The sequence below is a fragment of the Cynocephalus volans genome, chromosome 10 (genome assembly GCF_027409185.1).
Source record: "Cynocephalus volans isolate mCynVol1 chromosome 10, mCynVol1.pri, whole genome shotgun sequence".
Taxonomy (NCBI): Eukaryota; Metazoa; Chordata; class Mammalia; order Dermoptera; family Cynocephalidae; genus Cynocephalus; species Cynocephalus volans.
In genome coordinates this window covers 72,322,585-72,464,350 of record NC_084469.1, presented here as the reverse complement: position 1 = coordinate 72,464,350, position 141,766 = coordinate 72,322,585, and the positions used below count along the sequence as shown (strand labels likewise).

Here is a 141,766-nt window from a genome sequence, read left to right as displayed (position 1 = left end):
TTTTATATTTCCAACTACAATGTAGCTTATAGACTTAAAAATATATTCATTTAGTTTTGTCCCAATAGTTAATTTCTTTCATAATACTCCACTTCTTTAATTCAGGACTAACATTGTACTTTAAAAAATAAAAATTAGTTATTATTGTACAGTAAATGTTATTTGGCTGTGACCATACTCACTTGGGACATGTGGTAGTCCTGGGAAATGACTATATTACACAGAAAGGAGTAAAAACTAAACAATCTCAAATACGATCAAATGGGTAGAAACTATAGCTAAAGTTTATAGCCAATGAGGAACCTAGAAGGAGGTGAAATTTCTGAGGTTTTAATAGTTTTTTTTTTTTATGTAGTATTAAGGAAATTTTTGCAAAGATAATCAGACATTACTAGGAATAAGAATCTAAGGGTTTTGTAGCCTTAGTTGCCAGACATTTGTGGAGGACATAGATGGTAGCAAAATGAAATCTAGACAACACGTTCACTAAGAATTCTTTACTTTATCTGCCTGGACAATTTGGAAGCCAGTAAATAAAAATATGTAGGTCTTCATTAAGCTTCCTCAGTAGGAGAAGAAACAAAATATGATATGGAATGAAAAAAAAAAAAAAAGAGGGCAGTCTTTCTGAATCATGAGAATGTATTCTTACCTAAAATATGAAGTGTCACTTTGAAACAGTCATATTTTCCTACCAGAGGAAGTTATTTCAGATTAAATTGTAACATCCCAAGCAAAAATGCTCGTGTTTTTTACAGGAAATATTTATTTGGGCAAACAATTCAATACAAATTTTAACTGTCTAAATGGAATTTTCAGGGAAAACCATGCCTTTCTCTAGCACATGTTTCCTAATGGAAACATTTGTTTCTAGACTTATTGAAGAAGGAATAATAAACTTTTGTTTCTTTTCAAAGCTGTTGGGACTTTTATATTTACCATAGGACATGGTTAGTGTTCCCCTGAGCTGGCCAAAATATATTCCTTTCTGGTTTGTGAGAATAATTGTTCTATGGGTTGGAAACCATTCCACTGTATGGTAAATTTATACTTCCCTACTTCTCAACCCAAAATGTGCCAACCATCATGAACGAGGGATGCTACAGTGCCCACTTTCATAAGCTAAGCTGTAGATCACTTGATACAACCCATACCTCATAAATCCTAATAGTGATTTTCCAGCCATTATCTTCTCACTTTGTCTTTGCCCCCTTGTCCAACTCTGTCCATGTTAGAATCACACTGTGTCCTCTCTTACACAGCTTTACGCTTGAGACATTCGGATTGATATCTCATCCAGGTAATCATGATGTTTGCTCATTCATTCAACAAATATTTTTGAACACCTACTTTTCTAGTTTCTGCCACTACCAAAATGAATAAAACAAGCTTCATAACTTCAGAAACCATTTATAAATGGAGGAGATTTAACGTACACAGATACACAAATAAGTAAATATTTATAGATTCTTCAGTAACAAGACTCTTAACAAGACTCCTCAACCTTTGGGGTTGGATGAAAACATTTGGGTGGATGATAAGTTGAATAGTAATTTCAGATGATACATTATTGCCCTTAAAAGAGGAAGTTTGCTTTTTTTGAGGCTTCCCTTCATTGATGAATAAAACCTATATTGCCAAAGCAAGACTGTGAAGCAGAAATTACAGAAAAGGTGTCACTCGATTCTGAGCCCTAGAACATCTCATTGCTGTGATTGATGAGTCACTGTCCACAGCTCTTGGGGCAGGTCTTCCCATTTTCTCTCAGGAATGCTCTGAATCCCCCCATGGAAAGTACAGATCATCACAAATAAATAATTCAAAAACACGTCTCAGTAAACACTTCTCCTTGCTTCTGTTTGAAATGTTAATTTCCTTTTTGAAGTTTTTCCTGTTTGATAGCAGTGTTCAGTTTTGCTTGTTTCACTGCCAAATGCAGACTGGTAGAGTTGTGTGAATGCCTTACATACTACAAAGAACGGAATTTCCAAATTAAAAAACAAAACAAAACAAAAAACTATATTCAGTATAGCCACATTCTTCAACTTTTATTTTTATCTTTTAAAAATCGAATCTTTTGATAAGATCTACATTTAACTTCATTGCAAATAAAATCATATTTCTTCTAGGAAAATCATATCTTAAAACTCTCAGGTATTTACCATAAGTGTATCGTATTTTTTTTTATTTATGTAGTCTTGTATGTTTATATTATATATCTAAATGCACTTATATATATTCACTCATGCTATGAATTGAATGTGCCCCAAACTCATTGAAGCTTAAATTGTTTTCTGCAAAATTTCAGGTACTGAAAACTTGGCCCCCACTGTTACAGTGTTGAGAGAGTGGGTAATCTTATTGTGGTGTTTGAAAGGTAGGGCCTTGGGGAAGTGATTGCATTGTAAGAGCCATGCCCTAGTTCATGAGCATGGTTCTCAGGGCTTTAAAAGGAGAGCACATGATGATCTATCCCTTTCTTTGCTCTGGCATTCTTGCCATGTGACACCCTGCATTGCTGGAGAGTCACCTCACGAGATGTGTGTCCTGGATTGTGGACTTCCCAGCCTCCAAAACTGTAAGCAATAAATTTTGTTTTCTTTGTAAAATATTCAGTTCCAGGTATTTTGTAATAAGTGACAGAAATGGACTAATACAGTTCATATATTTATTTTATTATTATGTTCATAAAAAGCTTTAGACTAAAAAGGGAGGAATTCTCTAAACATAAAAATTAGAGATAAATTAAAATCAAAAATCTCAACCTCTACAAATTTCTTTGGTGCTAATGTAGAAAACTTCCTAGCAGAATGTAGATCTTAGAACAATTTTGCAGTTCTAATAAGCATTAAAAATATAACTTTTTATTTAATCGCTAATTTTGGTAATTTACACAAGAGCTACCAATGGTTGTGTTATATGCTAAAACTTCTAGAAAACTGATAGTCTTTTCCTTAGAGATCTTTAACCTGTTACAATAGCAAGAGTAAGAGAGTAAGAGTGTGGGTTTAGATGTTCGTTTTAACCTAATGCTGAGGTGTGTATGCACTGCACATTCACATGATGGACATGAGCTCTCTGAAGGCCAAAGGAGTTGCTTAGCTCTTACTAAAACAATAACTGATAACAGGGAACTCTGATAAGATACTACTATCCTCTTAGGAAAGAATCTTGACATTGCAGAAGAGCTGGGCTTTGGAAATAGCAGGTGAGTATCTGAGTCCCAGCTCTGCTATATACCTAGATACAAAGCATTGAATATCTCGCTTTAACTGTCTGAAACATTTTGAGTGTAAAATAAGAAAAGTAAGAAAAAAGTATCATCTATATTATCAGATATTAAACTTTATGTGCATGACAGTCACTGTGAAAGCTAGTTAAAAATCCCAGATTTCATGTTCCACTGCCCCAAATTTCTGATCCTAGGAATCTCAATTTTTAAAAGTTACCTGGGTTATTATAACTGAAGCCCAATATCCATATTTTCTAACAATTTTGTGACATTGGTGATTGTTTTTAAATTATCAAATGAGAAAAAAGTGTTAAAATATCTTGTAGCTTTGCGACTTGCTAAGTCTGTTTGGTGGCAATGTTTTGATTACTTTTATTATCTTGAATCTCTGACAATGACCTGAAACAACTTGAGCAAATAATGTCACCTTTGTGCCTCAGTTTCCACAGTGATAAAATGAGTAAGTTGAGCTAGTCTAACAATTTTATATCTGATAAACTGAGTTATTCAATTCCCCCCCACCCAGGTTTGATTATCCCGTTAAGCTGTTGATGCTGTATTCATAACGATTGCATGTTTATGTGTGCATATGTTGCTATTTAATAGTAGAACAATGTTGGGGTGCTTTCCAGAGTGTCAGATAACCTTGTTCATTTTGTGTCAAAATAACCTTTACTAAAATTCCTTTAACACAGTGAGAAAGTGGATAATGCTGCTGAGGTTATAATTCTCTCACATATAATTAGGGGAAAATGAAGGGAGAGGCCAATTTTCCGAATGATTTCAATTTGAATAGGGAATAGAAGTCTGAATAAATAGCAGTCCTTTGTACATGAAGCTTCCTAATTTAAATGAAAATCTGGTACTAATTTCACTCTGCTGTCTATTTGACTTACATATTCCTCAAATGGTCAAATAACTAACAAATCAAGGAAATAGAAAACATGATTAATTTTAAATGGGAAGGGAGATGCATAGAAGATTTCACAAAGGATTTATCGTAGAAGAAAGTTTCAAGGAGTGAGTAGGCATTCTAGCCTGTGGCATTTCCAGGGACCTTAAGTCAAGTGCAAACTCTCTAGCCTACTGTTCTTAGATCTAATAGGAGGCTCCTTTTTTCAAAGGAGATGAGGGAAAACTCTGGAGGGAGCATTCTGGTAATGATTATTTTTCTCAATTTTTTCATAGTTTAGCATGACTCACTCTAAGGAGGATCCCTCACATAAGACCATATCTTAATGTAATTTTCCAAGTAGTTTTTGATATTATAGTGAGATTATCTTCTAAGATTATTCTCTGCACCAATTTTTCTGTGTCAAGTTATCTATGGAGATGATTGCAAGTAGCCACGGTTGTAGAAAGATACCTACCAACCACCACCCCCCCCCAAAAAAAGAGAAGAAAAGAGATCTTCTGATAAGTGGAAACTCCTTGTTTAAGGATCTTGGAAATTTGATGTTATTTTAAATTTCACATAAACTCCATATCCCAGCTTGCCTATTAATGAGGAGGAAATAAATTTTATAAAATTCTCTTTAGTTCTCCTGAGATGTCAGTACAGCATGTACTCTGAGGCCAAGTTTCTTCAATTAGGAAGGCACTAATTTGGGTGAAGTTAAGCTATTTAAATGTCCACAGAGATTTGTTGAAACTAATTGAGTTCAAAACATGTTGAAAATGTTGAGTGATTATATTATTATAGCAACATATTCATGCAAGTATAAATACAAGAAAAATAAAATGATACCAATGGCAGAATGGAGTATAATGTTCAGGTCTCCTGGCTCTGCTATAGTGCTTTTCTAAAATTTTAGAAACAGAGCACACTCGGGGTCCTAGACAGGAGCCGAGGGCATCATCCCCTGCCACGAAACAGGCAAGGAGCATGCCCGAAACACCACTTCCTCACAGGTGGCCCACCACAGCCATTGCCACAGCCACAGCTGCTGCACAGGTGGCCCACCAGACACCCGACTGCAGTGACACAAGGAGAGTCACCAGTGGAGACAGGAGAAAGAATAGAACGTCTTTCTCCTCAAAGCTCACTCCAGTATGATAGTAAAAGCAACTGCTCTACCATGACCCTCTTTATTTCTAATTTTAGTATTTTCTGTCTTCTCTCTTTTTTTCTTGGTCAGTCTAGATAAAAGTTTGCAAATTTTGTTTATCTTTTTAAAGAATCAAAACAAAAAAAGACTATGAAGCAGTCTACGAAGCACCACTGATGTAAATATTTTAATCAAACATTAACTTCACATAATTATTTTAGGGTATAATAATCTTTATATATATTGTGTAACTTGTTAAATATGTAACTATCATTCATTTTCTTTGACAGACTTTCTTATGGGAGATTGAAATCAAGCTCAAAACTCATTCCCCACACCCCCAAAAATAGATAAATAAATAAATATAAAAAATTTATGGGTTTTTTTTTTTTTTTTTAGTAAACACGAAGAAAACTTACCATTAACATTTTCCAATACTATATAAATCTCTATTTTGTGTGCTGACTTCCAGACTTAAAAGGCAGATACTTCCAATATTTTATTCTAATTTTAATTTTGCATTAAGGTTAGTGCTTATTCACTATGGTAAAGAGATGACAGGAGTGGGATGTAGTGGCATGACATTATGATTAATCTTCTTCCCTTGAAAGCAGAGGTTACTTGAAAATTGATGTGTACATGATTTTTAATTGATGGAGGTGGTAATGGAAAAAGATCTAAAATAATTGCTTAGAAAAACCTCATGGTCACAATAGTGCCTGTTTACTATTCTGCTACACTGCTCGCTTCCAAATTGTCTTTCTTTGAATATATCTCAACCACGTATTTTCTATAGCTGGTAAATCTTAGAATCACATTCTTATTTAGTTCTGAATAATTCAGAAAAGGAAGTTGTTTAGCATGGATGATGGAGAGGCATTAGGGTGGGGAAAAGGCCTTGGTTTAGATCCAAATACAATAAATCTTCACCTGGGGCCTATACAAATGCTATGATTTGAATTTGTTGGTCCACATCTTTTCTTTTCCCCTTGCTCCTTTTCCTTCTCCCTTTATCTCTTTTTTTCTTTCTCCCTTTCTACCTTTCCTTGTCCCTCATTCCTTCCCTTCATCCCTCCCTCCCTCCCTTATTCCCTCTTCCTTTACAGTCTTCTTTTCTCTTTATCAATCTTTTCTCTCTTTCTAAATCTGCTTTAGCCTGTGACACTCCATTCTGTCATGCAGCCACCATTGTTTATGTCTGGATTTGCTTGCATGTGGTGGTGTGTGTGGGCAGCAGCCACTAGACTATCTCTATTGCTCTTTTCAGATCTCACTCTGTGAGCTGACTGTTTTGTTTCAGGGATGGTTCGGATGTCCTGGTTGTACTGAATGATGCAATCATTTCTCATATATTTATCCGTTTATGCCAGAATTCATCTAAACGTTGATGATGCTAAGAAGTGAATACACGTTTATTTACTTATTCATTCATTCATGAATTCATGAGTCAGGATGCTCAGCGTGAGGATGTAATAATTGAAAAACCATTATCCAAGCCTATAAAAATCTTAGACTCTATTAGAAGAGAGCATCATATAAGCAGATAATTATAACACAGTGTGATTCATGTTATGTCATTGGTACATGGAAGAATCATAGTGGCACGTAGAAGAAACACCTACAAATTGAAGGGAAAGGCCCACATGGTGGGGATTTGGAAACACTATTTCTAACTGATATTTTGGACTTTAGTCTGACTTCTTTCTGAAGATGATATTAAAGCTAAGACATGGCAAATGAGTGGGTGTCTTAGTCCATATTCTCTAGAAAAAAAGAGCTTGAGGAAAACCTAAAACTTTATCTCAGGAAAACGTAAATGAGGGGAAAAGGGAAATGAGAAAAAAGAAGTTGGCAAGAAAATGAAAAGTGGTGCATAGTTTCCCAAGAAAACCCAGCAGGTTGTCTAGTAAGGTTTGACAAGATTGGAAGATACATGACACTTCTATGCCTCTCATTTGCATCTCCACTCTCTTACTGAGCAAAGTTTGTTTTACGGGTCTTTAGTTCCCAACACACTTCTGGATTATGCTACCTGGCCCCAATGGGCAGCTGCTGGGAAAATCAGAGTTTCTGAGTCCAGTTGTGACTGCCCTGAGCACTGGATTAGCCACTGGAAGGCGTTGAAAGCCTTGCCAAATCCAAGGGAGACTGAGAAAACTGAAAGTGTCAAGAGACGAAGCCACAGGGATGACAAACCAATGCTTTTGATCATGGGGCCTGTGAAAGGGTATGAGTTATTGTTAGGCATCTTTGGCACAACAGTAACCCAATTGGCCAAGGTCAGCTGTCAGGCAGGCCTGAATGACTCTTAAGAAGTAGACACAGTAATTCCAGTGCAGAGAATACAGGCAGAGGTAGGTGCAGAGTGAGGAATGTTATGCTCTAATTTTACTGTTTCCTTGTAGTCCCATAAAGGTGTACATGTATGAAGCATTGTGATAGAGGTTGTAGGAGAGTAGGCAGAGTCAGAGCCTGAAGGGAATTATGTGCCCGTTTGTACTTTTCTTTGAAGAAACGATGAAACCATTGTAGGATATGGTGGGCATTTTCATTTAAAAATATTTTAAAGATAATATATATAACTCCAAAAAGTTAGTTCTAGTTCAACCCCTATATTATCAGGTGTGCTGGACTCCAGATGCCAGTTAAAACCTGGCACATGGATCACCACCACCACAACAATAGTAACAGTAAATAGCACCGATATTAATTTTTGCAACACTACTTTTTCTAGATGTATTCTCATGTGTTTAAATGAGGATATAAATGTCCTCCATAGAGTGATAGCATGAAGGATTTGCCCACTGTTAAAGAATCATTTGAAAACTTTATTCAGCACCATTGTGATATGTATAGGAACAATGGTGATGGGATTTTGCAGTGGGGGAGAGAGATTGGGCTCAATTTTGAATGCAGCATGGGCAAGTGGAAACTTATAGCCAAGGAGCAGGGTGGGGGTCAAGTGGATGGAAAATTACTGAGAGGAAACATCCGAGGTAAGGGGGGATTCTGGCTAAACCAACCTAGCAGGGTTCTTGCTGAAGACAGGCCAGGGTGATCAGACATCACCTGGGGGATACTGGAGAAGGAGGAACCTTATCTGACATTGACGGTGATCACATACTGAGGATGAGTTTCTTGCTAAACTGACTTAGCGGGGTTCTCGCTAAACTGGATTTTACAAGTCAAGTGTGCACAGATGGGTCTAAGAGAAGTTTCAGGAGCTTGACTAAAGTTTGGTTAAGCAAAGAATTTTTGTCATCATCATCTCACAGAGGGCAAGTGTCAAAGGTAGGGTCTAAATCTCAGGCTGCCTTTATCTAAATATTGAGCCCTTAACTGTGTAGCTACACTCTTCCTCCAGAGAGTAAACTGTCCTGCACATATTTTAATTTTTTTTTTCCTGAAGACTATCGTCGCACTTTTTTTAAAAAATACTTCCTTCATTTTTAACACATATGAATCCTGGACCCTATTAGTTGATAGTAAACAATGAAAATGCTAAAATTATGGTCTGAGTTAACCAGTCATTGGGCTACAATTTGGTTAAAAAAATACATAGTCACAGACATAGTCACACACAGATATGAATACAGACACAAATTTTTTCCTTGATTTTCTTTTGAAAATCAGTGATTTTGATTAGTAAGCAGTTAAGTTATTCAAATAAATCTCAGATTATCTGATGGCTTAGAACTGTTTTCTGCCCTCCAAGGTACATTCTGAAATATATTGACTATTTGGCTTCAGAATTAAAAAAGGGAATTACCTTCTTGTTTCCTCAATAGTTATCACCTTCTTTCATCTCTCCGTTTGCATTTCTGTGTATTTTCTGAAGCAAACAAGCAAACAAAAAAATTTACTTGTGTATGGTAATTGAAGATGGTGATTGATAAAAATAAATACCACCTTTAGGTTGAATCTATTTTCTCTTAAGGTGAAATTATGAAAGTTGAGACTGAAGTGCAAAGAGAATTAATTTAAAAGAATACATTTACTATATCTGAGTATTTTCGTTAGACTTTTCACTAAATTTAATTAATTAATTTAATTAAAAATTAATTTAAAGAATAATTTGCACATTAATTTAAAAGAATACATTTACTCTAAGTATTTTAGTTAGACTTTTCACTAGCCACTTCTAAGAAACTCATTCTTATTTACAACTCAATCTTCAAACTCTTTCTTACATTTAGCAGCAAGTATTTTACAAATGTAGCTTCTACCCTACAGGAATTTTTCATGAAAGTCTAATCAAGCCCAGCCTTATCTCTACTTCTCTTACTTACAATCTACTTAAAAGGGGGTCTGCATTCATAGCCTACCCGTGCTTGCCCAGCTGTGCCTGAACTTCCCATATTCTGACTTCATAATTGCTCATTCTTGCCCCGAAACTGCCCTCAGTAAGGTCACTGATTACATCCTCTTGGTATGGTTTAGTGAATAATATTCAATCTTTATCTTAGCTGAAATCCCTGTGGTCTTTGAGTTTTATTTCTCTCAACTGCTTAAAACTTTCTGGCTTGTGTTTCTTTGATGCACCCCTTTCTTGTGGTTCTCCTTCTACCTCTGACTGCATTTTTAGGCTTTTTTCATAGATTCTCCTTTCACCTTCTCACCTAGTAGGAACTTCCCATCATCGCCCTCAAGTCCAGCTTCTCTTTCCTTCTACGTATTCTTTCAAGGAGGCAATCCCATCTACTCAAACTGCATGTTGATGGTGAAACATAACTCTCAAATACCTGCTTCCAAAGGAGACTTCTTTCCTACAGTTCCATGTTTTTTCTGCTTCTATTTGAAATCTTAGCCAGAACATCCATGGGTACCTCTGCCTCAGACTTTCCTATGAACGTGTGTGTGTGCATGTGCACGCACGTATGTGTATCTTCTACAAAACTGAATCTTCCCAGACAAGTTTATGCAATTTTCAAGTAACAAAAGCAGGAATGATAATATGGTTTCTTCTGTTTTCCTTAATATCACGTGTACTAAGTAATTGTCAATGTATCCTTCTATTTTTTTTTGTTTGTTTATTTTTATATCCAACAATACATATTTAGACTTGTGCATTTTAAGTTTTTACAATTTATTTTCTGGACTATGAACTGTTATATATAACACACTCTCATCTTTTGTAAAAATCAAATCTCTGTAATATTTTTCCTGTACTTTTCCCTCATTGTGCAGTTACCATAGCATATTCAGGGTATATACCACACCGTATCACAGACACACACTTGATTTTCTCTCTTCTAAACTATGAGCTGCTTGAGTAAAATGAGCTCTCTTCACTTCTATTGATATCTCCTGTGCATGGTGATATTTGGTGACATAGATTTATTTAACTCCTGCCTAGCATTCCATCATATGGAAATAATACATTATATTTAACCATTTCCAGTTAATATGCTCTTCAGTTTCATCCATATTTCATCATTTAAAAGAATGCTGCAATGAATATACTGTGATGATTTTCTAAGCCTTAGTTTACTTTTTAAATATTTTTTTCTTTTATAAATATATGAAAATTAAGAATACTTGCTTAGTTACCAGAATATTGTATTTCTTTTTAAAAATTGTGAAACAAGTGTGTTTTCTAGCTGTTAACAGAATATAAACACTCCCATTTTGAGAAGTCTTCTTGGTGTCTTTTGTTGGTTAGACATTTTCAAGAATCTTACTCTGGGTCTGTTTATATACGTGTTAACTTGCCACCCTTCCTTCTTGGTATATATATATATCATTTAAGTTACTGATCACATTGCTCTATTTATAATGTTAATCTGCTTACATTAAATATTTCTTGATCCTTTTTCACATTTTGAAAAGGATTGTAGCTGAAACCATCATAATAAAACATATCCCCTTTGTTCAAAGACCAGCTTATGTCTCTGCGTTAATTTTCTTTCTTCTCTTTCACAGATAATTAATAGAAGATACTGGGAAGTACTTAACTTTCCTATTTGAAGTTTATTACCCTTGTGACTCATACATTACAACCACCAAAAATGGATAAATTGTAAAATCTACCAGACTAAATCCCCCCTTCAAGATCTGCAATTCCCACATCACCTAACAGCACACTTTCAGACTGCCCTCTCTAATAACTGTTTCCCCCAGAGCAGAAAGCTGTTAGTGTATTGCAAATGCTACGCTGTTCTTAGTGACTTGATTCTCAAACTCTCACTTCTGATATGCTTCAGGTTGCTGTGCGCTGATCTACTCATTCAGGGCTCTCACTCCATGCCATTAACATGAAGTTTTCTGTTTTGAAATTTAGTCAATTCAGAAAATGGGCATTTGATTTGTGGGACTGAAATCTGTATCTCTAAAGAGCTGCATTTAAAAAAAGTGAGGGTGTGATATGTTAAAACACTGCTTATTTAGCAAACCTCAATTTCAATGAATCCTTCAATAGGTTTTATGTTGAGAAAAGTCTGTCTCATCATTCATTTTTCTTATACTCCTTCCCTGATTCACTCTCTTTCTATCTCTCTGTCGTGTTGCTGCACACATTTTCTGGATGAAATCTTGCAGCTAATCAATCTCTTTACTTATTTTTCTTTCTTTCCTGTACCCACGGCTAAATCACATGCCGCAACAGGGACAGCGGTTCTCAACAGACATTCCATGTTTGTTTCCCCACATCTGCTATCTCCCTTGCATTTAGGCAGGTCCACATGACTAGGTCTGGCCAGTGGGCTACCTACTGGTGAAAGCGAAATAGGTCACTTCAATGGAAGCATGGAAAAGCCAGACACTGCCATTCATTTGTCTCTTTTCCAGATAATGCATCTTCAACATGGGGAGCCCTGGTCCCTGAGTGCCTGTTTTAGTCCATTTTCTATTGTTTGTAACAGAATACCTGAAACTGGGTGATTTATAAAGAAACAAAATTTTACTCAGTTCTGAAGGCTGAAAAGTTCATAGTTGAGGGGGCACATCTGATGAGGGCCTTCTTGCTGGTGGAGACCCTCTGCAGAGTCCTGAGGCAGCACAGGGCATCACATGGCAAGGGGGCTGAGTGTGGATGCTCAGATCTCTCTTCCTCTTCTTATAAAGCCTCCAGTCCCACTCCTGTGATAACCCATTAACCTGTTAGTCAATGAATAGATTAATCCATTCATTGGGTCAGAAGCCTCATGACTCAATCATCTCTTAAAGGACCCATCTTTCAATACTTTCATATTGGGAGTTAAGTTTTAACATGAATTTTGGAGGGGATGAACATTTAAACGATAGCAGTGACCTTGCTCAGCACATGACAACATGTGATGGACAAGCAGAAATAAAGAAATAAACATCTGTTTTGTTGAGCCCTTCAGATTTAGGTGTTAATTTATTTCTGAAGCACACACTAGCCTATCTTCACTAATAAACAAGTCACAGCTCTCTAGAGTCTTTTGGTAAAAGATTCTAATGTTAACTTGTCTCCCAAAGTCTTTCAAAAACAAATTCTGCTTTATTAAATTTCATAGAATTCTATTTTAGATAATTTAGTATATTCAAATTCTTCTGTACTGAACTCTGTCTATTATTGTTATTTTACTTTAATTTTATTTTTACTGTGTTCTTCTTTTGTTCAGAGCCTTTTAATTGGTCATTATTGACCTTAGGATAAACATTTTATAGGGCTTACAAAATCCTTTATGTTCTGTCTCTTTCCTACCTATTCAGACCCATCTTTTGCCAGTCTTTTCTCTTTCCATCCTGGAACAATCCGTCCCCACCTTCCCCACCACTATCTACCTACCTCCCCTGCTACTTTATCACTTGTGTTTTGCTAACTTCTTATCTACAGGTCTCCACTCAACAGTTAGTCCCCCAAGGAAGCCTATTCTTTTTTTTTTTTTTTTTTAATTTTATTTTGTTGATATACATTGTAGCTGATTAATGCTCCCCATCACCAAAACCTCCCTCCCTTCTCCCTCCCCCCCTCCCCCCCAACAATGTCCTTTCTGTTTGCTTGTTGTATCAACTTCAAATAATTGTGGTTGTTATATCTTCTTCCCTCCCCCCCCGATTTGTGTGTGTGTGTGTGTATGTGTGTGTGTGAATTTATATATTAATGTTTAGCTCCCTCCAATAAGTGAGAACATGTGGTATTTCTCTTTCTGTGCCTGACTTGTTTCACTTAATATAATTCTCTCAAGGTCCATCCATGTTGTTGCAAATGGCAGTATTTCATTCGTTTTTATAGCTGAGTAGTATTCCATTGTGTAGATGTACCACATTTTCCGTATCTTATCTCCAGTTTCACACCTTTTCTGTACAGTGCTAGGGGATGCTATACTTCATCCACAGTAGCTCCTGTTACACTGTGTTTTCATTACCTGGTTGCTTATTTATATACCCCACTAAACTGTAAGCTCTGACTCTGTCTCATTCATATGTGTTCTTAATGGTGAACACAGGGCCTAGCACATAAAGGGAACACAGCAGTGCACGGAATCAAGACATATTCCCCATGCTGGGGAAGCTGTTTCCTTTTCTCTAAATATTTCCTCTTCCCAATGCATATTGCATCTCTTCCATGAAGTTTTCTGTATGATTTTATCCCACACAATTCTCTTATTTTGAGCTTTTCTTATAGACTTACTACCATCCATTCCAGGACTTTTTTCTTCCTTAGTTGTTTTATGGTTTGAGTTTTTTTTTTTTTTTTTTCCCAAGCGTAATCTTTGAAAACAGGAACTATTTTGAGTAAATTATTGATGGCATTCAACAGAGGCTTAGCTTGGGCCAGGCACTATATTGGGATATAGGAATGAATAAGGAAAAATGTGCCCTCAGGGCATTCAGAACCTAATAGATAAGACAAAATATAAACAGATACATAGATGGCATTAGTTCTATTTTTATAATAGATATATGAACAACATTCTGTGTGCCAAGAGAATGTAACTGCTAAAAATGCTTTAATACACAAAAAGGCGTAGAAAGTCTCTCTCAACAATAAAATTAAATTATGGGAAGTATAATTATTCACATTGATTTCCAATGCTGGTCAAGTGAAGTAAAACTCCAAAGAATAATTTTATTTATAATTTCTCATTTCTGTTCCTATAATTTATAAGGAAGGAAGGAAATAAAAAAGGAAGAAAGAAATGGAGAAGGGAAGGTAGGAAGGAAGGAAGTCCCAGTGCCTCTTACCTACTTTTCTTTAATTATTTTTTCACTACTAAACTGTTCTTACTTGTCTTCCTTCTTAATTTGCCATTCCAAGCCCTACCTATTCAACCCTCTGAAGATTTTCTTGATCACATCAAGCCTGTGCTAGTACTACCCCCAACCCTAACACACACACACACACACACACACGGGATTTTGATTATCATTTAATTTGGGGGATATGTTGATTCTAGGTAGGCAGAGATAAAATACCTACTGTTCCATCAGTACTGGGATAGTTATAAGAAAAAAGTCTAAAATAAGCCTGCCTTGGATTGAATCGTGTCCCTTAAAGTCCATGTGTTAGAAACTTATCCCCCACTGTGACAGTGTTAGGAAGGTGGGAAATACTGTTATGATAATTGGAAGGGGGGCCTTAAAGTGGTGATTAGATCATGAGGACTATGCCCTAGTAAGTGGATTAATAAATTGATAGCTTAATGGTGGTCATCGGCATGGTTTTGAGGGCTTTGAAAGGAGAGCACTTGAGAGTCTCTCTCTCTGCTCCACCATCCTGCCGAGTGAGACCCCTGTGTCACTGCCACTACCAACAAGGCCTTCACCAGATGTGTTCCCTGGACTTTGGACATCCTAGACCCTGACACTGTAAGCTCCAGGTTTTTTGTTATAAACAACAGAAATGGACTAATTATTGAGCTACTGAGGAAAAAAGAGGTGGCATCTAAGCCATCAAAAAGGTAAAAAGCCCAATTTGTTTGACATAGACTATTTAAAGAAATCCAATTTTATATTAGATTCATATTAATGAATATTCCCCCTCCTATCTTTTTCTGCACATGTGAAATTGCTCAAAGTTTTATTTATTTATTCTTTACTTTGTTCTAAAAAGAGATTTAAGATAGCTTATGAGGATATTAAAATACATCAAAGCAACATAATTAGAAATAGGTGAGAAAGTAGAAAAATAACAAGACTAGGATCCTAAAGTAGAACCAAAAATAGGATAAAATATCAGCATACTTTTATGAAAGTCTTATATACTTGCTATTGTTTCTAATATTTTTAGCAACCCATGTTGAAGGAATTTGATCAGTTATCACATTCACAATATTCAGGATATCAAAACAAGTAAACTGTTGGGAAAGAGATGGTCAAGAGAGGTCCCAGGAAAGACACTATATAATATAATCAACAATATTCTCAACATCATTGCAGGGACCATGGGGAGTTCTAAAAAGTAGTTCCCTGTAACATTCTTCTGTATATGCTGATGACATCCTATTAAACTAAAATTTAGTGTAAGACATTATTATATCACTCTGCATGAGAAGATAGAGATAGAGGAGAAATGACATATAGTTCAATATGTAACTGTATACTGGTTTGGCTGAATTACTTGTGGGAATTATTGAATATTGAGTGCAATGGATTGCTACCATATCCTTCGTGTAATCCACAATAGTATTATATCAAAGTAACTGTTGCCTATTATCTATGTAAAATTTGACTTAGATTTCTCTGCCAAAGCAATTAGGACTCACTTGACCTAACAGAGACTTCTGTTAATAAGTCCAGAAAGAACTTATCTTGGTAGTGGAAAAATAGATAAAGACTGCAAACACTTATTAATGACTTTTAACAATCTACCAAATAGAAACAGGATAGCAAATGTATCTGAGGTTAACAGAGGAAAAATGAGTAGAACTACAAATAAAAATAAAAAGTTATTTGTACTCAGGAGCACAAGTGTAAAGTAACATACATCTTTTATTCAATAATTGCAGAGGTAAGAAATATGTGCTTTAAGGTTTGTTTTTGTATGTTGCTATATTTTTGTTTCCATTAATGTGTCGATGTGGTCCTGTGAAAGTTGGAGGGTGAGGTTTGGGGCAGAGAATCTCCAAATTTAGAAATGTAGGAACTGAGTTTTATTTCTAGCCTTTTTTTTTTTTCTGCCTGGTTAAATATTTATTATTTTCTCTCTCTCTCTTTTAAAAAAAATTATGAATATTCATGAGATACAAAGCTAATTGTCACCCCTCGTGCCCATGATGTGAGGGCCAGATTCATACTGGCAGCATACCCATTACCAGAAATTGCTTTTGTACCCCGTGTCCCCCACCTAATGATCCCCCAATCTCCCTCTCCTTCCCCCTTTCCTCTCACTCTACTTCGTAGCCCTAGGAATGTTCCCTCCCTCTGTAAGACCAATTGCACTACTGTGGTCTTTCTTTCCTTCCTTGAACGTTTGTTTTCTGATGTGGTAAATTGTTTGATATTAACTCTAAAGCTCATTATAGGAAAAGTGCTTGGAGAAGACACTCATTTAATGAAATATTTATTTTATATCAGGCATGTTGGTAATGATCTAAGCTTAATAATAATCATTGAATAAAGTAGAAATGCAAGTATTTTATGGAGAAGAAGAAACATATTTAATATCTCTAAGCATCAAAGTTATGTAGCTAGTGAGTGGTAGGGCCAAGATTTCAATCCAGATGTCCTGTTCTAAGCCCCCTGCACTTTCCCTAGGATGTACTGCTATTCACTTTTCTTTTTTATCACAACCAAAAGCTCTTTAAGTCTAAGGCACCAAGACAGTCTCCAATTTCATAGAGTTTCTGATTGTAGGTATTTGTTTGATTAAAAAAGCAAGTTGAGTATTAAAATTCTAATGATAAGAAAATGATAGTTATTAGATTAGGAAGTATTATAATGTCACTCTAAAGCATGTTTTGTACATTCTGATAAGGGATAATAAATTATGATCTTGCTTGGAAAGAATTCAGTGCAACTCCTCATTTAATGAAATGGCTATTTCTCTGTGTGACATTTCATTACAACACCAGAATCAAGAGCTTGAGGATTTATTTTTCCTCCTATTATTCAAGAAATATTACAAAATGCAGTTTCATTATCATTAGAATGTACCTAAACTATGGGATGTTACACGATCTAATCTCTGGGATAATGTCTGCATTAAAGAGTCTGTGTCAGCTCAACCCTTTCTCTTCTCTGAGAATAACAACAGAAAACATAACTCAATGATCCTTAAGGTGTCAATAAAAGCTTTTCCTGCTTCACAATTTCTCATTGCTGGTTTCTTTTCTGATGAGCTCTCAATTCCAAAGCTAAAACTTTGCTTTAGGGAGATGAGAGAAACATTTTCCCTTACTTGTTCAAAATGATTCCAACTGTGTCTGTTTCCTTCCCCAAATCGTACAGAAGATAACGACTATCAAAACGTATGAATTTGAATCTGTATATTTCTAGTCAAAATAGAGGGAAATCTCTATTCACAAACATCCGTAATTAAAGTAATACAAGGCATGAAATCTTTGGGAGAAAATATTTTATTAAGATTCCCTTCTGTGCAGTGAATGACTGTCTTTCCCAGGCAGAAAATTAATGGTGGAAAGGCTCATTTGAAGGTGGAAAGCCTTGTTAGACTAATTTATTTTCTATACCCTTGAAGTGAATCTATTCACTTGGCTTCAGAAAGAAAAGTGGGCTCCACAAATGCATATTTTGGTAATTATTGGTACATCTAAACATCTGTGTTTATTAGTGCAAATATTAGTGCAAATACTCCAATTTGCACTAATCTCTTTCTCTATCATATTTCATTTAGCTTTTGAGGTGGTCAAGTGTATATTACAACATGGGAATATTAAACAGGTCCACATTTCATTCTCCATGATGAGAAATCCCTAAGGGAAAACTTTATTGCATTTCATGGCTGGAGAGCAGCTCATCTTTCATTTTTTTATAAAGTACCCTGAGTCCTAAGTGTAGGGGGGAAAAAAAGGAAAAGAAACGTGGTCCAAGATACTAGATATAAAATATGTATATATTTATACAAAAGAAACCTCAAAAGGCTTGAATGTTTTATTCAGAGATGGCTGTATCAATTTACTATGTACTGTTTGTATACCCACCCTCACTAGAACCTGGTTAACAAGGTTTATTGCTGCAGGGAATCAGACAGACCAGAGTATGATCACATCTTGGGAAAAACAACAACCATCATTTTTTTTTCAACAGATGTTTATTGAGCTTTTACTGTAGGCCAAACATTCTGTAATGGATGATGACAGTTGCAGAGATATTTTTGTACTGGATTCTGCTTTTATGTAACTTATAGCTGAGACAAACAGATATACCATATGTACAAATCACAACACTGTAAGACAGAAAATGAAGCATGCCCCAAGTAAGGCACTAGGGAGAAAAGTGGATATTTAGGAGAGGGATTGGGAAAAAGTTAATGAAGAAGATAATACAATTTTTTTCAACAGATCTAATACAGTAGGAAACTTACATTATTCACTTATCAAGTAATATAATTTAAAAATGAACTGGCAGAAAGATAAATGTGCATTTAAGCAAGATGTACACTCGGCTTTTAGGTCTCCAAGAACAGCATGATTCTGAATCCTCTTGTGTAATTTGGTTTGGGGATTTTGATCCTAATTGTGTTGATTATAATGATACTACTTATAACCTGTTATAAGGAATGCCGATCTCCTTTCCAAATAGTCTCCAGCTGCAGCGCCTTCAGGACCCCTCCACCCCCACTCCAGCCTGGCCATGCCCTTCCTGGACAGCTCCCAGCCAGTGACTGAACACAGCATGGTACTAGAGCCTGGCCATTTCTTCCCATCCATCTTCTTGGACCATTCTAGTAACAGGGTTCCCCCTGGGGCTGGCCAAAATGTTCTCAGAACTACACTATCATCTGAGGTTTTTCCTTTCCAGCCGCCTCCTTCCCTCTGTCCTTTCACACTGCAGTCTGGAAGCTCTCCCTGCCTTGTCTAAGTTCCTCTCTTTGATCTTTAAGAAGCATCAGCCCCAATTAATTTCTTGGCAGCTGCTTTCTGGAAAACCCAAACTGACACTATAGGTGTCACGTATTTAGTCCTCAAAAATATGGATTAAAGAGTGAGGATTATTCTTAATCATGTTTTATGGATAAAGGAACCAACAAGGAGGTTAAATTGTTTGCCCATTTTCACAAAGCTGGCAAATGATGAGAAAGGAATTTTATCTTCTTTCTGAATAGAGTATGCATGTCCTTAAATATACAGTTGTCCCTCCATATCCATAGGTTGTGCATCGTGGATGCAAAAATACTAAAAAAATTAATGTTTTAATAAATTTAAAAATATTTTTAAAAAAGATCATTTCATCTCTACTCAGTACTGAACATATACAGACTTTTTCTTGTCATTAGTCCCTAATACAGTTTAACAACTATTTATATAGCATTTACATTGTATTAGGTATCTAGAGATTATTTAAAGTATATGAGAGGTAATATGCAAATATTATACCATTTTATAACAGAGACTTTGGTATCTGCAGGCAGGGAGGGGGATGTCGTGTTGGGGCAGAGATGTCCTGGAACTATTACCCTGTAGATACTGAGAGATGACTGTAATTTAGTGTTTTTAAAGGAGCCTATTGTGATTTTTTTTTTTTTTTTGTCCAGTGAAATATCATTTTGAACTTCAAACAATGACTTTGGGCATCTTCTCTCCTCTCTCTCTTTTTTGGTAAACCTAGATTTGCACATGTTGGGCTAAAAAGGACTCCTTATAGAAATATATTCTGTGCTTGATTTGGATGCCTGTTTTTTAAACACAGGGTCAGAATGTATCTTTCTGGCAGGACTGCTGTTAGCTTCATTCCATGCTCTAGTTTAAGCAGCATTCTAGGCCCCAGGTTTTAAAGAAAATCTGTTTTAAAAGACTCTTGTTGCTCTGATCATTTCTGTTGCAAAAGCACAAGGATTGCTTTTACTTTGAAGGCTCCTCAACTGCTGCCCTTACTGCTTAGTCTGATGTTCAAGGTCTCATCTTCCACTCTACCAAACTCCACTTCATAACTTGGTGGCTATAACAACAGATTTCTGGATATTTCTCAAAAGGTCCTCTACCCCTGAGTATTTACACAGTCTTTCAATCTAAATACAATCTTTCCTTTTTCTCAGATCAAGACTTTTTCATTAACAGTCGTCTGTCTTCCTAGCCATTTTAAGCTAAGTGAATGCCTTTTGTCCCTATTAGATACAACTCTACCAGAAGCCTTCACTGACTCTTTAAAATTGGTTTGGTGTCGCTACTTTTAGCTCCATAGACCAAAGGGCATGTATTTACAATAGGAGAGACCTTTAAAACCAGAGGTGAGTATAATACAGTACCTGGTACACAGTATAAAGGTGCTACAAAAATGAATGCTAAGGTGACTTTCACTGTAAAAATATCTATTTGTGTCACTACACTTTGAGTCACTGGAAAATTGCAATCCTATAATTTTCATATTTGAATCCTTCTCCCACAAAAGTCTTGTGCATGATAGCTGCCCAATAAATGTATAACCAGAAAATTCAATTCAATTTGGAATAATATTATCTATTGCTAAATGTAATTACCATTTATTATAGACAGTTAAGTATAATGGGAAGAACGTATGCAGTGAATTTTCAATATTATCTGTCTTCGTGAATTAAAATAGCCACAAAACTATTAAGCATTATTGCCATTTTGTGTTAAATAATTTCACTTTGCTAAAGATTCCTATCCTTCAATGGAGAAAGTTCCATAAACTAAAAGTTGTCATGAATTGCCATTCTTCAGTCATTAGCTCTTAATAGTTACTCACAGGTTTTTATAGCTATCCCATTAATTGGAATTGAGCAGAGAAATCACCCATAACAGCATTCACTTCTGGGACCTCTTTCAGTATTTCTGCCTTTAGGGGTAAATGATTTCCTTGGAGTAGTCGTTTGGGACTGGTCAAGTTCTCCAAGAATTGTTAAATTCTCTGGACAACATCTCTAGTGTAAACTTTTATCTAAATAAAGAAATTTTTAGCTCTGCAACCAGCTAGACATATCTGGGTGACATTTTCCACCTTTGTCTATACATAATATGCCCAGCCTTTGGAGAAGTGTTTGGTAAAACACAAATTTGTTGTAAAAAAATTAAAATATCACCCGCACTGTTTTTAAAAGAGAAATATTTATAATAGCTGGAAGTCATACTTAAGATCATAACATTTTGGGATATACTGTGTTTGCAGTCAGATGTGAAATCAATGTACATTGGGTCAAGACAAGGAATATTTCTTTAGGCATTTCTAAAAAGGAAAAAAGAAAGATGTCTATATAGCCTCAGTGTCTCCAATGACCTAAATTCTCCAGGCAGTTAATAGAAGATGAAAATTTAAAAAGAACATGAGAGAGAACAGCGTTTCATGATTCAAGGATGTTTCTTTGGGGAGTCAGGCTGCAGAAACAGAATATGAACTTCATCTGAGACTTGCTACATCCAACTGTAACTTCTCTCTTTCATCTGCACATTAATTTATAGTAAGTTGCACCATAAATGCAGTGACTCACAGGAAGAAAACTGACACATTCTTTTTATAAAAGAAAGAAAATCTGTAAAGCTAGAACCGGGAATATAAAACCAAAGAACTCAGCAGGTAAACAAGTCATTTATCACTATTCTAGGACTTTGTACGAGGAGAGGCTCCAGAGCTCATAAAGTTGACTAGACAATTCCAATGATCTATGGGAACTAACCAACACCTTTCTGAACTCTGAGGATCATAAGTCAGAAGAACAACCAGAGTGGAAGCTCTGGATCTGACGTTAGAAAAAAAAAAACAGACATAAAACAAAATTAAAACTGCAGTGGTCATAGTAGTAAAATATTATTATTAGAGGTTTGTAGAGTTAAATGAGACCATCACTGGAGTGGAAAAATTTAAGTTTAAATGCTTTTCATATTTGAAGAGTTGTGAAGTTGACAGCATGCCCTTGAGTCCCTTTCAACTCTATTTGATTTTATTTAATGACATTCAGGCTTCCATAATCTCCCCTCTGTCTAGTCATTAGGACTGGCAAGGATGGAGGACCAGAAAAACCTCATATCCAGCAAATGTAGAAATTAAATATTAATAGTAGGTAGAAATAAGCAATTCCAAACTGACCAGTTCTATAAATGGAAGATGGACTTTGATTCATTTTTTAAGGCCATAGGTCATGATAAAGAACATTTATCCTCCAGACATTTCTAATAATACATGAGTTGTAGTTTATCGTCTTTGCCCCACCACTCCATACATCTTGAAAAAAAAGGGCCAGTGGACTTTATAAATCATCACAAAAAACCCCTTTACTTCACTGATGGGGATATTGAGGCTCAGAGAGCATAAGTGAGTTATATGCTGGGAGTTAGAGTAGCCATAAGCCAGAAATAGATTCTAGGTGTGAATGTGTCACTATCATAAATAACTATACACTGTTGTTTGTTAGTTTTACTCTTTTTATTTCCCAGAAGAGAAGTTGATATGAATTCTAGGATTCCTGGCTATTCCCCAGAATATGATTTTTTTTTTTTTACTTATCTTTTTTGAATGAATGAAGAAATCCCTTAGCTTTCTAAACCAATATTTGCTGATGCCATATAGGAAATGTGCTAGCTCTTGGCATTGGGTGTATAGAGATATGTACATCAAGATTATTAATCAAGGAATGGACTTTATTCCAATGCCATCTATTAAAGGATTTAATCTTTTTCATTCCTAATAGCTTATTAGCTGCTGCCCAGATTCACATATGCTGAATGGGATGTCTTGAGATTACCAACTTTCTCTGATTGCCTAAATGGTGTCAGGACCTTCTGGGGAGTACCAGGGATGCCTACATGAAGGCTGATATGTGTTTATACACAAAAGCTAACATACGTTTGGAAGAAAGGAGAAATGGGTGCTTTTTGATGCATGTTGGCTTCTGATAAGCTGTGTTATTTTGAACATGTCACATCCTCTCTGAACCTGGGTTTTATCAAGCAATGCTCTTCAGTTACTTTTACATCTAAAGAACAGTTGGTGATTCCAGGAATTTATTATCAAGTGTTGACCAAAATATGAGAATTATCACTAAAGACATTGAGCAGATGACATTCATAAGTTTAACTATTTTTATTATGGATATAATTATTGTCACAGGTCCTTGAAATACAAGAACATTTTTACTGAGTAATTGCTCGATATATCATGGTGTTGATGGACATCGAAGCCAGGGGCTCTTCTTGTTATTGGCCACACAGGTGATGCTTCCCCATCACTCCCCTGCATTGCTATACTGAAGGACAAGCTCACAAAGCTATTGCCCCAGGAAGGGCAAATTGTGTAAACTATTAAGAGATCCCTAGACTGAAAAAAAGACAGCTGAATTTCTAGTGCAAGTTCCACTATTTATGAGAATGTGGGTAAATCACTTAAAATCACAAGGCCCTAGCTTCCATAATTGTAAAATGAGATGCTTTTGATATATTTATTTCAACACAATTTTTCATAGAAAGAGGACTATAATTTATTCCTTTCACTAGGGTATTCTTTTATGGCCAGTTGGGTAGGCTGTGGAGTGGGAATAAATTTAGGTTTATCCTTATGCCTGCTAGATTGTTAACACCTTCTAGAATACTGTGTTGGGGAATATTGTGAGACCTCACCTTGATATAGAACACTATTGCTGTCATCTATTCATGATGGCTATTAGGGATACTGGAATTGTGTGCCACATATCAGTTTTCCTGAAGATCATGCTGCTGGAATTTTTCTAGGTGTCAGGTGTCTCAGCATAATGATGGAAGTGGTTCCTCACCTATAATATGTTTTAGGAGGGTGAGGGTATGGGAGGAGTCTAGGGTGAATACCTGGGTTTTGTCTTGAGATTCAGAGCATGTATCATTTATCAGTTATCTACAGTCTGCCAAACATTACACAATACCATTTTCTGTGAAGATCAACAAGTATCAGCTCTACAAATAAATAAGCGTGATTGCTAGTGTTAAACAAAAATTATTGGAGTCCATTGTTTTGAACTCAGCTCCTGCCCTAGCCCTGGTAGACCAGATCAAACCAAAATGCCACGTGCTAAATGCTAAATGCTACATAATCAAACTGAAACTTTAAGGAAGCAGAAAGATCCCTGAACAGACCAGTTTTTCCTGAAAACAGGAGATTTTAGTCTACCTGAGTCAGCATAATAAAGGAGTCTCCTCTGCTTTGACTCTTACAAAAAAAGTAACCTGAAGTAACCTGATGTTCACCAATCAGCTTTTTTCCTATTCTCTTTCTTGTTCGCACCTTACAAAACCCACTGTTCTGTCATCACCCAGTGGTAACTCTCTATTTTGTAGAACAGAGGCTGCCTTGCAATTCATAAATCACAAGTAAAAGCCAATTAGATCTACAACTAAATTTGTTGTAATTTTGTCTTTTGACACTAGCTACCAACCCAATACTTTCCTCACTAAACAGATTTTTTTTTTTCACAGAAATACATTACAATTTTCCTTCCTCCCAATACAGAAAGTGCTTATTATATACAAGTTTGTAGATGATGACATCAAGAGAAAAATGAGTTGATATCGATTGAGCACCTATTTTGTGGGAGGGTCTGGATAAGTCAGGTTTGCCTTTTAATCTCAGAAGTTAAGATGTGGCAGAGACAGACAGAGACACTGCATTCAGAGGTTCTGTGACTTCACAGTGGTGAGAACAGAGCCAGAATTCAAATGCCTCATTGGTTTGACTCAAAGACTCTTTAGATAAGACACTTCAGAAAGTTTAAATTTTAATTTTAAATGCTAAACAGTTTGAATTAAAAGATATATATGTCATCTCATTATTTATTAAATTTTATAATGCTGCTAAGTTCTTACGTTCCCATTCCCTCCTCCTCAACCCCGAAGGCAAGAATGAAATAAGTTGTTCACCTTTCTGAGTTTGGAATCTGTGAGATCCTGCATCCCTCTTATATTAGTTCTGCTGCCCATGTCTGGCACATGTTTTGGCTAGAAAAAGAAACTATAATGAACAATAACATGAAATAGCTGATATCCCTATAAACAAAGCTCATAAACTACATTGTCTTGCCACATGTGCCTGCGAAAGGGTCCCAGTATTCATGATCTGAAATAGCTAAGCTAAACCCCTTACAAAAGGTTTTTAATGTATCAGTTCAAAATTCATAGCCAAGTGTAGTTGCAGCACAAACTTGCAAATTTGTACTCAGATTAGGAAAAGTTATCTCAAATATTGACATTGTGCATCCCGTAGAGCTAAAAATCTTCATATTTTTAGTACTTCCAGTCATTAACAAAGGGTATTTTTTTTTTTTGCCAGCGTATGCACACTTTTATTTCAGCAAAATTAAATTAAAAAAAGAAAAAAAGAAAAAGCTATGATGCCATAGTGTTTGGAAATTACCACCATAATTTTTATGCTTGACATAAGGTGTTCACGGAAGCAGTTATACTGAATCCATCTTCCAACGTAATAAAAATAGATGACGCTCACTGAGCACTTATTATGGGTTAGGCACCATGCCGAACACTTAACACACAGTAACTCACTGGATGTTTTCACTACCCTGCATAGAAAGTAGTGTTGTTATCCTTGCCTTACTAAAGAACTAATAGAAGTTTAGAGAAATTTAGTGATTTGCCAAGTTTATACATTTAACAAATAAAAAAAAAATTAGAATTCTAATTCAGGCAATTGATTTTATGTCCTGTGTTCTTAACAAATATGCTATAATGCCCATGAATAAAGATTTATGATAGTAAACTACTAACACAAAAACTAAAAAAAGACACTTTTAATACCTCGCCATTGTTTATTTATTTCAATTATTTACATTCTTTCTTTTCATTTTCCTTTACACAGAAAAAACATATGCCTATTTTAAGTAATATTCTATATTATTTTATAGTTTCTTTTACTTAAGCAAATAACATGGTGTTTATCATATAATGTTATTTTGGAAACCGTATTTTAATGTTTGCTTAAAATTTTAGCATATGGAAGAATAATTTAATTGGCCATTTCCCTCTCCTTGAATTTACAGTTTATTGCCAACTTGATGTTGCTATATGTGAAGCTTTACTTTGTATTATTTTCTTAGAACAAGCTACCAGAAAGTAACTCTTGCTTGGGTTGTGTTCTATTTTTGTGTGGGTACACACATTTTGCATTTATATTACAGATCTGAATTACAGATGCCCTTTCTTAATTTTTTTTTTCATAGTTGTGGAACACTGATGATTTGCTTTCAGATATTTAAGAATATTTGTTTGTGGCATCTGCTTGACATGGATTGAAATGTTTATCTGTTAAATTTGTTGGTGGAAAGTTTCCCTTTTCCTCTCACTACTGTATTTAAGTTGACCTTGACCTCGGTGCCCTGCTGAACTTGTCTAATGGGGGCTGACATTCTTTGCCAAAATGTAGTAGTTACTATGTTTAAATACCAGAACATCTTCAATAATTACTAACTGTCATCATGAAGAATATGCAAATTAACATAAGGAAATGGTTGTAAAGCATGGTGTAGTTCTTTAATAAAATTTAATAAAAGTTTATATTCACACCAACCCACATATACAAGATAATTAAAATAACCTCCTTTTACTAGTTTTAAATCTAAAAATACAAAAAAACCCAGGAATAATTAAATAGAACTAACTTCACATGGTTAGTAATAGCAATCAACTACGAGGATCTTTGAAATGGATCTTGTACTCCACCTCATTTTATCTTGGTCCACCTTTTTTCACTCTAGATGTTGTTACAGTAAACAGCTGCACACAGTAATTCTGTTACATATTCAAACCTGGAAATATGAGAGAGTTAACACTTCATGCAACAACTCCTGACTAGATGCTGGTATATAAATATTCCTCTTTTTCTTTCCTTGGGGAGACTTCTGAGGTGCATTCTGCATAGCTCCTGAGAGAGTCCCACAAGGGACTGAGTCCCAGTTGCTCACATTGGTCACCAAATCCATAGCACACCTTTGAATTTGTTTTCCCTCCTTCCTACTTTCCTCTTTCAATTCCTGAATCCTGTTCCTTGGGATAATTTCCAAAATTCGAGTACCGAAAACCTTGTTTCTGTTTGCTTTTTGTGAAGAACCTAGGCTAAAACATGGAGAATTTGTGCATTTAATTTGTGGATAGAAAATTTCAAAAGTGGATCTTAGGGTAAAAATTCTGAAACTCAGGAGAAATGATAGAGGTTTTCAATCTAGGGGTGCTTTATTCTTTGTTTCCAATATGTGCTCATTGCAAAACATTTAGATTAATAACTATGGACCTTTTTAAAGAGAAAAAGAAACTTACCAATATTTTCAATTTCCAGAAGCAACAGCTATTAATATGTTGATGTATATCATCTAGTTTTTTCATGCATATAAATATATTTTCTTTGCAAAAATACATGAACTATATGACCCTAATTTTGTACATAAAGATTGTTTATACATATTTTTATATAAACTCTAAAATAGGCTTTATATTTACAGCATTGTATGAGTATTGCACCATATGAATTTGCTTGCCTTGTTTTATTATTCCTCTATTTTTGGACATTGTATACAGATCTATGAATATTATTATTGAGTTTAATATTTACAGAAATATTATCAAAATAAAATAACGACAAATGGGCTGCTGAAAATTTTGTATTACATTATTTTTCAGCCAGTGTGTGAGATTTTTTACTTTGCCACACTGTCTTAGTTATTCTTTATGTGTACATGTCTAATTTGAAGGGAAACTGGTATCTATGTTTATTTCTCAGTATTTACATGATTGTTAGTAAAATTAAGAATGGCTTCAAGCTTTTCATATGTTATTGGCTATTTGCACTTTCTACTTTTGTAAATTAACCAGTTAAGTCTTAAAATAGCAATTCATGCAAAGAAAGGAAAATTCCATCAAAAGTTTATAAAACAGAAGTGAGAAAAAATATGAAAAAGACATGATTAGTGCTCTCAGTAAAGGTGTTCTATATTTTACATACACACACACAGGTATGGGTATTTAAGCCAAATGAAACCTATCAGATGTAAATATTTCCAATCAGTATTTTACTCTTGAGTGAACATAAGAACAGAAAATAAGAACCGTCACCAAAAAAACGAGAATGAAAAGAAAAAGCAAAGGCTCTCACTATATCTCATTTCTTAACTGACACATATGCTCAAACTTCATGCAGAAATCTAGAGAACATGTGAGGGAATGAACATTAAGGCTGTCACTTAATGGTGTAAAGAGGATCACAATTTATTGATTGAGGCCACTATGCAAAGATTCTGGATTTGATCTTATAGCTCAAGGGGTAAGAAATTGCTCTAACAGTTTGGTTGTTTGGCTGAAACGTGGACCAAAAGGTGGCCTGCATTAAATGAAGTTGAAATGAGAGAACTACCTTCGCATATCACAGGAACGTATCCAGAAGCTTAGGGAAATTGGAATCTTAGAAGGAATTTATTGTAAGACCTGCTCATCCATCCTGGGAGGGTGCAGAGGACACACCTTTCATCATGACTGTGAGAAACAAGTTTGTGATGGGAGCCCCAGCACCACTGAAGAGCTCTGCAGTAACTGTTCTCTGTAGATCAGAAATTACAGCGGGAACTGCTGTCACTGAACTGGGATCCTTAAATGCAATGGGGATAGTTAGATTCCAGGGCGGCAGGGGCAGGTGGTAGCACTTAATCACCAAAGACCCAATGGTAGTGGTTACCGTAATGGACAGCAGAGTCAAAGCAGTAATCAGAACAGAACGACTTTCTGAGACCTATGGCATTGTCAAGTTTGTCGTTGTGTTCCCAGAAGAGAAAAAGATGAGCATTCTACGAACTTCATACTTGATCTGTATAAGCAGAAGAATTCTAGGTCAAGTGAACTAAAGTCTAACTTGAATCACTGAGTCAGTGTCACAGTCCCTCAATCAATTACAAGACTTGAGCCAGTTTACAGACCCAGGATCCCTCGAGTGAAGGAAAGGCTGGGTCCCTCTGGGGAAGGACCTTGCTACACTGCTAAAATTTATGCTGTTAATATTACCTCCAGCCTTCCCCAAAGGGACTCACAGCTTTTGGCCAGGTATTGGGAAAAAGGAAATAATCTGATTCTTCAGGGATTACTGAACTCTGGCTCTGAACTCAGGCTATTTCTGGGATACCCAAAAGGTCACTGCAGCCTACAAGTTGGAGTTGGGGCTTATGGATATCAGGTGATCAATGGAGTTTTAGTTCAGGTCTATCTTAGAGTGAGCTCAATAGTTCTCTAAATCCTTCCTGTGGCTATTTTCTCAGCTCTGGAATGCATAATTGGAATAGACATACTCAGTGACAGGCAGAATCCCCATAGGATAATGCTTCCTCTGAATGTATTATGATTATCTCACATATAACTGAAAATGCATGCTTCTTCCTCAAACCAAAGCCATACTCAGTTTTGAATCCAGCATGTAGCCCTCAATCTCTGGACAATGTCTATTGCTCCTCCTTCTTGTATGCTTTAGCATAATACAAACAATTGTCTGATTTGGGGGAATATCGTTAAATAAAACAGTGCACACACAATTTTTTGGTGTAATGCCTGTAATAGTGACTATTTGCTAACACCTACTGCCGTCATTGTGACCATCATGATTCAGGAGATGCAGGGAGTTATACATAGGAAGACATGAGGTGAACTCTACTCATGGTTAACATTGTTTTGGTGGCGACTATTTTTTACAGTCTTGAAAACTAATGTTTATTACTGTATTTGCCATAATACAGCAGTTGCTGTACATTCTAACTCACAATGAGGGAATAGTAAAAATGTAATTTCCCTAAGGCTTGGCATTCAACTTACTTTAGAACAAAAAAGATATGAGTGGTTTAGTTACATTTCTGCACACCGCATTTGGTACTGATTTTACTGAAAACCACACTTTTAAATTGTATTTTTGCCCACTGAAGTGAAAAGCTACCATTTCACAAATGGGCTGTGCTATAGTTTAGTCCATCAACCAGTTCATTTCAACCTTGGGCATTTAGCATTGCTAGAATCATCTTAAGCACATCATGGAAGAAATCTCTAGGAAATAATATGAAAACAATGATCTTCTTGCTGGGTGCCCCTAAAGCACTTTCTACAGGCATTTTTCAGGCAAGAAATGGTCCAAAATTTCAACTGCATTATGAGACCTGATGAAGATGGTATCACTAATGGTCAGCAAATGAAATACGCAAAGCAAGACTGACCTCTTCCTCAGAGCAGTGCCAAAGACAGAGACAGATACTTTGATGTGTCTACAACTCAGAACATGCGTTCTATAGAGAGAAAAGAGGAAGTAAAGTTAGAAAACTGCAGAATACCTTCCCCAGTACTACATTTTGACTGCCTGAAGTACATGCAATGGTAGTCTTTCTTGTTTTATGTAAAAGTGTACGTGAGTGGAAAGGAAAGAATTATGGCTTCTAGAAAGCTTTAGCTATCAGGGGAAATTCCTATTGCAAAGGCAGAGGAACTGAGTTGGGAAAACGTACAATTTATGGGCCCCTGACTCACACTTTTTCTCTTTGCAAAGCAACTTCAGTAGATATAAGCTACTTCATAGGAAAGAAAGAAAATAACAATGTTGTGCCCCTTTGTCTTAGGACTTTGATTTTGTCTTTCCTCTTATGTATTTTTACTTTCCTTTTTATTTTCAGAAAAAGAAACCAGAACAATGAATCTTAATTTTAAAAATCGTGTGGTTTATGAGTTTACCCATTATTAGGAAAAAAAGATATGCAATGATTGATTTGTTGGGATTAACCCATAGGCGGTAAGGGTGCTGCAGTCTTGGTCACGAATGCTGTAAGAACTACGTATCCTTTTTCCCTATACAATGCAGATAGATTTTGAGCCCCCACTGGCCTAGCTTCAATGTTGCACAGTATAAATAAACGTTTATTTTTGTTTCTCAATGAGCAGAATCTTTGCTAAAAGGTTGTGGACTCTACACACTCACAAACATAACTTCCATGGTATTAAAATTAGGTTACAATGACAGTATGCGTGTATTTCAACATACATTTGATGGAATATTTTCATCTGTTTTGTAGATTTAGTTTTACAAAAAGTCTTAGGAGTAAAAGAAATGTCAATCACCTTAAAGCTATTAATTTCAGGGATAACATAGTATAAAATAAAACTATACAGAATTTAAGTTGTGGCAAAAATCTAGAAATTATAGACTTAGTAATGGCTTAGGCCAGCCTAATTAAAGCAACAGACTAGTGTGGGTTCCATATGAAGACATTTTAATGATATAAAATATTTACTATGGATTTTTAAAAAAGTGGAATGATAAGTTTGCCACTGTCCACTCAAATATCTGTTCATGCCCATTTTTTTTCACACATAGAACATGCTGGAACTTTGGCTTTTACTGTCTATTGGAATCCACCCTGATGGACTATTTGTGTAAAACTAAGAGAAAATTCTTCTTCTACTTCAGCTACTTAAACTTTTAATTCAGCATCAGGAAATAGGACCAAAGCATCACCTGTTCTGCTTTGAAGCAGAGGCTTTCCATTCCTTTGACCTGTTTCTTCTGTAACTTTTTGTCTCTTCTTGAGCTACCCAGTACTGAGACTGGAAAAATCCTCTTTGCAAAAGTAAAAACAAATAAAAATGGAATTTTTCCCATTTGTTTTTCCATATAGACTGTGAAATAGACTTTGCTTTTGTCTGTACAAATAGATTTGCCTGGGGACCTGGGAGCAATATCTTTTCACTACCACCTACGTTTTTCCCCCGCAGAGCAAGGCATTCTCTCTTTCAGTAGATTAGTGGTTGGTAGTTGTCCAAAGACACACTAAGGCAATACAGAATGAGTCTCACACTTTCCCGAATATAAAAGAACAAACCAGAAGAATTCTTAAATAATGAAATAATACAGTTCCTTAAAGGTTCTTGTCTTGTTGTTTTATCAAGGTATAGGCAATCGATTGGTACATTTTACTCACTGAGGTTGCTGCTTAAACATCTGTTTTATGCCAAAACATTTTCTAGGCATTGGGAGAGGAAAAGATACTTGTGCTGTAGCTTCTCACAGTCATGTGGGGAAGACAAGCGTGAATAAGTTTGTAAAGTTCAAATCAGAGATAGACAGCTTGATTCCAGAGAGGTATTTCTGAAAATATCTTTTGGAAGTTCTGCAAATATCATTGCAAAGGATGGAGCCAAATGAGGTAGAGGAGGAGGGGACTTCCATGGTGGCAGAAGAGTGAAAGACCTATAAAGGACCAAGCAAATTGACTGGAAGAGTAAGGCACAAATACAGTAGTCCCCTTTTATCTATGCGGAATATGTTCCAAGAACTCCAGTGGATGCCTGAAACTGCAGGTAGTCCTGAACGTTAAATAGTATGATTTTTTGATCTGATAACTGAGAGCTTCTAAGTGACTAATGGGTGAGAGGTGTATACTGCCTGGACACTCTGGACAAAGGGATGGTTCAGGTCTCAGTCTGGATGGAGCAGAATGACATGAGATTTCATTACGTTACTCAGAACAGCTTGAAATGTAAAACTTATGAGTTGTTCAATTCCGGAGTTTTCCATTGAATATTTTTGGAATTTTCCGTTGAATATTTTTGGACTGTGGTTGACTTTGGGTAACTGGAACCATGGAAAGCAAAACTGCAGATGGGCATGGGGGGACTATTGTGAAATTAAATTGGAAGATGAGGCTGGAAAGTAAGGTTGGTATCTTTTTATGGAGGATCTTTAATATACAGTTAATTAAATTGAAGTTTATTCACTAGATATTGGGGAACCATCAATGATTTTTGAACTAATATGTAAGGATAAAGCACTAGGTAACGTGTGCAGGAATGGAGTTAGGAGATAATGGCGGGTGGTTATTGCAGTAGGCCAGGCAAGAGGAGATGAAGCCTGAATCAATACGTGTCAGTGCGAACATCCCTGTAATAATAATGTCAGACTTTAAAAACCATTTCCTGTGATTAGATTACACTCAGAATACTCAGAATTTAAATGACCTATCAAATTTTATGTAATCATCCTTATGTAATGCTATCCATATTAACCTATATCTACTGGGTCAGTTACTTATTTTTTATTAACTCGAGGCACTAGAGCCTGATAAATCCAACACTGTTTTTAACACACTTCCACAGCACTGATACAGAGCAGGACTCACTATCTGTGACTTCAAAGAATAGGAAATAATTTACATTATTGCCAGAAATCCAATGTCAACAGATATCAACTCCTAGAAATATACTTGTTATTAAAGCAGGGACAGTATGTAAAACTCAAATGACTAAAGGAGAAAGCAGACCTTGATGTAAAGCCAGACTTAAAACGCAGAGAAGGACATGATTATTATTGATGTCATTTGTTTAAATTTCCTACTCTAAAAAAGCACTTTAATTACCATATGCTTATCGTGTTGGTTGAATTCATTTATAGAGAGAATACAATCATTAATTATCATAATTAAGACACCTGAATTCAAAATGAGTGGCATTCATTCTAACCTCAGTTGTAGCTATGTTTTCTCTCTGACAGTTGGGTTTCCAATCAAATGTTATCTGATTTTTCCCCTTAATCATTAAGAAATGCTTTACTAATTAGCACATGAAATTCATGCCACATCAGACTGAATTGAATCAAGGCCTATTATCTTGAGCAGTAAGACACTTTGAAATTCTCAGTAATAGGGCATGAATATGTTATACGGTTCATACACATTTCATGAACCTCCACATTAGCACTAATTTTTTTTTTCAAGACAGTGCCATTAGTTATGCCATTTTCAGGACCTTTAATTCGATCATGCTGTTTAACAGCCTGTTAGATTGTGGTGCATAAAGTCATACATTAATTCATCTTTGGTTACACTTTGGCAAAATGGTTGTATTTAGTTGTAAATATCCCACGTGGAATGTGAACTAGCAGGCCACCTGAAAGGTACAAAGCCCTGTTGAGATAAACTGTGGCTTTCACACTTTATGAATAATAATTTAGGATTTGTGACAGATATCCTCCCTTGGCCTGCCCTTCTTCACCTTGCTCTGCCCAGGGGGCTGATCTGTATAACCACATCATTGGGCTCATTTATGGCTGGCTTCTCTTTGGGCTTGCTAATGGTGAGCTCTGGCCACAGATAGGAGGGACTTGGCTCCTTCCCCATGATGTCACCTGAGAAGGGCAATGTCCTCATTTGAGGTCCTCTGCTTCAGTCACAACCACCTTGTCTTCAGGATTCTCTGTCCAGATCTGGTAAACTGTCTTCTTTCTCATCCCTTATTGTGCTGCTGCTGTTATTTGTCTTTGTATTGCATCATCCTCATGGGTCCTGTTCATCCTGTCCACACCTTTGTAAATAAATCCTCATCAACTGTCCTGATCTGATTGTGCTGTTTCCTCCTGGGACCGTGATTTGTGCTGTAAGGCGTATTTTGCTACCTCGATGCTCATGGAAAGCAAAGGACTGGTTCTTTGTCTAGATGTAGCTCACAGATACGGTATATGAAGTTATGACTATTAAGATATCAAAAATAATAATAAAGACAAAAATTAGCAAACATAGTTGGTAGTCAGCACTGAGAAATTATTTTTAAAATTCGGATTTCTTGCCAATGATCTGGTAGTGCAGAGCCCACATACCCATGTGAGCAGTCAGTGGGGGCTAAGTGTGTCTGCGCATTTCAGACACCTGGAAGGTGCACTTTCCAATCTGCCACATTCTTCATCAGTCCCTATGGCCTCTCTTCTGCTTTATGGCTAACTTCAATATTCAGCATTCCTTGCAATACTTTGCATTTGTTGTAGGCATTTAAGTTTGTGCTTTCTGCACTAAAAGGTCTTATAATGAATGCATGGTATACCAGTACAGTTCAAATATTCTTCAGAAATCAATATATTTCAATCTATGTTTCCACAAGGATTAAATAATGGTAGGGTGATAAACTTGTTACATTTGGCTTTTTCACTTCTTTAAATAGGTCATTGGTACAAGTCATTTTCAGTTGAGACTTTCCCTTCATTTTTCAGAAAAGAAAGTAAAGAAAACTTGAGTTGTCCAAGCCCACCAGTACTGAGAAGCAGTACTAAAATTGAAAAGGAAGTATGCAATAAATAAATCAGCAAAAAAGTTGCTTTTTAATATTCATGTAAGGAAAATTTGTAATGCTTATAAAAACATAAAATCTAACCACAGTTCTAGGACTTAAGATAGCCAATGGCAGTATTAAAGAATTTTTATTTGTCATTTTATATATACTTAGTTATTCATTGTGTTATGTATTATTTATAAATAGCATGTTAATTAAATTTTGTAAAATACCATATAATACAATAATTATATAATGAAAAATAAGCAAATGTTTTGCTATGTACAAAATTTTTATTTAGTATATTATCAAAGTGAATCATATTTCCATAAGTAAATTTAAAACTACAGTGTCTATTCTACTTTTTACTTTACTTAACATTAACAATTATAGACATTGACCTTTTAACAATGAGCTTTTAATAATAATATAGATGCACCATTATTACCTTAACCAACCCAATTTTTAACAGATTGTATCAAATAAGTTGCTATTATAAATCCTTGGGTTTATTTTTATACATATATCTTTTGCCTTTTAAAAAAATTTCTGTAGAAAATTCACAATATAATCTCAGAAAGAAATAAAAAACTGGGCTTTTAAAATAAATATTTTGAACCATTTTTTTTTGTTTAAATAAATGGATTAATTCAAAGGTGAGTTTCGCATGTATCAAGCAGCAAACAGACTGCACCATTTTAACATGTATTAACTTACCTCTTCCACTCAAATAATTATAATCATGGAATCTTAAAATTCTAAAGATCAGTAAATATTTATTTAGCACCTACTATGTGCAAATGAAAGCTATGAGATCTAATAAGACATAAAGACGGATTAGTCCAATTTTCTTCACTTTATGAACCATTCATGTAGTTGAATTTTCGATTGTTGTTGATTAATGAATTTCTATGCTCCACCATGCCAAATATCTTAAACATAATAACATAATGATGATATAGGAGGTGCTCAGTTTCCCTGGGCTCCAGTTTCAGGACATGCCTCTGGGTTTTAAGCCACTCTGGGAGGTCTCAGGCCCCCTCCTCTGGGATTTCCCCTGGAGGAAAGTTACTATTGCCAGTTAGACCTATTTTCAGCAACAACAGGGGGTAGATGAGATCACAGGGGACTGGCTTATGCAAATCCAGTGGCTGGGCATGCTCAATAGAGCACAGAATATTCTTGAATGTGCCTGATGCATGTGATAGGGTCTGACCAATGAACATGTTCCAGAAAGAGACTGACTAAGCATGTACAAGACTAAGTGTTACATAACTGGGAACCACCCAGGTAATTGAATAATCATTAGATGAAGAAACTGTAAAACCCAAATCCCAGCAGAAGGCGGTTTGGTGCTCACTTTCCTGGAGGCAACCCACACTTCCAACCTCACTGGCTGAGGTGTGTTTACTTTACTTTGTATCGAATTTACTTTCAGCAAGGGGCTGCTCCTTCTCTTGAGCCAGCCTGCACTTTGTACTGAAATTTACGTATGTTTTTCTTGCTTTTGTGTTAGACTTGCTTTGCTGTCTGCACTGAACTTACTTTTGTGTTAAACTTGGAGTGGGCCCTGCTCAGTGTCTGGAGCATGCTGCACTCTCTACGTGGAACCTGTATTTCTTATCTAGTTTATTAAATTTGTTCTCACTGTCTACTGTGACTCTGCCCTTGAATTCTTCCCTGTGGTGGAGTCAAGAACCTGGTAAAAGAAGTGTGTGGGTCGAGGCCGACTGTCAGGACCCCCAGACCCTACCTCTGACATCAATAACATACACACAGATATTTTATATAATAAATTAGATCTACTTTCATTCAGTTTTTTCTACTACAATATTCATTAACCAAAGAAAGTCTGGATGTTGTAAAATCAAGCCTGGAATTAACTATCTTTAAGCAGAGATTTCAGTTTGTGATTATGTCGAAACCTTGATTTAATAATGTGTGTATGTGTAGACAGAGCAAGAACTTCTGGGGATGAACAGACAATACTTCACAGTATTGGATTGTGTACAATTCAAACTCTGAGTCCATGGTTCATATATATCTTAGATCTAGAACATACTTTAGTTTTCATCTGGTCTATCCCTTCTTTATGCAAGTGAGAAAACTGAAAATTGGCAAGATACAGTAATTTACCTAATGTCATGCAGCTAATTAGTGACAGGCCTGTTTCCTACAATTTATTAATCCAGAGGCTGTGATCCAGATGATGTTTGAAACCATGCTGGGTTTTTGTAGTTGACTTTTTTTTCTTTCTTTCATAGAAAGCAATGAGATTTGCAGTCACACTGTGTGGGGTCGTTCACATTGTCCCAACAGACAGAATAAAAGACTGTAGATTGCATGCAATGTTATTTCAAGATCATAAGATGTTTTAAAAACAGATGGCAGTATACATGAAAGATCACAGGAGACAGCAGTTCACAGCAGTAATTAAAAGGATCCTGTACAATAGAAAGACTTTTAAATTAAGCAGTAAACTTTACATAATTAGGCACTCTTTTTTGTTGTTCACGTTTGGTACAGGTTTTAGACATAAAGTTTTTTTCCTGTCAACAGTATCTTTTTTCCTGTATTTTATGCAGAAAAGGCATTTGAACATTGTTCTCATCAGAAATCAGAACAGGAGAATGAAATATGTTGCAGTGAAGTCACTGAAACACAGAATAGTACAGAAATTTTCCTAGGGCCCTTTCTATCTCTGAAAAAATGGCAATAATATCTACTACAAGGATAAGATTGCTTTGAAGAGGAAATGTCACAATGTGGAAATTTTTTGAGAGAGATGTTAAACATGGCCACACAAAGGCATCAGAATATACTTTCACCAATTTGCAGTTCTGAAAATGTGCTTTTCTTCTTTTTTTTCTAAAACAAAACATAAATGACAAAAGTATAAAGGATCTGTTACAAATTTCATGGATTCCTTTGCTCAATTGCACAAGTAGAAACATGAATATCAAGAAATGGTCAGGAGTTTTGAAATCATCTAGTCCAGGATTTCAGTCTTTTGATTTAACAATTATTGAATAACTTACTGTGGGCCAATTACTTAGTTAATACTGGTGATTGTTAAGATAAGGTCAGTTATCTGAGGCACTTATCTCCTTGGCTTAAGTCTTTGAATATATGTATTAGTAAAGTGTGATACATGAACCCAAATTACCTTTTATGGATTAAAAGAGTCAAGTGTTTAGTATGGGGGAAGATAGGCTTATTGTGGTAGAATATAGAACATTTACTGTGGTAGACTATGGAACATTTACAAATTCTTCTGCAGAGACAGACTTTGACCCAATAGCAGGGTTAGATTACTCACGTAATGCCCTAATACCATACATGGGATCGTGTTTTTTTACCTCTCTAGACCGTGTCCCTGTACAACTGTCCAGGTTCTTGATTTCACACTTGCCTGTTGCTGATTTTTGGCAGGCCAGAATCTTGCTAACTTTCACTGTTGAATCCTACCTCTTTATCCACTCCTCGACTTTCCTGAATGGAAAATCTCTCAGGTGAAGGAAGTGGGATTTGTATAACGTCAGATGTGAACTGAAGTACAGTGTGGTCTCTGTGAATGTCAAGATGCCCTTCATTGTTAACCATTCTGAAAAGAAAGTAGAGGTTTCACTTTTCCCACTAGTTCATCAAAGCCAGATTTTGGGACTATCTGCCGTGACATTTCTTGTTCATTCATTTAATCTAAAATTTTGTGCCGGCTTGTTGCACAGATTTTGTTCCTTTTGAAAACTTGCCCTCCTCGTCCCATGCAGTTGTGTTGGGCCTATCCAACAGTTCCGTGTCTGTGCCTGGGCTAATTAGGTTCCTTCCCAGCAACGCAATTTTTGGACAATAGGAGAGAGACTGCGCTTGCTGGGCTGCACACTAGGAGTCTGGAGTTGCCAGTGACTGTCTTCCTTGACTGTTTGGCACAACCAAACTTGCATGCAGAGGCAGGCAGCGCTGAGAACAGAGAACACAGAATCTTAATGAATTCACAAGGGCGCTTGATAGAGCCCACCTTGATAATGCATCTTTTTGTTTCATTTTTTATAATGCTAATTTAAGAACTCACTAAAGAAAATGTCTGACAAATGAATTATGAATATAACCTGAGTTCCTGGTATCAGACCTTTCACATAAGTTTCTCTAAATTCTAATAGATAAGCAGATTATTAAATTGCAGATGGCTTCTCCACTGAATTATGATATAAGTGCAAAACTGTGCTCTGATATCATCAGTTAGGTATTGCTGAGGAGGTCTACATACCCTGCCCAGGACTTTGGGGACAGTTCAGTGAATATTTCTCACTGAAGGTCATACTTAACCAAATCAAGTAAGATTTAAGCAGGTATGGAGGACTTATTTTGTGTGGAACTAGAATGGAAAACTTGAGTCAAAAAAGTAAGGCACATTCTTGGTTGATTAAAGAATCACAATTTAATAGCTTCATCTTTAGAAATATTTTAACTTTTCACATCCCGAGAGAAGAAGAATGCTACCCTACTCCTGAAGGTAGTCAAGCAGATGTCCATTTGACCCTAGGCTGCAGAATTAGCAGAGGAAATTCAAACATTAGGAAGGAAATGATAGCTTCAAATTCTGTGTAAGAACACATGATTTCTTTAAAACACAGATGAGGAATGAAGGAAGACAGTGATATGAAGTCTTTTATTTATTTCCGTTTTAATGGAAGGTATCATCCTCTGAGCACATTGGTCCTTTGTAGAAGCCATGCCACTTTCAAGATATATCTTTCTGGGAAGAAAGAAACAAGTTTATTTCAATTTTTATGCACAATATCCCTAGCAGAGAATATGATCCAGTACAGCTCATGCATGGGCCACTTGTAAAGAAATGCAGGAGACACAGAAATCCAGGTAATTCAGACCAAATCATGCCACTGGATCTGACAGTACTATGAGATCTGTAATCGCAGCTATTAACAATATCATGAAATTTATATCTAAAACAGATAAATTAGTACATTCTAAAGTAGCTGCAAGTGAAAAAGGTGAAAGGGTAGTCATCACGAAGAACACTGCTAACTAGAAGCAAGCAGGGAACAGGTTAGAGATCACTGGTTATCAGGGAGATAAAAATTCAGGAAATAAACTAAGTAATAGTAATGCGAAGTGTTTGCATAACGTTTTGATGCTGATTCTTTGATTAGGACCACGGACTAACAAAATGCCAGAAAGAAAAGAACAGAGCCTTTTCTTCAGGAAACAGGTGTTCATTTCCCCTTACATTTTATTTACACAATGTAATATTTAACATTACAGACTAACACGCCCACAAACATACATACATGTGAACACACATTGGAGGTGTGTGTACATGTGTAGATATATATATGTGTGTGTGTACAGTATATACATACACATATAAATACATATATATGTACACAGATGGACAATTCCCTGCCTTCTAAAGCAAAATATACCTAAACGTAGAGAATCTAAGTAAATATTTGCTCGTCTAGAGGCTGGGATTACAGGGGAGCATAAAAAAGGCACAGTTACTGACTAAATTGTTTCAGTTGCCTATGGACTAAGGGCAACACTGTTTTCAATTCTAATTCCATAATTCAGAACTCCTTTGGAGTATATTGGTAGGTAGGATGGATTTGCCCCTATCCTAAATGACCCCAGCTTGCTGGGTATTTTTAGTCTCCTGATGCTCTTAGATGCCATTACCTCCAGCCATCTGTACACTGTTTGCTTGAAGAATTCTGCATGGATGCTCCAAAGACCATCTGCAAGGACTTTAAGACAACCATTTTCATTGTTCAAAGCTTTGTTTCTTTCTTTACTTCTTTGTAGGTAAATAGCTATGAAATTGTTAGTCATATGGTCTGTGGGTGAGCAAGGAGTTAAAGTAAATAAAATATGGTAAAAACACTTTAGTTGAAAAAAGGAAGTTGATGTTTGGTGAGGAAAGTGAGAAAAGGGAGCAAAGAATTCTACTTGGACCTGGGATGATTCCACAAGTGTTGCTGCCCTTTTGTGAAATAACCACAAACTTTAGACTTGGAAAATTTCATGAGAAAACCAGACAGCAAGATAGTTAAGTATGAGAACAAACTAAGATATCTATTTCATTACTTAAACATGCTGGTTTTTAAAAAAGATTTAATATTTATTTTAGCTTTATATATAGCAGATTGTCTTCCCTCATAGATGACTAATTAATATACAACCCAATTGGAATATTTTATATAGAACCAGCTGATTTATAAAAAAGAATCTTTAAAAAATTATTCTGTAGTAATAACATATTGAATTTGTGATGTGTATTCATTAATTGTATATATTTATATAAAAATACAGAACGTGTGGATACATAGGTAGACACACACACACACACCCACCAGTCCACATTTGGACTGAAGTTTTCATTCTTCTACTAACTTGGTGTCTGGTATAATTGAACCAAGAATAATATATGACAGAAAATATATTTTCCAAATGTAATATCTCTCGATAGGCCTTAAAACTATGAAAAATTTAGGGCACCATTTGGCACATTATAAATTCAAGAACTGACAAAAGGTACACTTTAGGTCATAGCTTAACCTATATATGAAAAAAAATTAGAAGTTTATAGTGCACATGGTGTTGAATTTCTTTACGTGACCTTGAACGTCTTGCAATGGTTTAATGATATTTATATTTCACGTGGAAGATTGTGCTTGCATCCTCTTGTTTCCTGCAGTCCATTCTCTGTGCCTTCTCATTTAGTCACTGTGGTTTGATTCATGAAGCTGTTTGAATATGCATAGGAGGCCTTGCATTCAATCTAATGTCCTCTGTTCACATCTGCAATTCTTTGAATATTTTAAATGAATAATACATCAAAACAGATGGCAAAATTCTTTCTTCTGTAACTCACCTGAAATACTCCTTGACCTCAATGTGAGTTTGCTTGACTTGGATCTGCAGAATGTATTCCCACAGGAATTCTGAGTACTAGAGTATAAGTGGAATTTGTGGCTATTTTTTTTTTTTCTTTTAAATGCTACCAACTCATCCCCAAGATTTAGGTTTCCACCTATCAAGTAATTTTGATAAAACCTAACAAATAAACATAAAACAAATTGATATGATAATACTGAACCCAAGTTTCTGAATCTCTTCAGGGGTACAATGGTACCCAGCCTATTTGTGGTTTTTGTGCATTCTTAAAAACTTGGCCTTTTGTTGTAATTCTTACATGTATCAGAATAAATCATATATTTAAATATCAGAAAGACTTTAAAGAATTGACATATCTTGAAGACATACCTGCACTCCCATGTTCATGGCAGCATTATTCACAATAACCAAGATATGGAAACAATGCAAATTTTCTTTAACAGATGAATGAATACAGAAAATATATTTTAAAAAATATATATGCATAGTTGTATATGTGTGTATAATATATATGAATATGAATATTATTCAGACTTAAAAAGAAAATCCTACCATTTATGAAAATATGGATGAACCTAGGAGACATGCTAAGCAAAATAAGTCTGTCACAGGACAAGTACTACATAATTCACGTATATGAGGTATCTAGAATGGTCAAACTCATAGAAGCAGAGAATTGAATGATGGTTGCCAGTGGCTGGGAGGAGGGGAAAATGAGGAATTGTTTTTTGATGGGTAGAAAGTTTCTGTGATGCAAGATGAAAAGTTCTAAAGATTTGTTGTACAACACAGTATGTATAGTTAACAATAGGGTATTGTGCATTTAAAGTATGTTAGGAGGATAGATCTCATGTTAGGTGTTCTTACCCAGAATGAAAATACACACACTAGAACACAAGGAAAGATTTGGAGGTGATGGATACATTTAGTATCTTGGTTATGATGGTTGTACAATGGATATATGCATGTGTCCAAACTCATAAAGATGTATACATTAAATGTGTGCATTTTTTGTAGACAAAGTATATGTCAATAAAGCTTAAAAAATTAACATATTTATTTACAGTGTGAAAACAGGAAATAGAATTCTCAATGCTTTGTATCCTCGAATTTGACTGATATGATCGGCATCTTGATCTGGCAGAGGTTAATAGTGGTCTTCTTTGTAGAAGCAGATGGTAGAGCTCCTCACACCAGAAGTATATGTGGGTGTACTGGAAACATGCCCTACGGTGGCCCGTGGTGTGTCCCACTTCCCTAAATAAAGTAGAACTTCCTCTAAGATGAAGCACCTGTTGACATGTTGCAGTGTGAGTTCATGGGTGTGGGTGAATGTGTGAATAAAAAGGGCAGAAAAAAGGGCTCTCAGTCTGTGAAATGATAGAACGTAGTTTTGGGCGGGGGGGGGGTTGCTTGTTTTTTTTGTTTTGCTTTTTAGTAGAAGTGATTATACTTTATCCAGAAATTTCTTCTCAAATTACCTTGATTTGGGTAGATAAATTTTAAATTTCTTCATTTTAGTGGTGTTCACTTCATGAGTTGATTTTTTAATCATTTCATGAATATGTATTTGTTAATTGATTTCTTTTTTTGAATTGGGCATCCAGAGAAGATGAGCTAGCAGCAGTTTTGTAGTATACAGATAAAACCGATCTTATAGTTCTTGGACCTGTCCAAAAACAGATCTCCTGTGAGATGATGAACTCTTTACCTAACTAAGTCTGAATCTGACAAACCTTCATCTGGTACAGGAGCCATCATCAGAATCTTTTCCTACAGACTGACATGTTCAGCTATGTGGAGATGAAAGTAGTGGTGAAGAAGATTGTCTTACTTAAAAAAAAAAATTCTTGAGACATTCAGGCATAATTTGGGGCTAAAAGCAGAGGTTATGAGGTAAAATGATTGGATTAAAATTCTGGCTCTACTACTTATGAGATGTGTGACTTTGGACAGTTTACATAAAATGGGGATAATTAGAATATCTGCTTAGGGTTATTGTGATGATTAAATTAAATAACACAGGCACCACACTTGGCACTTAGCAGTCACTCAACAAATGTTAGTGTAACTGTTATTATTACTTTTTTTGAAGCTAAAGTTTTATATATCAATCATAGTTCTTACATGTGTTGGTGCTGTGAACATTGAATCTAAATTATTGAAATGTTTGCTTATATTGGCTTCGAAAATGTCTGCTTTTTATGGGTAGGTGTATTTGTGGACTACTGGTTGCATAAGGCTAAAGTACTTTCAGGGACTTCCTACCTCATCAGAAATGAGTGTTGTATTTTGTGGAATTCAGAGGAACACATCATAACCTGATTGTCTTAAGACTAATTGCATTTGTTGGAGAATTATTAAACAGACATACACACAGAAGTATAATTTCTGACATTTAATACCCTAGTCAAAAGTAAAAGTTGAATTAAATGTAGAAAAAATGTCGTTTATTTTTTAAGGAGAGCATAAGGTGATAAAAATAGTCTTTCAATTAATATTCATGCCCTCAGAGTCATACTTTGGAATTAATATAAATTAGTCCCCAGAAATCTATTTCAATAAGTCATTTGAGGAGAGACAAAAAAACGATATAATCATATCCCCTGAGAAATAAATAACTTTTCTTCAAGATGAACTTGAGCTTCTGGACCAAAAGTGACTGGATCAAGAAATTCAGGATTAAACAGAAGAAGAAAAAAATAGGTATTATTCTTAAACAGGATGGTCTACTTTTGATGAGATTTGCATAAATTCCAATGTCCAGCAGTGAAAAATGGACAAGAAAAAAAGGCAAGTGAGATAAAAATGACTTAATGGAATTTAGAAGTCTTAGGGGATTAACAAGAAAATAACAAAAGACTGTCATTTCTGTATCCATAAAAGGAGATCATTCAAAGCTTTTGTGAAATCAAAGAAAACAAAAGTCACTTCTAAAATCCATCCCTAGGACAAAAAGAAGTTAAATCTGAGCCCAATTTGTATCAAACTTTGTCTTTAGGAATAAATTGGCTTCAAAGAATGTATAAACTCACTTTGGTAGTAAGGTACCAGATTATGAGAAGATTTACCACTATTTATGAGTTCTTTGCCAATTCTTTATAAAAATATTATTTGACATTCCATTTACTTAATAATGTCACCTTTCTATAAAATTCTAACACTCTGAATTGATATTTTCAGTATCAAGTTACATGGTGATTGAATCCATTAAGAAAAACACACACACAAATCAAGGTGTCTTACAAAATTGCAAGTTTGTCTCTAACTTAAAGGTAGAGTAAAACAGAATACTGTCCTGTCTCTCCACTTGCTGTACATGGGTTATTGCCTCAAGCATAGAGGAACAAAAAGTGTTCTTTTTTAAGGATTTTATTTTGCTTTGTTTTGCAATTCATGTTTGTTCATATGTTTTCTTTATTTTTTCTTCATTTTTTTCAGCCAGTGGAGTTTTTCCAGAATCTGAACTATGTGTCTTATATTGCTTTAAGCAGATGTACGTAGAAAAACAGTGTTATCAATAATCTCTCCATAATTACAAGTTGTTTCCTTAATGTGCAGGCCTCACTTAACAGGAAGAAATCTTTTATGTGGAAGGATTTGGGGTTCTTCTGATCCTGGTCAAGCCTGGAAATCAGGATCAGCAGTATCTGCTAATATGGGTGGTACTTAATTATGAGGACGAAGTCAAAGGATAGTGCCTAGGGGGTGAGAGTAAATTTAGGATGTTAACAGTCAGACTAAAGTATTCAAAGGGAGTGAGGAACACATTTCCCTCTTCCCTGAGACTTCACACAGTGCTAAAAAAAAGGGTTAACTATTAGGGAATTAAATAATGCAGAGTAAGTTCTTGAGGATATACAACAATACTTCTTAAGCTTGAGTATATATGAAAATCACTTACAGCTTCTGGTCAATATGGCGGAGTAGACAGTTCCTAGTGTTGCTCTCTCCCACAAATCAACAAATTTTCAACTATTAAAAAGTAACAAAAAGAGGCCCAAGAGCCATGCTGGAACAGGCAGGAGCTGTGAAACACAAGACCCCCAGCCCAGGCCAGTCCCCACCACCCAGAGAGGCCTGAGAGCTGCTGGGCCCACGTGCCCCAAGTCAGCCACACTGGAGCAGGCAGGTGCTGCAGGACCCCCAGCCCAGGCCAGTCCCTGCAGGACCACTCTCCAAGGGAGGCCTGGGAGCCACCAGGCCCACACACCCCAAGTCAGCTGCCGCAGGACAGGTAGATGCCATGGGACCCACAGCCCAGGCCAGTCTCTGCTGCCCAGAATTGGCAGTTTCTTCAGGATCCAGGCCAGACATCAGGGTGGACAAAGTGGACTGTGATACCCCCTGCCACAATGACTAAACACCAAGGAAAAGATGCCAGAAATATGAAAAATAAAGTATGACACCACCAAAGGAAAACAATAACTCTCAAGCTCTAGGTCCTATAAAAGAGGAAGCCCTTGAAATGACTGACAAGGAACTTTGAGCACCAATTCTAAGGAGAAAATTCAGTTCAACAATTCTAAATGAGATACAAGAAAACTCAGTTAGACAACACAATGAAATGAGAAAAAAATATACAGGATCTGAAAGAAGAAATCAATGCCCTGAAAAAGAATGTAGTGGAGCTTGTGGAGCTGAATGATTTATTCAACAAAATAGAAAACACCACAGAGAGTTTAAACAGCAGGCTAACACAAGCAGAAAAGAGAATTTCTGACCTTGAAGACAGGCTGTTTGAATTAACACAGGCAGACCAGAAAAAAGAAAAAAAGAACTTAAAAAATTAAAGAAAATCTAAGAGAGATAACAGACAACCTTAAGTGCTCAAATATCTGAATCATGGGTATTTCAGAAGGAAAGGAAAAGTAAATGGCATTGAAATCATATTCAATGAAGTAATAGCATAAAACTTCCCAGGTATAGGGAAAGTCACAGACTTCAGATTCAGGAGGCCCAAAGATCCCCAAACATATTCAACCCAAAAAGGTCCTCTCCAAGACATGTTATAGTCAAACTGGCAAAACTCAAAGACAAAGAGAGAATCTTAAAAGCTGCAAGAGAGAAGTGGCAAGTCATCTATAAGGGAGCCCCAATCAGAATAACATCAGATTTTTCATCAGAAACCCTAAAAGCCAGAAAAGAATGGGATGATATAGTCAAAACACTAAAGGACAAAAATTGCCAGCCAAGAATACTTTACACAGCAAGGCTATCCTTCCGAAATGAAAGACAAGCAGTGTATTTCTCAGACAGACAAAAACTGCAGGAGTTTAATACCACACAACCAGCCTTACAAGAAATTCTCAAGGGAGCACTGGGTTTGATACCCAAAAACAACCATAACTGCCATGAATACTCAAGAAAGAACAAAACCTACCAGCAAAACAAAAATGCTAACAATAAAGAGAAAAAATAGTTTATCTAACACCCCAGGAAACCAACAAACACAGAAGACAAACAGAAAATCAGAAAGGAACAAAAGATACTTAAGACATCTAAACAAAAACCAATAAAATGCTAGGAGTAAATCAACACCTTTCAATAATAACTGTTAATGGTAAAAGGATTAAATTCCCCACTCAAAAGATGCAGACTGACTGACTGGATTAAAAAGATGGATCCAACAAAATGTTGCCTTCAAGAGACTTACCTCACTTGTAAAGACACACATAGACTAAGAGTGAAAGGATGGACAAAAATATACCACATAAATAGAAATGAAAAATGAGCTGGAGTAGTTATTTGTATATCAGATAAAATAAACTTTAAAGCAAAAGCAGTAAAAAGAGATAAAGAAGGCCACTATATCAATATATAATAGAGAAGACATAACAATCATAAACATATATGCACCCAACATCAGAGCAGCCAATTTTATAAAGCAAACACTATTAGACCCAAATAATGAGATAAACACTAACACCATAATAGCAGGGGACCTGAACACCCTACTCTCAACATTGGACCGATCGTTTAGGGAAAAATCAATAGAGAAATACAAGATCTAAACATCACTCTAGACCAATTGAACTTGGCAGATATCTACAGAACATTCCATTCAACAACCTCAGAATATTCATTCTTCTCATCAGCACATGGAGCATTCTCCCAGATAGACCACATGTTAGGTCACAAAGCAAGTCTGAACAAATTCAACGAAATTGGAATTATTCCATATATCTTTTCAGATCACAATGGATTAAAATTAGAAATCAATAACAGATGAAACTCTGGATACTATATAAACACATGGAAATTAAACAACATTCTACTTAATGACACATGGGTCCAAGAAGAAATTAAAAAGGAAATCAAAAAATTTCTTCAAAATGATGAAAATAATGACACATCATACCAAAACCTGTGGGATACTGCAAAAGCAGTACTAAGGGGGAAGTTTATTGCATTAAATGCTTGCTTCAGAAGAATGGAAAGATGGCAAAAAACGACCTAACACTTCACCTTAAAGATAGAAAAACAAGAACACTCTGAACCCACAGTTAGTAGATAGAAGGAAATAAATAAGATCAGAGCAGAACTAAATGAAGTAGTAACCCAACAAATGATACAAAAGAACAATGAAACAAAAAGTAGGTTACTTGAAAAGATAAATAAAATTAACAAATCTTCAGCAAGGCTAACTATGAAAAAAAGAGAGAATATCCAAATAATAAAAATTAGAAATGAAAAAGGTATTACAACTGATACTTCAGAAATACAAGGAATCATTAGAGACTAGTATAAACAATTATATGCCAACAAATTTGAAAATCTGGAGAAAATGGATAAATTTCTGGACACATATAAACTACCAAAACTGAGCCAAGAAGATTTAGAAAATCTGAACAGACCAATAACTATAAAAGAGATTGAAGTGGTTATCAGAAAGTTCCCAACAAAGAAAAGCTCAGGACCGGATGGGTCCACTGCAGAGTTCTACCAAACCTTCAAAGAGGAATTGATAACAATTCTCTACAAACTATTCCAAAAGATTGAAACAGAGGCCATTCTCCCAAACTCATTCTATGAGGTAAACATCACCCTGATACCAACACCAGACAATGATACAACTAAAAAGGAAAACTACAGCCCAATATCCTTGATGAATATAGATGCAAAAATCCTCAATAAAATACTGGCTAACAGAATACAGCAAAACATACACAGAATTATACACCATGATCAAGTGGGATTCATCCCATGGATGCAAGGTTGGTTCAACATATGCAAATCAATAAATGTGATACCCCACATCAATAAAAGCAAAGACAAAAACCATATGATCATCTCTATAGATGCTGAAAAAGCATTTGACAAAATTCAACATTCTTTCATGATAAAGACTCTCTACAAGTTAGGTATAGATGGAAAGTATCTCCACACAATTAGAGCCATATATGATAAGCTCACTGCCAGTATCATCCTGAATGAGGAAAAGTTGAAAGCTTTTCCCTTAAGAACCGGAACTAGACAAGGATGCCCACTCTCACCACTACTATTCAACATAGTGTTGGAAGTATTAGCCAGAGCAATCAGAGAACAGATGGAAATAAAGGGCATCTAGATTGGAAAAGATGAAATCAAACTGTCCCTGTTCATGGGTGATATTATCCTATATATTGAACAATCTAAAGCCTCTACAAAAAAACTCTTAGAGTTGATAAGTGATTTCAGCAAAGTTGAAGGATACAAAATCAACACACAAAAATTGGTAGCAGTTTGTATACTGTAACAGTGAACATGCAGAAAAAGAAATCAAGAAAGCTAGCTCATTTACAAAGCCATCAAAAAAATAAAATACTTAGGAATAAAGTTAACCAAGGATGTGACAAATCTCTCTGAAGAGAACTACAAACCACTGTTGAGAGAAATAAAAGAGGACACAAGAAGATGGAAAGATATCCCAAACTTTGCTCTTGGATTGGAAGAATTAACATTATGAAAATGTCCATATTACCCAAAGTGATATATAGATTAAACGCACTTCCCATCAAAATTCCAATGACGTTTTTCTCAGCGATGGAAATAACTATCTAGACATTTATATGGAATAACACAAGACCACAAAGTCAAAGCCATCCTGAGCCAAATAAATAAATAAATAAAATAAAGCTGGAAGCATAACACTACCTGACTTTAAATTATTCTACAAAGCTATAATAACCCACACAGCATGGAATTAGCATAAAAACAGCCACATAGATTAATGGAATAAAATAGAGAATGCAGAAATCAACCCATACACTTACAGCCATCTCTTCTTTGACAAAGGAACCAAGTCTACACACTAGGGAAGAGACTGCCTTTTCAGCAAACAGTGCTGGGAAAACTGGATATTCATGTGTCGAGGATGAAACTAGACCCATACCTCTCATCATATACCAAAATCAACTCAAAATGGATTAAAGAACTAAATGTACATCCTGAAACAAACTCCCTAAAGAAAACATAGGGGAAACACTCTAGGAAGTAGGAGTGGGTACAGAATTTGTGAATATGACCTCAAAAGCACAGGCAACCAAAGGAAAAATAAACACATGGGATTATATCAAATTAAAAAGCTTCTGCACAGCAAAAGAAACAGTCAACAGAATAAAAAGACAACCAACAGAGTGGGAGAAAATATTTGCAAAATATACATCTGAAAAAGGATTAATACCCAGAATATACAAGAACCTGAAACAACTTTACAACAACAAAAAAAACCCGATTATAAAATGGGCAAAAGAGCTAAATAGGCATTTCTCTAAGGAAGATATACAAATGACCAACAGACACATGAAAAAATGCTCAACATCACTCAGCATTTGGGAAATGCAAATCAAAACCACACTGAGATACCATCTCTCCCCAGTTAGGATGGCTAATATCCAAAAGACTGTGAATGATAAATGCTGGCGAGGTTACGGAGAAAAAGGAACTCTCATACATTGCTGGTGGGACTGCAAAATGGTGCAGCCTCTATGGAAAATGGTGTGGAGGTTCCTCAAACAATTGCAGATAGATCTACCATACGACCCAGCTATCCCACTGTTGGGAATATACCCAGAGGAATGGAAATCATCAAGTCGAAGGTATACCTGTTCCCCAATGTTCATCGCAGCACTCTTTACAATAGCCAAGAGTTGGAACCAGCCCAAGTGTCCATCATCAGATGACTGGATACAGAAAATGTGGTACATCTACATAATGGAATACTACTCCACTATAAAAAAGAATGAAATACTGCCATTTGCAACAACATGGATGGACCTAGAGAGAATTATATTAAGTGAAACAAGTCAGACACAGAAAGAGAAATATCACATGTTCTCACTTATTTGTGGGAGCTAAAAATAAATAAATAAATACACAAACTGAGGGGCGGAGGGAAGAAGACACAACAATTACAATTTCTTGAAGTTAATAGGACAAGCGAACAGACATGAGGTTGTTGGGAGGGAGGAGGAAGAGGGAGGCTGGAGGGAGGTTTTGGTAATGGGCCACAATAATCGACCACATCATATATTGAGAAAATACAATAAAATTACAAAAAAAATAAAAAATAAAAAAAAAATAAACAAGTCAGGCACAGAAAGAGAAATACCACATGTTCTCAGTTATTTGTGGGAGCTATAAATAAATAAATAAATAAATAAATAAATAAATAAATAAATATAAAAACAACGGGTTGGAGGGAAGAAGACACAACAATCACAACAATTTTTTGAACTTGTTAAGACATATATACATCATATACAGATATGATGTAGTGAGGGGGGAGGGGAGAAGGAAGGGGGAAAGATGAACAGGTGAAGGTATACGAAAATCAATTACAATGTATATTGAGAAGTTAACATTTAAAAAAATGTATATAGACAATAAAAAAAAATCACTTATGAATCTTATTAAACAGGATTATCCCCAGTTTTTCACCTTGGAGACCTTAATCTAAGATGCAAATGTTAGAGCCTGAGGATCTGCTTGTGTAAGGAGACTCCCAGGTAAATTTGATGGTGGAGGATGTTTAGCAAACTCTGTTTTAAGGTATAACAATGGAACTGATGAGGCACAAAGACTTTTTCTCTTTTGTTTGTTTACTCTTCCCCTTTTATCTTTCTTGGGTATCAGTTGCTTTGAAGCTGAGACCTCTGTGCTGTACTTTCTCTTTGTACCTTTAGCATTCTTTCCCTTTTCCCTCTTAATCTTTTTACTGAGCTCTTATTAAGGGTTTCACTCCACAAACCTGATAGTTCAGTGCAGGATTCAGCTTCGTTCAGGGGTCAGTAAACTATGGCCCCCAGGCCAACCCTGGCCACACACATTCATTTTCTCTATGGTCTATGGCTGCCTCTGTGCTACAATGGTAGAGTTGAGCAGTTGCAACGGAGATCATAAGGCCCGGGAAGCCTAAATATGCATTATCTGGCTCTTTACAGAAAAAGCTTTCTGTATCCCAGTAAACTCACAACAGATGGCATCATTGGACCTGTTTAGGAGCATAGTCTAAGACATCTGAAAAGAGATGTAAAAGTGATGGCTTGATAGCAGCCAGGAGGCTAAAATGGTTTGTTGTAAGTCCATGCATTGGACAGTGGCAAAGGACGGTCTAACAGTTTTAGGACAACTGATGCAATTTCAGGAGTGGAGCACTGTGTATCAGAATCGCAGGGGAGAAGACTTCAATCAGAGAGACCAACTCTTGCCCTAACCTATGCTTAGTGGGTAGCTAGCTAACCAGTTTTTCATTTAAGTCTAAAATTCTTTTTGTATCATCTTGAGTCTCATAACAGAACCCCTGGTCTGCAGCAGCCAGGACTTACGCAGATAAGAATCAAGTTGATAAGGCATTAGAAAGGGATTTGAAAGCAAGCTTAATTAAAGAAACTTCAGTGGGATCATAAATAATCAGTGCAAGTTATTAAGTTTTGACAACTGCTCATCCGTATTGAGTTCGAATGACTTCTGGCCTACAAAGTCCTTAATCTAATTCTGAATGAATACAGTTCATGAGGGAAATACCCTTTATAATACATTGAGTATAATCAACGAATCTTTGAAGCAGAAATTTCCCCAAATATACTTAAGTGTACTCTGCATTTTCTTATATTCATAACTTTGATCTCATTATTTTTTTCAACTTAGAAATTTCACTGGTGAAACTTCAGTATCTTCTATGAAAAGCAGATCAAATGTTACTTTTTCTGTAAATCCTAATCTAGACCTGTTGGAATTACTTATTATTTCCTCTTTGTTTGCTCAGGATACTTTAATACAGTATTTGCCAAAATAGTAGTAATTCAGTTTGGCAGTTTTAGTTGTGGATAGTTGTGAATTCTCACTGGAGCATAAACTCCATGTGGTCATAGACTGTAGCTTATTCTGCCCTGAATCCCCCAACATGCCTGTATGAAGTAGATGATCAATATACTAGTCTAATTAATCACAGTTGTCTTTCCTGTCCCCCATAGGTTTAAAAAAAATTTTTTTTTTGTATGTTGTTCATATGTGAGTAACTAAGAAGAGTTTTCACATTAGGAGATATATAACATTTTTCTTTGCTCATATAATTCTTCTGAGAATTCAGCATCTTTTCTAATTTTGTTCATTTTTGTTTGCTTATTTATTTATTTATTTTTTAAACACATGATGAGGAATGGAACAAAATGAAGAGTGGCCATGTTGGAAAGATTTACCAAACTACTTCACTTAATTTAGTAATTTATCAAAGTGAGAAACCTCCTGTTTTGCATTCTGTAGGCTTTTCCGTATTAGTGTAATTTTTACCCAATGGATCTATAAAATAGATTGCTACGTGGTTTTTTAAAAAGTAGAAATATGGAATCCAGAGGGATAGTTTAGGTCCAACTAATATAATGACTTCAGGAGTACCCAGTGGCCCACAGGAGTCTGTCAACACTGCTTCAGAGATTGTTTGAGCAGGTGTAGTCTAGAGCCAGGTTTTCTCAACTGTGCTGCAAAGGATGTTGGTAGATTGGCAGATAATGGTTTGGATAATTAGACCTAACTCATTAGATATGCTGCTTTTTTCTTTTTTTTTAAATTTGCAAAATTTATACTAACTACTTCTGGATTAAATATGTTGTAGAAAGAGTGTTCAAGTGCCAAAGGTTGTGAAAAGGATAAAATTGGGAGTTATTTGTATTTATCAAATGCAAAATATACGTGTTATAAAAGTCATTTATTTCCATTACAACTGCCTTATGCTTACATTTTTAGCTGAGCTGTTTCCCGAGTAAGAGAATTTAGAGAGCAAGATTGCACTAAACACAGAGAACCACCCCAGTACAAAGATGGTTAGAGAGATCCACCAGCAGCACCAACAGATCAGCATGAATTCCCCTTAGACTTCTCTTTTACACACAAGAAGATAGAGATGGGGAAAGGGACAAACACTAAACAGCTTTTAGAAAAGTTAAGATCCTCAGCACTGGGGCAAACTTAGGTCTAAAGGAGGAAAGCCATTCAGTGACAAAGACAAATAAACCTTAATTAAGATTTTGAAATTCAACCCCAACGTAGTATGCCTTCAGGTCAATAACCTTTGTTATTCCAATGAATTTAGTAATGGCTGGGTTAAAGGATGTTAAACAGATTTTGTTTGTTTCTAACATAAAGTGTTCTCAAGAGCACAAGAACATACCTCTTGATTTCTCTGGAGCAGAGGTTCTCCAAGAGTGGACTAAGGAGGCTTGGGGTTTTCTGAGACCTTTTCACCACTTCCCTTCTAACTATAGTCCTCTGTGAGGCCAAATTTTCTTGCTTATTTCAACCAAAATGACTAATGCAACAGACTGAATGCAGAAGCAGATATGAGGATCCAGCTGTCTTTTATTAAGTTAGACATTAAAAAGATTGAAAAAAATGTAAAATACCACATTTCTCATTTTTTTTTTCCCCATAATGTATTTATGTTAACATGTGCTATGGTCTGAATGTGCCTCTTCAAAATATATATGTTTACATCCTCATGGCCAAGATGTTGGTATTAGGAGGTGGGGAGTTTGGGAAATACTTAGGTCATGGGGTGGAGCCCTCATGAATGGGCCCTTATAAAAGAGGCCAGAGAGAGACCTCACCTGTCACCTGAGGTTAGAGTGAGAAGAAGCTGTGCATGAGGAAGGGGTCCCTCACCAGAACTAGACCATACTGGCACCCTAATGTTGAACTTCCAGCCTCTGGAACTGTCGGAAATAAATTTATATTGTTTATAAGCTACCCAGTCTATGGTATTTGGTTATAGCGACCACAATGAACTTTACATGTAACATGCTTATTGTTATTTTTAAGTAAATTAATAAATAAAACTATAACAAGTTCTTCATTTTAAATTATAATACTTACATATCAATAGATATAATCCACATAAAGAAAACTTTTTTGAAGTCCTCAATGATATCCAAGTGTAAAAGTTTCATGAGAACAAAAAAAAAAAAAAAAAAGGGAAACTGTTGTCGCAGAGGGAAGTCTGGTGAATGTGTTTTTCAAAATTATTTGAACAAGAACAACAAGCAACCACACGTTTGTGGTTGTCTAGCCACGACAGGGCAAGAATCATGAAATAATGAGAGGAAGCCATTGCTGCTTTGAAAGGTAGGAGCTGAATTGTATTTATCCATCTATTTTCATGCCTGGAAGAGTTAATGGGAAAATGCCTGTTCCCAGAGGCAGAAATCTGTGGAAGAGTGTATTTTGAAATGTGATTTTATTACCTTCTGTGCGTAGGGCAAATGCCAGGAGTTAATCTTGTAGAAAGTTTAGGATTCAAAGGTCAAAAAGTGAACCCACTACAGGTCATTAAGCAAAAAATGGTAGACCAAGGAAGGTGACTCTCAAGTACAATGTCTCAGTTCAGATAGGTGAGCCAGAAAGGACCCACCTTGTCAGGTATAGGGAAGGCTCACCTGAGCTTCCCAAGGCTGCCTGGAGAAAATTAAGTAGAAATCTTGTTTGAAAATAAAGGTGTGCTGGGTTCTCCTCTAGAGAGTGATTCACTAAGTTGGGAGTGGGCCTTGGAATTTATATTTTGAATAAACACACCCAGGTGATGATTAGGTTAAAGTCAATTTGAGAAACTCAGGGCTGGGAGAATGTTCTGGATAATTTATCACCTAGAGAGATTTTAATACAGTGAACAAATGGGATTGAGTGAAAGGGTCAGGTTCATAATAGGACCAAGTGGATCAGACTGAGCTCACAAACAAAAGACCTTATAGATATTTGTCGTTTTCGTGACCGGCACTCAGCCAGTGAGTGCACCGGCCATTCCTATATAGGATCCGAACCCATGGCAGGAGACTCACCGCGCTCCCAGCGCCGCACTCTCCCGAGTGCGCCACGGGCTAGGCCCGATAGATATTTGTTTGAAAATGAAAAAGGAAGGAAAAAAGGCCCAAAGAAGCTTGAGTAAAGACAGAGAGTGGTTCAACTTTCTTTGAAAGAAGTTAGTTTAATTGGATTTCAACTAATTTATACCTGCTTACAAATGGGTGTCAGAGACAAAAATATCACTGGTACTAAGATGTCCATGTTGTCTTGAACCTGAAGGAGGATTGTGAGTGGGAGTTGAGTTAACCTTCAAGACCTGGCATATCAAATGTCCACCTTTCCTCGATGGACAGAATCACCATAAGTCACTACTCATTTTCCCATTGGTAGGCCAACACAAGTATAACTTGTCTGTCCGTTTTTGCTTTATGATGTGTACTGTTTTATAACAATGAAGAGTTGGCTATGGAGGGAAGAAACCAGAAGGGCACTCACTGGTGCTGATGGTGGTCATGGGTGTGGTGGTGCTGACCGTGGTGCTGATAGTGGTTGGGGTGGAGGTGGTGGTTCTGATGGTGGTTGTGGGTTTCGTGGTACTGACGGTGGTGTTGGGGGGGTGGTGCTGATGGTGTTCGTGGGTTTGGTGGTGCTGATGGTGGTGCTGAGGAGTGGGTGGTGGTGGTGGTGAATGGAAGAGGGGAAATGGTTATTGCAATGTGAAGAAAGGCAAGGCTGATCCAAGTTTTGCAAAACTTTTCTCCTGTGATGTAGTTTTAAGATACTGCTGTTGGCACTTCTCCCTCCAAGATACTGGAGTGTATCAAGTCATCTATTGTTGATTAAGTTGCTCTAAGTAGACATTAACTGTCTTTACAATGTTTACTGTTATGACCCTAGGGAAGATGTGCCACTAGAAGGCGTAGGGGCGGTCGTGTCATGATAGCATCAGTCCCATACATCACGTTTGCACAAGGGCAGGTCTATGAGAACACCAGCCTTGTGCAGTGGCAGCAGGAATATTGAAACATTTTGTTCTTAAAAGACATGCTTTGACTTTTGCTGGAAATGAACAAGGCCAAAGGATCCACAGCTCACAGCCTTCTCCTCTTTTTCTTTGTGATGAAAAGGACTGCAAAATAAGATTTTAAGTATTTACAATCATCTAATAAAATGCTTCATGAGTATTTATGAGGTACTTCTTTAGCAGGATAAATTGTGATATTAATCAAAATCAAGACTACTATTTGGAATTCTTCCAGGAACCCAGATCATAGACAAAGCTTTTCAGGTATTTCTCAATTCATTAATTCTCAGTTAAGTTGTTTATTCCATTCTTTCTGCATGTACAAGAATGCGACTATTTGACAGGAAGTCAAACAATCCCAATATGAATTGCTGTTTGCTGGTTTATTAGCTAAATCATGATGACTTAGGATATTGTTAATATTAAATAAAATCCCTTCTAAGTGAATATGCATGAGTGCAATTTCATTATGTTATAATTTCCTCTCTGTTCTGTGATTGAGAACCCACGGGAGGCAAATTCATGCATCAAAGTTAACTCATTACACATCCTCCTTCCTCACTCCTCTCCTTTACCAACTGTCCTTCTCTCAGTAGGGTAGGGATGAGGAACAGCATTTTATGGGACAGCAACAGTCCATGGTGGCGTTGTGGGGTTAGAAAACCAAAAGCATCTTTATCTTTGAATCATCTGTACAATACCCAGAAAGAATCTCAGAAATGGTCTAGGTTTCTTTAACTTTTTGCAGCCCAGTCTGATAACCTATAAAATGAGCAAATATTCCACGAGTGTTTTGAAACAGCATGCAATACTTCCTATGAGAAGAAATTTTTATTTTGTTTTATTTTAACCCTGAGTTTGTTTTAGGAAATTTGGCTCTAAGTCTAATGGAATCTCCCAAACTGTATTTCCAATTTACACTTGATTTTTATTTTATCCCACTCCAGAAGCACTGTTAAAGCTCCCAAGCATAGAGAAGTAAAAAGGCAGAGTTAAAAAATATGACCTGGAATGATAAGAATTCACCTATTCCAAAAAGGCCAGTGACAATGTCAGACTTTACCTGAGCCCCATGCTCCTAAAAAACAGGGACACCAGGCATGGTCAAGAAATCTTCCCATTCCTTTCATGTTCCTGGAAATGGCTCACACCAAAGAACCACACTTCCCCATAGGACTTTATATGGCCCCTTGCACTTGTGACAAGGCTGGGTATAGAATCTCCAAATTCCCATTCTTTGTCTGATAAGTGATTAGCTGAACTGTTTGTCTACACTAACTGACCTGGACAAAATGCCCACTACTTACTTATCTAAACTCTGATCAGGCTTCTCTTCTTAACTCAAGTCCTTGAACCTGGCCTACCCTTGAGCATTAGAACCTGAAACAATCCCCCCCTTAACAGCCCCTCCTGAGAGCTGGCTGACTGGCGTGGGGGGGTTGGGAGGAGGATTCACTAATCAATGGTGCAATCACACCACCAGCTCATAACACTCCTGCACTTGATTATTTCTGGCCTGTTGTTTTAAGGATACCCGAAATTTGTTTTAAACTGGTATGGTAAGATATGCAGGCATGAAAGTGACTGTCATTGAAAGAAGATGTTTTTATACTCACATATCCCTCTAATTAGGAGGCATGAAAGGCCACACAGGGCCACATGGAGAGGCACCAGGGTCGGTCAGGAGGCAGAGGGAGCGAGGGGAATACCTGGACAGGAGCCTTCATTGTGGTTTCTGCAGGATGAGGTCAGGTCATCAGGCTTAGGGTTGGCTCCTTTGAAAAATTTCAGCAGGCTCTGGGACATGGAGGCTGTTCTTAGCTGTCTGGTAGTTGGCCCTGGGGTGATTAGGTTAGAAGGAATAGTGGCCCATGTGTGAAAGCCCTGTGAGAGCCCAGCGAAGGAGGTGGTTGGGGCAGGGTATCTAAACTGGTTGGTTTGTGTATGAAAGGTATGCTCACTAACAGGCAAGTTGTTTACTATCTCTAGGAATTGGCTGGCTTGGGGGAAGGCTAGTCCCTGCAGGGTCAATGAGGCCTTAATTGTCAAAGCATAAAAAATACAGAACAAAAAGACATGATTAATACACTTTTTACTCCTGCCTATAAAAGAAAACCCCTTCTCTGCCTAAACTTTGGGATTTTTGCAGATGTCATGGTCAGAAGATTCTCCCTATTGTTATAATCCACCTTCCCTTGTTTCAATTATCTTTTTGAATAAAGTCTCTCCTTACCTATGTCCGGATTTGTTTTTATTTGACACCAAGACAACTGACCATTAGGTTCAGCTTAGTCACTTTAGCAGTTTTGGGGGGTGAAGGTGGATTGTGGCAGGTGGGCTCCATGAAGGTCTGTAGGAGATTGAGCCTGCTGCCCCTGATTTGTCAAAGGAAAATCTTTTATTTTAAACATTTTATCAGGGTCAGTATATTAGTTTACTATTGCTGCTGTAACAAAGGACAACAAATCTTGTGACTTAAAACAAATTTATCATCATACAGTTATGGAAGTTAGAAGTCCAAATCAATCTCCTTGGGCTGCCTCCTTCTGGAGGTTCTAAGGGAGACCTTGTTTCCCTGACCTTTTCCAGCATGTTGAGGCTGCTCCATTCCTTGGCTTGTGGCCCCTTCCATCTTCAAATCCGTCATTGGCTGGTTGGATGGTTGAGTCTTTCTCATATTCCATTGCTCTAACTCTTTGGCCTCTCTCATCCACTTTTTTTTTTTTTCTCTTTTTATTATTTTATTTCTTCAATTGAAAAATAAAATACTATTATTTATTGTGTACAACATGATGTTTTGAAATATATATAGATAGATAGATAATGATTAAATCTAGTTAATTAACATGGATTTTTCTGCAAATAGCAATTATTCATAAGGTTTTTATACACGTTGTAAGAAATGGCACAATAACCTTACAGGACAAAATTATATTTTTAAGGGTTTTTTCTATATACTTATCATATAAAACGAGAGTCATTAGAACCCTGATCATTATTGTCATTTTTCCTAATATCATGTGAACATCAATACATGTAACATTTAATTCTGTTGAAACAATAAAGATCATTCCTCGGGATAATTTTTTTTTTTCATTGTGTATGTTTGAGCCTTGCGAAAATTTTACTTATGACCTCTCATTTAATAAGTACCCTTATGATAACATCAGACTCACCCAGATAATCCAGGATAATCCTTTAATTTCAAGGTCAGTTATTAAGCAACCTTAATTCCATCTGCAACCTTAATTCTGCTTTCCCACAGATGTAACATATTCATGGGTTACAGGGATTAGGATGTGGACTTCCTTGGGAGACCATTAGTCTGCCTACTGCAGTCAGGTAAAAGTGCCTCCTACATACCAGTCTATTCATTTCTAGCAGGCTCAGCCTTATTTCTCAGAGAATGAAAAATAATCTAGATGTTTCCTTCAAAATGACTTTTGCATAATGGAAATCTGAAATTATTAAAAATCGCTTTAACAGAGAAAGATGGCATAGGGTTGGCTCATCCATTTTGAAAGTTAGTATCAAAAATACAACTTTAATTTTATTATTTATGTAGTTTAATGTATTTATATAGTCTCAATGAATTAAGAAGAGGATCATTACATGGGCGGGAACCGAGCACTTGCCTAGGTCTCCTGCCTCAGTTTCAATGTTCATTTCTATGTAATCACTGAAGGCACTTTAATACCATTGACAGGCTAAGGTTTTTGATATAAAGCAAAGTGGCAGAGCTGGAATTTGATCACAGGTCTAATTGTGAGAACTTGAGGTAATTACATAAAACCTTTCAGCTTCATTTGTCTCTTCTACAAAATGGGGATACAATTATCTTTCATGAAATATGTTGTGGTAATCATAAAGATAAATATAAATAAATTACATCAGAAATGTAATCTAAAATACAAAATATTTTTATGTATTATTTTTTGAAAATAATGAATTTCATATGTAAAAATCTTTACCCTCAAGCTTCTTGTTTTTCCCACTTGAACTTTATAGTATTTTTCTGTGTCTCTACTTTCACTTCTACCCATTTTCAATCCACTTCACCAAGTGGATTTAAAATATAATATAATGTAAAATATACATGGAATCATGTTGTCCCTGACTGAATTGCTTAATGACGTAACATTGCACATTACTTTATTTAAAATAACACATTATTCATTAATGCAATTAACGTTTATTATCTTAGGCTTTATAAAAAAATTAGTGAACGAGTCACAATTCCAGACATCTTGGATTTCAGAAAATTTGTCTATTTTCCCCACTAAGGAATCAATTATAATCTAAAATAATATGACTAGAGAAAAAAGGTAGAAAAAATTAGTATAAAAGAGAGACTGCACGAACACCTTTATATTGGTGTGTGTGTGTGTGTGTGTGTGTGTGTGTACGTGAGTGTGTGTGAGAGAGAGAAATAGAGAGAAAATGGTCATGAGAGAGCAGAGCAAATCATGTAACACGATGTAAAAATATGGGAAGGACAGCAGGAAACTAGAGGGCTTGACCCATTCTGTCTGCACAGTAACACTGCACTTTAGACAACCGTAACTTCCCTCCACAGGGCTGCAGACCGTGCCTTCAGATGCGATGCCTGCAGCTCCCATGACTGTAAGTTTTTCTTTTGGTAAGGGGGTTATCTTTATATGGTCAGTTTTCTAAAACAGGTAAACTTCCTTGTTAATTTGTTTAGCAGCTGTTGTAGTATTCGGTCAGAAGCTTCAGGCAATACCACCATAGCAATAACTGAAGAAGATGACAGGTAAGATTAAGCCAGTTTTTCAGCCTCTCTTTACTATAATGTTTGTTGATTTGACATTATCTTCCTCAAAGGGACCCTAAAAAAAATTTCATACCAACATAAAAACATATGGCATAGGAGAGAGAAAATGGACTTTAATAAGAAATGACTCACACTCTAGCTCTTGCATTAACAAGCTGCATGAGCTTTGACAATTAACAGCCTTTCTGGATCTCTGTTTCCTCAGCTTTAGACAGAAAATATCTGCATTAAAGCCTTTGTTATAAGGTTTAAATATGCACTGCTTTAAAAGTAACCAATCCATTCTCTTCCTTTTCTATTCCTTATTTGAATTATTTGGATAATTTGTTATAATTTTAACCATATTTGGGAGGGAAGCGAATCTGGAATTCTTACAGAGATTCTTAGAAGACTAGAAATTTCTGGGTGATATGGTCTAAAAGAAATATTTCAAAATGCTATTATCCCACCTATTTCCAGAAGGATTTCTGGCAGCTGAAACTCATTTTAAAATTTAAAATGCCTATAGTTGGGAATCATAGTTATGCCTCCCCCTGTCCCCCTTAATTCTTGGTACCTAAGTCAGTGCCTGCCACATGGAAGGCACGCTATAAATCTGTTGATAAATTAGTAAAATCATGTTATGAACAGGACCAATAGAATAAATATACAAATAAATACAAATAAAATGAAGATTAAAGCTTATCTGACACAATCAGTAGTCAGTAGTTCCATACTAAGAACTGCCACTATCATTATTGATATATTTTAGTATTATTATATTACTTTACAAAGCTCCTAATATGAGTCAATAACCATAATAGTACTTTGGCTTTTTCTCTAAACTTCTTTTAAGGAAGTAAAGCAATTTGAATTAAGCAGTTCTCATTATTCTTTGGGATGACAAACAGACATTCATCTGAAGAAAAAATTGAAAAAGAATTTAACTCAAGATGTCCTCCCAAGAGCGACCACATTGTCATTGGCATTAGTTTTGTGAACAATGCCAATATATTATTCAAATCCTTTTTGTATAGATGGTATCCAAGCATATATATTTGTTTATAGTGGCCAAGATCAAACATTCTATTAAAACAGGTAAAAGCATGTCTATGGGAATCTTATATAAGATAACCCAGACCAAGTAACTTTTTTTTTTAGAGGACATTCTTTTTTTTTAAAAAATTTTATTTTGTCGATATACAATGTGGTTGATTATTGTGGCCCCTTACCGAAACCTCCCTCCCTCCTCCCTCTCCTCCCTCCCACCCAACAATGTCCTTTCTGTTCACTTGTCGTGTCAACTTCAAGGAATTGTAATTGATATGTCTTCTTCTCCCCCCTGGCTTTTTTCGTGTGTGTGTGTGTGTGTGTGTGTGTGTGTGTGTGTGTGTGTGTGTGTGAATTTATTTATTTATTTTTATCTCCCACCAATAAGTGAGAACATGTGATATTTCTCTTTCTGTGCCTGACTTGTTTCACTTAATATAATTCTCTCAAGGTCCATCCATGTTGTTGCAAATGGCAGTATTTCATTCGTTTTTATAGCTGAGTAGTATTCCATTGTGTAGATGTACCACATTTTCCGTATCCACTCATCTGATGATGGACACTTGGGCTGGTTCCAACTCTCGGCTATTGTAAAGAGTGCTGTGATGAACATTGGGGAACAGGTATAACTTTTTGAGGCCCTAATGTAGTAGAAAATTTTAAAGCTGTGAGAAGCTAGAGTATTGAATAATTCCCATTCCTTCTGACTGAGGAAGTCTACAGTTAATTTTGTATCAATAGGAAATTCCAAGTCATCTTGCATGGGGTCATCTAATTTCTGGTGATAGGTACACTGCCCACTCTTCCTGGTCTTGTACCTGCCCTTTAGGATACTGCTGCTATCACAAGGCTTCCCTGCTGCTTAGCTCTCTCTCGGCCTGATTCTTTATGTAATAATGAATAGTTTCAAACTTAACTCCTATTGGTTCGTCTTTCAAATTCATGAAGAATTTCCTATGTATAGGACTCGTAGATTAACTCTTGAGGTTGGCAGGGATACTGAATGTGGCTACACTCGATTCTTCCTTTTGTTACATCCACTCACTGCTCAGGTCATTCTAACAGGCTGAACTTTATTTATAACTCCCTACATCAGTGCCCACTGGGAAGTCTCAAAGTGTCTTGTCCTCATCTTGAAATCAAACTCATGATTTCCACCAAACAAAATTCAAACAAAAGCATACTTTCCACATCTGTATGTTCTCTCTCCCTTTCATCCTCTATGCATTGCTAGTTTTTTTTTGTTTGTTTTTTTAATCATAGCAATGGAAACCTACTATGGAGTCTTAAGTCTATTCATACAATTTGTATTTTAATGACGAAAATACTTAAAATGAACTGTGAGGACCTGGGTGGTCTTTCTCATCTGGCACCACATTATTCTTGGCTTTTTACTCAAAAATGACTTACCTTTCTCATCTCTACGTTGTTTCATGCATTATTTTGTCTATGTGGAAAGACTGCCCCATATTCACTTTAACTTACAGTCATCTAGTTTTCAAGATACCAGCTCAAACATTAGGAACGTCTTGAAGAACTGCCTTACCAATTCCAGTTTTTCTATTACTTGCTCTCAAAAGTCAATACTTATTTACTCCATGAGATATATCAGAATTTTGTGTGTGTGTATGTGTATTTAATTCCAATGCCTGCCATCTGCACTAGACTACCAAGTCTATTAAGACTGGATACTTTCTGCCTTCTTCAACATTGTATCCCCAGTATCTCTCATATTACCTGGGACAAAGTAGGCACTCAATAAGTATCTGTTGAATAAATAAATGTTACTCGAAAATAACTAAGCATATTTCAAACAATTGTATAAAATCTGAAGTATAACTTACAGGAAGTTTAAGTCATGACTCTTATACAAATATGAAATGAAAATCCATCAGAGATGTATGTAACATTAATTAACAGGGGAACCAGTAAGGTGCTAAAGCTGGGTTCAAAGGTGAATTTGAAAGACAGAGGTATAATCAAGCAATCAGAAATGCTAAAATGAATGTAATAATAGATGCAAAACTGGCTAAAATCTTATTGGGTAATAAAATGTAATATTTTGCATCATCTTTTCTACAGATTTAAAACTCAATTATATCTTTACCAGACAATGCTCATTTTTATATTTCAAGGCAATAGCATTTCTGGACAAACTCAAAGATATTCAATTTTCTACAGCTAAACTTCTACCTCCCTATAGAGCTATAAGACAGGGTTATATAAATAATTGTAAAAATCTTTTTTATGAAAATGAAAATAAAGGCCAGAGTAATTCCTTAAATCACCTTGGCACAATGGAAAAAAAAAATCAAACTAGAACAAACATGGCTTAACTTATGCAATAGATGCCTACGTGATCTTGAGCAAGTGACTTATCTTCTCTGCACCATAATACAAGAAATGATATTCTCATTATCCAAGCCCCAGAAGTCCTTTAAAGTCCTGATACTCTGTGCTCCTAGGCCACACTCTCGGCTTAGTCTGAAGCCTAGTGCTTAAGATCCCATTAGCCAAGGCTTGGTAGGCAGACATCCACTCTGAGGTCTTGCGCCTTCTTTGAGGCACTGCTAGAGTTAGGGGAACCCATAGCACTGTTTTCTTTCTCAGTGTGCTGGACTGTCCCAGTTCTCTTTCTGCCTGTGGTGGATATCTTCTGTTTACTCCTTCAAATCTACTTGCTGCCTCTATTTATCCTTCTCTGTATCCCAGAAGCCTGATGTGTATGGCCCGTATCATAGAACTTTTTGCTTTCTGGCTGCCAGTTGTTTTCTGGCAATGGATGTTTTGGCAGGAGATTAGAGGGTGGGTGGGGAGAGAGTGAGATTAGGGTGTTCATTCCCTCAGTTCTGCTCTTGTGGAGTTACTATGGCTTGGCCACATCACTCTACTGAAGGCCACGACTCCTCTCAGGAAGACCTGTCCAGGTAGCAGTCTACTCTGGATTCTGTTTGAGGCCTAAGAATACTAACAGTTGCATACTTCTGCAAGTCTTGGTGCATTCTATGATCATGGTTATTCTTCATGAATTCTGCCTGCATATTTGCAAAAAGTCTTTATTAAAACTCTTCTCAATGGCCCAGTGTGAGATACCATCTTATTTCTGCTGAGACCTTGACTGACACTCACCATGCATTGTAGCATAAAAACCAGTCTCAAGAGCCATTGACTTTAGATTGCTTCTTCTTTTCCCTTATCAACATCCTTGAGCTGAAAAAGTCTTGGCTAACTAGAAAAAATAAAAACAGGGAAAAAAAGAGAAGTTACCAATTTAAACAAAATGTTCTGCCACTACTATGTTAACAAACTATGTTCCTCATCAGCCAGTACTCTATACCACACTGCATCATTCTTTCTTTCAATTTTTTATTTTTCTTTTATTTTACTTTATTTTTGGTGGCTGGCCAGTACAGGAATTGAACTCTGGACCTTGGTATTACCAGCACCACTCTCTAAGCAACCCAGCTAACCAGCCAGCCCCTTCTTTCCTCCTTTTTTAAAAAATATTTTCCTGGGTTTTCAAGATGGCGGCGGCTGCGGCGGCTGGCGCGGAGTAGCTGAGGTGGAAAAGGTGGCCACTGGGCCTCAGGCAGCCGGGAAACTTGTGGACCTTCCTCTGGCCATCTCTTAAGGGAGGACTGCTGCTGCTGGCCGGTCGTGGGGGCTCAACGCCACTTTGCCCCCGGCAGGAGAGGCTGCCTCATTTACAGGCAACAGCTTTGAAGTGTGGAGCAGGAAAAGAACTGATTCTTAGCTGCAAAAGCGAGTCTTGAAACAGGGAACGCGGCGCCAGGGCTGCTGTGGATGCAGCCAGGATCCCGGAGGCGGGGGCCGCGCTGAAGGCGACCAGCTGCCCTATTCAGGATTCGAGGTTTCAGGCTGGCATTAAAGAAGATTCCTGGGAGCGCCCGAGCGGCGCCGCGACTGAACAGCCCGAGGCGGCCGCGCCGAGAACACGGAAGGCAACAAACCAGAGACAGAGCGAGCACCCGACCTGGCACAGCACTGTGAGTGATCCCTGGCACAGCTCTGTTCGGGGGGTGGATGCCCATGCGGCTCCCGCCTGCACCACCAGGCCACTCACTGCCCCGGTGCTGCCTCCATTTTCCCAGGTGCGGGCAGCTCCGCCTGGCTCGGCCATCACTGAGCCCATTTGCTTGGCCTGGCGCGGGGCTTTCCGGACCCTGCGGGCCGGCCTCCTCTCCCACTCCCTCCGCGGTTCTCTGGCGGGGCTGGGGGTGTGGGGCGTCCCGACCAGTGTTGGGAGGGCTAGGAAGTACGGGCGGGCCGACTGTCACTCCACCACACCCTGGACTCCGGCCTGGTAAACTTCCTGTTACTGGGAGGCAGATACCATCTCTGCGACCACCAGTTTGGAAAAAAGCCTAACGAATTTCTGGTTGGGAATAGTGTGGTAGGAGAGTTCCCAGGTCTGCTTGAACCTGCCGGAGAGCAGGCTGCAGGCGGGCACTAGACTCGGTTTATACCGGGGGGATACAAAGGTGAACAAGACCCGAGAAAGATCTACACAGTGCTACAAAGGCACCCAGAGAGACCGGTCGTCTGTGCCTAGCAGAAACCTGGTAGACTTCCTGGGCGAGGCGGTGCTGAGCAGGGTCTTGAAGGCCCAGCTGATAGACGAGGGGTGCAGAAGACACACCCCAGCCCAGCACAGTGTGCACAGAGGGGGGAGACGTGCGGCCAGGGAGGCGGAGACTCGACAGAAACCACACACCCGGTGGGGTCGCCACTGCACGATCTAACAGCCTGGGCCAGAACACACGGAACGGGGAGAAGTCCTGTACAGAAAGTGAAAGCTCAACAGAGATCACACACCCTGTGGTACATGATCCACCAGCCCAGCAGAGTCCAAGCTGACCAGAAAGGTGGATCCCTGGAGAAGCCCAAGACCCGAGGCAACCACACACACAAGACACTAGACGCCAACTGAGCAGTCACGGCGGGAGCCATACCAAATTGGCAACCACAGCAACATCCTAGTTAGTCATTAGTCTCAAACCGGTGGACTGTGAAACCCCCTGCCACAATGAATAAACACCAAAAAAAAGACACCAGAAATACAAAAAATCAAGAAAGTACACCACCAAAAGTTAATAAATCTCATACTCTAGATCCTATAGAACAAGAAGCCCTTGAAATAACTGACAAGGAATTTCGAGTGATAATTCTAAGGAAACTGAATGAGATACAAGAAAACTCAGCTAGACATCATGATGAAATGAGGAAAAGTATACAGGATCTGAAAGAGGAAATATACAAGGAAATCAATGTCCTGAAAAAAAATGTAGCAGAACTTGCTGAACTGAAGAAGTTATTCAGCGAAATAAAAAACACAACGGAGAGTTTAACCAGCAGGCTTGTCGAAGTTGAAGAGAGAACCTCTGAACTTGAAGATGGGCTGTTTGAAATAACACAAGCAGACAAAAAGAAAGAAAAAAGAATCAAGGACATGGAAGAAAATCTGAGAGAGATATCAGACAACCTCAAGCGCTCAAATATCCGAGTCATGGGTATTCCAGAAGGGGAGGAAAATGGAGATTCCATTGAAAACATATTCAACAAAATAGTGGCAGAAAACTTCCCAGGTATAGGAAAAACCACAGATCTTCAGATCCAGGAAGCTCAACGATCTCCAAACGTATTCAACCCAAAAAGGCCTTCTCCAAGACATGTCATAGTCAAATTGGCAAAACTCAGAGACAAAGAGAGAATCTTAAAAGCTGCAAGAGAGAAGCGTCAAATCACCTATAAGGGAGCCCCAATCAGGTTAACATCAGACTTTTCATCACAAACCCTAAAAGCTAGAAAGGAATGGGATGATATTTTCAAAATACTAAAAGACAAAGATTGCCAGCCAAGAATACTCTACCCTGCAAGGCTATCCTTCCGAAATGAGGGGCAAATAGTATATTTCTCAGACAAACAAAAACTGCGGGAGTTCACTACCACAAGACCACCCTTACAAGAAATCCTCAAGGGAGTACTGGGTTTGGTTCTGAAAAATAACTACCACTGCCATAAAAACCTAAGAAAAATCTAAACCCGCTAGTACAATAAAAATGGCATTCATGAAGAGAAAACAAGCTAACAAAAACACTATCTACAACCTAAGGAACCAACAAACAAAGAAACCAAACAGTAAATCAGAAAGCAAGGAACAAAAGACACCTAAGACAACCAAACAACCAATAAAATGCTAGGAATAAATCAACACCTTTCAATAACAACTCTTAATGTTAAAGGCTTAAATTCCCCAATTAAAAGACACAGACTGGCTGACTGGATCAAAAAGCAGGACCCAACTATATGCTGCCTACAAGAGACCCACCTCACCCACAAAGATTCACACAGACTAAGAGTGAAAGGATGGAAAAAGATTTACCATGCAAACAGAAAAGAAAAACGAGCTGGAGTGGCTATTCTTATATCTGACAAAATAGACTTTAAACTAAAAACCATAAAAAGAGACAATGAGGGACACTACTTAATGATAAAAGGACTGATCCATCAAGAAGACATAACAATCATAAATATGTACGCACCCAATGTTGGAGCAGCCAGATTTATAAAACAAACTCTATTAGACCTAAAGAAGGAAATAGACACTAATACCATAATAGCAGGGGACCTGAACACTCCACTGTCAATATTAGACAGATCATCTAGGCAAAGAATCAGTAGAGAAACACAAGATCTAAACAAGACTCTAGACCAATTGGAATTGGCAGATATCTACAGAACATTCCACCCAACAACCTCAGAATATTCATTCTTCTCATCAGCACATGGATCATTCTCCAGGATAGATCACATATTAGGTCACAAATCAAGTCTCAATAAATTCAAAAAAATTGGAATTATCCCATGTAGCTTCTCAGACCACAATGGATTAAAACTAGAAATTAATAACAAACAAAACTCTGGAAACTATACAAACACATGGAAATTAAACAGCATTCTACTTAATGACATATGGGTCCAAGAAGAAATCAAGCAGGAAATCAAAAAGTTTATTGAAACTAATGAAAGCAATGATACATCATACCAAAACCTGTGGGATACTGCAAAAGCAGTATTGAGGGGAAAATTTATTGCATTAAATGCTCACTTCAGAAGAATGGAAAGATGGCAAGTGAACAACCTAACACTTCACCTTAAAGAACTAGAAAAACAAGAACAATCCAATCCTAAAGTTAGCAGACGGAAAGAAATCATTAAGATCAGAGCAGAACTGAATGAAATTGAAAACCAAAAAACAATTCAAAAGATCAACGAATCAAAAAGTTGGTTTTTTGAAAAGATAAATAAAATTGACAAACCATTAGCATGGCTAACAAAAAAAAGAAGAGAGAAGACTCAAATAACAAAAATTAGAAATGAAAAAGGCGATATTACAACTGATTCATCTGAAATACAAGGAATCATTCGAGACTACTATAAACAACTATACGCCAACAAATTTGAAAATCTGGAGGAAATGGATAAATTTCTGGACACACACAAGCTCCCAAAACTGAACCGTGAAGACATAGAAAATTTGAACAGACCAATAACAATAAAGGAGATTGAAGCTGTTATCAGAAGGCTCCCAACAAAGAAAAGCCCAGGACCAGATGGATTCACAGCAGAATTTTCCCAAACATTCAAAGAGGAATTGACACCGATTCTTTACAAACTATTCCAAAAGATTGAAACGGACGCAAATCTCCCAAACTCATTCTATGAAGCAAACATCATCCTGATACCAAAACCAGGTAAAGATATAACCAAAAAAGAAAACTACAGGCCGATATCCTTGATGAATATAGATGCAAAAATCCTCACTAAAATACTAGCAAACAGAATACAGCAACACATACGAAAAATTATTCATCACGATCAAGTGGGATTCATCCCAGGGATGCAAGGTTGGTTCAACATACGCAAATCAATAAATGTGATACACCATATTAATAAACTCAAACACAAGGACCAGATGATCATCTCTATAGATGCTGAAAAAGCATTTGATAAAGTTCAGCACTCATTCATGACAAAGACCCTCTATAAGTTAGGTATAGAGGGAAAGTATCTCAACATAATTAAAGCCATATATGACAAACCCACTGCCAATATCATCCTGAATGGGGAAAAGCTGAAAGCTTTTCCTTTAAGAACAGGAACTAGACAAGGATGCCCACTCTCACCACTCCTATTCAACATAGTGTTGGAAGTACTAGCCAGAGCAATCAGAGAAGAGAAGGAAATAAAGGGCATCCAGATTGGAAAAGATGAAGTCAAACTGTCCCTGTTTGCAGATTACATGATCCTATATATCGAACAGCCTAAAACCTCTACAAAAAAACTCTTGGAATTGATCAATGATTTCAGCACAGTAGCAGGATACAAAATCAACACACAAAAATCAGTAGCATTTCTTTTCTCCAATAGTGAACATGCAGAAGGAGAAATCAAGAAAGCCTGCCCATTTACAATAGCCACCAAAAAGATAAAATACTTAGGAATTGAGTTAACCAAGGAGGTGAAAAATCTCTATAATGAGAACTACAAACCACTGCTGAGAGAAATTAGAGAGGATACAAGAAGATGGAAAGATATTCCATGCTCTTGGATTGGAAGAATCAACATAGTGAAAATGTCCATACTACCCAAAGTGATATACAAATTCAATGCAATCCCCATCAAAATTCCAAAGACATTTTTCTCAGAAATGGAAAAAACTATTCAGACATTTATATGGAACAATAAAAGACCACGAATAGCCAAAGCAATGCTCAGCAAAAAAAATAAAGCTGGAGGCATAACACTACCTGACTTTCAGCTATACTACAAAGCTATAATAACCAAAACAGTATGGTACTGGCATAAAAACAGACACACTGACCAATGGAATAGAATAGAGAATCCAGAAATCAACCCACACACTTACTGCCATCTGATCTTTGACAAAGGCACCAAGCCTATTCACTGGGGAAGGGACTGCCTCTTCAGCAAGTGGTGCTGGGATAACTGGATATCGATATGCAGGAGAATGAAACTAGATCCATACCTCTCACCGTATACTAAAATCAACTCAAAATGGATTAAGGATTTAAATATACACCCTGAGACAATAAAACTTCTTAAAGAAAACATAGGAGAAACACTTCAGGAAATAGGACTGGGCACAGACTTCATGAATACGACCCCAAAAGCACGGGCAACGAAAGGAAAAATAAACAAATGGGATTATATCAAACTAAAAAGCTTCTGCACAGCAAAAGAAACAATTAACAGAGTTAAAAGACAACCAACAGAGTGGGAGAAAATATTTGCAAAATATACATCTGACAAAGGATTAATATCCAGAATATATAAGGAACTCAAACAACTTTACAAGAAGAAAACAAGCAACCCAATTAAAACATGGGCAAAAGAGCTAAGTAGGCATTTCTCTAAGGAAGATATCCAAATGGCCAACAGACATATGAAAAAATGCTCAACATCACTCAGCATCCGGGAAATGCAAATCAAAACCACATTGAGATACCATCTAACCCCAGTTAGGATGGCTAAAATCCAAAAGACTATGAACGATAAATGCTGGCGAGGCTGCGGAGAAAAAGGAACTCTCATACATTGTTGGTGGGACTGCAAAATGGTGCAGCCTCTATGGAAAATGGTATGGAGGTTCCTTAAACAATTGCAAATAGATCTACCATACGACCCAGCCATCCCACTGTTGGGAATATACCCAGAGGAATGGAAATCATCAAGTCGAAGGTATACCTGTTCCCCAATGTTCATCGCAGCACTCTTTACAATAGCCAAGAGTTGGAACCAGCCCAAATGCCCATCATCAGATGAGTGGATACGGAAAATGTGGTACATCTACACAATGGAATACTACTCAGCTATAAAAACGAATGAAATACTGCCATTTGCAACAACATGGATGGACCTTGAGAGAATCATATTAAGTGAAACAAGTCAGGCACAGAAAGAGAAATACCACATGTTCTCACTTATTGGAGGGAGCTAAAAATTAATATATAAATTCACACACACACATACACACACACACACACAAACCGGGGGGGGGGGGGAAGAAGATATAACAACCACAATTATTTGAAGTTGATACAACAAGCAAACAGAAAGGACATTGTTGGGGGGAGGGGGGGAGGGAGGAGGGAGGGAGGTTTTGGTGATGGGGAGCATTAATCAGCTACAATGTATATCGACAAAATAAAATTTAAAAAAAAATAAAAAAAAAAATAAATAAATAAAAATAAATAAATAAAAAATATTTTCCTGTCTTCCATCGCAATGCCTTTTCCTTAAAGACAGATATACCAACACATTTAGAACAATAAGAGTATGTTTAAAGTATAAATTTACCGTATGTTAAAAAGTTTATTTGGCAGACACTCTTACCTTCTCCTTAATTACACTGCACCTTCCAGATATTAGACCTATTACTTTAACTTTTCTCCTTAAACTTTTCTTCCCATTCTTGCAAGTCTGAAGTAGTCTTTATATTCTCCTTCCTGTAGCAGGTAATCTTTCCCTTTTCTATTTCACTTAATCTTTTTCCACGTCCCTTGGTGGTTTCTGTGAGAATTACCTATTTTTCTTCCTCTGAGCTCTCATTGCCAAATCCCACGCTTTATTGGGTGGTTAAAGTCTGTTTGCCTTTAAACTATTATCAAATGTAACATTTAATAATAGCAATAAGCTGAGCTTTACCATTTACTGAACTTTGACTCTGGTTCTATGCCAGTGGCTTCTCATACACGATTTCACTTAGTTCTCATAACTATTTTGTGAGGCAGGTATACATAGGATCATCATTTTTAGATGGGTAAACTCAGTGGAAGTGACCTGCCAAAGGTTATGCTTTTAAGAAGCAATGGAATTTGAGTGCATGTGCTTGACTCGGTGACCAAGCTCTTAACCACTTTACTAATGACATCAACAAATAAACCATTAAAAAGCAGCATGGTGTCACTGGTGAAGTAAGTTCAAATCCTGATTGTCCCCCAACCTAGCAGGTAACTTTAGGAAAGTTACACAAGCACTCTGTGCCTCAGGTTCCTCATCTTTAGAAGAAAATGGTAATACTTGTAACTCATAAATATCTCTTAGGGTTGTGGTGAGGTCTAAGTACTTTAACACATGTGGGGCCCACAGAGTAGCCATTTAACAAATATTAGTATTATACTTACTAGTTTTTAACTTATTGTTATTTATAGTATTTCAGGAATGAGCCAGATTCTTGCATAGTAGGAAAGACTGTTAACTTAAAAATCCTTACAAATCCTGTAAAAACAACATTCTTTGCATGAGCACTAAATGAAAAGAGAGTTTTGAATGTCTCCTACACATAAACAAACAAACAAAAAAACACCTTTTCCTATGAAGCTGCTTCTAGTTTTTTCCTCTGGTTGCTTCTTCTCGAAGTGGAGACTATCAGAAGAGCTTATCAAGAAGTCCCACAGACCTGGAGCTCCTTGAGTAGAATTCTTATGCTCTTTTCCATCTTAGAACTAAGAACAGCAGTTTCAACAATGATTGATGATTGCTAGGATAAATAAAAAATCAACAAAGTGAATGTTCAGAACCTGTTGTTGACTAGCAGACTTAGCAAATGCATATAATTACCACCTCACGCCTTAGGCCAACAGGCAAAAATTTCCTGTCTAAATTGTCCTGAATTTCAATAGCTTAATTTTATGTTGTTATTTTTTTTCAGGAATAAATTATTAACCTAATGGTTTGGTTGTTTGTTTTGTTTTCCAAAACAGTAATGCAAATTTAATAGTCTACACTGGTTCACTAAGATAATCAGTATATCCTAAGTGTAGAGAGGAAATGCCCTTAGTGTAGAAGGAAAAAAATAATCACTGGGTAAGAGAGCAATCAGAATAAAGAGAAGTAAATGAATTAGACTAATCAAATGCTTTAATTATGTTTTTTAAAAAACAAATATAATCCTTTTAGTAGGTCATATACCTTCCTGGACCTCAGTATCCTCATCTTAAATAAGATTAAATTACATGTTGCCTCAAGTTTCTTTAAAATTAAATACTTTATCATTTTATGAAATACTTACATAAGCTTTCTAGAGATTTCTACCCACTCTCCCCTACTCTTAAAGCCTAAGACTGGAGATCCACCCTGTGTTTGTCATCTGTCCTGGTTTTCAGCAGAAGAGATACTATGGAAATGTCTTAGTAAATGAGAAGACAAGTATCTACTGTGGCCCTCAAGAGCTCTCTATTTCTCTTTAAGTTAACTGGTTTGGTTTTTGCACTTGTAAATTCAAACAAGGCTGTACATGGCAAATATCAATCCCAGCTAATACCTAACCTTCCCTTTTTCTCCTATTCAACTACCAATGGAAACAGAATTGAATCACATGAGTGAACTGTCTAAATACACAGAAAGCATCAAAATAAGGAGCACAAAGCATGTTGCTAATAATTTGTTGAAGCCATGAGAATCCGGGGTTCATCTCTGCTCATATGTATGAGATTTCTGTAAATAAAAGTACTTTTTGCAGTCAAGAGAAATACATATCCTTTTGTTTGGCAGGTGTTTGTTATTGTTCTTTTGGCTTTTGACAAACTTATACAGGTAGAAAACTAAACCACATGGTCCCCAGGAGAGATAATTTGTCAAATATTAAGATTTATTTTGAGACATTTAGCCACCTAAATAATAAATATATACTCACATATACACTCATATAAAAGCTAGATTCTAGGCAATTATTGCATTTGATGCTGAAATCATTCACAGTATTTTCACATGGTGCATACACTTACCTCTTTCCAGACAGCCTTCTTTGATTAAGTTGGTGGTGTCTTGAGTTTCTGCTATTACAAAGTCAAATGATTTTATATTGATTTTGCTTTGAACCTGAAGTAATCATATGGTGTTGGTACAGACTGTAATGAATGTGGATCTGACTATTGCCCCAGGGTTTATTCTCAGACTAAATCTTTTTCTCATATAGCCAATGTGGGTTATTTTTAAAAATTAAATAAATTTGAAAGGATTCATATTATCTTCTTGTTCTCAGTAAGCCCAGAATTTTCAAGGTGCTATCTTAAGATGAGAAAAAAAAAAAAAAAAACCCTCAGACATAAGTAATCCTACTGGAAAGATTATATAGGATTTTGTCTAATCCTTATTTTTTTCCATTTTTTTTTTTTTATCTTTGACTTTCATCAAACTAAATCAATGAGTATGACTAGCATCAGGGATCTTCTTACCTTAATGGATTTTTTAAAACATCAGTTAAAGCTTGTGATATTTCTAATTTAGAATCCTAACTCCCCTTAATGAAATGTGTTCCTAAATTCTCATCAGATATTTACTTTGAATGAATTTCTGAAATTTCTTTAGTTAAAAATGGGAAATATGTTTGTATAACTTCTTTGATTGAAATTTCCATTAAGACACTTATTTACTTAATAATTAGATTTTTCTCTCCCTTTGATATATTATAATTATTTTTTGACATTTTTATAAATAAATTCTTCTTTTGCCTCTCCAAGTTTAAAGTCTAAGTAGTTTTTGATTTAGGCTGGAAAAGAATGACAATAGTTACAGCCAAATTTCATAAAATGTTTAATGTGTCCCAGGCTCTTAGTTAAGCAATTCATTTACATGTACATTCAATTCTTGTAACTTCTCCAGGAGGTAGGTCTTCTTCTTATTTTGAAGAGAGAAAACTGAGGCTTCTGGAGTATAACTTTCCTGAGACTATACTGCTAAACAAGCAAAGAAGAGGTGATTTGAATCAGCTTTGTCTAAACCAGTGTATCAGCAGGAACCTTGCACAAAAGGTATAGCACAATCTAACTGGGTACTTTTGAGGAGAGTTTAATAAAATGACCATTTACAAAGGCAGAGCAGGATATAGGGAAATCACTAGGGGTAATGCAGCTCCCTAAGACTAGTAAGAGCAAGGAGTCTTTTTGAATTGGAAGTTTGAAGGTTCAACAGGAAGTGACTGCTGGAAACCTGAAGTGACTACTAGAAGCTGGGCCCTGGACAGAGCTGTCTTTGGTTCTGCTTGAAGTTTCCCATGGGAGAAAGTCAGGGGATTTCACAGCCCATTCTGCTCCCTTCTTTTTTTCTGAACATGGTACTTCCAGCTATATAAACCCCCAAATAAGCCAGAGTCATTGATATAGTCCATAGTCAGCCTTCAAGAATACAGAGCAGGGTGAAGAAACAGGGAGAGTAAACCTGGAGAAGTAAACTGTGGATATCCTACAAAACAGTCCTTCCATGACCTTAGGACCACCTGTGTCAGGATTCTGGGATTGTGTGTGAAAAAATTGACATTGTTGAACCTAGGGGCAATACCTAGGAGTTTGTATGACAAAAACCACAGAATAATTTGTATTACTGTGTATAAGTTCCTAGAGAAGACTTGAAAGGTGTAGCAATAATAACCACCTTTAGAATTCAAATAAACTATTACATAGAAGAGGCATCAGATTTTTTAAAAAATGCTTGACTGAGAGAGACCAAGGACTGACGAGTGAAGTATACAGAATGACAGGTATCTGTTCAATACAAGGAAGAACTGTGTTGTGACCTAAGCTGTCGATCTATGGATGAGACTCTCTCAGCTGTTTTTGTTGGTGGAGGTGATCAAGTGGTAAATACTTATGAGATAATAAATGTAAATGCTTTGAAAAATGTAAATTTAGGTGACAACGATATGACAAAAATGATGAGGAAGAGCTGCAAAATAGTTTATTTGCATTGAAAAACTGAAGTGTAAAATTTTGTAAATTTAATAGTGAAGAAAGGAAACAACTATAATTATACTGTTGAGCGCATATATATCAAGATACCATGCTAAGTGCTTTATTCTACTTTGTGTCATGGAATCTGCAACCACCCTTTTATATAAATACGAGTATCTTCATCCACAAATGAGGAAAGAGAGGCTTAAAGAAATTATGCGGGAAGTAGTAAGAATCTAGGCATTTTGGTTCCAGAATCTAGATTCCTATTCCTTATGCTATATTGCTTTTATATTAGGAAGATGAAGTTACTGAATCTCTCACACAGGACAACTAGCGTATATACCCGTTATTGTTTATTCTTGTTCCAAACTGGTCATATCTAATCAAATACAGAACCGGTAGCCACTAGTTGATACCATTAGTTTATACCTGGGATCAAACTTAACCCTCATTCTTGCTCATGTCAATAAATAAACTGATTACAAACCATCAAGTTCTTAATCTCAATAACTCTTTTCCACAGTCTGGAATAGGATAAAGATGTCTCAGTAAGGCTCTGGATCATTGTGTTTAATAAAGTAAAATTCTGAAATGTTGAGTAGAGTATTCGAAAATCTCCCCTGAGAATTTGGAAGCTTTGAGAGCCATTCCTGTTTTTAAATTTAGTTGCCAAGCAAATCTCTTAGTACTGGTATCCAGGCTTTCTTATTTCTCTGTGAGGAGTCAAGTCAGCAATTCCTAGGATGAGTTCAGGTCCCTGTAGAATGTGGGAGTTGGAGATTTTTTGCTTTGCTCATTTCAGCACAAGTACTGGAGAGTGATTCATTTGTATAATAAAAGAGCAACTTGAGAGGAAAATGGTCACAGCATCTAAAGGTCAAGTTCTTTTTTGCCTTCTGCTAGACTATGTCAGAAATGAAGGGCTTTTAAATTGTGACAACTGTCTGCCTCTTGCAATAGCAATCTTCACCATTATCACCTTCAGACAAGACTCGGTACAAATTGGAAGGCAGTTGTAAGCCATTTCACAAATTGACTTGAATATTGAAGATTCAATTAGACACATTGCTTTGACTTTGTTTGCATAGCTGTTGAAATATGTGCTCTGTGAAGGGATTTCAGCTATTAAGTGCAAGAAGGAGGGGGAAAATTCATGTGATGTTTTATGACTCTTCACACAGCTTTACCACCCAGCCTATTTCTTTTAAAGGGAGAAATCTTTGTACATATGTATTATCATCCTGATTCATGGCTTCAGTGAACAGATTTAGCTTCTCTTATTTCTCTCTTGATTGTCCGTTGTTGGACTCAGATTCTCCACAACTTTGGAATATCTACCTGTCTGTCTATATCACCTTGGCATATGATTTATGCTCGCTTTTATTTTTATAAATTTATCTCTTCTACTTAAAAGTAGACTCTAGAAGAGTAGAAACTGTCAATGTCATTTTTGTGTATTATGATATTGCTCAGCATAGTGCTAATCATAGAGTAAGGACTCATGATTTGTACTGAAAATATTGGTGTCAGCTAGAAGGGGAGTGTTGTTGAGACTTGACTAGAAATGCTGAGCTGTCGTTGGAAAGCTGGATCAGGGAGAAGTTTAATCTAGAAATAAGGTCCTCATGTCTCTCATCCTTTGGCTCACTTCCCAGCAGTTTGCACTCTTCCTATTTATCTTTTTCCATGGAAGTCATGACCAGAACAGAGCTTACTGGCAGAGCTATGGCAAAATTACAGGACAACATAGATTAGCTGAAATAGACCTTGATCTTTCCTAAGAAGAAGAATGAAAAGTTTGTCCATACACTGGATATGACCTTTCTGGGCTTCAAACAATAAAGCCTGGATACAACCTCAGCTAAATCATAGCATCTATGCCTCCCAATGTCATTAAAGCCAGAACTGTTTCTCTCCTATAGTTCCATGTCTTCTGCTTGAATATAACCTATAAAGGCTATTTTCTGTAGCCTTTAGAAAAGAGAAAATCATTATCAGCTAAATTCTTTATTCTCTTACTACAATTACTACCACTTCCCAAGTTATTACTTACTTCTTTAGGAGAAAAACCATTTTCAAATGAATACACTTCTCTCGGAATCCTCGTAAGACTCAGTATAGTGGTAGACATATGGTAATGCTCAAAAAATACACTTGACCGCATCCTTAAACATTGGAGGGGACCACCTCCTAGGGTTTTTCAAGAAGAGAGCAAACAGTTCTTATTTTCCTTCACAATCTCGGTTCTCCCAGGAATATTTTTCACTGAAGGACAAGCATTCCAGGAAGACTAGCTCTAGGTCTAAAAGTTTAGAGTTCATATAATTGAGTAATGGCTTAGAACATGGAAAGAATGTCAAGCTATATCATTCCATTTTATGTTGCTTATAACAGAATACCTGAAACTGGGTAATTTATAAGAAAACAAAATTTATTTCTTACAGTTTTGAAGGCTAGAAAGTCCACCGTCTGGGGGTGCATCTGGTGGGGGCCTTCTTCTGGGCCCTGTGGCAATGCAGGCGATCACATAGCTCTTTAATATGCTCACTTGCTCCCTTTTAAAGCCATGAGTGTCATTCCTGTGGCAATCCACTAAACCATTTACCCGTTACTCCAGGAATGGATCAATCCATCAAAAGGGCGTAGTTATCATGATCCAATCACCTCCCAAAGGCCCCATCTTTCAAAACTGCCATAGTCTGATGTCCCCTACTTAATACTGTTGCAATAGGGATCAAGCTTCAGTGAGTTTTGGGGGGACATTCGATCCACAGCACAAACAGAGGGACATTTAAACAAACAAAAAACCGTTGCATCAAGCTGACAATGGTTGAATGACAGAATCACAGACAATTTTCCTCAAGGCACTGAAAATAAAATATTTGACCTCTGCCATTTCTGGGACCTGCAGCTGCTCAGAAAATATTTGTTAAATGAATATCTGGTTACACATACTAGGCAGTGAACATACAAGGCACTTAGGAAAGTCGATATAATTATTGTCATGTTATTTAGGATAAGACAGCCTTTTAACCTTTGTGTTATATATAAACTGTTTTTGGCAAAAGACAAAATTTGTGAACCCTCAGTATTCTTTCAACCTCCTCTGCAGTCTCTAGACACCTCCAGAAGCCTGTATTATTACAGTGAGTTTCTACCTTCTTACAAACTGTATATACAAAAACACTAGAGTCTAGTAAAATTATAGCCTCTTTCCAAAAAGTTCCATAATGACTTGGGATATATACAAAATGATTTATACTACTGAGTCTCTATGGAAACACATCACATCTTATAAGATATTTTTAAAAATTTTAAGGAAAAGGCATAAGTTGTTAATCCCAAAGCAGCAACATGTAGTGATTGGAAGGCAATGCTATATAGGTTTGCAGCAACTGTAAATTGTGTTTTAGGGATCCCAGTGGAGCAAGTAGGAAATGAAGAGGAAAGTTAGTGTTAAAAATAAGGGGAAAATAAAATAAAATGGCAGGTGCGATGTGCCCACTTTCAAGTTTGGCACTTTGAAAATGGACTAAAACGATCATGGATATAAAAAACATAAAAAAAAGTCTTGACAAACACCACTGTAAATTTTCATTAAAATCAATTCATTAATAAACATTTGGAATGTGACTGTGAAAGGAATTTAAATTACTTCTGATCAAACTTTGGATGGCCTTCCTGGTGGAAAAAAAATAATTGACCTTATTTAGGGAACAAGAGTAATTTTAAACAGATAATTATTTCACTGGGAGAGAAGTCTTTGAAGATTCTATTCTGAGATGAGTAAAGAAAGTTTATTATGATAAATTAGATTTTAGAATATTAATTGTGTGAGGGTACTTCAAAAAGTTCACGGAAAGATTCATAATGTTTTTTGATTCTATTTTTCCACGAACTTTTTGAAGTACCCTCTCATATATAAATGCTCTTGATGCCCATTGATGGTGTTAGTGAGGCTGTGTGATTGATCGGGTAAAATGCAAATATGAGCAACTGCTATTACTTTACCTCCATTATTTAAAGTTTTCTTTTTACATCATATAAACTTCATGGCTCTTTCCACTTGAAGAATAAAAAAATGGCCAAGAGGAACCAAAATGCTGAAGTAGTTAGAGTTAGAGACTGGAACTTTTCTTATGTAAGTTTAACGCTAGAGTCTTCATTTTACCATCGGCTCATGAAGGAATCCAATGTCCCATTTGGTGAACTTAATTATCCCCTCTGGTGTTTTTCCATATTCTATGCTAAATATTAAGCCATGATGTTATACCGTTGAGTGGAACTGCTAGGCCATAAAAAAATACTGTAAGCCTTTCAGAACAGCAATTTCCAAAAGAAAAAGACTTTAATAATAAAAGCATCCAACTGAAGACACTGGTATTAAGCTGGGGGCAAGAAATGGAAGGATGGCCTCATGAACCTTAAATTTCCCAGTGTGATTTATGTAATATCATTGTGCCTCAGTAACCCTTCTTTCACAAGCCATTTTATTGGTTAAGAAAAGACTATTATCTGGACAGAGCATATTGCTACATTAGTTTCTGTCTTTTTGTAATCTCAGTTTGAGGTAACCAATTAAAATGTGGAATTATGTAACTGTTGCATCAGTAACCAGGTTTACAGATAATTATTTATTCAGATATGTAATTGTACCACTTCGTTTCTGTTGCTTATATCAGAATACCTGAAACTGGGTCATTTATAAAGAAATGAAATTTACTTAATATAGTTTCAGAGGCTAGAAAGTCCAAAGTCCAGGAAATGCATCTGGTGAGGGACTTCTTCTTGGTGGGAACTCTCTACAGGGTCCTGTGGTGAACAGCTTATCACATGGTGAGAACGGCCTGAGTAAGAGACCTAAATTTCTCACTTGCTCTTCTTATAAAGCCATCATAACCCTGCCCATTACCACCCATTAAACAATTAATTGATTAATCTATTCATGAGGGCACAGTCCTCACAATCTAAACTGTCACTGAAAGTCTGATTTTTCTTTCTAGAGTATGGATTACGGCCAGGCCAGGATGAGGGTAAGACAGACACTAAGGGTGCATATTTAAGGAGGCACACATTCTTAAGGTTGTGCAGGTGCAGGATCAGCATCTGGACCAACCTGAGAGTGAATGTCTGCTCAAATTTTGTACCCAGTTGTCTCACTTGCTCATCCTACCCTTGATCCTAAATTGTGAAGTCAGACTGTTTTATTGCTTATGATCTGTTTGACTTTGGGAAAGTTATATAAGCACTGTGGTAGAACCAAGAGGACAATAATTTGGGCTGCCAATCATCTCTGCTCCCCACGGTAAGAGAGGGGAGTAGCATATTTCCATGGCTGCCACAGTACTGATTACTACAAGCCACCAGGCTTCTTTATTAAGTTAGGTAGGTTGAATGATGCCTCTCGAAGCCATTTTTAGAAAAAATCTGAGCTGATCTCTAATTTAGGATTAAAATTCTAAAGGAACAGGATCAGAGTGTTTCAGGCTTTTAGGTGGTACTAAAAGCTCCAGGAAGCCCCTCTGTATACTCGGGGAAGGTGATGAGGTTGTGGATGAAGGAGAAGACAGTATTGTTTGAGGGTAAGAGTACTGGTTGTGGAGTAAATCTGCCTTGATTCAAATCAGACCTCTATGAGTTGGGAAAATAATCTCTAAGCCTCAGCTTCCTTATATACAAAACAGGGGCAATAATCTTAACAAATTGATAAGTATTAAGAGAGGGAATGTTTTAAAAGTTTGTTTACAACTGTACTTTGGTACAATAAAAGTGCCTCAAAGTGGTTGAACACCTGCCTGCCAAACCTTGTGCTAGAGCTAAATAGGAAACACACCATTTCATCAAGGATCTCACATTCCAGGAGGAGAACATGGCATCAAGGCACAGGATTTGCCAGTTTTAAGATTCAGTGCATGCCCTGCTGGGTTTCAGACTTGTTTGGGACCTGTTACCCCTTTCTTTTGGCCTCTCCCATTTTGAATGGGAATATATACCCTATATTTGTCCCACCATTGTATCTTGGAAGCAGATAACTTGTTTTTTATTTCGCAGATGGGACTTTGAGCTTTGGAAGTTTGAGTTGAAACCAGTTAAGACTTTGGGGACGAAATGAATGTATTTGTATGTGAAAAGGACATAAGTTGGGGGGTCACGGGCAGAATGCTGTAGTTTGGATGCATCCCCCTGACCTTGTTGAGGCTTAATCCCCACTGTAAATGATGAGGGTGGGAAATACTATGATGATAATTGGAAGGTGGGGCCATGAAGAGGTGATTAGATTCTAGGACCATGCCATAATGAATGGATTAAAAATGGTCATTGTGGGCATGGTTCTGAAGATTTTAAAATGAGAGTGAATGAGGAAGTTAGTCTCTGCTCTGCCATTTTCTACCATGTGAGACCCCTGCATTGCTGTAAAGCCGTTACCAAAGAAAGCCCTCACCATAAATGTTCCCTGGACTTTAGACTTCTCAGCCTCAGAAACTGTAAGCAGGAAATTTTATTTTCTTATAAGTCACCCAATTCCAGGTATTTTGTTATAAGCAACAGAAATGGACTAATATAATCATTTCAATAGATGCAGAAATAGCATTAGATAAAGTCCAACACCACTTCATGATAAAAAATACTCAATGAACGAGGTATACAAGAAATGTACCTCAACACAATAAAGGCCATATATGACAAACTCACTGCCAATATCATCCTGAATAAGAAAAACAGGAACAAGACAAGGATGCCCACTGTCAACACTTCTATTTAACACAGTATTGGTAGTATTAGAGCAACCAGGCAAGAGAAAGAAATAAAGGGTATTCTGACTGGAAAAGACAAAGTCAAACTGTCTCTGTCCTCAGATGACATGATCCTATACATAAAAGCCTGACGATTTTCCAGGAAAAAAGAAAAAAAAAAAAAAAAAGAAAAGAAAAGAAAGAAAAAAAGCTCTTAGAATTGGTAAACAATTTAACTTATGTTGCAAGATACCAAATCAACATGCAAAAATCAGTTTTTATACTCCAATAACAAACTAGCAGAAAAAGAAGTCAAGAAAGCAAGCCCATTGATAATTGTCTACAAAATAATAAAATACTTGCGAATAAATTTAACCAAGGAGGTGAAAGATCTCTACAACAAGAACTACAAATCACTGTGGAAAGAAGTTAAAGAGGACACAACAAGAAAGAAAGACATTCTATGCTCTTTGATCAGAAGACTTAATATTGTGAAAATATTCCTACTACCCAAAGTGATCTACAAATTAAATGCAACCCTCATCAAAATACCAGAGACTTTCTTCACAGAAATAGAAAAAAACAATCCTAACATTCATATGAATAATAAAAGACCCCAAATAGCCAAAGCAAGCCTGAGCAACAAAAATAAATGTGGAAGCATAACACTACCTGACTTCAAATTATACTACAAAGCTATAGTAAGCCAAACAGCATGGTAGCATAAAAACAGACACTCAGACCAGTGCAACAGAATAGAAAACCCAGAAATCAACCCACTTATTTATAGCCAACTTATCTTTGATGAAGGCAACAAGAATATACATTGGGGAAAGGACTGTCTCTTCAATAAGTGGTGCTGGGAAAACTGGACATCCATATGTAGAAGAATGAAACTAGACTTGTACTTCTCACCATATACCAAAATCAACTCAAAATTGATTAAAAACATAAATATAAGACCTGAAACTATAAAACTCCTAAAAGAAAACATAGAAGAAACACTTCAGGAAGTAGGACTGGGCAAAGACTATGAATAAGACCCCCCAAGCACAGGCAACAAAAGGGAAAATAAACAAATTGGATTATATCAAACTAAAAGGCTTCTGCACAGCAAAAGAAACAATTAACAGAGCAAAAAGACAACCTACAGAATGGTAGAAAATATTTGCAGACTATCTGATAAAGGATTAATATCCAGAATATACAAGGGACTCAAATGATTTAACAGTTAAAAAACAAGTAACCCGATTACAAAATGGGCAAAGAAGCTGAGTAGGCATTTTCAAATGAAGACATATAAATGGCCTACAGACAAATGACAAAATGCTCAGCCTCATTAAGCATGATGGAAATGTCTATCAAAACCACATTGATATGTCTTCTCAACCCAGTTAGACTGGCCGTTATCAAAAAGAAAGAATAACAAATGCTGGTGAGGATATGGAGAAAGAGGAGCCCTCCTATTCTATTGTTGGAACTGTAAATTAGTGCAGCCATTATGGAAAACAGAATGGGAATCGTTATGTTGAAGGGACACCTGCACTTCCATGTTTATCACAGCTCTATTTACAATAGCCAAGAGTTGGAACCACTCAAATGTCCATTGACGTATGACTGGATAAGGAAAATGTGGTGTGTGTATACACACACACACACACACACACACACACACACACACACACACACACACACACACACACAATGGAATACTACTCTGCCATGAAATTTTGCCATTCGCAGCAACATGATGAACTTAGAGAAAATTATGTTCAATGAAAAAAGCCGGGTACAGAAAGAGAAATACCACATGTTCTCACTCATAAGGGAGAGCTAAAAAACAAACAAACAAACAAACAAAAGAACAGGTAAATAAGTCAAAAAGGATAGAAAGAAAAATACAACAAAAACAATATTTCATTGAAGTTTCAAAAGGAGAGAACAGAAATGAGGCCACCAGAGGAGGGAAAGGAAGAATGGGAGGGGAGTTATCAAGAAATTTGTAAAGGGCCAGAAAAAAATGATTATTATGTAATTTTGAATATACTAATTATCCTGATTTGAGCATCACATATTGCACACAGGAAGTGATATTCAGTGCTGTACCCCACTTATATGTATAAACAAGTATGTTTCAATAAATTAAGAAAAAATAATAGTAATAAAGAAACTTGCATTTATATTCATTCGGCATATATATATATACATATATATAGTATGTGTGTGTGTGTATATGTGTGCATGTATGGAGATTCTGTTGTTCCAAATGCAGTTACAAAGAAAGTAATTTCTTTTGATTCTTTAAATAACTTTCTGAATTGAATGCTCATGAGATGATTATCTAATTGAACCTTAATGCTGATTGACTGAAACATCAGAGGCCTGTATTGGGCCAATCTTGACACATTACAGTAACCTGCTCTATAACAACCCTTATTTTTGTTGATCTGGACTCTCCTTAAATATTTTTAGCTAAACTTTTTATTCTGAAATAATTGTAGTATAACATAAAGTTGTAAGAAATAAAACAGAGAGATCTTGTGTACCCTTTACCCAGCTTCTCCCAATGGAAACATCTTATAAAACTATAGCACAATATCACAACCAAGATATTAACACTTCTATAGTCCAAGATGCAGAACATTTCCATCAACACAAAATCTCTCATATTGCCACACCTACTTCCCTCCCACCCCCACACTCTCCTTAGTATTTTATAGCTAGTAATCTGTTCTCCATTTCCAAAATTTTGTCATTTCAAGAATGTTTTACCAATATAGATAGGTAAAATTTTGAAATTGCCTTTTTTCATGCTACATGATTTTGTGGAAGTTCATCCAAGTTGATATGTGCATCAGTAGTTCCTTTTTATTGTGTAGATAATTTTGTGGTCTGGATGAATACAATTTGTCAAACCATTCACTCGTTGAAGGATATCTGGGTTGTTTCTGGTTTTAGTCTAATATATATAAATCGGCTCTAAAAATTTGTGTACAGGTTTTTGTGAGAACATAATTTCTTATTTCTCTGGGATAAATGCCCAGGAATACAATTATTTGGTCTCATGGTAGTTGCATGTTCAGTCTTTTAAAGAAATTGCCAAACGGCTTTCCATAGTGGTAGTACCATTTTACATTCCCACTAGAAAGGTTAGGAGTGATCCAGTTTCTTCACATCCTTGCCATTATTTGGTGTTGTCATTATTTTTTATTTTAGCCATTTTGATAAATATGTTGATCTCTCATTGTGATTTAATTTGCATTTCATTATGGCTAATGATGTTGAACATCTTTTCATGTGCTTATTTGCCATCTATGTATCCTTTTAAGTGAACTATTCCTTCATGTATTTCTTCCATGTTGTAATTGGATTCTTTGCTTTTTTACTGTTGAATTTTGAGAGTTCTTTATATATTCTAGATCATACTCCTCCATACATGTGATTTGATAATATTTTCTTCCACTTATGCAACTGGTCTTTTTATCCACTCAACATGGTATCTTATAGATTTTTAATTTTGATGAAGTCTAATTTTTTGAATTTCCCTTTTATGGATTGTGTTGTGATGTCATGTCTAAAAACTCTGCCTAGCCATAAATTCTGAAGATTTAAAAATTCTTCCTAAATTCCCCCACCCCCAAAGTTTTATAGCTTTACATTTTACATCTAAATCTATGGTCCTTTTTTTTTGTATAAGGTATAGGACTGAAGTTGAGAATTTCTCTTTTTGCCTGTGGATGTTCAATCACTCCAGCAACATTTGTTGTAAAAGCTCACTTCCCTTCATTGAAATTCTTTTGCATCTTTGTCAATTATCAGTTGTACATATTTGTGAGGGTCTGTTTCTGGATTCTGCTTTCTGTTTTGATCTATGTGTCTATCTATTTGCTAATACCATGCAGTCTTAATTATTGTAGTTGTCTAATAAATCTCAAAATCAGGTAGAAAAATTACTCCCAATATAGTACTATTTTCTGAAGTCATTGTAGATATATGATTTCCTTTGCCATTACTTATAAATTTAAGAATAATCTTATATAAATATCTGTAAAATTATGCTGGGCTTTTGATAGAAATTGCATGAAACCTGTATATAAATTTGAGGAGAATTGACATCTGCACCATGTTAAATATTCCAATCCATGAACATGGTATATCTTTTCATTTATATAGATCTTCTTCATATAATTTTCTGGATAAAAGCCTTTTACATCTTTTGCTAAATTTGCACCTAAGAATTTCATTTTTTGAGTAATTGTAAATGATATTGCATTTTTAATGTTGTGTCCTTGAATTCATTCCTGGTATACCGAAATACATTCTGTTTCTTCCGTTTTCTTTTCTTGAGTATTGTAGTGGCTAGAACTTCCAGGAAACATGCTTGCCTTTTTATTGACCTTAGAGGAAAGCTTTCAGTCTTTCCTTACTGAGTATGATGATGGTTACAGGTTGTTTATATATGTGAGTTGAGGAAGTTCCCCTCTATTCCTTTTTTGCTTGTTTAGTTTCTATTATAAATGGCTATCAAATTTTACCAATGCCTTTTCTGCATTTATTGATACAATCATGTAATTTTTCTTATTTAGCCTGATAATATGGTGGGTTATATCATTTTATTTGCAATTTTTTTTGAGGGGGGGCATCTGGCTGGTACAGGGATTGACCCTGGACCTAGTGTTATCAGCACTATGGTATGACCAACAGAGCTAATTGGCCAGCTAAATTTGAAAGTATTAAATCAGCCATTCTTCCTGGGAATAAACCCTACTTAGTTATTGTGTATAATTCTTTTTATATATTGCTGAATTCTATTTGTTAATGTTTTTTAAATAATTTTTGCATCTATATCATGAGGAATATTTGCCTGTAGTTTTCTTTTTTAATATACTGTCTTTCTCTGATTTTTGGTATTAAGGTAATGATAGTTCCACAAAATAAATTGAGAAGTTTTTCTTCCTCTTCTATTTTTTGGAAAAGGTTGTGTAGAATTGGCATTAATGCTCCTTTAAATATTTGTTTGAGTTGTCCACTGAAACCATCTAGGCCTAATGATTTCTATTCTGGGAGTATTTTAATTACAAATTGTGTTTTCTTGAAATTTATAAGATTTTTCAAATGATGTGCTTCATACTGAATAAGTTGCAGCAGTTTGTGGGTTTTTTTTTTCAATTTTCTTTATTTTAGTTTACTTTAAATTGTCAAATTTATGTGTAGAGTTGTTTGTAGTATTCTTTATTATCTTTTTAATGTCTGCAGGGTCTGTAGTGATACCCATGTTCTGTTTCTGATATTGGTAATTTGTATTTTCTCTCCTTTTTTCTTTGTTAGTTTTTTGATCTTATCAAAGCACCAGCCCTTTTTGTTATTGATAACTGATGTTTCCTTTTCCCTTACCCTGGGTATGATGACTGAACTATGAATGAGATTGGACAGTCTGCTTCAATCACTTACTACTGTGCAGAGAAGTCAAAATAGAATGTGTAAAGATATGGCCAGTGCCTTCTTAAGGAAATAACCTGGTAAGGGGATGGAAAGAAGACCTATAAACAGTAATAAAAGTTTCCTTTGCTGTGTTCTGGGGCTAAAACATGAAATGAGTAGCATACATATCTCATCTTCTCCAACAGCACCCATAGTTACATAGGCTACCTAGGGTGCTAGCTATAATTTCACCAGTTTCTTTTTATCTTAAGAAACATAGCTAAAAGAGGAATGCAAGTATGACATCATTATGGAGATATACTGAACCCATTTAATTTAAAGAAGTAAATTGAAATAATACTGAACCCATTTACTTTATGTTTTCAGAAATAATACTGAACCCATTTACTTTAAAGAAGTAAACTGTCTGCCAATTTTAATACTTTACTGTGTGCCATGACATCTTGGTCCTTCCTAAGACCTGAATTTATGGGTAATGTCCTTGACAGCAGAGCTGCAAAGGACATTAGAAATTTTCTATCCTGATCCCCTTATTTTTCAGATGACCTTGCAGGTAAGCCTTAGAAATCTGTGGATTGGCAACTCTTCTTAAGTTTCTTGTTCAGTAGTTGCCTCTGTTTGCTCAGCATTTATTTTTATGTTTAACAAAAGGATGTAGATTATGTTATGTTATAATTGAAAGTCACCAGCATAAGCTGCCTAAATCCAATTCCTCTTCATTTCAGTCAAATTTCACATTTCATTACGACAGAATTAATTTGATGGCCAAATCTGGTATGTTACTGCTTTCCAGCTATTTTTGCTTCCAATTTAACATCCTAACTATGCTTGTAAAAGAGACAATAAAACAATCTTTTCTGATTTGGGAAATACTCTTTATTCTTCATTTCTCTCTGCTCCACAGTAACATTTTAGCTGAGTTTTATGGAACAATCACTTTCCTCATCTAATTACTGCAGTTCCCTAGTAGATGGCCTCCCTTGCCCTGCAATAGCTAAATTATCATAAATACACAATTCCGCTGCCAGCTTCTCATCTTGCACATGCGTCAGTGAGCAGAGCTACGTTTTCCCCTCTCTACACTGTGTTCTTGCTAAATTGACAATTTTCCTGTGAACCAATCAAGTCTTTTTCTGACATTCCAACAATTTCCAGAGAAAGTTAATCTTGCCTCATAGGTACTCTTCAGGTTCAGCTCCTAGTGCAGTGATTGTACATGCAGATGAGAACTGAGGCTGAAATCTCCTCATTGAATCCTCATACCCCAGAACTGTCTCCCAACATGGGCAAGTTAAAGACAACTCTTCAAACAAGACCATAAAACAAATCTTAAACAAAGTAGCATCAAATTCACAGAATAACAACTTAAAATCCTCATTCAATCAAAACCTTATCCTGGTTGTGCAACCAAATAAAAACTTGGTTTAGAAATCAATACTAAAGAGCCTAGAATCCAGATTTGGTCTCAGAATTGATGAGTGAGGCACCAATTCCAGAAAAGACCAGAACCTAAGGAAGCCTTAGAATCAAATCAATGCCAAGATCACCCTGAAGAGAAGATTCCAAGTAGAGGATCCAGACAGTGTCCTCTCACCTACACCTCCTTCCAATCACACACTCTCATTAAGATATTTATGACCAATCCTTACCCTGGGATTGATTCCATAGAACAACTTGCTAAAGAAATTGGAATTCCAGAGTCAAGAGTCCAGATTTGTTTTCAAAATCAGGATTCCATGTGCAGAGAAAAAGAGAATCTGGCAAGGCTTTAGAGAAAAGCCAAGACCAGGGAACAAATTTCTGAAGTAAAAGATTTCAAGGTGCAGAGGCTACACAAGGTGGTACCAACAGCACTAGCAACTATCTTTATCTCTGGATCCTGAACAAAGTGGACACAGAGACAAATTCAGTTCATTTGATGTCATCAGCCTGGGCCCCATATCTCTTTCTCACTCTTCCTGGGAATACTCCCTTCTAGTAGGATTGCCAGCTGAGCCTTCTGCAGATGGTCAACAGGACTTCAGAAGGCAGACAGGGACATGAGGGACATAGCTCTAATGACACAGCCTGGCTCTGGAGTTCAGCAGACCTTGAGGATAATAAAAATAAATTTAATAATATCATTTTTAGTCATCATAGTTATGATTGAATCAGGCAAAAATCATCAATAGATGTTAAAACCTTTAAATGAATGCTTGATGAAGAACAAGATTACACATTGTCTCAGAGAAACTCCTCACAGATTACTTGTTAATTACAAAAGGAAAATTGGTACTTCTGCAGTGGAGAAACCTGGCCAACTCTACCTTAACCAAGTGGCTGAGATTCACTTCACAGGTAACAGTGCAAACCAACGCCAGGTGCCTCCTAACATGATGCACTGAGAACACAGTGTCTCTTTTGTAATGGGCACGAGGGGTGACAATCAGCTTTGTATCTCATGAATATTCATAACCAATAAAAAAACGAAAAAAGATAATAATTATAATGAGCAACTTTTATTTATTATTAAAGTATGTAAAAAAAAGTATGTAAGCTGAATGCAGTCATGATGAAACACCACACAAATCTGCACTGAGTGACATGACAGTCTTTTAAAGTATCAGCTCTGTACTTTTCAACAATAGATTGAATAATAACAATAGAGATGGAGAAAAAGTAGGGCTGACTCAGGAAATATTTATGAAGTACATCTTCCTAAGACTTCTATATGTATTGTGTCACCATTTATGTGGAAAAAAAGATAATACATTCAGAAAACTGTGCTTAAAATTTCTCTCTAAAGATGATCAAGAAATTGGTAACATTGGTTATCTCTGAGGAAAGGGGGTGGAGAACTGTTTGGGAGACAGAACTGTTTTTACTTTAGTCTTTTCATTCTATCTGGATTTTAAAAAGTAAATGCAGTATATATTTAAAATTTATTTTTTTAAAAAAATTTAGCTTTAAAAGGTGGTTCTCAAACATAATATTAAGTGAAAGAAACCAGATGCAAAAAAAGAAAAAAAATGCACACTGTATTATTTTATTCACATAAATTTCAAAAGTAAGCAAAGCTTATCTATGGTATTAGACATCAGGCTGTGGAATAGCCTCACTCTGAAGTGGGAATAGTGGTTGAAAGGCGCACAGGGAAACTCCTAGGGGGCTGGTTAATTCAGTTTCTTGGGCTGTTTCTGGGTACACCTAATGTATACAATCACAGAATTTAGCAAACTATATCCTGGTGATCTACACAGTGTCCTCTGTATATGTTATACTCCCATGGGGGAAAAATCCTTTGTGATTTGTTTAAAAAAAGAAAAAAAACAAAGACTGATTATATTGCATAGCCATTATTTGTCCTGTTCTTCAAAATGTTCTTCAATATAAAGGTGAGGTGCCATTGATTCTCACCAGGTAATTTACCTATTCTTTTCACGGCAAGAAATCTCCAACTTTGTAAGAGAAGAGTACAAACCGATCTCCACTTATGTTTCCAGTCTAATTTTTCCACCATTTCCAAGTATAATTGCTGTGTTTTATTACATTGCCATCTTGTAGTTTTCTCAATATGTATGCACTTCCATATACCTGTGCCCCTGGGACACATCTTCCTTCAGCTGAAGTGCCATTCTCTTTACTTGCCTCCTGTTTAATTTACATTCAACATGAAATCTCAGCTCAATAAACTTGCTTTGTAAAGCCTGTCTTGTTTTAAACCCAAACACATTGATTATGCAGATTCCATATTGCATCTTACTCATTGGGTGACGTATCTTAACTCCTTTGCTAAATTGATCATTAGGCTTTGGAGGAAGAAAGATGAGTTCAAACCCCAACTACTCTTCTTAGTCATTTTCCACTGTTGACAAATCACCTAAGCAGAGTTTAAGAGCTTGGGATCTAGCACCAAATGAAATTCAGGATTGACTAGTGGCTATATTAGTAAACTGTTGCGTAACGTCTGGTCATTTCTTAAATTTTGTAAGGCCCAGTTTGCTGCTCAGTACCATAATGGTAATAAAAGTACTGACCTCATGATCTTGTTGTGAGGATTAAATGAGATAATATACACTTTCAGAGTCACACAGTGAGTACACAGAAAGTTATCCATTTATTAAAATGCTTAGTCCCACTTTCCTCACCTGTGAAATAGGGACAATAATAATAATATTAGAATACAAATTCAAAAGGCTGTTGCGAGGAAAGAAACAACATATTGCCTGACACTTTGTTGGAACCCAACAAGATTTATTGAATAAATAAATCAATCGATGGTGTATTTAGAGGGTCTGCTAGAATGCAGTGATGAAGTCTTGCTTTGTTCTGACAAGAGGTAATTGTGGGAAGAGCTAAAGTTATAGGATTGGAGTAATATATTTCTTGAACATGCAAATAATTTTCCCTATTCATATTTGTAACACTGCACATATAGAATACTAAAAAATGTTACTCACATTATAAAGTCTGAGGTATCCAGTACATTCCACATTTTTAAAAGCGTGGATATGTCAGAAGACAAAAGTATTTACTGATTAGTTTTGTTATTTGATCTCCAGTTGCAGCATTCTCTTTTATTTCCATTGATAAAATCTATTGTTTTAGCATATTGGAGGTTAAATATACTTTTAGTTTGCTTGTTAAGAAATCAAGCTATGGAAAACAACATTTTGAGTTTCAAATGACTGCTTGAAAATAAACTTTTCCAATCTAGTCTATTCGTACTGAATATACTCATATATGTCTTTTGCAGAAACACACAGACACATAGACGATGAGAGGGAATTTTAAAACCCAATGGGTTTTTCTAAGAACGTATTTTATAATGAATTCTTTGAAATTTTCTTTATGATTATGTCTGTATTAAAAGTGAGAAAAAAACCCTTTTATTAAAAAAAGATGAAAATGTTTTCTACAGAACACTTGCCCATCTGCCTCAAAAGCATTTCATTTCCCCAGCTGCTATTAGTTTATACTGAATGCATATTTAGATGGGCTTCCACATACTCAGAGTCATCTCTTTTTTGTTCAATGTACATTGAGCCATGTTTGGAACACGATTAGTTTTCAGCTTAACTGAATACTGCATTTTGATAAATTGAAGTGAACGGCTAATTCAAGTACATTCACAATGCATTATTTACAAAACTCGGTGATTTTTCTGAATCCTTTTATATTGGTTTTCTTTCTTTTTGTTATTTAATATACATTTTGCATGATGAATAACAGGAATTTTAATAAGGGTTGGATATGTTGATCTCAAGGTGTTGAACCTGAACTTAAATGAATAGTTTTTATTAGTTTCTATATTTTGAGCATCTCCTACATCATTAGAAATTATTTATTAATTAGTTGTAGCCTTACATGATCCTGATGAAGTAGGTATGAATGTCCTTTATAACTAGGTTCTTCAGAAAATTTATTGTGATGAGAAAAATAAGTTTGTAATAAATAAATATTGATATTCACAACTTTTTACCCTCCTCCTCCTAAGGAATATTCTATCTTTGTTTCTTGGTTCCTGGATCTTGTTATACTTATTAAAAGGATGGGTGAAAGGGAGGCTTGAGAAGAATGAAGGCAGATTTTACTAATTTCTAATGCAGTATATATAGTATTATGGTAGAACAGAAAGAAGAGAGGCCTAAAATGAGAAAAGGCATGAGAGAAGGATATAAAACAAGGCAAGTAGCATGAAGGGAGTTTTCAAATATTTTGGGGAGGGAGGTGGGAGAGAGAGTATGTTAATTTGTTTTGGGATAACTGCAATCATTACCTTGTAAAGATCATTGGACACTGAATTGATTTTCTATTACTGCTATAACAAATTATGACTCATTTGATGCATAAAACTATGCACATTTATTATAATACGGTTCTGGAAATAAAAAAATCTAAAATCACTCTCATTGGGATGAAGTCAAGGTATCAATGGGGCTGCATTTTTTCTGAACGCTCTAGGAGAGTATCCATTTTTCTACCTTCCCGAAACTATGTTCCTTGGCTCATGTCCCCTTCTATATTCAAAGCCTGCGATGGCTGGTTGAATCTCATGTAGGATCACTGTGACACTGGCTCTTCTGTCTCCCTCCTCTCCATTTAAGGACCCTTGAGATTACACCGGGCCCACCCATGTAATCCAGGAAAATCTCATTATTTTAAGGTCATATGATAATAATCTTAATTTCACTTGGGATTTGATTTCTTTTTTGCCAATGAACATATTCACAGGTCCCAGGGATTAGGATACTGACGTCTTTGGGGGTCATGATTCTGCCTACCACAGAAACCAAGCCTAGAATCTTTATTTTACACAAGACATAACTGTGCTCTGAAAAATAAAATTACTTCCCCAAGGTAAACATACTATAATAAGTACTATTGCAAAAATATTCAGCTACATGATGTATAAAAAAACATGTAGGGCCGGCCTTGTGGCTCACTCCAGAGAGTGCGGTGCTGGTAGCGCTGAGGCCACAGGTTCAGATCCTATCTAGGGATGGCCGGTGTGCTCACTGGCTGAGCGCGGTGCAGACCACACCATGCCGAGGGTTGTGATCCCCTTACTGGTCAAAAAAAAAAAGAAAAAGGAAAAACAAGTAGAATCTCTTAAACTTATTGTTTTGATGGCGCTGTATTGTTCATAAAAGATAGTAAATACTTTTATAATGAACAATGAACATTTATGTTTCTCATGACTTTTGAGTATACATGTCTTTGATCTCTGCTCAGTCTTTTTGTGAAAATTTTTTTCTAGTGGAGTCATAGTGAGAAACAATTGATTTCCAATGGTTCTCACATATTGTGGTGTACAGTAACTGTTAGTTTCACGTCCTCAATTGAAAATTGAAGTTCTTGAGGGTAGGAGTCCTTCCTTTATTGATCTTTATACAGACAGTCTATGTTACTGTGTTTGTTATAATGTGTGCAGGTAAACAGTTAAATACTCTTTAAATGTGTGGATGAATGTAGGATAGAAGGAATGAGATAGCAATAAGATCCTTGGGTGAGAAATAAATAGCTCTTGCTTGTTCCTGGTCTTAGTCTTGCCACCAATTTTTGATGTTGTCTTTCAGTGACACATCTAAAATGATGTGGCACAACTGAATCTTTTTAAAGGTTTATTCCCTAGTCCTAAAGTTCTGTGACTAAAAGGGTATTAGAAATACTTTTTCTCTCTTCCAAGGTGGTGTCTAAATGCCATCTATGGGAATGTGATTTTAATTTTACTGGACAGCAGGATCATCAAGATCACATCACCTGTGAGAAGAAAAGCTAAGTCAGCCAGTGAGGGGGAAGAGCATTTGTCCAGCATAGGAAACCAGGGGACCAGAAGGGACATGAGGAAAAGAAAAAAAGGCACACTTCAATATCTGCACTTTATTTGCTGTGATGAGGAGTATAATGGCTAATTGTATCCTTATTTCTCACACTTTGGTTTGTTTGAGAAATTGTTTGACAGGATAATATCATATCCTTCCCACTCCAGCGGCTTGGCCTATACCCATGTAATTCTGAGTCCTGGCACAGTTTGTTAAACTGGGTTAACAAACATTGTACCTGATAATATGCCATGAGGTAATGGAAGAAAAACATAGATTTCAACACAAGGGTATATCAGAGTGTTGTTAGAAAGTAGTCTCTTAATGGTTCAGAGGATTGATTACCTTGGATGTTCAATTTCCGGTGTTGGAAACTTCTTCACATCTCCCACCCCATATCGACATATTCTCACACATACTCAAATGCATGCAACTCATGGCTCACAGACACACATGTATGTACATACACACACACGCCTACCTCATAGAGTAAAAGAAGAAAGAAATAAATGATCATCCTTTTTAGCAAGCTGAGGGAAAAAGGAGGCCAAATTCTGGTTGAGAGGAGTGTACGTATGCATTAGTCCCTAGAACTGTATATATGGATCCATGCCTGTTCAGCTCCTCTGCACTTCCAAACCTATTATCTCCTGTACACTCTTTGTACGTTGGCAATTACAACTCAAACCCGAAACAAATTCTGTTTTATAACATTTTTTTTCCCCTAGATTAACTGTGAGCTTGTTTGACTGGCAGAGTTAAACAATGAATCCTGTTGCCTTTGCCTTTCCTTTTCATGATCTGGGGTAAAATGCTGAGTTCACTTGATTTTTGCAAGCAGATTTGTCCATTTATTCATACATTAGTTACCTGCCCCGCCCCCCCAAAAAATCCATTTGACGAAAGGTCAAGCAGATGACTATTTTCTCCACTTTTGTATATATTCTTTATTTTATGTTTGTTATTCTTTTTATTTTTCCCCAATGCAGTGTTAACAAGAGGGGCCTACTGACTTTACATGTAAGGAAAGTGAGATGCGTCCTTTCATTGGTATTAACAGCAACCGGGCTTGTCACCCGTCATAACCCTGGTCTGTATATTCAGGACACAGAGAGTCCAGTTTATCACACCAGGCCACCAGGCACCGTCCCAAGTGTACAAGGCTCGCTTGGTGCTGATCATTATGAAGATATTCCCCTTCCGGTTTTGAGCTGGAAGAGCTAGTTATGCGTATGCTCAGACTTTCTGGCCACAGGGTCAAAATTAACAATGCCCAGAACTGCCACTTTTGGAGTGTGTCCCAAGTAGCTCATTTCCCTGTCTGTAAGTTGCCCATCATTCTCTTTTGTGTGCAGAGACCTTTGGAAATATTGATATTCACTGTGTGTGCTGGGACTTGAACTAGAAAATGATAAATAGTGATAGAGTGAAAAATGTCCTCCTGATTGTCTTAACACATTTGTTGGCTTCATTCAATGGAGTCTTTAAGAACATTGGTCTCTCAATTCTAAATTTGAAACTTTGCTCTAATTATCAGAGTTTAAGTTTACAAAGTGGCACTGGCTTCAAGTTGCCATACTTGTTTCTGCCACTGCACTTCCACTGATGTGTTTTTCTTGGTCTTTTCTTGTTTTACCCATCTTTGAAGGTCCAGCTTCTGTATGAAGCCTTCTCCAGTCCATCAAAGGCAAGGTACCCAATTGCCTGTTACCTGTTACCAAGTTACTGCCTGTTCCTTATTCCTATCTTTCAACCTTGTCCCATTCAAACTTGTACCATTTGAGCTGGTCGTGTATGCCTCTCATATTGCTGGAGCTCCTCAAGATCAGAGACTGTAGCCTATTTATATAAATGTGGAAAGATTTCTGTTTTCTTCCCCAACTTGGTTCCTGCCCATTCTTGTTCCTCATGGAGAAGGGGATTTTAGAACAATTTTGGCTATTTAAGGTTTTTATATAAAATGATTCTTATTAGCAAGGTAAAGGTTTAAAGATGCTCCTCAAAGATCAGTTGGCTGTACATATGTGGGTTGATTTCTGAGTTCTCTATTCTGTTCCATTGGTCCACATATCTGTTTAGATGCCAGTACCATGCTGTTTTTGTTACTACAGATTTGTAATATAGTTTGAAGTCAGGAAGTGTAATGCCTCCAGCTTTACTTTTTTTGCTTAGAATTGCTTCGGCTATTTGGGGTCTTTTGTTGTTCCATGTGAATGTTAGGGTTGCTTTTTCTATTTCGGTAAGTGTCATTGGTATTTTGATGGGAATCGCATTGAATCTGGAGATGGGTTTAACTGATCTTTGACAAAGGCACCAAGAACATACATTGGGGAAAAGACTGCCTCTTCAATAAATGATGCTGGGAAAACTGGATATCCATTTGCAGAAGAATGAAACTTGATCAGTACCTTTTACCATATACCAAAATCAACTCAAAATGGATTAGAGACCTAAATATAAGGCCTGGAACTTTAAAACTCCTAGAAGAAAACGTAGGGGAAACACTCCAGGGTTTAGGATTGGGCAATGACTTTATGAATAACACCCCAAAAGCACAGGCATCAAAAGAAAAAATAAACAAATGGGATTATATCAAACTAAAAAGCTTTTGCACAGCAAAGGAAACAATCAATAGAGTAAAAAGACATCCTACAGAATGGGAGAAAATATTTGCAAAAATGCATCTGACAAGGAATTAACATCCAGAATATACAAAGAACTCAGACAACTTTCCACAAAATACCAAATAATCCAATTTAAAAATGGGCAAAGGAGCTGAATAGATATTTCTCAAAGTAAGACATGCAAATGGCCAACAGGTATATGAAAAAGTGCTCAACATCACTAATCATCAGAGAAATGCAAATCAAAGCCACTCTGAGATATCACCTCATCCCAATCAGACTGGCTACTATAAAAAGGACAGAATAACAAATACTGGCAAGGATGTGGAGAGAGAGGAACCCTCCTGCAGTTTTGGTGGGACCGTAAATTAGTATAGCCATTATGGAGAACAGTATAGAGGTTCCTTAAATAACTACAGATAGAACTTCCATATGATCCAGCAATCCCACTCCTGGGGATATATCCAGAGGAACGAAAAACATCAGGTCAAAGGGATACCTGCACTCCCATGTTTATTGTGGCTCTATTTACAATCGTTAGGTGATGAAACCAACATAAATGTCCATCAGTGGATGACTGGATAAGGTAATTGTAGTGTTTGTAAACACACACACACACACACACACACACACACACACACACACACACAATGGAATACTACTCAGACATAAAAAGTATGAAACTCTACCATTTGCAACAACATGGATGAGCCTGGAGACAATTATCTTAAGTGAAACAACCCAGGTACAGAAAGAGAAATACTGCATGTTCTCACTCATAACTGGGAGCTGAACCTATAAATAAACAAATGGACAATAAAGAGAGACAGAAAGAATGAAAGAAACAACAATCACAGTAATACATTGAAATTTTAGAAAACTAGAAGTGGAAAAAGGGGGGGGGAAGGGGGAATAATGAATTGGTCAATGGACACAAAAGAATGATTGCATATTGTAATGATGAATAAGCTAACTATACTGATCAGACCACCACACATTCTACGCAATTGTTGAAAATCAACATTGTACCCCACCTGTATGTATAACAAAAAATACAAATAAATAAATAAATAAATAATAAAGATGCTCCTCACCAAAGATCAACTAATTGCCACCCTAGAATGGAGCTAGAATGATTCCTAAGAATCTCTATAAGTAATGGTTAAAAGGTTGTTAGACTCTTTGAGAGGGTAAAGAGGGCTAGAAACTAAAAGAATAAAAGGGAACAATTAACAAGAAGCATTTGAACCCTATCTAGGGCTATAGCTGAAAGGACTGAATGTAAACTTGGTGGACTCAATAAATAATATCAACATCCTCACTTGGAATTTTGTCCCATACCTCTGAGTGAAACTATATCCTGTATGGTTAGGTGTTAGATATGTAAACCCTTTGAAATTAGTATGGGACAAAAGAGCAAGGTTTTATAGATATATATGGCTCGACAGAGACAGACGGATAGATGCTATATGTGCTTGGTATCTAGTAGTTGCCCAATACGAATATTTGACAAATTCAATGACTTGCAGTTCCTGAAAGAACATTACAAACATCATTTCATCCTGAGTTCATCCTCAGTCAAGTGAACATTACAAAGAGTGGCTTAGTGTAATCCTCCGCTCCAGATCAGCAGCGTCATTAGCTCAGACATGTGGAAAAGAGTAAATACATGAACTGCTAGAGTGGAGGAAAAGCCTGCTTCTCTTGTTCCTATGGGCTCTGGCACACTGGCTCTCAGCTCAGAGTCCAGACACAGAGCTGTGTTGGAGGGGATGTCTTAACACAGACCAGACACAACATGATCACCCTTGCTCAGGATAAAGGAAGACAGAGGCACCAGGTTTGGAGTGGGTGGCACTTACAAATGTACTTTACTTATTTGTTTGGAAAGAAAATCACAGCTAGCAAGTGACTACAGGATATGTACCCTCATACCCTGCTGTATGGGTGCAAATTGCCACAGACTTTTTATATAATACTTTGGTAATATTTGTTAAAATTACAAATGCATAACTTTTCAGCCAGCAGTTCACCTTTTCTAAAGAACACACCCTACAGAATTAATAGCACTAATGCATTTGTATGCACAAGGAATAGTATGTAATTACTAAAAAGAATGAATTAGATATTTACCTAATGACCTGGATGATGAAGGCTATATTGAGTGAAAATTCACACTGTCGAAATTCTCTCTCTCTCTCTCTCTCTCTCTCTCTTTCACTTATGGGCACAGGCCTACAGGTACAAACATAGGGATTTTTTTCATTATCAAAAAGTGGAATAATGATATACATATTCATGTATATTTTTATAGGGGTACTTCAAAAAGGTTTTGGAAAAAATGAATTAGATGACTCTATGAATCCTTCCATGTACTTTTTGAATACCCCTCATATAAGCATAGAGGAAGATATAGAAAGAATTTTCTAAAACCAGATTAGTTGTATCAGCTCTGGCATTTACAAATTTTCAAGTCCTACAGAAAAAGAATCTGAATCTTAAAGTGTTTAAGACCATTTTCCAGGGTAATAAAACTGTAAAGAAGTGGAGCTGGGACTGAGATATAGATCTGTCTGAACTATGCTTCCTGCAAGTTATACTCTTATTGTTATGTGTGTGTATGTCTGTGTGAGTGTTCTGTAAATATTTGTGAAATGATAAAATGTGTCATTTTATAGTTCATAGAAAAGAGATTGTCTTTAGGGTTAGAAAATCTGGGCTTAAGTCCTTGTTGTACTCTATAATCTCTCTTTGATTTGAACTATTAAAATCTCTGAGCCCTTGTTTTTTCAGCTCTGAAAAGGTATTACAGCCCACATTTCTTTCCAAGATTGTTGTGAGGGTTAAACAATATAAAACAGGTACTACATGTAAGAGTAGACTAGGTTACAAACTTCACGTAGGCAGGAGCTACCCATGTTTCTGTTATCATTGTGAAGAGGCCAAAGGAAAACTTCCCTTTCAACTCCATGAAGATTGTCTAAAAAATCAACTAATAAACAAATAATACTTTTAAAAAGCATCACAAATTTTATTATTTTAACATGGTGGGAGGGGGAAACACACAAGGGAATCACAAGAGAGTAATTTCCCAATTTTCCAGTGTGGTACAGAGCTTATAGACCCTTCTCCATAGAGAAAGAGAAAATGGGGGTGTACACATAAGTGATGCTTAGGGGGGTTCAATAGGATTGGAGAACATACAACGGCCTGGAATATAAAGTCTGTCAGGACCCTAGAGCAGACAATGAATGATAAATTATACTCTCCAAAATACTGAAAGGGACCGGAATAGAAGAAAATTGTCTGTGACAAAAGTCTGTCCAGGTGTGTTGACAGACTTGTCTTCCTTCCTGTGATATGAATTAAGTTAATGAAATCTCAGGGAAGGGACCAGTGGTAATTGTCGTTTTCTTTGGCAGGTCTGGGCTTTAGGCAGACAAGGAAGGGAACAACTTCATTTTGTGCTTTGGAGAGTGATGGAGGATTGAGAGACAGGATGGGGAAGGGCGGGGAGTCGGAGAGACCTTGAGGCTGCTGCTTTAGCCCAGAATGGCAAAGCACCATATTTTAGGGTAACAACTTTCCGCACCCCAACAATTGCATACCCAGCACACAGCACAGTACTTGGAACATAAAAACTACTTTATAATCCTTTTACTGATATAAATTTTACTGAGGTACAATTTCCATGAAATAAAATTCATAGACTTTAAGGGTAAAGTGGATGATTTTTTGCCAAATTTATACATACATTTTATAATTACTGCCTGATTAAGATAGAGAACATTACCATCACCCAAGAAAAGTTCACTATGCTTGCCTATCCTGGTAAATGTTTATCTGATTTCTATCATTAAAGAACCATTTTCCCTATTTTAGAATTTTATGTTATCTTTTGAAGAAAAAAGGGTTTTAATTTTGACAAAGTCTAATTTGTATATTTTTCATTTATTCATTTTTTAGTGATTTAACAATATTAACTGTCTGTGCTATTTTGTCCTAAGAAACATTTGCTTATCTTAAGTTAACAAAAATGTTCTTTTTTTTCCTAGAAGTTTTATCGTTTAAACATTTAGACATTTAGGTCTACGATCCATTTCAAGTTAAAATTTTTCACACAAATATGACATAAGGGTCATGTTAATGTGTGCGCATATGTGTGTATGTATGTGTGTGTGTGTTTATGGAAAACCAGTTGTTTCAGTACACAGTACAATTTTTAAAAAGTCTATCCTTTACGCATTGGATTACTTTGGCATCTTTGCCAAAAGTCAATTTACCTTAAATCAGAGAAATGCAAATCAAAACCATGATGAGATGCTGCTTCATACCCACTATGACGGCTATAATAAAAAAGACCAATAATAATAAGTTTTGATGAGAATGTGGAGAAATTGGCAGTTTCATACATTGCTGGTAGGAATGTAAAATGATACAGCTGCTTTGGAAAACAATTTGAAAGTTTCTCAAAAGGTTAAACATAGAGTTACAGAGAGTTATAGAGACTATTATTTGGCCATAAAAAGAAATGGGGTATGGATTCTTGCTACAACGTGGATGAACCTTGCAAACGTTATACTAAGTGAAAAAAACCCAGTCACAAAATGCCACATATTGCATGATTCCATTTATGTGTGCAATGTCCAAAATAGCAGCTCTGTAGAGACAGAAAGTAGACAAATGGTCCTCTTAGGTGATCCTGTCTTTAAAGACCATGCAGCCATTCCCCCCCCTAATTTGTTACTTTCTCTCAGACTCAGCAGCGTTGAACCTTAATCTTCTAGACTCTGAGGATCCCTAGTCATCTCTCTCTCTCTGTCTCTTCCTCTCTCTCTGCCTAGGGCTGGGGGGAGGGACTTGAGGGGAAAAGGGAAATTATTTTTAGATAAAATGTTCTAAAATTTATTGTGTTGATGGTTGCGTCACTTTGTGGATATACTAAAAACCATTTAATTGTACAATTTAAATAAATGAATTGTATGGTATGAATTGTTTATAGTATCTCCATACAAGGTTTATTAAAAATCAGTTGATAATATATAATCAGTTGATTTTTATATATGTATGTGCTTATTTACAGATCATCTATTCTGCTCCATTTATCTATATATCTATCCTTATGTGATTACTATGGTGTGTTGATTATTATAGTTTTGCAATGACTAGTAGAATTCGGGAGTATAAGCCCTCCAAACTTATTTTTTTCTCCAAAAATATTTTTAACTATTTTAGGTCTTTTGCATGTCCTGTATAAAATTTTTAGACTCAGTTTGGAAATTTCTACTAAAAATGTTTGCTGGGGTTTTACTAAGATTTCACTGATTCTATAGTTTAATGTGGGGAGAATGAACATCTCCATAGTACTGAATCTTTGAATCCCTAAATGATATTTCTTCATTTAGTAAGACTCTAAAAAATTTCTCTAGCAATGCTTTTTTCCACTAGTTTTCTGTTTTTAGTATATATAGGAATTTAAAGTTCTTGGTAAATAAACTTCTATTTTTTTATTGTAAATATTATTTTTTATATTTTCCAATTTTTTGTGTTGCTAGTATCTAGAGACAGGAATAATATACATATATAGACTTTGTATCCTGCAACCTTTATAGGTTTATTGTCTAGCATTTTTTTGTGTATTTCTTATGATATGAAGACAATTATGTTTTGTCCCTATTTTCTAGCCTGTATGCACTTCATTCTTTTTTCTTGTATTATTGCACTGAGAAGTACATTATTGAATAAAATTTTTGAGTGGATATTTTTGTCTTATTCACAGTTCTAAAGGGAAAGCATTTGGTTTTTAACCACTATGCATGATGTTGTCTGTAGGCTTTTCAAAGATACTCTTTATCAAGTTGATGAAATTTCATTCTGTTTACATTTTGCCAAGAGGTTTTGTTTACTTATTTTTTAAGGGACGGGTATTGAATGTTATCAAATGCTATTTTTTATCTATTAATATTGTCTTAGTTCATTTTGTGCTGCTATAACAGAATACCACAGACCCAGCAAATTTAAAGAAAACAAAATTCTCACAGTTCTGGGGGCCTGGAAGTCAAATATCAAGGAGTCACCATCTGGTAAGGACCTCTGTGCTGCATCATTCCATGGCGGAAAGTGAAAGAGCAAGAGAGTGCAAGAGCAATGGAATAAGGAGAGGTCAAAATTGCTTTTATAACCAAGCTCCTCTTGTGGTAACTAACCCACTCCTATGATGACATTAATCCATCTAACCTAATCACCTCTTATTAGGTGATTAATAGGTGACCTAATCACCTTCCAACATTGTTGCATTTGGGATTAAGTTTCCAGCATATAAACTTTGGGTTATACATTCAAATCGTAGTGTGGCAACTTAAAATAATTAGTTTTGAATAGTGAAACAAACTTACCTTTATACACTACTTGGTCATGATCTTTTTTACGTACTCCTGGATGTGAATTCCATACACATACTCTTAAAGATTTTTGTATCTATTTTTATGAGAGATATTGGTATATAATTTTCTTTCTGTGGAATTTATTTTTTTTTGGAGAGAGGTCAGGTGTTGGTAACATGATTACACTGGCCTGTTAAACAAGCACGGAAGTGTTCAAGTCTTCACTTTCTGAAAGTGTATAACTTTAGTCTTAGCTCTTCTTTGAATGTTTACTAGAACTCACCATAATGCTGATTAGCATATTTTCTAAACTAATTTTTCCTTTCACTTGCTTTTTTTCCATTTCGTTGATTTCTGCTCTTATCTTGATCATTACTTTTCTTTGTGTTTTGTTTGCTCTTTAAACTTCTTAAGCTTCAAGCTTCTTAAATTGGAAAACAGCCTATTTGAATTCAGGCCTTTCCTCTTTTCTTATATATTCATTTAGAGTTATAAAATTCCCTCTTGCAACAGCTTTAGCTGAATTTTAATGTTGCATTTTTATTATCATTCAATTCAAACTATTTCTAATTTATTTAGTGATTTTTTTTCTTAGATTCTGTGTAATTTAGAAGTATATTATTTAATTTCCAAATATTTGAGGGTTCTCTGCATATCTTACTGTTACTGATTTTGAGTTGAATTCTGTTGTGGTCATAGAATGAACTTTGCAAGATTATAATCCTTTGAAATTTACTGAGACATTTCATGCCTCCTCCCCCAATATAGTCCAATTTGTTGAACATTTGATGTGTACGAGGTCAATGAGGTCAGGGTAGTTTATACTGTGGTTTAGATCTTATATATTTTTACTGGTTTTTTTTTTTTTTTCTACTTGTTCTTCCATTACTGAGAGAAGAATGCTAAAATCACTGACTATGGTTCTTGTTTATTTTTCACTTTAGCTTTGTCAGTTTTTGTTTCATGCTTTGGATGCTTAGTTATTATAAGCATATGTAGCTTAAGTTGTTGGTATGTCTTCCTGATAAATTGTTTCTTTTGTCATTATACAGTTTTCTTTATCTGTCATAACACTTTTTATCATGATGTCTCTTTTTACTTGGAGTTAAAACAGTCATGCCTGTTTTTTAATGCTTACTCTTTACATGGCATATCTTTTATTCATCCCTTCATTTTATTTTTTAGAAATTTAAATATTTTATTTATTTTATTTAACTTCAGGTCCCAATTTACCTCTTCACTCTTCAGTAATGTACCCCTGAAATTGCCTCCAAATTCCAACTACCAGACACATGCTACCACAAACGATTTCATAGTGCTCTTTTTAGAATATTTGTAAGACTTTCTTGAGATAAATACATAAAAATGTAATTGTTAGGTCAAGGAATTTCATTGCATTTAATTTGACCAGTTATTGTTACACTGGCTCCAGAACTGCTGTACCAGTCCTTAATCCCTCCAATAGTGTATGAAGATTGATATAGCCCCACATCTTTGCCAACTCTCAGCATTATTATGTCTTTAATTTTTGCTGGTTTAATTAAGTTACAAAGTGCTATCCTTTCTTGTTTAAATTTCTGTTTCTTTGATGACCAGTACATTTGAGCATTTCTGCATGCACATCTTAGTCTTCTGGGTTTCTACTTCTGTAAATTGGCTTTTCACATTATTTGACTATTTTTTTCTTTAGTGACTTGCTGAAGTTTCTGTACATCTTAGTCATCCTTTGATGGTTTTAGATATTTAAGGTATGCCTTCCAAATCTTCATTTCCTATCTCCAGCTCTGGCAATCAATAATCTAACTTCAGTACCAGTAGTTCTAAATGTCATATTGGAATTTTAGAATAAAATGTCTTTAAGGATTATTCACATTATTAAATGTATCACCAGTTTTTAGAGTTCTGTTGCTAAATAGGATTCCATTGTTCATGTATATTACATTCATTTATGCATTCACTAATTGATGAACATTTAAAATCTAATCAGTATTTTACTTCTTTCCCTTATGCCTCACACCTGGCCCTTCTCACTTCCTAATTCACCCTCCCTCTCTGCCCCACCCTACTCATCTCCTACTTGACACTTCCCACTTCTTCCTGCTTCACATTCATACACTCCACATCTCAAATGCTCCTCACAGCATTATAATTCTCCATGTGACCTCCAGTATAATCGCTGTCATATCTTTTACTTGTAAATGTTATAAACTCAAATTACAGTGTTAACATTTTTGCTTAAAACAATCGATTCTATTTTAAGTAAATTATGAAGAGAAAAAACCAATGTATTTAAATGCCGGATGAATCTGATTGTAGTAATTGGGAAAACAACTTTATTGTAGTCCAAGGAAGACAAAGAAAGCATTGTAATTTGAGACATATGCTCCAAAGATCATCAGATTTTGGAACTGAACAAATATAAGGCCTCATTCCCCATGTAACTTTGGGCAACTTACTGGAAAATTCCAAAAAGTCTATTTGTAAGGTAGGACTAATGACAACTTTCAGTCCTAGTTTAAGCAGAAAGTATTTAATATAGGAAATAACGTTTTTACAAAACCTTTGGAAGAGCTAGAGAAAAAGACTTCATGCTGAGTTTCCAGGAATGACTGCTCCATCAACACTACAGATCTGGCCTATGCTTGGCACACATCTGCTGTGACTAAGAAATTGGTGATTTGGGAATTGCCATCTGTATTAATTTTCTACTGCTGCTTAAGAAATACCACAAATTTAGTGGCTTAAAGTAACATGTATTTATTATCTCAGTTTCCATGGGTCAGGAATCCTAGGTCACCATATCTCGGGCCCCTTCTCAGGTCTCATATGTGTGTAATCAAGGTTTCTCATCCAATACCCAGGGTCCTTTTCTAGGCTCAGGTGGTTGTTGAACGTGGAGCTCATGGGGCAAATTTAGAATTTTGCTTGCCATACAACCCTACCTGCTAGAATTAGTACCACACTGTTTTAGCTATGATCCGATCCAGCAAAATACATGTCCTATGTTCTGTATCTTAACACTCCTAACGTTACTGAATGAATGATCTATTTTATCCTTGCCCACCTGCCATGCTTATACTTCTGTGTGATACCTGACAGCAGAAACAAGAGATATGCAGCCTTTGCCTCCTCCTGAATATTAAGCAGATGTGTTTTTTGGAGGACTTAAGATGATATGCAGAACCAAAGCAATAAGGGAATCTAGCAAGTTGAGCATTTAACTTTTCATCTTCTAACATATAATAAGGAATAGTATAAGGATGATGGGATAAAATTGATTCAACCAATCTATAACAGGGCTGCTGAGAATAGTATATGAATAACCCAGGCATCGATATCCAGGGCATTGCCTGGCAGATTATTCAATGGATAAAGTTTAGGTCACTTTTCATTTCATGAGACTAGACCTTAGATGACACATAAAAGCCAGACAGAAATTATGATTCCACTTATGTTGACTAAACTTCATTATTATGTGCTAGACATTGGTCTATGTGTTTTACATGTATTATTTCAATTAACCCCCACAATAAGCCTAGGAGATAGGTACTTTTTTTCATGAGGCACAAAGAGTTTAAGCGATTGGCCCAAGTTCATAAGCCAAGACGTGGCTCAAGGCAGTAACTCATGCACGAACTACTACACATGTAGCCTCCCTGAGCTTACAGTGGAATTTCTTTCCAAAGTGTTTGAAGATGATCAGGTCTAATAATAGCTCAATAGTAGGCAATAGATCCAGGAGTTTTGATTCATGTTTGTGTCTTCTTCACAGTGCTAAGAGTCTTTCACACCCATTTCCTGAGTGGCACTTAAGTTGACAATTCTAATTTCAAGCATTCTCAAATCAGAGTCCTCAGGCAACCAGTTACAGTATACTCTGGATGGGGTTAGAGTAAAATCACCTGCTCATTCATGGATTCCAGTGTCTGGTTTACATCAATGTATGTTTCAGGGCTTTGTTTTTCCTTTGAGAAATGATTTATTAATTTTATCTCCAATCTTAGTAAACACCATTTAATAAAGAAAAAATGTGATAGGAACTTGTGTCAAAGAGAGTTTTTTATTCACTCATTTGAATGTACTGTCAGTTTCTTACTCATCAGATAAGGAGTAAATAAGAACATAATCAGTACCAATAATTTAAAGATTAATAAAATACATTTTACAAAGGAAGGCATGGAAATAGTATAACAGAGTAGGGTAAGCCTATTTGTCTATTGCATCATCATAAAACATTTTACAGAGAAATTTACCTCTTTTATATGACACATTGACTAAACACTAGTATCTAACTTCACAAAATTAATTCAGATATCATTGTATAATTCCACTTCACAGATGAAGAAACTGAGACTCAAAGGAGTTAAATGAATTATACCTTTCACTTTTTTCTTCTTGGACCAGGCTCATGGTAGAAAATGGAGGTTGGGATTTTGGAATACGTAACTCTGTGGTCTTGAGCATGTGACTTGCCTGCCTCCTGTGTTAGATATGAATGTCAGAGTTTTCCAAGCTTTGGTCACAATACTGCATGTATGTTTGCTTTACAAACCATGAAGTGTGTAAATGTATGACTTAATAGTGAGTATTGCCTGTTCCTATTTCTGTGCTTTATTTTAAGGAAATCTTTGCTTCTGGGCAAAATCAAATGTATTAGATATTCTTAAAGAGGGCATTGGTGCTTGGGACTTTCCAGTATTTTTCTTCTCTTTTGCTCATAGCACTCTAATTTTCCTTTGGAAAATGACCACTTCCTTGTTTCACATTCCCCTTGTAGGATTGTATTTCCCTGGATTACAAGTGTTTGCTTCAAGGCTGGACAGATATTCTCAGACTGACTAATAGGAGCCCCTGCCCTAGTCCTACTTTGCCCTCAACCCAGGGTTTTGGCTAGAGCTCTCAAGAGAAAGTGGTTATTTTCTGAAGGTGGGACTTGGAGTTCCCAGTTTTATAAGCCAAGATATTTCCTTTTTATACATAAGCTTACAAATCTGCAGGAGTTTATTGCAATAATTATAGATATTGTCTTCTTTAAGGCAGCGCACAAGTCATCCTAAAAACTTCAGGACTTGATGTGTGGGCATCCCCAACCCTTCATGCTCACATCCCACTCCCACTATGTCTAACCCAAACAATGCTCAACATGTAATACGTTCCCAGTACCTAATTTGTTTGTCCCAATAATAAAACAAAAGTGCTCCTCTCAACAATTGCTACTGAGCATTGGAATGTGTGTTTATTCTCAGAAAAGAAGGGCCACACTTAAAAAAATATAATTATGTTAAACATTCAAGCATGGAGAGAAGAAAAAAATCCTAAACTAAAATGGGTGCTAAGTAATGGCCAGGAGAGTCCTTTGCATTTCTAATGTTTTCTTGCCTAGGAGGGAGGGAGGAAGAAGAGGAGGCATGACCTAGCTGAATATTTTAAGGCTGATGAACAAATGACTTCATTAGGGAAGATTGCTGCTCCTCTTGTGTAATGTCATAACTTTTGGAATAATTCAGCTTTTAAAGACTCTGTGGGGAAGGCAGAATCTCAGAACAAACTGCCATTAATATTTAACACATACACACACCAAAAAATATTAGCCCCTTAAGCTTTAATGAAGTCTTTACGGGAAAAAAAGACAAAGCCACAAGTGAAGTCACACTTTCAAATGAAAAGCAGCAGTCTTAAATATAGCAACTGTGGGGAGAATTAGGAAACACATTCCAACTTTGAATTGTTATGTCTGTGATAAATAACTAGTTTGGTTTATGGGAAATGACAATTTTTTTTCTTTTACTCTTCGTTTATTTGATTTCTTTGGTTGTGAGTGCAGTGACAGAATTCTAAACTAATGATTTAACATCTGTAATTGTCCCTAAATATAACCTAGAACTACCAAGTACTCCATATTATAAACTACTCCCCATTTCTTTTTAGTAGTAGAGTGCTGGATAAGTAGTATCGTTGTGGGATAAGCCGTCCTTCCCTCTCACCCCTTAACCCAACTGAAAAGGTTGCTTAATTAGATCTTAAAGCTAAGCTAATTAGCTCCAAAGCTAAGGCTAGGCTGGCATTTTCTTGTCTGCTGCTTAACATCAGGACTCCCAAAATTTTTGCATGAAGTCCTTAGTTGTGTCAGCCCTGGGGCCTTATAAGTGGCTCCATGGGGACAGGGAGTTATGGTTAGATAGCTGATATATGTTTGGTTGGGACTGTCATGCTATTTCCATGTAAAATAATGTTTGCCAGAAAAGGCAAAGTTGAGTTGAAGCACTGATAGTCAAAATGCAAAGTGCTCTGTGAGGATTTCTGCCCTGAGTCCCACTACTTGAGGGCAAAGGGCAGAATCAGAATGGAGCAAAGGAAGAACTAATATTAAAGACAATCATCGCTACTAAAAATCCTTGGAGCGCAGGGCAGAGACAGGTGGAAGAATAAGCAGCAGCAGATTATAAGGGCTAACTCTGCAGCAGATGTCAAACCTGGACTCAGATTTGGTTTTTGGTCTGTTCCATTTCTGTGTCCTCTCAATATTTTAAAACTTGTGATGTTGTTATGAGCCTCAGTAGTTAATTGGCAAGTTCTACTCAATTTATGCTAGTTCCTTGTTTTCTTAAAATACTATGTAATATTAAATTCAGGATATTAAAAAGTAGTCATTTACACATTTTGCTTGTTATTCTTTCTGTAGACATGATTCCTATTGTCCACTTGTTGAATTCTTCCTCATTTGTCAAGATCAATTATATACCCCTTATAGATAATAGTAAAAGTAATGATTATCAAAACAAAATTAAAAATTATCACTCAGTGAACTGCTAAATACTCCTCAGGTACGTGGCTTAAGCACCTCAATTTAAGTTATTTTACTTAATCTCCATAACAACCCTCTGAAGTAGATAATCGATTCTATCATGTATAAAATGAGGCTACTCCGACCAAAGCTAACACAGTTTTAGGTGGCCGTTCCAGGATTAAAACACAGGCCCACCCATGTAATTCAGAAGCAGAATCCTTAACTATCATCCCATAGATCCATGCTGACGACTCCCAAGGTGGTCCTGCCTCTGCTGTCAGATTCCTGCCTCCATTTCTGCGTTTATCACATTGTGTCACAGTTAATGTTGTTAGTATTATTTTAGTGTTTCAAGCCCATGCAGGTCGCTGAGGATGCAGGCATAAGACATGTCCCCTTTCCTCAAAGGTGTCGCTCTCAAGCCTGAGCCCCCATATTTCTGCAGCTACCTCCTTCTCGTTCTTACTGCTTCTGCTCTTGCCCTCTTTCTGATTGCCTTCCACCCTGCAGTCAAAGTGATCATTCCGAAATCCAAATCTGATTATGTCACTTGCCTGGATAAAGCCAACCCACGGTCTCCATTGCTCTTAGGGTCAAAATGGAAATTTCTAACACAACCTGCAATATATACAGGTGTGGTCCCTCTGTAGTTGGTGGCCTCCTCTCAGACCACTCACTCTGTTCTCTGCTCCAGCCATACAATCTTCCTGCTCCTCTCAGATGTGTCATGCTTCCTCAGATTACGTGGTCTGGAGGCATTTACTCCCCTGGAAGCACATGCTTCCCTCAGCCCAGGTTTCACATGTCTTATAGAGTTCTCTCCCAGCCAACTTTCCCATCTTAGCTCAAAAGCACTTTCACAGAGAAGTCCTGCCTTGACCTCCCTTAATATGGACAATCTCCCCTTCCTAATTTCACATAATCCCATGTATCTCTCTTCTTTTGTAGCACTTTCTTGTTAATAATTTCACATTTTGTAGTGTGATTAACTCACAAATATAGGTCTTTCTATAGATTCTAAACTCCAAGAAGGTAGGAATTGTGCTTCTTCTTTGCCTATCGTAGTTTAGCATATTAGGCACTCAATACATAGTTGTTGAAAACCATATGATTGAGTGTGTTCTGATGGAGGGCTGTATCGGCACAGTGTTTTGGGGTGCACAGAGGAAGTATTAACAACTCCCCAAGGGAAGTTTTCTTGTCCTTTCTTATCTATCATGTTGTCTCAAGTATAAAAAGAATCTTAAAGTCACTTAATCTAATTTCCTGTGGCTACCTGAATTGAGAGACGATTTAAGACTTTCGATGGATATTGGTAACTTTGATCTCCAAAGACGCTAAGAATCCAGAGCAAAACCACGGGCAATGGGCCTTTGAATTCCTATTAACCTTCTGCCTCAAGTTTACAGGGCTGATTACCTGGCTGTGCTGTATATGTATATATTTCTGTTCTAATTATTTTTTATGAACTTGAATTGTGATAGATTTTATTGTTAAAGAAACACTGTGAGAAGTGAAGGGCAGTGACTATTATAAAAAGCATTTGACAGGCAAAGAAAAATAATTTTACTGAGACTGAACAATTTGTTGAGAATACACGAAGATAGAGTTTAACCCAAGGATTCTGTCTTTCTTGTAGGATGCTTTGGTTAAGGGTGTGTTAATAATTTTGATCCTGCTACACACTGACTTTACAATTACGTGCCTTCTATATCACTACTCTGTCCTTAATTTCAAAATATTTATAAATAGTGATAATGTATATACAATAGCTATAAATATTAATTTAATAATAATAATATAGTTTATGAGCATTATTACCATTATTACCATTAATGTAGTAGCTGTGCCCTGTGATTGTCTCTGTCAATACTTGAGAAACATGAATATTCCATTTATACTGTATCTCTTTCTAAAACCCAGTTTGCTTCTGAGAACTGAAAAAACCTATTGGTTAAAGCTCAGTCTCTGTGGTCAGCACAGAGCAAATTCAACTCCCCTGACTCCAGCTCTGCAATTACTAGCTGTGTGACAATGATCAAACAGCATAGCTCCCCTAAGCCTCTATGTACTACTCATCTGTAAAATGGAAATAATATTCATCCCATAGGTTTGTTTTTAGAACTAAATGAAATATGACATATAAATATTTATCTCTTTTTGAGTTCTTTTTAAATGTTGGGCTAATTGTTGTAGGAGAAATAATTAATAATAAACATAATGATTATTATCGTAAAAAAGACACAACTCCCCATGATCATGCCAAATCAGAAACATGAATTAATTTAGCAATATATATCTCACATCCTAGAATAGAAGTATTTTTCCATTTAGCATTTGTGGTTGTATATTTATATGTATATTCAAAATGGGCATGAATCGACCCCAATAACACAAAAAGCCAGCACAATTTGCTGCTAAGACAATTTCCAGTATCACTGAATGTTTCAATTCTGTAGAAGCCTTAATAGATTGGGTTTCTTTCAACAGGGCAGAGGAGGTGACTTGAGGCCTTGGTTAAACAGACAGGAAAGAATAGCTCCTCTTATCAGTGTAGTTGGAATCTCATTACTGTTCATGGTTCTTGCTGTCCCTTTGTTCTCTGCACTTTCTAAGGCTCCAGGCATTTCTTTTTGGATTTCATTTTTATTTCATTAATTTTCTGATTTTTTCCCCCTCAGCCTGGAGCCTTGAATAAAATTTTTGCCTTGGTCATTCAAAAACAAGGGGTAAGTTCCTTCCCTCCAATAGGATGGTGAACATGTCTCTGTTTGTTTGACTTTTAACCCTGTCTATGTTCGACTAGGTTTTCAGGCAACTTATAGCAAGAGTTGCAAGATATTCATAAGCCATTTGTACAGATTACAAATCAAAATCAAGGGAAAGAGGCAAGAAAGGAAAACTATACAAGGAAAAGCAAGTCAAATAACAAAAAAGCTACAACGTTTAGACAAAACTTGTCTTCTGTATTTTTCATCTTTGGATGTTGGGGAGAATCACTTTCTCCACTTCTTTTACTTAACTTAAAATTAAGAAATAGAGAAATGCAGACATCTTGGGGGTAGTATTCTTCACTATAGCTTTGTGTCCCCTCCAAAGTCTGCTTGAGAAATGTACTTTAGAATTTAATTGTAGGAAACATCTTAAGGAACTAGGCTATTTCTCTATTCTGATAAAGACAACTCATATGAATGATCATATTCCTCTTTTTCCCTTGGCTGCCAGGAAGCTCAGAAACTCATGCTCAGTTATAGCCACTGTGATCCACACAGTTGGTATGTTGTACCTTTTCTGTGGTCTTTATTTTCTTATTCTATTTCTATCCCTTCTTATATATATCGCTTTTTATACATATACTACTTAAAATCTTTCAGAAAGAGATTGTGTATTATAATGGCAGATTTGTTTTCTCTTCTAAAAACTGTAGTACACAAATAAAAATTCGATCTTCAAACTAGTTGAAATGAACTATGTACAATCCTCAGCAGATTTAACTCCAATAAAGTTTTTCTAGCTTTTCACCTTCAGTAAAAGTATAGCCTAGTTACTTAAGAAGGGACATCACAAGCTTTACCCACTGATCTCTCAAGGTGCTGTGGACTTATTGTAACAGATGGTCCACACACTAGACCCTTCTTAAAATTATATGACTTGGTGTATGCGTGGGACTCATTAAGTGATTCAATTGCTGAATTGTGGAACAACTACAGTAAACTAATACACAGCTCCTGTCCTGTTTTGTAACAGAAATATGCTAGTATAACACTTGTGATTGCTGTAGATGGAGTTGCTAAAGAGAAAGTTACAGTGGCTGCCATCTGCTAATTTCAGACACGGAATTCTTAATGTGGTGCAGCAGTTTACTACTTTCTCATATTATATGATTTTATAGCCATCAACTAAATCAAGCAAATGTTGCACACTTTGAGGAATTTTTGTTTTCTTTAAATCCAAGAGTGCATGAAATGCTGCATTTCTACTACCCATGATCATGTTATTCCTGGAATATAAATGCACATAAAATAAAACACATATATGTAAGAAGCAAATAAAAAATAAAAAAATAAATTATAAAAGGAACTACTGCAAAAGCCAAGATCTTCCTTGCAACATGAGATAATAAAACTTTGGATTAAACAGACTTGGTTTGGAGTTGCTGTGTGAACTTCAGCAGGTTAATACATTTTTCTGCCTTAGTTCCCTTATTTTTGAAAGTAATGATATTAATTCATGAAATATAAGACATTCTAAAGATTAAATGTAATTAGATATATAAAGCATCAGCTACAGTGTTTGGTCGTATTAATAGAACAATTGAGCTATCAGTTATCCAGCAAGCTATTTATCTAATATTTGAAGACATATTTTGTGATAGCACTTTTTATGATATTATCAGGTATTATTATCTGACCTTAGAAAAATTTTATTATGCATTAGGCTAAAAAGTTAATTATACATATGTCTGTACAAGTCTGTTTCTATATATCTATATGAGGTCTATGTCTATATCATGTCTATATGTATATCCACACACACATACATATATGTGTGTGAAAACCCTTTTTCCAATGGTTCTGTTTTTTGGCTCTTCAGTATTCAAACTATTTTATTTCATTCTATATTCACATTTGGAGATGTTCTGTTCTTAAAGATTTTTTTCTTCATCAATCAAATGCTATTTTCCTAAACATTGTAGGCAAAATCTGTTCACCAAACTACTGCTGCCTGCATTCTGCTTTAACCATTAAAACCTGATACAGTACACATGAGCATATATGGGGTTGAGAGTGATCTTTCGATACATGTATACAATGTGTGATGTTCAAATTGGGTAATCAGCATATCCATAATCACAAACACTTATCATTTCTTCATGTTGAGAACATTTGAATTCCTCTCTTCTAGCCATTTGAAAATGTCCAATAAATTGTTGTTAATTGTAGACACCTAGCACTGCTATAGAACACTAGAACTTTTTCTTCCTATGTAGCTTAAGTTTGTACCCATTGACCAACCTCTCTACAGTCCTCCCTCACCCCCACCCTTCCCAGCTTCTAGTAACCACCGTTCTGCTCATGCTACTCTTTGCTTCTATAAGCTAAACTTTTTTAGCTCCCACATTTAATTGAGAACATGTGGTATTTATCTTTCTCTGCCTGACTTATTTCACTTAATATAATGACTCCCAGGCTCATTCGTGTTGCCGAGAATAACAGGATTTCATTCTTTTTTACGGTTGAGTAGTATTCCATTGTATTCCACATTGCATGCATGTAGTGAAGATCACTCTGTACATAAATATGTATAATAAAAAAATTAAAAAATAATGACAATAGTGGTAAAAAAAGTAGTTTCTCCCTAAAAAAAAATCCTTATATAAACACATAATACCTGATAACATATTTTAAAATATGATGACCCCCTCACTACATAGTTTTTAGAGATGGCTGTAAGACAGAGCTCTAGATAGAGTGTGGGTTGGGAGAGGAGAATCTTGAGTGATCTCTTACTTCCTCTGAGCCTGTTTCCTTGTTGGTAATATACGACAAATAATACCGAAGTTCTTTGCATTTTTGTTGGATTTTGCTGAGTTAATATGTCAATCAGTTTAACTATGGCATATAATAGCCCCCATGACAGGTGCTGCCACTGTTTTACTGATACCTGGCTTTCCTCTGCTCCCTTGTACGCTGCAAGATTACACTTCTTCACTCTGTGCTAGTCAGCTTGGGCTGTCACAGCAAAAGATCACAGAATGAGACCACAGTGGGTTTCTAAATCCAGTTTCAGCTTATTTAAATATTTTAAGAGGTAAAGCTGAATTTAATAAAGCATTCAAAAACTAGCTTTTACCAATTTATGCTATTTTGTTTTCAGATAGTCAATTAGGGTGGTTGTCTTGAATATTACTGGGGTTGATATGAAAAAATATAGCTCAGAAGAGCACAAAAGGACCTAAATTCTTGTCCCACAAATATTATGAATTTGCTGGGAGATTTTACAAAAACATTTCAGTACTTGGTATTGTTATCTTTCAGAAGGAAATAAGAACGATGGGCCATCCTACATCAGGGGCTTATTGTAAAGGTCAAATGAGGTCAAAGAAATTTAAAATCTTTGTATATTCTTCTTACATTTATCAATAAATAGGTTTATTTTTATTATTTATGCTCTCACAGTTACTAAGAGTTTTCAATTTCATTTAAATGACAAATACAATCTCATCTGTGGTGGTGTACATGGCTTCTTACTGGTTCAGAATAAGGGAGCTGTGTAATAACTACTCACCAAACTAACATATGGAAATTTCCACTTTGTCAAAAAATTTTAAACTCTTGTTGATAATAACAATTAAAATCTAATCAAGGAGAAATAGTTCATTTTGGCACACCTGTGAAAAAGTGGGACTTAATCGAAGAATAAATATGTTACTATTTGAAAAATGAATTAACAAAATTTTGGTTTCATGGTTAAAAAATTGCTTTTACTTATTATTTGTTTATGTAGCTTACAAAGTTCTCAAAATCTCCAGGAGCTTAATTCTAGCAAGCTTGTTTTTATTATCTAAATACTTTATAAAGATTTTTGTTTTGCTGTGTTGTGTTTTGTATCTAAAGACAGGCAAAAAACACCCTGCTTCCTTCCAATTGTAATGATTTTTCTTCTGACAAAAAACACTCATTTTGTCCTAGACTTAAACCAAATGATAGAACACAGAGTCATAATCAACGTGTGAACAATCGTTTATCATTTGTAATGAATTTTTGACATAATGTCTTATTTGTTCATTGCAACTGTCTTTTGAGATTAGTCATACTATTTACATGAAATCTACAAGGAAACTGAGACATAGTAAATTAAGGAATAGAGTCTCAAATCCAGGTTTCTGAATCCAGCGTTATTTTTGTTTTTCGAATAACAAAGTTGGAAATAAAAGAGAGAATTTTATGTTTAAATCTTCTAGTGCTCGCCTTTTATCTGTACTTTTTTTTTTCTTCCAGGTTTGTACCTCCGCTTGGTTTAAAAAAGGAGAACGTTTTCTTATTACACACACACACACACACACACACACACACACACACACACACACACACACACACACACGTATTTCTTAGGAAACAGAAAGCCTGTCTTAGTGCATCTGTGTCTGTACGGAATCTTCTCTGATGACCATTTATAACTGATCAGAAACCCAGGATTTTTTTCTGGTTATACGTCAGTGACTGCTGTTTAATAGCTTATCTGCCTAACACTTTCAAGATCTGTTTATGTGCAAAATCATCAAACATAGTTGCCTTCTGAATGAATTACACTTTTGACTTTGTTTTGGTCAGTTTGCAAATGCCTTTCTAGAGCTATAATCTTCTTTGTGTAATTTATGTCGGAAAAGATTATATCTTATTTTGCATGCTAGGATTTCTTTAAAGTTATTTATTATTCATGTTACATTTTAAACTGGTGCTGGTCTATGCAGATTTTAAATGTGTTTGTCATATACCATTAGTCACTGTGTGAAATCTCTCAGTAATAGTTAGCCCCTGAATTTTCTGCAGCTAGGGAGAATTTAACACTGATTGATGGCAGATCACTTAGCTGGTTGGCAGACTTTCCAATTTACGGTGGGGAAATTGCTCTTTTCTTTTTGTACGTTCCTTCTGCTGCTTGTGCTGAGCGGTAAGACATATGTGCCAGACTGCACATGAGAAGCAGCAATGGATTGGCAATACGGCATGTCTTGTTTACAATTATGATTTTATCAGTTTCCCAAACTATACAGGGAATGTCGGATATCTTCAATGACATTCTTCCATTATTGTAGGCAGCTTATTTATGTGTCTCTTGTACTCTAGCTCGCCATAGACACTCCATAGCCTATTGTCTCTTGCGTGATAAACTGGCCCTGAGCTAGGGAGAAAGAGAAGTTTGTGTTTTGATCAGAAGTCCCAGGTATTTTGCTTATAGGCTGCAGACCAGCTCTGCTATCCATTTTATCTTTCCCCCTCCGCATAATACAGAAGAAAAACAGCTCTCCATCATGCTGCATTAGATACACTAGTTAGAAAAACACATTGGCTGCAAGTAACACAAAATTCAACCTAGAGTAGCTTAACCAAATGATGGATTATTTTACTTACATAACAAGAAATCTCAAAGTAGATGGTTTCTGTCACTGGTTCAGCTGTTCATAGATGTGCTCAGATATTGGCTTTTCTTGTTTTTCCATGCCTCCATGTTTAGAACATTGGTCTATTCTTCGTGGGTGCAAAATGGCCACTGTACCCTTAAGCAACATGCTAGAAAGGGGGGTGGGCTTGGGTGGGGAGGAGATTAAAAGGCAAAGGTATTTTCCATATAAGGTTTTGTTTGTATATTCAGGAGAGGAGTGGAAAACCCTACCTTGACTTCCGTAAATGCCTCATTAGCCAGGAAGACAATACATTCCCATACTTAGATCAATCAATGACCAAGAAGAATGAGGTTGCCATAATGTCTGTTTTTCAGGACATCAACAGCCTCTGCTATAGTCATTTTGCCAAATCCATATTTCCAAAAAAAACCTCTCTTCCTAAATTCCTTCCTCTGTTTGATCTCATCTATTAAACATCCCAAATTCAACATGTTGTAAAACCAAGTTTTTGCTTTCTCTCTCTATAAATCCACTTGTTGCTGTTGGCATAGGTCAATATATAGAAATATGTGGAAATTTCAGCTTTGTCATAGAATTTAAAATTCTTGTGGATAAAATAGCAATTAAAATCCAATCAAAGAAAAATGGTTCAACATGAGACACCTGTGCATTTCTGGCCTGGACCTTTTGCCTTATATTTTAGGACTATCCCTCAAACATCCTTTATGTTGTAGTTCAAACCGACTTTTTTCTCTTCTTCATATAGAACAAATGATAGTAATGTAACAATAAAATAAATAGCAATAGTTAACACTTACTAAATACATTCTATATCTCAAGCATTGTGTTAAACCCTTTTCATACATTGTATCGTTTTGTCCTCCCCCAAAAAATATGAGGTGGGTAGTAGCATCCCCTTTTTCTAGTTGAGAAAACTGAGGCACAGAGCTATTAAGTAACTCGCAGCTTAGATAGTCTGTTTGTAAAATCTGTTTCTTAACTACCTCGCAATGTCCTCTCCTTCCCAGGACTAAATTATTCAAAAGGGTGGCTGTCACTGAATTGCTTTTACATCTCACTCAGGTAGGGTAGGTAATGGACACACAAGAATCCAGCTCTAAATTTATGCTTTTTTGCCCTCTTAGTTCTCTTCACAATAGAGCTAACCCTTAGGTTCAGTAATTTCCTCTTTGCTGTCTGAGTTTTCAGGGCATAGGAGCATTTACTGCAAAGAGGAGATTCAGGAGTATTTTCACAAAACCCAAAGCTCAAGTTCTACAAAGGTGCCCCTGTGCAGCACAAGCCAATGTTCCTGCAATAAAATTATAGCCTATTTCTATTGCTGTAATTGGAGACTCTGACATTCTTCTCTACCTCCTGCCCTTTCAGACGTACACTCATGCAGCTCTAGGGTCCCTCTGGAAGTTCCAAAAAGAGTTTTGATTGCATTAGCTTCAAAGGATGCACAAAGTCACTGGTGAAATCCCTCTCTAGTAAGACCTGAAACTGACCTGACAGCCTAACAACTGCCATGCTGTTTGCCTCACCAAACCATTTTAGGATGACTGAGGTCTCTGGCTGGGTAAGACACTGATCTTCATTTTTAAATACAAGCAGAATGTGAAAGTTGTGTGAATGTGATTCAATTAACTTCCCTTTTCTCTAGATATCATCAGTGAAGCCCTCTTTACGTTGGCTTAGCATTACATTCAAGAGGTTCATAAACTATGATTTTTATTAAAGAGTTATTCATTTAACAAATATTTAATGATCACTAAGTATGTGTTCAGCACTCATCTAGGACCAGGGATAAACTAGTGAATTAAACAGACAAAAATCAGTGCCCTTTTAGACTGTATGTTCACCCTCCAACTTAATTGTCATATTGAAATTATTTCTTCATAATAAATAATAAACATTTTTAAATGCTACCTTTTCTGTAAAATATTCTTACTACTTTGCCTGTCTCACTTCACAATACCTCGTCTAGTGGTGGGCTGGGGCTGAGTGATACCAGCCCATGAGACAGCCAATTGTAAAATTTTCAAGAATTTTGCAATCCAATTATTAAGCATGGCCATTATTTAAAAATAATTATATGAACTTACAATTAATTAAATTATATTAAAAACAAAGTAATACATACTAAAAATTATTACTTTCTAATTATTTTACTATATTTTGCTATAATCTATGCCTTAGGTTTAACTTATTCATATTGTATAAGAATGATGAAAGTAATAAATAAGAGTGTGTTACTGCTTCCCAACTCTATGTTTGGTGAAATTGCATTGAAATCAGACATGGTGGGAGATGTACACCATGAAAACCAGTAACACTATAAATCATGTCTTTTTGATTTCCTGGGGAGCCAATTATTAAACATTTACCAGCACTCTGCTGGTCTCATCCTTCTGTGACCCTTCTTCTTTTATTAACTTCTATAGCACTTATTTTTGGTGTAGCATATTCATTAATTCCTTCAGCCAGCATTTGCTCGGCATGTATTGAATGGTAGGCAATAAATAAGCAGCTGAGGATTCAAAAATGAGGACAATATTGTCTTTAACCTCAAGCCATTTAGAATCTACGGTGAGTCAGACAAATGCACAGATAACTATGCTATAGGGTAACGAACATTGTAATAGGAGTAAATACTAAAACAATGGAAGTAATTAATATTGGGTGAGTCAGAATGCTTAGTACTTGAAGGAAAGGAAAGCATTTGCAAGGCAGAAAAGTCAAGAAGGGCATTCCACACAGAGAAAAATGTTTACAAAAGATCTGAGGCTTTGAACAACTGGGTGAGTTTGCATACTCTAATTGCTCAGTATGGCAGAAGACACACGTAGCAGAATGTGGCAGACAAGGTAGGAGAGGTGCTCTAGCACCAGATCACGAAAGATTGGTTTTATCATTTTTGCATCCCAAGAGGCAGCACAATGTTTAGAACATAAACGTTACTCAATAAGTATTTGCTGAATAAGTGCTAAGAAATTTGGAGTTGCCTTTCATGGCAGTGGGGAGCTACTAACCATTGGACCTGGTATTTTAAGTGTTTGTCGTATGTAGCTATTTTACCTCTACAATCAAGGATATATTCTTTGATGGCAGAGCCCATGTTTTAAAATTTTTTGAGCACAATATTTTCAACCTATCTGGTATTAAGAGAAATTTAACTTTCATCCAACCTTGCTTCCTATGACAGTAGTTTTAAACAAATACTTCAATAAAGCCGGGCAATTCAAAGTAAGGCCCTCTTGTGAGACAGTAGACAAGGAAGGAATAAAGCCTTTTTAGGAATGTGCTACAGATTTTTCTAGCCGATTCAATCAATGATTAGTCATGATTCCATTAACAGGACTACACTGGAAGAGTGGCCTCGAGGTGACCCACCCATATGATGGCCCACCTATATGATGATTTTTGAGAAACTTTGCTAAGCCTACTGAAAGAGAGGGCCTCAATCAGCACAGAATTCATCAAAGCAGAAAAGTGCTAAGTCCTCCTTAAGAGGTAGCATGGCTGCTCAGCCTAAGACTTGACAGAAAGTGTTAACAAATCTGAAGAAAGAATATGGAAGCTCTGAAGCAGTTTGGTCAGCAATGGGTGCTCTTGAAAAGGACACTGAGTAGAAAAGCCAGGTAGTACAACTTGTCCAATACTATCTGCTGAAGCTCCAGGAAGGGTAGAGGAAGTGAGAATTCTCATTGTACAAGCATTTGCAATTGTCAGAGATGCCTAAATTGCAATTATTAAGGGTAACCATATTTTATAGCTAGATGCATCTGTCTATCCAAGTTTTCCAAAAGAAAACTTTCTTTGCTCTGAATTGTGTTCATAATGCGTCTTTCTGATTACCATGTGGCTAATCACATAGTCTGTCCTCCAACAAGGAAACATCCCACTCAACCAGAATTTAATTAAGCTCATACTAAGTGTCAGGAACTTCGTAGGAAGAAATTGTACTTAGTCTCTGCATTTAAGATCATTCTACTGCAACGATCAGTTAAATTTCTCATTGTATATGAATAAATTGTCTTTCTGATTTTATTCATTGATCCCATGAGTTTGATGACTGTGAGCTGCCACCTTACCTCCAGCCATCCTACCTTTGCACACACATTCACACAACTGCTTTCTTTGAGTTGACAAAAGCATTGCTGAGCCTGCAAAACCAGATTGGCTGCTGAGATTTGGTGATGAATGCAATCCAAGTGAAGGCTTTTGGAAGCTGGCCTTTCCTGGTGACCCTCCTCTGTATCAAAGAGCACCTTTCCAGTGGAAGTTTTAGCATTTTCATGAATTAGTGATGGAATAAAACAGGATAGTAAATTAAATGGAAAAGTTGTTAAGCTCAGGACAGTTCCTGGCAGTTTCAAAATAAATATGTAATGTCTGGTATTTCATTTTGATTCTTCTTTGCTATTTGCTTACTTTTTCTTCAAAGTAGATTCTGAGAAAAAAATCCATTCAGTAAATGAGCAGTAGAGTAAGATTTCATCTTATCAATCATCTCCGTTGCTATTTCTTAGAATGTTTTTCTCCCGATATTCACCTCATTGACTCTATCACAATATTTTTATTTCTTTTTTTTTTTTTTCGTTTTTGTGACCGGTAAGGGGATTGCAACTCTTGGCTTGGTGTCGTCCGCACTGCGCTCAGCCAGTGAGCGCGCTGGCCATCCCTATATAGGATCTGAACCCTCGGCAGGAGCGCCGCTGCGCTCCCAGTGCCGCACTCTCCCGAGTGAGCCATGGGGTCGGCCCACACTATTTTTATTTCTGTTCAATGTTTTTTTTCCTGAGAGAAGCCAAATCTATCTAACGTGGTACCGTTCATCAATCTTTAGCCCCAGATCCTGGTTTACTTTTCTTCATGATAGTATACAATATAATGCCAGATATTGATAATTGTTTCTATTCTGTTTCTTCTCTCAGAAGATAAGTCCCCTGAGGACAGGGCCTTTGTCTATTTTCTTTTCTGTCTGTAACCGCAGTGTGTGCAGTCATTTTTTGTAACTACTTACTTTGTTTACCAAAGTCTATTTAGATCACATTATCCAAAACAAGTTTCCAACTCACTTACTTTTATAAAAGTGTCTATCTGAATTACTATAAGGAAATTGTATTTTTCTCGTGAGAATCATTGTAGTGCAATGATAAAAAGTCAAAACTGTAAGGCAGAATAGTAGAGTTCAACTCGATCCTATATTTCTATATAAATCTCATACAATATATTATACAATATTCTTATATAACTCTGGGTGTACCATTTTTTTCTTTTGGGAATTCCTAGTTTTCTTATTCATAGAAATAGTTTTCCTCTCTATTTTCCAGGTTCACTGTGAATATCAAATGAAATAGCATATATAAAACACCTTGAATATTTTAAAATGTAATGTTATTGACATATTATTATTACTATTTTTGAACTAAGCTGTACGAAACACTTTCTCCTGACAGCCAAGATACCTCCTTAGGGATACACACACACACAGACACACCTACACACATATATGTTTCTTTATCTCAATAATATCTCAATCCTAAGCTTCTACAGTTATTCAGCAGGGTTGTTTTTTTTTTTTTTTTTTTGACTGTGTGTGCCTACTGTGTTCTATTTAAACCTGGGAAATGCATATGAAGTCATGACAAGTACATAAACTTAGCTGATAATAAGTTTTAAATGTGTTTCCCTTACGTGAAATAGCATGCTTACCTCTCTAAGTGGAAAATTTGTTCCCAGCATCAGAGATTTCCAGCCAGGTGTTTATTAAGGCTCCATGCTAGTCCCAAACCCTGAGACAAGGAATGTAAATTGGAGTATTTATGTCATTGGTTTGTGGGGCAGCCCACAGAGAAATAAAAATGTGTTTGTAAACTCTGAACATAGGTGGGCATTTTTTGAAAGACTCAAGATCTGACAGAATGATTTCCAGCTAAGAGTGTGGTATTGTTTATTACAGCTTTGAGTGGCAGCCTAATATATTAAATCAGTTCAGAAGATTGTAAAATGCATTAGCATTAGCGATTTAATACCGTCAACAAATTTAACTGTCACTCAGGAGCATATCTGCCCTTGTAAAAAAAAAAAAGCCAAAAATGAAACTTCTTTCCTAAAAGACAATATTGTTCGAAGAGACAAAAGGTTTTCCATGTACACAGCCACACATAGGAAGGGTGCACTGCATTTAGCAAAATTAAGTGACACAAAATCAATATAGGTATTTGGCTATTGCTGGATGACTTGAAGTCTTAAAAAAAAGTCTGACAAAATGATAAACTGGATACCGCCTACCACTACCACCCAGGAAATCTTGCTCGTAAAAATGCATGGGAGATGTCTCTCCTTCAGAAAATGGTCCTCCTGCCTTCATAGCCACCTCTCAATATGATATTTCTATTAGTACAGATGTTTATGAAGTATTCTTAATGGCATGGTAAATATCACTGCTCTGATGTTAATTGAAAAAAGCAGAACATGGAACTCCATATAAAATATATTAATAATAATAATAATAATAATAGTAAATTATTATTGAAAACTTATAAAGGAAGAATCACCATTGTTGAGCATTATCTTCCAGACATTGAAATAAGCACTTTATCTATTCTGTACTATCTCATTGAAGCCTTTCAAACAAGTTTGTGAAGCAGTTATTTTTTAGGTGGAAAACCTGAGATTCAGAGACTTAAAGCAACTTACTTAAGAGCTCCGAGCTCATAAACGTCAGGGCAAGGCTTTGCTATGAAGTCTACTAATTCTGTTAATTATAAATACTCTGCTAAATACCTGGGACATGCTATTTATGTGTGCCAGGAGTCTTGCATGCATCGGGGACATTAATTTTCACAATCACAGTATAGTCAAAAATAGTTTTTCTTATTGTACAGATGAGATATCTATAACTTAATGAAATCATTAGGGTACTTTGAAAAGTTTGTGTAAATATTTGTATTATTTTTTAATTCTAGTTTCCCTTGAACTTTTTGAAGTACCCTTCTAAGTAACTAGCTAAATGCCCACAAAGCCACAATACTCCCTAATCAAATCATTATTCCTCAGAAATAAGACTAGGAAAATAGTAAAATGTTAACAGTAAATTCATCTGGAGGAAAGTCTAAAGTTATTTATTTACTGCAGCATTTAAAAATTTTAAACCGAGTGTGTGTCTAGATAAGACAGGTGGATGGATGGATGGATGGATAGGTAGATGATAGACAGATGGATAGATATTATCTGGTCAGCAATTTGTCAATCATATGCATAGCCAGAATGATCTGGTTATTCAATAGCTGAATGGTGAGTAGGAGAAACCAGTCCTTGCCTTCCTCATGCCTCCCACTTACCGATTGGAATGCTTTATTTTATTTTATGCTCCTTCTACTTCAGCACATCTCTTGGTTCCTTTGGAAGTTAATGCTGCATTTTTTACTTCCCAGTGTTTTCCAAGTGCATGCAAGTTCCAATATCTTGTGTTCCAGAAATAGGTATACATTGAGTCTTATTATTTTAAATTGGAAAGAGCCACACTGCTTTTTATTTAAATCTAATTGTTATTAGTTTTTTTTTTTACTAATATACGATTTATTTTATGAACTTAATATAACAATATAAAATTGAAATAATAATACCTAACTTGAGTTTACACAAGTAAATTTCCAAATACAATTTCTGGCATGTAATAGGCAGCCAATAAATTGTAGGGTTTTTTTCTTATTTGATTCCCGAAGATTCCTTCTCAGCAAAATCCTAGAAACCTTGTAAGGGTTTCTTTTTCTTTGTAGAAAGATGGACAAAACCCAAGCCTGCCTTTGTTTTTACTTTTTAAAAGAAGTAAAATTATTTACAACAAAAAAATTTGAGTATATGCAAAAGTAGAGAAAAGTGTCTAATAAACCTGGTGTAGCCCACTCTCATCCTGTTCCTGTCCGGCTTATCTCCTCCAATATCCCCTCCTCTGTTTATTTTAAAGGAAATCATTTCTTGTAAATATTTTAGTATGTGTCTCTAAAAGAGAAGATGCTTAAGAAAAAATACTTGCAATAACATTATCACACTTTAAAAGTGAGATTCATTTCTTAATTATAATAAATATCCAAAGTTCACATTTCCTGATTTTTAAAGATTTATTCATTTGAATCATTACCTCATAAGGCTCATATATTGCAATTATTTGATGTCTTCTACATCTTTTATTCTCTTTTACTCTATAGGCTTCCCTAAATCTGTTGTTCTTGTAAATTTTTGTTACAGAAATTGGGTTGTTAGTCCTGTAGATTTTTCCACAGTCCACACATTTAATGCTTACATTCATGTGTTATTTAATACGATTTTCTATCCCTTCTATTAACCCCAATCATATGAAAGTAATATTCAACTGTCTTTAATTTAATATTCAATTGGCTTTGATTAGGAAAATGGCAATTTTATGTGGTTTAACCCAGTATTTTCTGTAAATTGGTAGATAGATCTAGACTAGATTGAGCTTGCCTCTGATAGCCTGCCTGCTTTCAGCTACAACAAGATGTTCTGGGCCATACTGGTAATCAGCATTTCTTTAAATTTTGATTTCTTTTGGTAGGAAATGGTAGTTAGCGATCACAGTGTAGGTATCATGGGTGCTTATTGGTTTTTTAGATTGGTCATTCTAAGAATTTTCACTTCACAAAATTACTGTATTTTATCATTTTATGGTAAAATACATAATGAGTTCCCATTGATACTTACAAGTCAATTCAGGTTTTTACTTAATCTCATTTATCTTATATCACATTGCCATCTAATCATGGTGAAAATTTAAATTAACAACAAAGTTACTCACTTCTTTAAGTCATATAATCTATAACACTATTACTAAAATTGGATTACTGAAAAAAGTTTGGTTCTCTTATTTATTTACTTGCACTTTTTCATATCCATAAGAGTATATTCTACTAGAAATGTGCAGAATAATTAACATTTTACAGTTATTTGGAACAACCCTTATCTATGTGGTTATGCTGACAACTGGATACATAATTAGGTCATTATTTCATGCCACTTTTAATTCTTAGGAGTTGCTTTTTAATTTTTGTAAAATAATTATGTAAAATACGTGTATATAGTTCCAAATCCAAATCTACTAAACAAGATACATAAATAAAAGTCTGGTTATTGTCCCTGTTTCCTCCATCCCTCTCCCTCCTTTGTTTAAAGGTAACCCTTTTATTTTGCAGTTTATTCTTCCATTACTTTTTGTTGAGATAAAAGACAATACACGTGTGAATGTACTAGCATAGTAAACATACTCTCTCTACCTTGATTTTTTTCACTTAATAGTGTACCCTAAATAGTAGTCCATTGTTGTTTAGAGTCATATTTCTCATTTCTTTCTACAGGTACATAGTACATTGTATGCCAGTCCTCTCTCTATATTTGCTGCAACTAATAGCCTTGTTTTAAATATGCTGCCACTATATCTTAGGGATAGATTCCTAGAAGTGTAATTGTTTCATCAAATAGCAAGTGATTATGTAATTTTTTTCTAGATATTACCAAGTTTCCTTCCCTAAGAGTTTCAGCATTTCCCATTCCCATCAGCAATGTATGAAAAGTCTATTTACCCACAGCTTTGCCACAGATGGGGTCCATCATCTGGAATTCTGCCAATTTGATAGGTGAGGAAAGCTATCATAGCAAAATGTTAATTTGCATTTATCTCTCTCTGAGTGTAGTTGAGCATCTTTTCATATGGTTGAGAGGCATTTGTGTTTCTTTTCATTTGAATGGTCCAGTTTTTCTGTGGCATTGTTAGCATTTGTCTTTACTCTTAAGGTGCTTTTTACGTATTTGGCTATCAATCCTTTGTGATATAAGTGGAAAGTAGGTTTTTCCTCTTTGTAGTATTTGTCTTTGTACCTTGTATATCTTATTACATTTTAATTAATCAAATTTACCAGGCATCTTATTTTTTAAAAAGTGGCTTCTTTGATTGGGTCTGATCAAAACTAGTTTCTTAATCTCTTGGGCTTCTTTTAAGGGTTGGCTTCCACCCCTTTCAGCACATTATTAACAAGGATGTTGGCTGATTGTCCTGTCTTCCCAAGAATGCTATTGCTTTGCAGCTACAAGCAATAATTTTGCTATAAAGAAAGGTGTAATGTCACATGGAGGATTACTATCTGTGAGACTCACGTTACTGAAAAATGTTCACAGAGAGCTGTGCATGTCACCACTGGGGAGGAAACAGTCCCGAGACTTCCAGCTAATCCTGAGCAAAGAATCATCCTCCATACTTTCTTCTCCCTTGGCTGTGTATATTTTTCTTGTTAATCATCTTTATAATGTCATACTCTCAGGGCACTGACTTTCCTATTTTGTTTTTCCTTTGCAAACAATTTTTTTGTACCTGGAATTTAGTATGCACAGTATGGAGGCAAAATTAATTGATCACACTTATGAAAGATTGCAGACATAGTGCCCTTTTAGTTTGAGAATAAAAATTTTGAAAAGCCTTCATTAATCATTTGCAAATGAAACACATATGCACATTTAAATAACATACATTTCTCTTCCCTCTGTCTCGACCACCACTTATCAAGATGGTCTAGTTTCAGAGACAAACAATAGATTTTTGTTTCAGTCACATGTTTTTAGACATAGAAATGGCTAAATTTAAAAGGATATTTACTATTTTAAAATTTCAAACTTTAGAAATTAGGCAATTTTTGATTTTGCAGTTGAGATGACTACATCTTCAAAAACAGATATGAGAAAACTGGTTTTGGCTTTTAGCCTTAAAAAATTGCTAAAAACTATAAAAGTAATTTTTTGCTTCCATGAGAGAACTTTATATATTTGATCATATTTTGCTGAGACTGACATTAATGAACCATTGAAGCAGCTTCTTCACATAGCCCAAAATATTCACGGGTAAAAGTCCCATTCTGCATTCATGATTTTCAAGAGAAAGTATGTTTTTGTACTTCTTACTATGATGATTGTGACTTAAAGACCCATCACCAGGGACATCAAACATATCAGTGAGAAATTTGATTTGCTCTTTCTTAAAATTTATTTTTAAAATTTAAACATAATTGATTATACATATTAATGGAGTACAGAGTTGACTATCAGTATTTGTATACAATATGTGATAATCAAATTAATATTATTAGCATGTTCATTATTACAAATTGTAATTATTCTTTGCATCCGTTACTCAATTTCTCCTTAATCCTCCTCCCCTTTCCTCTTTCCCACCTCTAGTAACCACAGGTCTGTTCTCTTCTCTCCTTCTGAAAGTTCACATGTGACTAAAACAGTCCTTCCTTCCTTCCTTCCTTCACTCCTTCTTATAAGTGGGGATATGTGGTATTTCTCTTTCTGTGCCTGGCTTATTTCACTTAATTTTCTCCAAGCTTGTCCATGTTGTAAAAAATAGCAAAATTTCATTATTTTTTTATGGCCGAATAGTATTCCATTGTGTATATATACCGTATTTTCCTTATCCAGTCATCCACTGATGGACATTTAGGTTGGTTCCATATCTTTGCTGCTGTAAATAGAGCTGTCATAAACATGGGAGTGCAGGTATCAGTTCAGCATGATTTCTATTCTTTTGGGCATATATCCAGAAGTGGGATTGCTGAATTATATGGCTGTTCTATCTGTCGTTGCTTGAGAAATCTCCATACTGTTTTCCACAATGACCCTACTAACAGTGTGGAAGAGTTCCCCTTTCTCCACATACTCTCCAGCATTTGTTATTCTCAGTCTTTTTTTAATCATAGCCAGACTAACTGAGGTGAGATGATATCTCAATATGGTTTTGATTTGTTGAACATTTTTTCATGTACTTGTTGGCCATTTGTATGTTATCTTTTGAAAAATGTCTATTCAGCTCCTTTGCCCATTTTTAATTGGATTATTTATTTATTTATTTTTTACTATGAAGTTGTTTGAATTCTTTGTATATTCTGGGTATTAATCCCTTGTCAGATGCATAGTTTGCAATTATTTTCTCCCATTTTGTAGGTTGTCTTTTCACTCTGTTGATTGTTTCCTTTGCTGTGCAGAAGCTTTTTAGTTTGATATAATCTCATTTGTTTATTGTTTTCTTTTGTTACCTGTGCTTGTGGAGTCTGATTCGTAAAGTCTTTGCTCAGTCCTACCTCCTGAAGTGTTTCACCTATGTTACCTTTTAGGAGTTTTATATTTTCACGTCTTATATTTAAGTCTTTAATCCAATTTGAATTGATTTTGGCATATGGCAAGAGGTACAGGTTCAGTTTCATTTTTCTACATATAGATGTCCAGTTTTCCCAGCACCATTTATTGAAAAAGGGGTCTTTCCTCCAGTTTATGTTCTTAGTGCCTTTGTCAAAGATCATTTGGCTGTAAGTATGTGGGTTGATTTCTGGGTTCTCTATTATCTTGTTCCATTGGTCCAAGTGTCTGGGGTTTTTATTTTTTGCCAGTACCATGCTGTTTTGGTTACCACAGCTTTGTAGTATAATTTGAAGTCAGGTAGTGTTATGCTTCTGGCTTTATCATTTTGCTCAGGACTGCTATAGCATCTTTTGTTACTCAGTATGAATGTTAGCATTGTTTTTTCTATTTCTGTGATGAACATCATTGATATGTTGATGGGGATTGCATTGAATCTGTAGATCACTTTGGGTAGTATGGACATTTTCACAATGCTAATTCTTCTAGTGCAGGAGCATGGAATGCCTTTCTACTATTTTGTATCATCTTTAATTTCTTTCATTTCTGATTTTTAATTCTCATTGTAGCAATCTTTTACCTCTCGGTTAAATTGATTCCTAGGTTTTTTTTTTTCTGGTAACTGTAGTGGATTGAATTATGCCCCCCAAATTCATTGAAGATTGAATTGTGTCCCCCACGTTTTATGTATTAGAAACTTAGCCCCCACTGTGACTGTTCAGAGGGTGGGAAATCCTATTATGGTAATTGAAGGGTGGAGCCTTGAAGAGGTGATTGGATTGTAGGACCTTGCAGTAGTGAATATATTAAAAATGGTGGTCAGTGGCATGGTTCTGAGGGCTTTAAAAGAAGAGGAGAGTCTGTCTTTCTCTATGTCTCTGCTCTGTCTGCTTTCACCATCTTGCAATGTGAAAGCCCTGAGCCACTGTCACCACCACCAGACGAACTTTGGACTTCTCATCCTCAGGAACTGTATGCAATAAATGTCATTTTTCTTTATAAGTCACCCAGTTTCCAGTATTTTGTTATAAGCAACATAAAAGGACTAATGCAGTAACTATTGCAAATGGGCTTGCTTTCTTGATTTCTTTTTCTGTTATGTCATTTTTGGAGAATAAAAACTCAATTGATTTTGGGGTGTTGATTTTTGAATCCTAGAACATTACTGAAATTGTTTATCAGCTCTAAGAGCTCTTTGATAGAGTCTTTAGGTTTTTCTGTATATAGGATCATGTCATCTGTAAACAGGGACAGTTTGACTTGCTTTTTCCAATCTGGATGCCATTTATTTTTTTCCCTTGCTTGATTTCTCTGGCTAATACTTCCAATACAATGTTAAAGAAGAGTGGTGAGAGTGGGCATCCATGTATTGTTCCTCTTCACAAGCTTTCAGCTTTTCCCATTCAGGATGATATTGGTGGTGGGTTTGTTATATATAGGTTTTATTGTGTTGACATACTTTCCTTCTATATCTAATTTGCTAAGTTTTTATCATGAAGCAATGTTGAATTTTGTTAAATGCTGTTTCTGCATCGAGATAATTTTATAGCTTTGTCCTTGATTTTGTTGATATTGTGTATCATATTTATTGACTTGTGTATGTGGAACTATCCTTGCCTGCCTAGGATGAATCCCCCTTGATCATGGTGTAAAATATTATTTTTATGTGTTGCTCGGTTGTGATTGCTAATATTTTGCTGAGGATTTTTCATATATGTTCATCAGAGATATTGGATTGTAGTTTTCTTTTTTTGTAATGTATTGGTCTGGTTTTGGTATCAAGGTGAAGCTGGCCTCATGGAATGAGTTTGGGAGAATGGCCTGTGTTTCATTTTTTTGGAATAGTTTAAAGATTTGGTAGAATTTGGAAGTAAAGCCATCCAGTACAGGGATTTTCTTTGTTGGGAGATTGCTCTTTACTGCGTCAATCTCATTGCTTGTTATTGGTCTGTTCAGATTTTCTATTTCTTCTTGGCTCAGTCTTGGTAGTTTGTTTATGTCCATTTTCTCCAGATTTTCATATTTGTTAGCATATAGTTGTCTATAATAGTATCTTATGATTGTTTGTATTTCTGTGGTATCAGTTGTAATGTCTCCTTTTTCATTTCTGATTTTTGTTATTTGGGCCTTCTGTCTTCTTCTTGTTTTTTTTTTTTTTTTGTTAACCTAGCTAATGGTTTGCCTGTTTTGTTTATCTTCTCAAGAAAAAATACACTTTAAAAAAATTGATCTTCTGTATTGTTTATTGGGTCTCTATTTCATTTAGTTCTGCTCTGATCTTAATTATTTAATTCCATTTACTAATTTTAGGATTGGATTGTTCTTGTTTTTCTAGTTCTTTGAGGTATAGCATTAGTTGTTTATTTGAAATCAGTGTGTTTGTTGCAATAAACTTCCCTTTTAGTACTGCTTTTGCAGTTTCCCACAGGTTTTGCTATAATTCATCTTCATTTTCAGTAGTTTTAAGAAATTTTTTGATTTCCTATTAAATATTTCTTCTTGGGTCTATTGGCCATTCAGGAGTCTGTTGTTTAGTTTCCAAGTATTTCTATAGTTTTTTGAGTTTTGCTTGTTATTCATTTCTAGTTTTGATCTGCTCTGGTCTGAAGAGATACTTGAAATGATATTGATTTTTTAAAATTTGCTGAGACTTGATTTGTCACCTAACACGAGGTCTATCCTGGAGAATGTTCCAAGTGCTGATGAGAAGAATGTATATTCTGCAGTTGTTGGATGGAATGTTCTGTAAATATTTGCCAGGTCCAATTAGTCTAAAGTATAGTTTAAATCCTGTGTTTCTCTGTTCATTTGTTGACTAGATGATCTGTCCAATGCTGAGAGAGAGATGTTCAGTTTCCCCACATTATTGTGTTGGAGACTATCTCTTTCTTTAGGTCTAATAGTGTTTGCTTTATATATCTAGGTGCTCTGGTGTTGCATGCATATATATTTATGATTGTTGTGTCTTCTTGCTGGATAGGTCCCTTTACCATTATATAGTGGCCTTCTTTGTCACTTTTTATGGTTTTGGTTTAAAGTTTATTTTATCTGATATAAATATAGCTACTCCTGCTCATTTTTTGTTAACATTTACATGGCATGCCTTTTTCTATCTCTTCATGGTTTGTCTGTGTGTGTCTTTACAGGTGAGGCGAGTCTCTTGAAGACAGAATATAGTTGAGTCTAGCTTGATAATTCAATTCATCAGTCTGTGTCTTTTGAGTGGGGAGTTTAATCCATTTATATTTAGGGTTGTTATTGAAAGGTATTTTCTTACTCCTGGCATTTTATTGCTTTTCTTCCTTTCTTCCCCTTTTATTGTTTGTCTTTAATGTTTGTTGGTTTTTTGTGGTGATAAGATTCAGCTTTTTCCCTTTCTCATTTGCACTTTTGTTCTATCAGGGGGTTTTATGCTTTCTTGCATATTTGTGGTAGTGGTTATCATTTTTCAGATTCCAGATGCAGGACTCCCTTGAGGTTTTCCTGTGTGGCTGGATGTGCGGTGGTAAACTCCCACAGTTTTTGTTTGCCTGGGAAATACACTACATCTTCCCCCATTTCTGAAGGATAGCCTTGCTGGGGGTAGTATTCTTGGCTGGCAGTTTTTTTTTTCTTTTAGTATTTTGAATATGTCATCCCATTCTCTTCTGGCCTGTAGAGTTTCTGTTGAGAAGTCTGCTGTTAGTCTGATTGGGACTCCCGTATAGGTGACTTGACACATTTCTCTTGCTGTTTTTAAGATTCTCTCTTTGTCTTTGAGTTTTGCAGGTTTGACTACAGTGTAGCTCAGAGAGAACCTTTTTGGACTGTATCTGTTTGGGGATCTTTAAGCCTCTTGTATCTGAAGGTCCAAGTCTCTCCCTGTACCTGGGATTTTTTTTTTACTATGATTTATTTGAATATGTTTTCAATGCTTTTTCTTTTCACCTTCCCTTCTGAAATACTCATAATTTGGATATTTGTGCCCTTAAAGTTGTCTTCCAGTTCTCTTAGATTTTCTTTATGTTTTTTTCTTTCCTTTTTTTCCCTTTCTTTTTTGTCTGTTTTTGAGATTCTCTCTCTCTCTCTGAGTTTTGCCAGTTTTGCTGTAATGTGTCTTGGAGAGGATCTTTTTGAATTCAATCTATTTGAGGATCTTTGAACCTCCTGTATTTAAAGGTCTATGTCTCTCCCTATTCCTGGGAAGTTTCCCATTATTATTTCATTGAATATACTTTCAATGTCTTTTCTTTTCTCTTCCCCATCTGGAACACCCATGATTAGGATGTTTGTGCACTTAAGGTTGTCTGCTAGCACTCTTAGATTTTCTTCATTTTTTAAAATTCTATTTTTCCTTTTTTTTTTGTCTGCTTGGGTTATGTTGAAAAGACTGTCTTGGAGACCAGAAATTCTTTCTTCTGTTTTCTCTAACCTGCTCCTTAAGATTTCAGTTTTGTTTTTTATTTCATTGAATCATTGAATGAATACTTCAGTTCCAGGAGTTCTGTTTCATTCTTTTTTAAAGTATTAATCTCTTTGTAAATTTCCTCCTTCATATTCTGGATATTTTTTTCTATTTCATTGTGTTATCTCACTGAATCTTCTTTTATGTCACTGAGTTTCCTTAAGATTGTTGCTCAGAATTCCTTTCAGTCATTTCAAGAGTTTTCTTTTCTGTGGGTTCTGGAACTTACAAATTACTGTATTCCTTTGGTGGTGTAATATTTTCTTTTTTCTTCTTCTTCATATTTGTAGTATGTCTACATTGATGTCTGGTCATCTGGTTGGGCAGTCACTTCTTTTACTACTCTGGAATGGACTTTGAGGAGAACAACTTCCTCTTCTTTTTCCAGACTCTGCTGGTGACTCTCCTTGTGTCAATGCAGTCAAATGTGTGGTGGGCTGACTGCATGGTGGTCATCAGTTCTGATGAGCCATGCTGATGTGGTGAGCCATCCTTGCAGCATCAGAATCTGTGGCAGTGGCTGTGGTGCGCCACTTGTGCAGAATAGTGTTTGTGGCACACTTCTGCCTTTTGTTTGGGTGTAAAAAAATACCTGTGGCTTCTACTTGGGACCCCAGCCACAGTCACATTCCTGCCTTCTGTTCAGGTGGGGCTTATTTGTTCTTAACTCAGTGATTTGTTTGTTTGACCTAAGGCAAACTGAGTGTTTGGTAAGTTGCTTTTTTCTTCTTTGTTCTAGTTCATCTAGCTCAGGTTCATCTAAGTTTTATTTCAAGTGGTTAACCAGGGTTTTTGTGCTTTTTAGGCTCCTCTTAACTCTTTGAAAGGTTAACTGATTACAATTCTCTGTTTATGTTGCCATTTCTCTTTGATTTATTATTTATTGTGTCATCTTAAATTTTTTAAAAATATGCTTTTATAGGGCTATTGGTTTCAATAATATTTAGCAGTGGAGATATAGGTCACAGAAATTTGTGCTACTTTAAAGTAATAATTCATTCTATCATTATTACTAGGGAAGTAATTAGCAAATACTAATAATGTTGTTCTAGAAATAATAGCATATGGTGATCACTGATATTCTGAACACTGTGCTAGATATTTTCTTCCTATGTCGTCTTTACAATAACCCTGTAACTTTGCTCAGTTTTCACATGAACAGCCTAAGTCTCAGAAATTATCCAAGTATACATTCCTACTGAGTAGGCATGTTAGGAATTGACTATATGAATCTTTATATTGGAAGTCTATGAAAACTACCACACAAACCACATTACCTTACTTTGAATTTTCCCACTACAGTTGAAATAAAATGTGTTTGAATTTTAATGGATTTGTAAAAATATTCTCCTGTAGATTATCACTACATATAAATATCATTCAAAAAGTCGTTCTATTGATAATAACTATGGTTCTGAGTAGAATAAATTAATGTCTACAGACTGCAGGATATATTTGGCCATGATGACCTCCATTAAAATTAATTTTCAATGAATAGAAAGGTTTGTTCATTTGTAGATTTAAAAACAGTAGTCAGACTCCAAGTTCCAAAAAAATCCCACTGCAAAATTGGGATTTCTATAATAAAACCTTTTGCTAGAATTTGAATTTAATTCAGCATTTTTCTATCAGATAATGTGGTAATCAACATTCCACAGGAAATTATGTCCATTTTAATAATATAATTGTGAAAACTTTTGGAGTGACAACATGTCTGCTTTGTTCATCCTTCTACGTCCAGCATTTTGCACAGTGGCTTCCTTGTTATAAGAGCTCAGTTGAACCAAAATAAGTAATTGATTTATTATTAATGATTCATTATAATTATCATTCTCAGCTCTGTTCCAGGAGCTACCTGGCTTCTGATCATTTTACCCGATATTCTGTTACTCATGCTGTGAGCATTCCCTATGCTATACTAACGTTCCTGTTAGGCTCCCTCCTCTCCGATCCTCAAAATTTTCTAGAACAGATCTTTCACTTAATCCCTTGGGGCTTTCTAGTCCTAGACTTTAGATGACCATTTCTGCCCCTGGAAATCCCACCTTAATGTTATTGCCCCGACAGAAAGCCCTGCTAGATTCACCTCTACAACATATACAAGAACGTCAGAAATATCTTGATAACTAAGAAGAACTACACAAGTAGTGTCTATCCACAAAGCAGAAAATCCAGTGCTGGTCTTGGTTGTTTTGTGTGTGTGTTTTCCCCTAACTCATGAAGCTGTTATTAAATAGAGGTAAATTAAACTACTTAACTTATAGTGGAATGCAGAAATGTATTGATTTTTTTTTTTTTTGATTCCTTGAAAGTGACCTCCTGGCAATTGCAGACTCTAAATTATAGCAAGACAAACAGATATTGTAGATTTAATTCAGCAGTTTGAAATCTATCATCCAGTTAATTCCCACCTCTCTTTACAGTACATTAAATACTCTGTTTTTAATTGCAGTTATAATATTTATTTTTCATTCTCACATGTTTGGGTATGCTACATTTCTTTGGTAATTTCCCTAGAGAGTTGTGCTTGGATTAAATTTCTTTTTATTATCTTTAGTGCATTTGTCCTTTTATTCAAGTGTGTTTATAATCTGTTTGAAATTGACTTTGTAAAATTTGGAATAAACTTTTTTGAGAAAATGGAAAATATCTCATAACTTTAAGTGAGGCAAACAAACTAATGTTCTTCCTTGTTCAGTACATGAGGTAGATACATCCTTGTTGAGAGGAAGAAATGTAGTAAAACCAAAATATCTGATCCTAAAATTCAACTCACATAATTGAATTGAGATTTACTTGTGTTGAGATTTACTTGTTCTCTCTGTTAAAATTATTAGAATAAAGTGACTATTTAGATTAGTGTAAATAAAAAAAACACATGAGTGGTAACAATATTTGTAAAATAGAATGTACACTTGCCCTCAATTATAGGTCTAATAATTTCTATCTCCAACAGAAACTAGAGGAAAAAATTCTGTTTTGATACATTTTATGATTATATTTTCAGCTCTGAGTGTGATTTGTGACTGTAAAAAAGAAGTTACTTTCAGATTGATTTTTGTTATAATAATATAGAAATATTTAGTTCATTGATTTAATCCAATTTCTAAACTGATAGTCATGCTATACATTGTAAACCTGAATGACACTAACTTAGTGTTAGGAGTATTACTCATTTATTCAGCAAATCTTTCTCCATTCTCTCTTTTAAGCCAAGACTTATCTCTTCTTCTTTAACACTTAGGATTCAAAGTGGAGGAAGATAAACGTGGCTCCTATCCTCAAAGTTTTGAGCCTTGGCAACCTCTTTATTAGTAAAACAGCTGTATAATCATCATCTTTTATAATTATATATCATCCTCCAGCCTTTGATGTGAATTTTCACTTGTTGTCTCATTTATTTATTTTATTCAGATGCCTTAACATAAGCCATAGTGAATAAAATACTGGGTGGCTGGGTGGGGATAGGATAAATAGAAATATGAATAACAATAAAT

The 141,766-nt window shown here is 36.0% G+C and overlaps 1 pseudogene; it reads left to right on the top strand.

Annotated features, from left to right (window-relative positions):
* The first annotated feature begins 29,023 nt into the window (after positions 1–29,023).
* Positions 29,024–92,364, top strand: LOC134387439 (double homeobox protein A-like; annotated as a pseudogene).
* The last annotated feature ends 49,402 nt before the right edge of the window (positions 92,365–141,766 follow it).